The sequence below is a fragment of the Pristiophorus japonicus genome, chromosome 8 (genome assembly GCF_044704955.1).
Source record: "Pristiophorus japonicus isolate sPriJap1 chromosome 8, sPriJap1.hap1, whole genome shotgun sequence".
Classification (NCBI taxonomy): domain Eukaryota; kingdom Metazoa; phylum Chordata; class Chondrichthyes; family Pristiophoridae; genus Pristiophorus; species Pristiophorus japonicus.
This window is the reverse complement of record NC_091984.1, coordinates 199,827,928-199,972,106: the sequence shown is the minus strand read 5'-3', so window position 1 is coordinate 199,972,106 and position 144,179 is coordinate 199,827,928. Positions and strand designations below refer to the sequence as shown.

The 144,179-nt window shown below is 42.8% G+C and overlaps 5 protein-coding genes, 3 non-coding genes and 1 pseudogene across 22 annotated transcripts in view; 3 read left to right on the top strand and 6 right to left on the bottom strand.

The window, feature by feature from the left end:
- Positions 1-6,360, top strand: part of dhx37 (DEAH (Asp-Glu-Ala-His) box polypeptide 37) — a 42,325-nt gene extending 35,965 nt beyond the window's left edge. The window contains exons 24-28 of the mRNA XM_070887774.1: positions 1,305-1,442; positions 1,719-1,813; positions 3,583-3,656; positions 4,290-4,387; positions 5,664-6,360. Coding sequence (XP_070743875.1) covers positions 1,305-1,442; positions 1,719-1,813; positions 3,583-3,656; positions 4,290-4,387; positions 5,664-5,746 — 488 coding nt within the window. The 3' untranslated portion in view covers positions 5,747-6,360. The remainder of the gene's footprint in view (positions 1-1,304; positions 1,443-1,718; positions 1,814-3,582; positions 3,657-4,289; positions 4,388-5,663) is intronic.
- A 5,495-nt stretch (positions 6,361-11,855) lies between these two features.
- trnaa-ugc (transfer RNA alanine (anticodon UGC)) lies at positions 11,856-11,927 on the bottom strand. The gene has a single exon. It is a non-coding gene; the product is annotated as a tRNA-Ala (tRNA).
- A 405-nt stretch (positions 11,928-12,332) lies between these two features.
- Positions 12,333-12,404, bottom strand: trnad-guc (transfer RNA aspartic acid (anticodon GUC)). The gene has a single exon. It is a non-coding gene; the product is annotated as a tRNA-Asp (tRNA).
- An 11,267-nt stretch (positions 12,405-23,671) lies between these two features.
- On the top strand, positions 23,672-23,743 carry trnaa-ugc (transfer RNA alanine (anticodon UGC)). The gene has a single exon. It is a non-coding gene; the product is annotated as a tRNA-Ala (tRNA).
- Positions 23,744-31,413: 7,670 nt separating this feature from the next.
- Positions 31,414-39,200, bottom strand: iscua (iron-sulfur cluster assembly enzyme a). Its single transcript, XM_070887773.1, has 5 exons — positions 39,053-39,200; positions 35,789-35,902; positions 34,254-34,364; positions 33,431-33,509; positions 31,414-31,856 (listed from the first exon to the last, which is right to left on the bottom strand). Exons 1-5 carry the CDS (start codon positions 39,131-39,133, stop codon positions 31,789-31,791), a joined length of 453 nt encoding a protein of 150 aa, XP_070743874.1. The 5' UTR covers positions 39,134-39,200; the 3' UTR covers positions 31,414-31,788.
- Positions 39,201-41,429: 2,229 nt separating this feature from the next.
- sart3 (spliceosome associated factor 3, U4/U6 recycling protein) lies at positions 41,430-88,193 on the top strand. Its single transcript, XM_070887771.1, has 19 exons — positions 41,430-41,772; positions 50,545-50,671; positions 51,686-51,790; positions 52,961-53,145; positions 57,104-57,209; positions 58,359-58,483; positions 59,811-59,966; positions 68,628-68,766; positions 69,252-69,359; positions 71,217-71,294; positions 72,899-72,957; positions 77,748-77,857; positions 78,493-78,605; positions 80,275-80,351; positions 81,966-82,125; positions 83,352-83,794; positions 84,315-84,467; positions 85,739-85,926; positions 87,563-88,193. The coding sequence occupies exons 1-19, from the start codon at positions 41,560-41,562 to the stop codon at positions 87,750-87,752; spliced, it is 2,835 nt and encodes a 944-aa protein (XP_070743872.1). The 5' UTR covers positions 41,430-41,559; the 3' UTR covers positions 87,753-88,193.
- A 2,490-nt stretch (positions 88,194-90,683) lies between these two features.
- ficd (FIC domain protein adenylyltransferase) lies at positions 90,684-95,378 on the bottom strand. The gene is made up of 2 exons (XM_070887770.1): positions 95,076-95,378; positions 90,684-93,109 (listed from the first exon to the last, which is right to left on the bottom strand). Exons 1-2 carry the CDS (start codon positions 95,290-95,292, stop codon positions 92,028-92,030), a joined length of 1,299 nt encoding a protein of 432 aa, XP_070743871.1. The 5' UTR covers positions 95,293-95,378; the 3' UTR covers positions 90,684-92,027.
- Positions 95,379-96,570: 1,192 nt separating this feature from the next.
- LOC139269889 (U2 spliceosomal RNA) lies at positions 96,571-96,805 on the bottom strand (annotated as a pseudogene).
- A 3,582-nt stretch (positions 96,806-100,387) lies between these two features.
- Positions 100,388-144,179, bottom strand: part of mtmr3 (myotubularin related protein 3) — a 155,531-nt gene continuing 111,739 nt past the window's right edge. For 9 of the 15 annotated variants that reach the window (XM_070887752.1, XM_070887754.1, XM_070887751.1 and 6 more), the window contains 10 exons: positions 141,555-141,666; positions 141,016-141,214; positions 140,077-140,262; positions 139,807-139,977; positions 138,863-139,008; positions 124,106-125,570; positions 111,133-111,243; positions 108,761-108,849; positions 104,753-104,779; positions 100,388-102,553 (listed from right to left, as the gene is read on the bottom strand). In XM_070887752.1, coding sequence (XP_070743853.1) covers positions 102,382-102,553; positions 104,753-104,779; positions 108,761-108,849; positions 111,133-111,243; positions 124,106-125,570; positions 138,863-139,008; positions 139,807-139,977; positions 140,077-140,262; positions 141,016-141,214; positions 141,555-141,666 — 2,678 coding nt within the window. In that variant the 3' untranslated portion in view covers positions 100,388-102,381. Of the gene's footprint in view, positions 102,554-104,752; positions 104,780-108,760; positions 108,850-110,365; positions 110,841-111,132; positions 111,244-124,105; positions 125,571-138,862; positions 139,009-139,806; positions 139,978-140,076; positions 140,263-141,015; positions 141,215-141,554; positions 141,667-144,179 lie in introns of those variants that run through there. The other 6 variants (XM_070887755.1, XM_070887758.1, XM_070887756.1 and 3 more) reach the window with 5 other exon arrangements.

The window sequence follows — 144,179 nt, the reverse complement described above, 5'->3', positions numbered from 1 at the left end:
GCCCTGTTAACCCACTTGGGCCTTTAAGCAACTTTTTTAAAAAAAATAACTTTATTTTGCATCCATGAAGAAGGGAGTATTATCTGCACCTGAAATATTACCACATTAAACCAGGTTGATTCAGCTCCGCAGCTATAAAGATTCCCAATCAACTGGCATAAATAAGAATTTAAACAAGTATTCTGGATCTGTTGCGAAATCTTTCCTTTTGCCATACTGTTTTGTAAATGTGTGTGTTTTAAAATTCATTTAATGTCAATCTCACCGAAAATCACTTCTTTCCTAATTGCTGTGTTTTACTGCTATACTATATCTGCAATCAGGAGCTTGAAGTATTGCAAAATACTTTTAATGTGGAGCATCCCTAAATACACATCAATTATATGGGGAAATGTAGTTTTTGACATAATTTGGGGCCTTGTTTGATGACTGAACCTTCAGCAGTGTCTGGGAAGTCTCATTCGCACTTCTCCAAAAGAGTCAGACTGCAATTATATATGTAGGTGACTACAACAGACATTTTCCCCAGGAAATACGTTAATATTGAAAGTACTTTAGTTACAGCAGCACACTTGGTAAATTCTCTTAAAGAACATGGCAATGTATAAACTCCTTTCAGGTGGGATATAATACTGAACACAACGCTTAATGAAATTCTAGTATAGTTATCCTCAGCATATGTTTGTAAATATGAACATTATAACATGATGAGTGATTTTCATATATAGTAGTTGAATATTTTTTAATACCATGCTTCTGGAAGATTGCAATGAAGCAATAAGGATTTCTTTCTTTCTCTTTCTCTCGTCTATCACAGAGATGTTATCTGCAAGGAGTGTAACTTTTTATCTAGTTTTCTTCGATTGGTACTAGTGCCACAATAGGGTTGGAGCAGTGGCCTGAATCTATGTTCCACAACTAGTGAGTGGGCAGCATATGATGAAATCATTTTCCAGTCTATCAGAATTATGATGATTATGAAAGGCAGCATTGTCTGCTTTATTCTCTAACTGCAGGTCAATTTGGAGGTGAACGCCTTTCATTATTAGTACATCTCTCACTCATCGGTGGCTTGGTGAGAGAAGTGGAGGGGATCAAACGGAGTTAGAGCAATTTTTTGAATGAGGAGTTGCTTGGTAGGCTGGGTGAAATAGTGAAGTGTGTCGCAGTTTGCCTGAAATGTGGTAGAAATTCCAAATGATGTTTGTGCAACTTTGTTATAGATGTTCTATTTATTACAAGCCATATTTTTTACACTCTCTTTATACAAGTTTAAAAATTGTGAAATCAATTCCTATTACCAGGGCTGACCGAGATTGAATCCGAGTGGATTCCTCTCCTCCTCCCCGAATACAGTCACTACGGAAAACCTCTGGTTACACCTCCTCCACGTTTCTGTCCTGACACTGGCCGGATTAAATGTCACAGAGAAAGTACCTTCTGTAAGTTGATGTGTTAATAATTGGAGAATGAATTCCACATGATGGAATTCAGATTTATTTTTTAACCGTATTAACTAATTTTTCTTTATATTAACTGGACTTCGAGGAAGGGATTCTGCTTAGGGGTAATCGGTAACATAGAAGGACTACGGAATGTTGGGGGAAGGGGTTTAAATATATGAAATTTAGAGTTCAGCAACAATGTTCTCTGCATAGTTTTTTGGTGTAGATTGGTACATACTTTATATCATTCACTTTGTTTCTCCCTGATTATAGTCCGAGTTGGCTGGCAACTCCCTGCAGTGGAAGTGGACTACCCAGAAGGACTGGACCGATACAAATATTTTGCAAAATTTTTATTGGAAGGAACGGTGAGTACTTCTACACTAAAGGAGTGAAATTCTTGCTGTCAATTTTACACCCCCAATATTTCCATTTTGTTACAGCAACCTTTTCACTAAAATTATCGACGGGATGAATTCCACCCTTAAGAATTGGTAAAACATGTTAACAAGAAGTGCCAATGAAGCGATAACTTCTCTGAAGGCATTATTATATTTTTGCTCTACATTTTTCTGATGGTTTTTTTCTCCTGCCACTCCTCTCTTGGAGGTGTTGCCTACTTACTGTGGTACAGTTTCATAGGTGCCAAGTCGGTATCTGCTACTTTGCCCAAGTGGTGATTCTTCATGTGTGAGCCTCAATAGTGAGTGGTGGTGTGCTGTTCAATTGCATGGGGCATCACACTCCTCTATCCTCACCAGACATCCACACTTACTTTTTTCCCTCCCTAACTGAAGGGCACTGAGGCCAATTTTGGCACCCTGATGCCTGACTCAACACAGATGAGGAAACCTGGGAGGATCTTAGTCTGTGTGGCTGAAGTACTTAAAATCTGAGCACCGTATGGCTAAATTGCAACAATATATATTCTTAAATCATTGACCAATTTCATTGCAATGATTTGCTTCTCGACATTGCAGATTATTGGGCATAGATTCTTTCCAAAGTCATTCCATAAAACTGCTCAGGTAAAGGAAATTGTATAGTTTAATCCCGAATAGAATGAATTCATAACTTTCCAATCATCATGAATTGCTACTGTATATTCAAAAAGCAGTGTAAAGGACAAGGTTTTTGTATTGTAATCCCAGCAAATAGATCTTATTTTCATATTAGTTCAATATATGTGTTGTAATGTTGGTGCTGGTGAGAAAAAACACACACAGTGAAAAGGCATGGTGAAGTACTCACAGGTGGTCCCTCGAACGAGGATGACTTGCTTCCACAAGAATTCACAGGTGTTTCAATGAAGGACCCGATGTTCCAGTCCTGAACTCCAGTTGAGGGGGTGGAAGATGCCTGTGCGTGAATTTTTTTAACGTGTGGTGACCGTTGCACATCAGCCACCGCACGGGCTTGACGGAGCTAGGCCTTTATCCAGTGGCAAGGATTAACCAGGATGACTGGAGACCTGCTCTGCTGCCCGGACCTATCGCGCGCACACATCGCAGTGTGGGCTGGTCCGTGCTGCCCCTGGGCCCTCGGCTCTTCTGGGCCCCGTACCCTCATTCGCCGCATCTCCGCCACGATGTTCCAGGACCCGGCGCTCCAGCTCTATTTATAGCCCCGACCTGAGGTGGTGTTCTCTCACAGGTCAGGGCGGCCCACGATGAAGTCCTAATACGCAGCACTATAAATGGAATGAGGAACTACATACACATCCACCAAGCTCCTAATTTCATTCATGTTACTTTTGTTAAATGCTCTCCATAGACCGGGCATTTCTCCGCGGAAATGATTGAAACATTCATGGTCGAGTCATCCCTGGGTCACACTTGTATACCTCCCAATAGCTGAACTCGGAGTGGGATTGACAGAGACTTGAGAGAAGGTGTCCAACTGATCTTTGTGTGGTCAGGGAGATTTAATTGGGAATGGGGAAAGAAAATAAGGTAATGTGCCTCATGGGGCCCTTATAGATCCTATATATTTGAGTTGGAAGGTGAAAGGACAATTACTAATCCCCTGAGCTGTATATGTTAATAAATTAAGATGCAAGTCAAGTTAGTTATTAGTTAATAATGCATAATCTGTTTTGGAAATAATTTCTCATTTACTTTTCTATCCTGCACTGAAGGTCATTAAAAAATTTGCCTCCTACATCAACTGTCTACTTTCCAGTCCATCAACTATGTTGAAGACCTGGGCCAAGTAAGTTTGTACATTTTTATCAACAACCAGGCTTGAATTCGCACTGTTAAGAGTAGTATTTAGTAACCGTATATCGCGTCATGTAATAGAAGACATCTGTTGAAATGTCATTAGTTTCTAGTGTTTGAGACAAAAGCGACCTTGTAGTGGATTTGATAAAGGCGCGTGCATGTGTGCCAGATTTGGACATGCATCGTGCTAGTGTGCCAATGTACTATACCATGTAATGATAGACTGTGACTTTGTGCCCTTGATCCCCTACAAGGAGCATTCTCAATCTTAGCCAGACAAATGTAAGAGTTTCGTGGAAGCACTGCAAATCTGCACTTAGAAGGGAAAAGAATGGAGGGCAGATCTACCAAGGCTATTTCTTCACATTTCCTAGCTATTGCTTACAGCCCTGGCACGTCACTCCTCATTCAATAGGTGCTTATTTTTGGAGGTGTTTTTGGTCTTTAACTAACAATAGCCAAAGTAGTTTTAAAACATTTTCCTTGTGCCACATACATTTATTTAGCATCAGCATTTAGATGGGGGGGGGGGGGGGGGGGGGAGAAAGAGGAGAAAATTAAATTGATTTTATTATTTGCAGTGACTTTTTGATTTATATGCTCCAAACCTGCTGTTTCACAGGCTTCAACCCAGGACAGACGCATTGTTGGGAGCTCTGGTTTCTGAAAATGTGGATAATCGTGATGCATTACTTGCTGCCTGGAAGAAAAATAGCAAATGTGAGTATGCTATTATATTTGTATCTTGTATTTACCAGTGCCAAGAAACCTGCCTGCCCAACTCAAAAGTTCCTTCGTGAAAGTAGGATTGCTCCAGTAACATTATAAGATGCCCGTTGTGTTTTATTTTTTGTTTTCGGGTTTTTTTGGAATAACCTAAGAATGTTGAAACATTTCGAATGCATAAGTGTAAATATGCGGCAAATTCACTTTTTAGAACTCTCCAGTGTGGGTATAAATTCCTGAAATTGTTGCTTCCTGGAAATTCAAGATTTCATAATTTTTGTTTTTGGGAACTATCTTTAATGATGTGCATAAGGGGTGTATTGTATGCTGCACTGGGTTAGCATATTGTCCTTTCACCGGTGCTGGCTGTTACACACTCAAGCGAAAGTTTAGGCAGTTCACAGTTTTTACAGTGGGTCGCTAGAAAAAATAAAGGAATTAACTTGCATTTATATAGTTCTTTTCAGAGCGTCCCAAAGCACTTTACAGCCAATAAAGTAGTATAGCAACTGTTGTAATGTAGAAAATAACCCCAAACTCTGAAATTGCTAGCTTTACTCAAAGGAAAGGAAGGGATATGAGAACTGAAAGGTGTTGTATAAAGATTGGGGTTAAGGCATTGTTGAAAGGGTCTTTACTTATATTGGCTTAATTTACAGTAATCAAAAGGGAGTTTATCAGTTTCTGACATTACTGATTTAACAGTTAACAAATATCTAGTAAACGTCACCATAATTAGATGTATAAAATCAGTTAATTGAGAGCGGGCTTGTGCATTGTGTTGTCATATTTGTCATCTCTCCAGTGCATTTTGTGTCTTAATATGATCACCAATAGTATACATTATGTAAGGGGGAGACTTGATTGGGCCGTGGCTTAAAATGCTTTAAGAATCAGACTCTAGTTAGACTCCAGCTAAGAGAAATGGAATGAAAGTCTCTGTTTTAAGAGCGCTGTGATGAAATGAGTTTGGGAAATCTCTCCCAGTTCCGAGTGAGGTCTAGCCAGCTCTTGAACCACTGATCGCAATTTGATGCAAATTATCAATTTTTCTAAGGGGCTACAAAGGTTATTGTGGAAAATCAAGTGTCATGCATTACACTAAGGGAATATGTTTTGAGTTCAGGCACATTAAGCTAGCTTTACATTGCATAATTGTAAGATGCTGTATTTTAAAAGTAATGTTTCAATATTGCCGTTAGGAGTCTTGGCTAAATTATATCTTGTGTTAATCTTGTACTATTGCTTTGATTTTTTTTCTTTTAAACAGACCTGTTATTAGCATATTGTCAATGGCTTCCTGAGGCAGTGCATGCTGATGTTTCGCAACACTGGCCTCCAACGCAAGTATAATGAGCAGTTTGTTCGTTTCCAGTTGAAGAGAATTGTTTTCATCAGCAACTAAAATCTCTGCAATACTGGCCATCCATCAGTGGAATTAATGTTTGTGTTTTTCTGATCAAGAACTGACTTAGCAATGAAAAGTTTTGAAGAAAGAATGAAATACAGCTCAAAAAGGAATGGCGGTGAAATAATATTTAGCACAAGACCGGAAAAGTATAAACTGGTGTATTTACCCGAGAAGAAAACCAATTTGAATTTGTTGGTTTTTTAGCATTGGACAGATCTGCATTGCAGCTTGAATCCTTAGATCTGGGTAATTTGTAATAGCTGCTTCACAAGAGCTTCATTTGATTTCCTGATTCCCTTTACTCAACTATTTTGCTGTGCTGTAAACATTTGTGAAATTTGAAAAATCAATGCTGCTTGCAGCATTTTTCATTGAACTTGTACTGTAAATTTACTGTAGCAGTAAAAGTACTTTATGTACCATACAATTGCCTTGTAAAGTAAGACGTGTGGTCTTTATAAGACCTGGAGGGAAAATGCTCAGGTGTACGAAGAGGAGAAAAATCTATGAATCACGATTTAAAAATATATAAATAAAGCTGTTTGTGCAGACCAAATCATTCTTGTTGGGTAATTTCACTTATAAGAACTGATTAAACTTTTATAGTTTTCAAATACAAGTTATACCAGACATAACTGCCTTTCTTCAAGTATTTTTATTTATTTTGCCCGACACATTGAACATTCATTTCAAAAGCTGGTACAGGTAACTAAACTTCAGTCGTGCTCTGTCAGTATATAATCTAATAAAAATTGCTTGCCGAAAGCATAATGTGAAGCGTCTGATCTTAGTTTTGTTTCCATATAAAGGAGTAATTCTTGTCCACGGCAAAATTTAGTGTATACTTGTCAGGAAGGTTGAAATGTTTACCTGTTTTGGATCTTGCCATCTATCGCGTTTTGCTGTAATTTGCCCGACTTTGGCTCAAAAGAAAACATCCCAATTGAAGAGCTTTGTAGATTTACAAAATAAGTTTGAATAACTTATTGTGAACTGCCTGGTTGATGGGGATAAGGCATCATTGTGATTTGAGCTTTCTCCTAATGCTCTATTTAAGCTCATGGAAAAATGCAGCTTCCATATGTATAACTGCCCTTTAAGATTCAAAACTTACCACCTTATAGGTTTAGAATCATAGAAATTTACAGCCCGGAAAGGAGCCATTTCGGCCAACTTTGTCCACACCGGCCGACAAAGAGCTATCCAGCCTAATCTCACTTTCCAGCTTTTGGGCCATAGCCTTGCAGGTTACGGCACTTCAAGTGCACATCCAAGCACTTTTTAAATGTGGTGAGGGTTTTTGCCTCTGCCACCTTACAGGCAGTGAGTTCTAGACCCCCACCACCTTATGGGTGAAAAGATTTCCCCTTAAATCCCCTCTAAACCACCTACCAATTACTTTAAATCTATGCCCCCTGGTTGTTGACTCCTCTGCTAAGGGAAATGGGTCCTTTCATCCACTCTCAAGACCCCTCATAATTTTATACACCTCTAAGATCTTCCCTCTGCCTCCTCTGTTTCAAAGAAAACAAACCCAGCCTATGCAATCTTTCCTCTGCAAAAATTAGCAATTACCCTTTTGCCACTGGAGTTTCACACCGGTTTCTCACCATCCTTTCCAAAGGCTGAAAGCACCTCCCTGTCAAACCATGTAGTTCTAACTAAACCTAGTTATCAAATCTATTTACAAGATTTATAATTGCATAAGTAGAAGAAATACAGCAGAATAATCAGCAATACAAATGTTTGATTTACATATGTTAAACTGTTCCCAGAACCAAATCATAACATAAAGTAAGAAATAGGAGTAGGCCATTTGGCCCTTCAAGCCTGCTTAGCTATTCAATAAGATCACAGCTGATGATCTACCTCAACTCCATCTTCCCGCACTATCCCCATATCCCTTGATTCACTTAATATCCAAAAATTGATTGATCACTGTCTTGAATATACTCAGCATCCACACTCTTCTGGGGTAGAGAATTCCAAAGATTCACAAACTTTTGAGTGAAGACATTTCTCCTCATCTCAGTGCTAAATAGCCGACCACTTATCCTGAGACAGTGACCCCTAGTTCTAAACTCCTCAGCCAGAGGAAACATCTACTCTGTCAAACCCTGTTAATTTTTTTAATTGTTTTAATGAGATCAACTCTCATTCTTCTAAATTCTAGGGAATATAGGGATTGTCCTCAATCTCTCATGGGATAATCCCCACCCCCCTCCCGCATCCCAGGAATCACTCTGGTGAATTATCCAAACACTTAATTATAATTATTTTCAGAATTTTTAAAAATTGAGATCTAGAAAAGAAAGACTTGTATTTATATAGTGTCTTTCACGACTATGTCCCAAAGCGCTTTACAGCTAATGAAATACTTTTTTGAAGTGTAGTAACTGTATAATGTGGGAAATGCGGCAGTCAATTTACACTCAGATCATCTGTTTTTGTTATGTTGATTGAGGGATAAATATTTGTCAGGACAGCAGGGATACTCCCCTGCTATTCGAAATAGTGGCATGAGATCTAGATTTTCAAGTCTCTGGCGTGGGACTTGAACCCACAACCTCTGACTCAGAGGTGAGGGTGCTACCACCTGAGCTGCTGGCTGATGCATTAAAAAATCATAACCATAAAGTGCTTTTTCATTGCACAGAATCCCATCGCATTACAGTGCTACAATATGAAAAATAAAGTGGGAGTTACTTAAAAAAAGCTAACCACCTTTAAACTTCTCCATCCAGGTCGAAGAAATTCTGTCACACTAAGCATGTAAAGATGGTTTTAATCAATTTTAGTTTTCAGACTGATAGGTTTCCAGCATTTGGATGGATCTTGTTATTTGCTAACACTTGAGTTGCATGTCAAATAGCTTGGTCTTGGAAAATGTTTTAATGACTGCTGTACATTTGAAAACATTGCATGTAACAAGAATGTCAGCCAGGAGAGAATTCCTGATGTAATTAACATGTAACCTTAGCAAGAGGGGTAAGTAGGTGGCTCTAAGGCAACGTTTCTTTCAATGGAAGATTGGAACCGTCAACCCTCTGGCAAACTTCTTAATTCAGCACTTGTGCTAACCAGGTCCTCAGTGCTCCAGGGCACTGTTGATGATTGGGCAAATTAAGACCCTGCAGCTGGGTTTTAGATTTCTTTGTCATTGGAGATTCCTAAGCCTGGTGATGGGTTTCTGCTCAGGTCAGATACTCAGCAGGTCAAAACCAAAATGTAGATAAGAAACAAGGGTCTAAACACTCTTTCCTGTGGTACTCCACTCAGCACTCCCTCCCCCTCCCCCACACACCCATGTCTGTCCGTATGACTTTCATGAGTACGATAATCTAATTTTTATACCATTTCTTATTGGTCCAAAATGTTACCCCGAATTCCCCTGGATTTTGATTTCATTAGCAGTGAGAGTTGAGTTTTGTCAAGAGGAACTTTCTCCTTCTAAAAATATGCTGTTAGTCATTAAGCTATTACTATACAAATACTCTTCCAATCTGCACCTTGCTTTAATTTCCAATCTACACCTTGCTATAATTTCCATTATTTTACCTATTATGAAGTAAAATCAAAACTACAAACAGTAGAGGTCCAAAGAGACTTAGGGGTCCAGGTACATAGATCATTAAATGTCATGGACAGGTACAAAAAACAATCAAAAGCTAATGAAATACTGGCCCTTATATCTAGAAGACTAGAATACAATGGGCTAGAAGTTACCTGACAGATATACAAAGCCCTGGTTAGACCCCACTTGGAGTACTGTGTTCGGTTCTGTGCACCACACCTTAGGAAGGATTTTTTGTTCTTGGAGGGCATACAGCGTAGATTTATTAGAATGATACCTGGACTCCAAGGGTTAAATTATGAGGAGAGATTACACAAACTAGGGTTGTATTCCCTGGAATTTAGAAGATTAAGGGGTGATTTGATTAAAATTTAAGATATTAAGAGAAACATAGGATAGACAGGGAGAAGCTATTTCTGTTGGTTGGAGTATCTAAGACTTGGGAACAGCCTAAAGATTAAAGCCATGCCTTTCAGGAGTGAAGTTAGGAAGCACTTCGACACACAGGGTGGTAGAAATTTGGAACTCTCTGCTGCAAATGGCAGTTGACGCTGGATCAATTGTTAATTTTAAATCTGCGATTGATAGATTTTTTTGTTAACCAAAGGTATTAAGGGATATGGAGTTAGGTCACAGATCAGCCATGAGATCTCATTGAATGGCAGAACAGACTTGAGGGATTAAATGGCCGCCTCCTATTACTATATATGGGTCCACTTTTTAAATACAGATGTTACATTTATTTGCTTCCAATGTTGTTGGAGCTTTTCAATACCAAATGATTTTTTCATCACTGGAGAGATAGGTGTTTGAAAGGTCACCCCAGATATGGAAGAATAGTCTAGTATCGGGTAGACCTGGGCTTCAAAGAGAATTAAGTGTGGTTATGGAGAGAAAGGGGGGTATTTAATAAGTACCTGAAGGAAAATAAATTTGCGGGGCAAGGGGGAAGGTGTGGGGGAGTGGGACTAGCGGAAGTGCTCTTGCAGAGAGCCGGCACAGGCTCGGCAGGCCGATTGGCTCCCTTCTGTGCTGTAAGTGGAGAGGAACCAAACAACAGAACCAACTATTCAACCTTTGTCGTCTCCAGGCCAGGTCCAAGACCACCCCAGCCTCTGTTGTCGAACTACAGTATACGGACGACGCTTGCGTTTGTGCACATACAGAGGCTGAACTCCAGGACATAGTCAACGTATTTACTGAGGCGTACGAAAGCATAGGTCCTACGCTTAACATCCGTAAGACTGTCCACGCTGCTCAGCGCTGCTTCTCAGTCATCAAGATCCACGGCAAGGCCCTGGACAACGTGGACCATTTCCCATACCTTGCAAACGTCTTATCAACAAGAGCAGACATTGAAGACGAGATTCAACACCACCTCCAGTGCAGCCTTCGGCCGCCTGTGGAAAAGAGTGTTCGAAGACCAGGCCCTCAAATCTGCCACCAAGCTCATGGTCTACAGGGCTGTAGTAATACCCGCCCTCCTGTATAGCTCAGAGACATGGACCATGTACAGTAGACACCTCAAGTCGCTGGAGAAATACCACCAACGATGTCTCCGCAAGATCCTACAAATCCCCTGGGAGGACAGATGCACCAACATTAGTGTCCTCGACCAGGCCAGCATCCCCAGCATTGAAGCACTGACCACATTTGATCAGCTCCCCTGGGCAGGCCACATTGTCCGCATGCCAGACATGAGACTCCCAAAGCAAGCGCTCTACTCAAAACTCCTTCACGGCAAACGAGCCAAAGGTGGGCAGAGGAAACGTTACAGGGACACCTTCAAAGCCTCCCTGATACAGTGCAACATCCCCACCTGACACCTGGGAGTCCCTGATCAAAGACCGCCCTAAGTGGAAGAAGTGCATCCGGGAGGGCACTGAGCACCTCGAGTCTCATCGCCGAGAGCATGCAGAAACCAAGCGCAGGCAGCGGAAGGAGCGTGCGGCAAACCAGTCCCACCCAGCCCTGCCCTCAACGACTATCTGTCTGTGACAGGGACTGTGGTTCTCATATTGGATTGTTCAGCCACCTAAGGACTCACATTTTTAGAGTGGAAGCAAGTCTTCCTCGATTCTGAGGGACTGCCTATGATGATGAACCATTCTATGATTCTATTGTTCCAGCATTACCAGGGTGCCATGTCCTTCAGCACTGTATCACCAACTGCTCTTCCAAACTAAAATAACAGCAGAAATTGCTGGAACGACTACAACTTGTCAATCATCATCTGCCACAAGAAAAGATGGGTTAAGCTGGGATACTGTTGTATTCACCCTTTACAAGTGCTGGTGAACTTTGTACTTCTAACATTTTCTGGGGTTTTTTTTCAATTCTTTAGCGTTTACATTTTTTTTTCACTCCATCAAAATAATGTAGATTTCTCTGTACTACTGACATTAATGGCCATAAAAAGTCCAATCTAATTATTCAGAATCCCCCAACCTCTCAAGGGGGTGGGAAAAAATAAAGTGTGGAGATGCCGGGGATTGAACCCGGGGCCTCATACATGCAAAGCATGCGCTCTACCACTGAGCTACATCCCCTACACTGACGCTACTTTCGGAAACGATGCTCTTCAAAACAGATTCCCCCAAAACTATTTTCAGTTTCTTTTTGGCCAGAAAAAAAATTGTTTCGCTATTGTTAAAAACCACAGATATTGGGATTCCCTACAAACCTACATGATTGCTGTTTTTACCCAAACAATGCTTCAATGGATCTACTTTTCATTGAGACATTTTCTGTGACCACCAAAGGGAACTTTTCCCCTGTCAATGTACTCAGCACCATGTTTAATTAATTGCAATGAGACCTGCGTTTCAAGCAACGCCAAACAAGGAAGTGTATTGTCACTGTTTATCAGCAAAACAAAGAATTCCTCAACTACCGTGGTTCTAAAATGACAAAGTAAATGATCCTGGAGCAAAAGTTTTTTAAAAATTTAGCACCTCCCCGTCGGGGAATTGAACCCCGGTCTCCCGCGTGACAGGCGGGGATACTTACCACTATACTAACGAGGAATTGGTACAATGACAGCTGGCGCAGCTCGACTCCTATAGTCACTCAACCACCAATAGTGATAATGTGTGAAATGGGTATTGGTCACAATTTGCACTATGCTCATCATCGTCATCATCATAGGTAGTCCTTCGAATTCGAAGACTTGCTTCCACTCTAAAAGTGAGTTCTCAGGTGACTGAACAGTCCAATACAGGGATTTTACAGTCTCTGTCGCAGGTGGGACAGACAGTCGTTGAAGGAAAGGGTGGGTGCGGAGTCTGGTTTGCCGCACGCTCTTCCCGCTGCCTGCGCTTGTTTTCTGCATGCTCTTGGTCACGAGACTTGAGGTGTGCAGTGCCCTCCCGGATGCACTTCCTCCACTTAGGGCGGTCTTGGGCCAGGTATTCCCAGGTGTCGGTGGGGATGTTGCACTTTATCAAGGAGGCTTTGAGGGTGTCCTTGAAACGTTTCCTCTGCCCACCTGGGGCTCGCTTGCCGTGTAGGAGTTCCAAGGAGAGCGCTTGCTTTGGGAGTCTTGTGTCGGGCATGCGGACAATGTGGCCTGCCCAACGAAGCTGGTCGAGTGTGGTCAGTGCTTCGATGCTGGGGATGTTGGCCTGATTGAGAACACTGACGTTGGTACATCTGTCCTCTCAAGGGATTTGCAGGATCTTGCAGAGACATTGTTGGTGGTATTTATCCAGCGATTTGAGGTGTCTACTAGAGAGGTTACAGAGGAGATTTACGAAGATGTTGCTTGGCTTGAGAATTTTAGCTATGAGGAAAGATTGGATAGGCCGGGGTTGTTTTCTTTGGAACAGAGGAGGCTGAAGGGATACCTAATTAAGGTGTATAAAACTATGAAGGGCCTAGATAAAGTGGATAGGAAGGACGTTTTTCCCTTTGCAGAGGGGTCAATAACCAGGGGGCACAGATTTAAAGTAATTGGTAGGAGTTTTAGAGGGGATTTGAGGAGAATCTTTTTCACCCAGAGGGTGGTGGGTGTCTGGTACTCACAGCTTGAAAGGGTGGTAGAGGCAGAAACCCTCTCAGCATTAAAAAAATACTTGGATCTGCACTTAAAATGCTGTAACCTACAAGGCTGCAGACCAAGAGCTGGAAAGTGGGATTAGGCCAGCGCAGACACGATGAGCCGAATGGCCTCTTTCCATGCTGTAAATTTCTATGATTGATTCTACGATTGAACTCATGACCCCAGGAGCAAGTGTATCATAGAAACATAGAAACATAGAAAATAGGTGCAGGAGTAGGCCATTCGGCCCTTCTAGCCTGCACCGCCATTCAATGAGTTCATGGCTGAACATTCAACTTCAGTACCCCATTCCTGCTTTCTCGCCATACCCCTTGATCCCCCTAGTAGTAAGGACCTCATCTAACTCCTTTTTGAATATATTTAGTGAATTGGCCTCAACAACTTTCTGTGGTAGAGAATTCCACAGGTTCACCACTCTCTGGGTGAAGAAGTTCCTCCGCATCTCGGTCCTAAATGGCTTACCCCTTATCCTTAGACTGTGACCTCTGGTTCTGGACTTGGAGATACTACATTTAATCCCCTCATCTAAATCATTAATGTACAGTGTAAACAGCTGGGGCCCCAGCACAGAACCTTGCGGTACCCCACTAGTCACTGCCTGCCATTCTGAAAAGTACCCATTTACTCCTACTCTTTGCTTCCTGTCTGACAACCAGTTCTCAATCCACGTCAGCACACTACCCCCAATCCCATGTGCTTTAACTTTGCACATCAATCTCTTGTGTGGGACCTTGTCGAACGCCTTCTGAAAGTCCAAATATACCACATCAACTGGTTCTCCCTTATCCACTCTACTGGAAACATCCTCAAAAAATTCCAGAAGATTTGTCAAGCATGATTTCCCTTTCACAAATCCATGCTGACTTGGACCTATCATGTCACCTCTTTCCAAATGCACTGCTATGACATCCTTAATAATTGATTCCATCATTTTACCCACTACCGATGTCAGGCTGACCGGTCTATAATTCCCTGTTTTCTCTCTCCCTCCTTTTTTAAAAAGTGGGGTTACATTGGCTACCCTCCACTCCATAGGAACTGATCCAGAGTCAATGGAATGTTGGAAAATGACTGTCAACGCATTCGCTATTTCCAAGGCCACCTCCTTAAGTACTCTGGGATGCAGTCCATCAGGCCCTGGGGATTTATCGGCCTTCAATCCCATCAATTTCCCCAACACAATTTCCCGACTAATAAGGATTTCCCTCAGTTCCTCCTCCTTACTAGACCCCCCGACCCCTTTTATAACCGGAAGGTTGTTCGTGTCCTCCTTCGTGAATACCGAACCAAAGTACTTGTTCAATTGGTCCGCCATTTCTTTGTTCCCCGTTATGACTTCCCCTGATTCTGACTGCAGCGGACCTACGTTTGTCTTTACTAACCTTTTTCTCTTTACATATCTATAGAAACTTTTGCAATCCGTCTTAATGTTCCCTGCAAGCTTCTTCTCATACTCCATTTTCCCTGCCCTAATCAAACCCTTTGTCCTCCTCTGCTGAGTTCTAAATTTCTCCCAGTCCCCAGGTTCGCTGCTATTTCTGGCCAATTTATATGCCACTTCCTTGGCTTTAATACTATCCCTGATTTCCCTTGATAGCCACGGTTGAGCCACCTTCCCTTTTTTATTTTTATGCCAGACAGGAATGTACAATTGTTGTAGTTCATCCATGCGGTCTCTAAATGTCTGCCATTGCCCATCCACAGTCAACCCGTTAAGTATCATTCGCCAATCCATCCCAGCCAATTCACGCCTCATACCTTCAAAGTTAGCCTTCTTTAAGTTCTGGACCATCCCAATGCAGAATTCCACCATATTATGGTCACTCTTCCCCAAGGGGTCTCGCACAACGAGATTGCTAATTAATCCTCTCTCATTACATAACACCCAGTCTAAGATGGCCTCCCCCCTAGTTGGTTCCTCGACATATTGGTCTAAAAAACCATCCCTTATGCACTCCAGAAAATCCTCCTCCACCGTATTGCTTCCAGTTTGGTTAGTCCAATCTATGTGCATATTAAAGTCACCCATTATAACTGCTGCACCTTTATTGCACGCACCCCTAATTTCATGTTTGATGCCCTCCCCAACATCACTACTACTGTTTGGAGGTCTGTACACAACTCCCACTAACGTTTTTTGCCCTTTGGTGTTCTGCAGCTCTACCCATATAGATTCCACATCATCCAAGCTAATGTCCTTCCTAACTATTGCCTTAATCTCCTCTTTAACCAGCAATGCTACCCCACCTCCTTTTCCTTTTATTCTATCCTTCCTGAATGTTGAATACCCCTGGATGTTGAGTTCCCAGCCCTGATCATCCTGGAGCCACGTCTCCGTAATCCCAATCACATCATATTTGTTAACATCTATTTGCACAGTTAATTCATCCACCTTATTGCGGATACTCCTTGCATTAAGACACAAAGCCTTTAGGCTTGTTTTTTTAACACCCTTTGTCCTTTTAGAATTTTGCTCTACAGTGGCCCTTTTTGTTCTTTGCCTTGGGTTTCTCTGCCCTCCACTTTTCCTCATCTCCTTTCTGTCTTTTGTTTTTGCCTCCTTTTTGTTTCCCTCTATCTCCCTGCATTGGTTCCCATCCCCCTGCCATATTAGTTTAACTCCTCCCCAACAGCACTAGCAAACACTCCCCCGAGGACAGGTTAGTCACCATCAACAAACATGGCCTGTCATAGAGGCTGAACTTGGGTTCCAAGTTCTCATTGCCGCACATGTCATTTTGAAGCAAACTTGACCCATGAGAGAACTGTTTACATCTACCCCATCCACCTTTAACGGAGGTTGTCAATAGTGGGTCTTCAGTCAATCATAGAAATTTACAGCACGGAAGGAGGCCATTTCCGCCCATTGTGTCCGTGCCGGCCAACAAAGAGCCGGCCATCTTTCCTGTAATGTGGTGACCAGAACTGATAATAGTACTCTAGCTGTGGCCTAACTAGTGTTTTATACAGTTCAAGCATAACCTCCCTGCTCTTGTATTCTATACATCGGCTAATAAAGGAAAGTAATCCGTATGCCTTCTTAACCACCTTATCTACCTTGCCTGCCACCTTCAGGGATCTGTGGACCTGCACTCCAAAGTCCTTTTGTTCCTTGACACTTCTCAGTGTCCTACAATTTAATGTGTATTCCCTTGCCTTGTTAGCCCTTCCCAAATGCATGACCTCACACTTCTCTGGATTGAATTCCATTTGCCACTGTTCTGCCCACCTGACTAGTTCATTGATATCTTCCTGCAGTATGCAGCTTTTTTTTCATTATCAACCACACAGCCAATTTTTGAATCATCTGTAAACTTCTTAATCATATCCCCAACATTCAAGTCTAAATCATTGATATATACCACAAAAAGCAAGGGACAAAGAAATATAGGAACATAAAAAATAGGTGCAGGAGTAGGCCATTCGGTCCTTCGAGCCTGCACCACCATTCAATATGATCATGGCTGATCATTCATCTCAGTACCCCATTCCTGCTTTCTCTCCATACCTCTTGATCCCTTTAGCCATAAGAGCCACATCTAACACCCTTTTGAATATATCTAACAAACTGGCCTCAACAACTTTCTGTGTTAGAGAATTCCACAGGTTCACAATTCTCTGAGTGAAGAAGTTTCTCCTCATCGCGGTCATAAATGTCTTACCCCTTATCCTTTGACTGTGACTCCTGGTTCTGGACTTCCCCAACATCGGGAACATTCTTCCTGCATCTAAACTGTCCAATCCCGTCAGAATTTTATATGTTTCTATGAGATCCCCTCTCATTCTTCTAAATTCCAGTCAATATAAGCCAAGTCGATCCAGTCTTTCTTCATATGTCAGTCCTGCCATCCCAGGAATCAGTCTGGTGAACCTTCGCTGCACTCCCTCAATAGCAAGAATGTCCTTCCTCAGATTAGGAGACTAAAACTACACAATATTCAAGGTGTGGCCTCACCAAGACCCTGTACAACTGTAGTAAGACCTCCCTGCTCCTATACTCAAATCCTCTCGCTATGAAGGCCAACATGCCAACTTTCAATGACTGATGTACCATGACACCCAGGTCTCGTTGCACCTCCCCTTTTCCTAATCTGTCACCATTCAGATAATATTCTGCCTTCCTGCTTTTGCCACCAAAGTGGATACCCTCACATTTATCTACATTATATTGCATCTGCCATGCATTTTCCCACTCATCTAACCTGTCCAAGTCACCCTGCAGCCTCTTAGCATCCTCCTCACAGAGTACACTGCCACCCAGCTTAGCATCATCTGCAAACTTGGAGATATTACATTCAATTCCTTTGTCTAAATCATTAATCTATATTGTAAATAGCTGGGGTCCAGCACTGAACCCTGCGGTACTCCACTCGTCACTGCCTGCCATTCTGAAAAGGACCCGTTTATTCCTACTCTTTGCTTCCTGTCTGCCAACCAGTTCTCTATCCACGTCAATACATTACCCCCAATACCATGTGCTTTAATTTTGCACACTAATCTCTTGTGTGGGACCTTGTCAAAACCCTTTTGAAAGTACTGAGCCCTGCGGAACCCCACTGGAAACAGTCTTCCAGTCACAAAAACACCCATCAACCATTATCCTTTGCTTCCTGCCTCTGTGCCAATTTTGGATCCAACTTGCCACTTTGCCTTGGATCCCATGGGCATGATGATGATGATGATGATGATGACTTTCGTTTGCCATGTGGGAACTTATCCACAGCCTTGCTAAAATCCATATACACTACATCAAATGCACTACCCTCATCAATCTTCCTTGTTACCTCCTCAAAAAATGCAATCAATTTAGTCAGACATGACCTTCCCTTAACAAATCCATGCTGACTGTCCTTGATTCATTCTGTCCCTCAGAATTTTTTCCAATAATTTACCTACCATCAAGGCTGACTGGCCTGTAATTACTAGGTCTATCCCTTTTTCCCTTTTTAAACATTAGCAGTCCTCTAGTCCTCTGCCATTACACCTGTAGCCAGAGAGGACTGGAAAATGATGTTCAGAGCCTCTGCTATTTCCTCTTTTGCTCCATTGATAAATATCCACTCCAAAATACGAGAACCATTCAGGACTTTGATATAAATGTGATAGAAGTTCTATAAATAAATCCAGAAAGGGCTAAAAAGAAATAAATCAATAATAACTTGCATTTCATTAGCATCTTTAACAAGAACAACTTTCATTTATATAGCACCTTTAATGCAGTAAAATTTCCCAATGTGCTTCACAGGAGCATAATCAGACAAAAATTATCATTGAGCCAAAGAAGGAAATATAAGGACAAGTGAAGGAATATAATATTAAACAATATAAACTAAATGGTACAATTTTAAAGGGGGTACTGGAACAGAGGGACCTGGGGGTGTAAGTACAGAAATCTTTGAAAATGGCAGGGCAAGTTGAATAGGCTGTTAAAAAATCCTTGGCTTTATTAATAGAGGCATAGAGTACAAAAGCAAGAAAGTTATACTAAACCTTTATAAAACACTAGTTAGGCCTCAGCTGGAGTGGCCATTTCTGGGCCACCACATTTTAGGAAGGTGTCAAGGCCTTACTGAGGGTGCAGAACAGAATTACTTCAGTGGTACTAGAGATGAAGGACTTCAGTTATGTGAAGAGACTGGAGAAGTTCTCATTAGAGCAGAAAAGGTTGATGGAAGATTTGATAGAGGTGTTCAAAATTATGAATGCTTTTGATAGAGTAAATAAGGAGAATCTGTTTTCAGCCAATCAAGGGTCCACAACCAGAGGACACAGATTTAAGGTGATTGGCAAAAGAACCAGAGGCGACATGAGGGGAAAAAATTACGCAGTGAGTTGTTGTGAACTGGAACGCACTGCCTGAAAGGGTGGTGGAAGTAGATTCCATATAACTTTCAAAAGGAAATTGGCTACATACTTGAAGGGAAAAGATTTACAGAATTATGGTGAAAGAGCAGGAGAGAGCGCATTGGATAGCTCCACCAAAGAGCCGCACAGGCATGATGGGCTGAATGGCCTCCTTCTGTGTTGTATCATTCTATGATTCTATGAAAGCTTCATGGATTGAGGATTGGTTAATGGACAGAAAAAAGAGAGTAGAAATAAGCGGGTCATTTTCGGGTTGATAGGCTGTAATTAGTGGGGTACCGCAAGGATCGGTGCTTGGGTCCCATCTATTCACAATCTATGTCAATGATTTGGATGAGGGGACCAAATGTAATATATCCAAGTTTGCTGATGATACAAAGCTAGGTTGTAAGTTGTGAGGAGGATACAAAGAGACTTCGAGGGGATATAGACAGGCTCAGTGAGTGGGCAAGAACATGGCAAATGGAATATAATATGGAGAAATGTGAAGTTATCCACTTTCGTAGGAAAAATAGAAAAGCAGAGTATTTTTTAAATGGTGAGAGATTTGGAAATGTTGGTGTTCAGAGGGACCTGGGTGTCTGTGTACATGAATCACTGAAGCTTAACATGCCGGTACAGGAAGCTATTAAGAAAGCAACTGGTATGTTGGCCTTTATTACAAAAGGATTTGAGTATAAGTACAGATGTCTTACTGCAATTATATAGGGCCCTGGTGAGACCGTACCTGGAGTATTGTGTACAGTTTTGGTCCCCTTACCTAAATAAGGATATACTTGCCATAGGGGGAGTGCAACAAAATTTCACCAGACTGTTTCCTGGGATGGGGGGATTGTCCTATGAAACATAGAAACATAGAAACATAGAAAATAGGTGCAGGAGTAGGCCATTCGGCCCTTCGAGCCTGCACCACCATTCAATAAGATCATGGCTGATCATTCCCTTAGTACACCTTTCCTGCTTTCTCTCCATACCCCTTGATCCCTTTAGCCATAAGGGCTAAACTCCATCTTGAATATATTCAATGAACTGGCATCAACAACACTCTGCAGTAGGGAATTCCGCAGGTTCACAACGCTCTGAGTGAAGAAGTTCCTCCTCATCTCAGTCCTAAATGGCCTACCCCTTATCCTAAGACTGTGTCCCCTGGTTCTGGACTTCCCCATCATCGGGAACATTCTTCCTGCATCTAACCTGTCCAGTCCCATCAGAATCTTATAAGTTTCTATGAGGTCCCCTCTCATCACTCTGAACTCCAGTGTATAAATGCTCAGTTGATCCAGTCTCTCCTTATATGTCAGTCCCGCCACCCCGGGAACCAGTCTGGTGAACGTTCGCTGTACTCCCTCAATAGCAAGAACGTCCTTCCTCAGATTAGGAGACCAAAACTGAACACAATATTCCAGGTGAGGCCTCACCAAGGCCCTGTACAACTGCAGTAAGACCTCCCTGCTCCTATACTCAAATCCCCTAGCTATGAAGGCCAACATACCATTTGTCTTCATCACCGCCTGCTGTACCTGCATGCCAACTTTCAATGACTGATGAACCATGACACCCAGGTCTCATTGCACCTCCCCCTTTCCTAATCTGCCGCCATTCAGATAATATTCTGCCTTTGTGTTTTTTCCCCCAAAGTGGATAACTTCACATTTATCCACATTATACTGCATCTACCATGCATTTGCCCACTCACCTAACCTGTCCAAGTCACCCTGCAGCCTTTTAGTGTCCTCCTCACAGCTCACACCTCCACCCAGTTTAGTGCCATCTGCAAACTTGGAGATATTACACTCAATTCCTTCATCTAAAGCATTAATGTATATTGTAAAGAGCTGGGATCCCAGCACTGTGCCCTGCGGCACTCCACTAGTCACTGTCTGCCATTCTGAAAAGGTCCCGTTTATCCCGACTCTATGCTTCCTGTCTGCCAACCAGTTCTCTATCCATGTCAGTACATTACCCCCAATACCATGTGGTTTGATTTTGCACACCAATCTCTTGTGTGGGACCTTGTCAAAAGCCTTTTGAAAGTCCAAATACACCACATCCACTGGTTCTCCCTTGTCTACTCTACGAGTTACATCCTCAAAAAATTCCAGAAGATTTGTCAAGCATGATTTCCCTTTCATAAATCCATGCTGATTTGGACCGATCCTGTCACTGCTTTCCAAATGTGCTGCTATTTCATCTTTAATAATTGATTCCAACATTTTCCCCACCACTGATGTCAGGCTAACCGGTCTATATTTACCTGTTTTCTCTCTCCCTCTCTTTTTTAAACAGTGGTGTTACATTAGCTACCCTCCAGTCCATAGGAACTGATCCAGAGTTGATAGACTGTTGGAAAATGATCACCAATGCATCCACTATAGAAGCTTTTGCAGTCAGTTTTTATGTTCCCAGCAAGCTTCCTCTCATACTCTATTTTCCCCCTCCTAATTAAACCCTTTGTCCTCCTCTGCTGTATTACAAAATTCTCCCAGTCCTCAAGTTTACTGCTTTTTCTGGCCTATTTATATGTCTCTTCCTTGGATTTAACACTATCCTTAATTTCCCTTGTTAGCCACGGTTGAGCTATCTTCCCCATTTTATTTTTACTCCAGACAGAGATGTACAATTGTTGAAGCTCATCCATGTGATCTTTAAATGTTTGCCATTGCCTATCCACCGTCAACCTTTAACTATCACTCGCCAGTCTATTCTAGCCAATTTACGTAACTGGAGAAGGCCTTGCTTCTGACTTCAGGGGTTCTGGTCAGACCACTTGGTCCCAGTCATGGGTGCTCGAGTTGTCATCCCCCTTAGCCTGCAGCATAACAGGGAGATGGAGCAGAGGCAGCGAAGAAGAGGACAAGCTGCCCAGGAGCTGCAGCCGGATACACTCCCCGCATATGTAGTCATCAGAGACAATGGAAGCGTCCCTGACTTCCCACATAGTACAGGAGGAGCACAACACGTGTCCGAGCTCTCCTGCCATGACTTAACCCCTAGATAAACTTAATTTGGCAACAATAATGCTCAAGGTTACTTACTGATAAAGAAAAAGAAAAACGACTCGCCAATCACCAGCCAATCACTTACCCCCTTGGCTGTGTCGTCACCTTTCGTGGCTGAGGAGAGATTGAGTAGACTAGGCCTATATTCTCTAGAGTTTAGAAGAATGAGAGGTGATCTCATTGAAACATAGAAAATTCTTACAGGCTTGACAAGATAGGTGCAGGGAGGATGTTTCCTCTGGCTGGGGAGTCCAGAAACAGGTGTCACAGTCTCAGAATAAGGGGTTGGCCATTTAGGACTAAGATGAGATAAAATGTATTCGTTTAGAGGGTGGTGAATCTTTGGAATTCTCTACTGCAGAGGGCTGTGAAGGCTCAGTTGTTGAGTATATTCAAGACAGAGATCGATAGATTTTTGGATATTAGGGGAATCAAGGGATATGGGGATAGTGCAGGAAAGTGGAGTTGAGGTAGAAGATCAGCCATGATCTTATTGAATGGCAGAGCAGGCTCGAGGGGCCGAATGGCCTACTCATGCTTCTAGTTCTTATGTTGATCAAAGAGGCAGATTTTAAGGAGAGTGTTAAATGAGGATAGAGAGGTGGAAAGGTGAAGAGGTTTAGGAAGGGAATTCCAGAGTTTAGGGCCTAGACAGTTGAAGGCACGGCCGCCAATAGTGGGGCAAAGGAAGTGGGGGATGCACAAAAGGCCAAAGTTGGAGGAATGCAGAGCACTTGGATGGTTGTAGGACTGGATGAGGTTGAAGGGATAGGGATAGATTGTATTTAGGATAGATGGAAGTATTTAGGATAGATGGAAATAGGACAAGGAGACACAGATAATTTTAGGACTTATATCAGAAAGTTTGTCATGCAGAGAGCGATCAACACTTGCAAAGGATTTCTGGGCAGAGAGGTCAAAACGAACACCCTGGGATAATGCAACAATGCAGGGGCAGTGAAGGATCATTTTGGATTTATGAATTAAGAGCTGAATGACCTTCCTCATCTGTAATTATCTTATTATCTATAGGATCATGTGAGACAGAACAGAAACACAGACCCTGAAGTTACACCAGTGACCTAATACAGTTGAAATGGAAAGTGCATGTTATGAGTAGGGTGTGTAAATCGTGATGCAGAAGGTATACCGACTGGCTAGTGGATCAGCTGGTCTCTTCTTCTCTGACATTCTAGTGGATCAGCTGGTCTCTTCTTCTCTGACATTCTTCCTGCATTGCCAAATAATGAGTAACACAAAGGCAGTTCTTTCTATATGACTGCTTTACTTAAAAACTTTAACTAAGCAGCTACATAATGATAGGCATATAATTTTTTTTATAGATTTCATTGAGTTAGCTGTACAGGTAGGGGATGTAGCTCAGTGGTAGAGCGCATGCTTTGCATGTATGAGGCCCCGGGTTCAATCCCCGGCATCTCCACTTTATCTTTTTGAAAATTTAAGTGATGCATCGATTGTCTGAACACCAGATGTTTTACAGTTATTTGCTAACTGCCAAGTTTACTTTAGAATAGGATACATATTCCAAAAGCCACAAATGTTCCAGCACCTGATGCATTTAGCATAAATTAAGTTTAAAACAATGGATAACAGATTATGGAGCAAACATTTCCAAGCAGCCAATGTATCAGAATTTCGGCACAAGGTGTTCCCGGAAGTCAAACTGGGTATGCATAGCCACATTTGCTTTTTATCGCCCAAGATGGTGAATACGTTGCCATAATGTCACATTATTTGCTGTTATCTGGTTGGTTGTGAGCAAGAAAATGAAATGACACAGTAGCATTTAAGAAAAAACGGCGCAGCATTATAGCACTTTGGTGGTAAAAACAGAGAGACAGACTATTATCTGAATGGTGACAGATTAGGAAAAGGGAAGGTGCAACGAGACCTGGGTGTCATGGTACATCAGTCATTGAAGGTTGGCATGCAGGTACAGCAGGCGGTTAAGAAAGCAAATGGCATGTTGGCCTTCATAGCGAGGGGATTTGAATACAGGGGCAGGGAGGTGTTGCTACAGTTGTACAGGGCCTTGGTGAGGCCACACCTGGAGTATTGTGTACAGTTTTGGTCTCCTAACTTGAGGAAGGACATTCTTGCTATTGAGGGAGTGCAGCGAAGGTTCACCAGACTGATTCCCGGGATGGCGGGACTGACCTATCAAGAAAGATTGGATCAATTGGGCTTGTATTCACTGGAGTTCAGAAGAATGAGAGGGGACCTCATAGAAACGTTTAAAATTCTGACGGGTTTAGACAGGTTAGATGCAGAAAGAATGTTCCCAATGTTGGGGAAGTCCAGAACCAGGGGTCACAGTCTGAGGATAAGGGGTAAGCCATTTAGGACCGAGATGAGGAGAAACTTCTTCACCCAGAGAGTGGTGAACCTGTGGAATTCTCTACCACAGAAAGTAGTTGAGGCCAATTCACTAAATATATTCAAAAGGGAGTTAGATGAAGTCCTTACTACTCGGGGGATCAAGGGTTATGGCGAGAAAGCAGGAAGGGGGTACTGAAGTTTCATGTTCAGCCATGAACTCATTGAATGGCGGTGCAGGCTAGAAGGGCTGAATGGCCTGCTCCTGCACCTATTTTCTATGTTTCTATGTTTCTAAGGTAGCTGCACTGCGGGCCCCACTGTTCTTCATACAAAGAGGGTTATCAGGAGCTAGTGCCAAGCACTTCAAAACAACCTAAAATACATGCCTTTATACGTAAAAAAAAATACATAATACAAAGTTATATGACATTAAGTGGGGCAGATTTGTGATGTGTCTTTGTCACACGATGGCTGTCGCTTGTGGTAGAGATGCACAGTACTGCCTGGTTCCCTGGGTTATGCGGTGTGTGACTTTCCACTAGTGCTGGGTACACATCGGAGGAGATGCTCCAAGTTCTGCAGCATTTCTTTTGGAGACGGTCTGTATTGTTTGTGCTTTGATTTTCTTCCATCAGTGTTTGTGAGAAATCAGTTCTGAGTGGCCAGCACGTTCACCCCTTGTTTTATCATTTAGGTTAACTTTCGAAAACTGAAAAAAAATTCTTAATACTGTAGCTATTTCAGCTGCGCTGTGATTAACCACTAAATTGGTTCCATTTTAAAGGCTACTTATTAAGGTACAAGCACACGCCATTTCTGACACATGCTGTTTGCTCCAAGCGTTAAATTTGACAAGAAAACGAATGGATTTGTGCCATACGCCTTTCACCAGAGGTTCTCATGCACCTCCTAGTGGCTGCTATTCATCATCATCGTAGGCAGTCCCTCGAACCAGGATGACTTGCTTCCACGAGTTCACAGGTGTTTCGATGAAGGACCCGATGTTCCAGTCCTGAACTCCAATTGAGGGGGTGGAAGATGCCCGTGCGTGAATTTTTTTAGCGTGTGGTGACCGTTGCACACCAGCCACCACACGGGCTTGACAGAGCCAGGTCTTGGTCCAGTGGCAAGGATTAACCAAGACGACTGGAGACCTGCTCTGCTGCACGGACCTAGCGCACACACATATCGCAGTGTGGGCTGGCCAGTGCTGCCCCTGGGCCCTTGGCTCTTCTGGGCCCCATACCTTCATCTGTCGCACCTCCGCCACGATCTCTCACCGCTCTTCCGCCATAAACATTCATCGCATCTCGCCACAAACACTCGCCGCTCATCCGCCCCGATCTTCCCACCCCTCTGTACCTGGGTCCTGCCGACGTTCCTGCCCACGCTCCAAAATGACGACCAGGGTTTTGATGACGTCACCCAGTCGCCCATTTCAAAATCGTCACATACTTGGAGCAACTGGAGGTTGAAGTGGTACGCCGCTCCAGCTCTTTTATGGCCCGACCTGCGGAGCTGTTCTCTCGCAGGGCGGGGGGGCCACGACTATTAGAGCAGCGCTGGTGGTATCTTTAGAGCAGGGTGTCAGCCTGTCTTCACAGCCATGGATGATGCATGACATGGGAAACAAAGGGAATATACATCAGAAAGTCTTGTCCTTAAAAACACGTGCAGAGATGCTGGACATCTTTGATGGTGCCCCTGGTGGCACCTGCAGAAATCATGAATGCTGCATATTAACTTCAGCATTTGTGTAAGTGAAAATGGATCGATCTTCAATATCACAACTTTACATATAAATTTAAGTCAGGGGTTTAAGCATTTGACTTTGTTCCAATCTTTCTTTAAGATACAGTCATTGGTAATGCCTCAATAGTCAGCAGCATATTAAAACTGATTCCTCCTTAGCAGTGGATCGCAAATATATGCTGCCAGGGAACGAGAGTTATTTCCTTATTTGCCACGGCAAAACAGTATATTTACTACAGACAATGGCAAAAGTGTATAGAATTGAATAATACAGCACATAAGGAGGTTTTGCCAACTATCCCCATTCTACACAAGTATCAGCTTTTCAACAGTGACTACACTTCAAAAGAACTTTATTGGCTGTAAAGTGCTTTGAGACATCCAGTGGTTGTGAAAGATGCTATATAAATGTAAGGTTTTTTTCAGATCCAATGTCCATTTGCTGTGTTTGCTACTAGAAATCAGCAGAGCTCTCAACATCCTATTCAAACTGCTGGTGCTTTGCTGAGCTACCTCATCACTCACTGCAGCTAAGTTTCAATGTTGAGCATTGCCACATTGCATGACTTCTGTGTTCAGTGTAAAACTAACAGACAGATGGTGAGTGCATAGCACTTTCAGGATAAACAATTATTGGCTTCAAAGGCAGAATTATATCAGTCACTGAAATGCACTAAATCATGGATCAAAAAACACCAGAATCTTCTGGCTTAACATGTTCCCCAATCTTGCACCTTTAACTGTCGAAATCCACTCCTGTTGTAAATTGCAGTTCAGTGTACAGGTTGAATCTCCCTTATCCAGAACCACCCCTCGGCCAGAACAATTCCCGGCCACCGGCTGGCGCATGCGTAGAATTCCAACATGAACAAATTGAAGTCCTTCCTTGCTGCCGACTCCCACAATCGCTGGCCTGACCCCACGATTCACCACCACCACCACCGCCCCCCGCCCCCAATGATCCCTCTGCCACACTCCCAGCCCCAAGCCATCCAGCCCCGATGTCCCCTTGGTCAGTACCTGTACCATCCAATTTAACATGATCACCCCTCGTCGTGGAAAAATCCCTTATCCAGAACAGGCCAGGTCCCAAGGGTTCCGGATAAGGGAGGTTCAACCTGTACTTTAGTTTCCTTACTTGTACTTAAACAAATAGATTCCTTAATGAAATTAACAGCTTCACGAGACCGAGTACACTGTCACTTTGTAAATGCCTTTTTTCTACATCATAGCTACTGTGCCCATAAATGATTTTATGTAATAATGGCTTCTGAAATATTGTAAACAATTATTAATTTAACAGCTTTGAGTGTAGGGTACATGTCAAAATATTTCCTTTTTAAAGCTGTTTACTCCTACATATTTTTGCTTCCTTTTACTTTCAAAAATGGGGTCTAGATTTTGCTCGTGCTGGACAACAGCAAGTTATTACAGGCATTTGTGTTTGTTTTGCTGGTAACCCTCTTAATCAAATATTTGAATATATTTGCCTATCTAGCAGACATTAGTTGTAGCAGTAGCAGTCTTTTTTTGGCTGCTGTCAGCGTCATAAGGCAGAATTCCTTCCAAACAGTGTGATGCTCAACTTTCAACTGTTTAAGTGGCTTTCTCGCCCCTGCCCCCATCTGATAGGAGAGTGGCCTTGAAACAAAAGAGCACAGATGAGCTCAAGGTCTTACTGCACTTGTGACTGCTGTTGCGAAAATGGACAATTAGGTGATGGTTTAGTAGTTCCAGCACGTTCCCTCCCACCCAAAATCAAAGACAAAACACTACTGAGAATCAAGCTGTTGACATTCTCAGTATATGACCTATAAGGCTTGTCGAGGTTTCATTAAAAAAACTGTCGTTTTATGTTTGCGACCTGAGATTTAAACTTTAGTCAGATAAATTCTAACTATCCATCCTTGCTGTTTGTATACTTTAAATATCATTTTATATAAGAAATTACATTTAATAATCAGCCAAACATTACTTTAATTGTAAAAATTCAGTTATAAATCTTAACCGTTCAACTCTACCTTTAAAAATTTAGAGACGTGGTTGCAAGGTGACCAAGGCTGGAAACTGAATATTCGGGGTATTTGACATTTTGGAAGGATAGGCAGAAAGGAAAAGGAGGTGCGTTAGCTCGTTTAATAAAAGATGAGATCAGTGCAGCAATAAGAATTGATATTGGCTCAGAAGATCAAGATGTAAAATCAGAATAAGGGGTTGCCCATTTAAAACGGAGACGTGGAGGAATTTCTTCTCTACCCCAGAGAGCTGTGGAGGCTGGGTCATTGAATATATTTAAGGTGGAGATAGACAGATCTTTGAACGATAAGGGAGTCAAGGGTTATGGGGAGCAGGCAGGGAAGTGGAGTTGAGGCCATGATCTTATTGAATGGCGGAGCAGGCTCGAGGGGCTAAATGGCCTACTCCTGCTCCCATTTCTTATGTTCTTATGTACGCAGTAGAATTCCTCATATGTATATTATATAAAATCATCTGCAACACTAGAATGGGTTTACTCATATAGACACTGTCATGTATCCTACATGTTTACTGCTTGTACTATTACAAAGTGTGCCACCAGAGGGCACTGCAGTGGGAGACTTGTAGGTTACCTGTACAGGTGTGCCAGGCTTAGTATAAAAGGCAGGCCACCATGTGTGATCCTCACTCTGGAGTTACATTAAATGGACTAAGGTCACTACAGTACAAGTACAACACATTGTCTCGTGAAGTCATTATCAGAGCATCTGAAGACATAACAATTGGCGACGAGATTATGGATCTTCACGCAAAAATGGCTAACTTTGGTATGTTGCAGCATTTGCCGATGGTGATGATTAGGATGCCTTTGTGGAGAGGCTCGACCATTTCTTCACAGCAAACGACCTGGCAGGCAACAATCCGGCCACATTGGCTGATAAGTGCAGAGCTATCCTGCTAACCAGTTGTGGGCCCACCGTCTATGGCCTCGTCAGGGACTTGCTGGCACCAGCGAAGACAACGACCAAGACGTACGAGGAGCTTATAACACTGATCCAAGAACAACTCAAGCCCAAAGAGAGCATCCTCACAGCCAGACACCGTTTTATACCCACCGACGACCCGAAGGCCAGGAAATCGTGAAATATGCTGCAGACCTCAGGAGGCTGACAGCACCGTGTGATTTCGGCAACCACCTCACCGAAGCGCTACGGGGTATTTTTGTCATCGGAATCGGCCATGAGAGCCTTCTTCACAAGCTATTATCTGAAGGTACCACAGTCACACTGCAGAAGGCCATCGTCATACGCCAGGCATTCATGACCTCAACCTGCAGCTCCAGACAGATGACTCATCCTCAGGACTCAAACCTGGCAAGTACTGTACACAGAATGGCACCTTTTAGAGGCTGGACTGTAGAACGTGACTCTCCTCAGGGGAGAGAGAACAGACCCCCCGAGACCCTTAACAGAGTCCGCCAAGGGGGGCTAATCGAGTAGCACCATGTTGGCATTGCAGAGGGAATCACAGGGCTCACCAGTGCCGTTTTAAAGACTATGTATGTAAAGGCTGCAGCACAAAGGGCCACCTCCAGCGAATGTGTAAAAGAAATATGACTCACTGTGTTGATGAAGAGTCTGCTATGAATCCAGCGTGGATTATGAAGTGATAGTCAGAGAGGCAGCTCAGCCCCACGATGAGGTGTATGGCATGTTTACCTGCACCACCGAATGTTCCCCGTTAAGGATGGAAGTCGAGATAAATGGCGTTCCAGTCTTCATGGAAGTGGACACGGGGCCGAGCCAGCCAGTAATGAATCAAGAAGCCTTTGAGAGGCTATGGGACAATCAGGCTGAACGACCCAAGTTGGTCCTGCTTCAGGCAAAGCTGCGCACCTATACCAATTAACTTATCCCAGTCGTTGGTAGTGCGGATGTAAAGGTACTCCATGATGGCGTGGTGCACAAGTTACCTCTGTGGATTGTTGCAGGTGATGGACCAACACTACTCAGAAGGTGGATAGAGAAGATCCATTGGAACTGGGAAAACTTCATCCCTCCAGCGATCAACGTCCCCCGTGCTCAGAGGCAAAGCAAGCCCTCACCTGGGGTTGGATCTGGCATCAGAGAGCAGACCAGTACAGCACCCGAGGCACAGACCACTCAGCACAACTGCGTGGAGAGGATCCAGCTGAGTTGTCCCGAACGCACCTTCCGGGCTCCAGTGGCAGGACTCTGGAGGAAGAAAATCGGATCCAAAGGCGACTTCCCAGCCTCTGTGTCAGAACCCGGGGAGAAGAGGATCACAGCAGCCGACATCGTGGATGGAAAAAAAGATGGCGCCCAAACCACAAGGTGATGCGCTGAAGAAAAGTATAACCCAGGATGTAATAGTAGCTTTTTGTGTTATGGAACTGGGTATTTTGTCTTCCACATATGCCCTCTAACCTTTTAGTAAGCAGACTGGAGAGATGATGCCAGATATAAATTGTTAAGCTGCTTCATTTTACAGACAGCGAGAGTATAGAGTAATAGTTATAATCTAATTTTAGCCAAGTTTAAATACCTGATGGAACAAATAAATATACCATTTGTATTCACAGGCTCATCTGATTTCCCCAGCCTTCTGGTGCTGACAGCTCTGGCTGGACATGAGCAGATTTCCCTTATCAAGGCTAGGGACCATTCACATGTCCATTTGTGTTTTTTCTTAAAAGCAAGAGGGTTGTCTCTCTGACCTGTGAATTATTTAACTTAAAATGAACTGATTGATCGTATCATTTTATTCACACTATTCACCAACTTCCTGATGTTGGATAGTTAAATATAATGTAATGCTAACGGCATTCTAGAAGGTGCAGATGAAATATATTGGCTTTGCTTCTGTTTCAGTTCTCATTCCACAGGCAGAGTAAGATGTGGCACTTAACTAACAGAACTGGACAGTTGTGGGATTTGAGCCCAAGACCATTGGGTTGTGAACCGGTTTAACAGCTACACCAATGGCTGTTAACTCTTAAAACTTAGAGACCCAAATACAAAATTTACTGGGCTAATAAACGATTTATTTGAGAGTGTAAGTATTTTATAGATACAATTGTACACATACCGTCAAGGCCATTATATACTAACTTTCATGTGTTTAGATGTTCTCATCCATGATCTTAATACTTAACACCCTCCCAAAAATAATTTTCTATAATCCACAAATTAAAAGGCACACAGAGTATTACACATTAGAGTTAATTTAATAAACTTTGACTTGCTATAATCTTTCTTACAATGAAACATTTATTTAAGCAGTTTTCCCCATTAGCTGAACAGAATTCCACTACCCAACTGAGTCATTAATAGTTACACCCTTAGTTAGCAGTTGCTGGAGAAGCAGTGATGTTGGCAATCTCTAGTTAGGATCCATTTATTTCTCTTTTCGTTGTTTCACTTTGTAGTCAGCCAGAGCAGCTTTAATTGCATCTTCCGCTAGCACTGAAACAAAAAGGGAACCAATTAAAACCGTGCAGTTTAAATTCACAAACATCTACTTGACTGAGCCAGAGTAAGGAATTGAGCCAGACACATTCGCCTCCATTGAACCTCCTACCACAGACCTAGATTACAACCCAGCTATTGTGAAGGGAACCAGATTCGTAACTATTCAGGCCATAATGTAGTTTATATGCTCCGCAAAAAAGGTCAGACCTCAGACCAGTAGTAGAATGGTCATACGGCTTAATAAAATGGAGCAAGTCCTGGAGGTGCAGCATAGAGAGCTTCCCCCCCCCCCCCAGGTCTTTCGCTCCAAAAACAGAGACATCTGGGAAGGTGCAGAGTTTTTGGAGAATCAGCAAGACTCCCCTGCCTCCTCCATCTTTAAGCAGATGAGAAAGAAAAGTACACAGCACTGAAAGGTCAGCCAAGAATATGTGCTAAAGTCCTGGACAAGCTTCTGATTCAGAAGTGGAAGTGCTACCATTTAAATTAACACCCAGGAAAGTTAGCACAGTGAGGCTGCAAGAGGAGTCATAAAGCAGGTTATACAAACCATTACCATCACCAATTTTGCAGCTTTATAGTAAAATAATCAATACCAATAGCAGATAAATGCTTTAAACATTTGAGTAACATTCTGTTTTCTGCCAATTTTAAGTGGGTTAACTCCTCTGAAAAATAGTGGAGCGGGGAAGGACACATGAATAAGTTAAGCATTCATCTGCTAATTTCTAGACTTTTAACTGTTTAATGGATTCTCTTCTAGTGTCTTCATTATTGCCTCTGGTTTGCCTCAAGGTTTCATCCTTGTCTTCATTAATAAAACTGCCCAGGAGCAACATCATCCATAAGCTTTCAGGTGTATGCCAACAATACCCAGCTTCACCTCCCCACCACCATGGTTGCTGTGCTGCCTGCCTAGCTACATGGCATCAATTTGTTGATGAGCCAGAACTTTCTGCAGCACAATAGCAGCAAAACCAAAGCTGCTGACCAAATACTCCTCAATCCCTCATACCACCACTCCTTCCTGGCTTCTCAGAAGCTCACCCAGACTGCATTACCTCAAGAGTCCTTCTCAAGCCAGAGAAGAGCTGCAAACTCCACTATGTCACCCACCCCCAAGACTCACTGTCCACTGCCTATCTATATAGCAACCTTAGTGTAGAAAAATGTTTCAAGGGGCTTCAGCGGCATTAAAAAAAAAATGGATGTTGAGTCAAAGGAAGAGGAGATATTAGGAAGGGTGATGTGGAATCTCTAATCTACATCTTCTGCTTTCCAACTCTGGTTTCTGGAGTATCCTCTGCTCCAGTCCACTTCAGTAATCTCACCATACTCACCAGAATTGTCTCCCCAAATCCCTCAGTCAAAAGTTTTAAAACCTACCACTTGAACCTGGCCTTTAGCCACCTCCTCCAATTTCTCTTACTCCTGCTCAGGTTTGATTTCCCCCAACTCTGAATATTGTGGGAAGTTTTGAAAAGTTGCAGGCACTATACAAATTCACGTTGTTGGTGCTATCAAATCAATGAGCCATGTCTGCTTTCCATCAATGAATCCAGACTTACTTGAGCAGTGCAGTTTGACTGGAGGAAGACACAGCTCCTTAGCAATGGCTGTGTTCTTAATCGTCAAGGCCTCATCAACCTGCAATTGAGTGAATGCCAATGATACCATGAGGCATGAAAAAATAGTAAGAGCAGACAATAAACTTTAAAAGCTGTAGTAGAAACATGTCTAATATTTTGAAAATGATTTTACTATGTGGCCCCATAGTATGATGCAATGGTGCACACTCAGTCAGAATTTCAATCAGTCAGAATTGGACAATGCATTTCCCATAAGGAGAAAAAGAACAAGTCAACTCGTGTCCCTACCATCAGTGCCACACAAGCAAGTTACTTTTGGTTAGTGCTTGTTTTGGGGATTTTAAGCACTAGCTTATCTCCAATTGGTCCAATAGCAATTCCTTTAAAGAGATCTTTGTCTATGATACAGAAGCTGTACTTTTCCTATACTGTTCTCAGAGGTACATTTTCAGGCAGTCTCTACTACTGCTGTGGGAAAGAAGGAAATACCAGGAATTCACAATGTATTTTACAAAATCTCAGAGGCATACAACAGACTAGTCATGGGCTACCAGATAAATTGGAGTGGGGGAAAAGAACACATCTGCTAATGTAAATCTTCTGTTGGAGGAACTAGTAACTTCTTGGGTAGTTACAAACCTATCCTCAGTGACAGAGATCAGTTACTGGTGTCTTATTTTATTTTATTTTATTTTTTTTTTTAAAAAAAGGAACATTTTGGTTCCTTCTGTGATATTTCTATTGAAGTACTTCAGATGTAGAACGTGCCAAGAGATATAGTTTGAAGATTGAATGTCTTTACCGTTTTTCCTTTCACCCATTCTGTAGCCAGTGAGCTGGAAGCAATTGCAGATCCACAGCCAAATGTTTTAAATCTTGCATCAATGATTTTCCCATCATCGTCCACTTCGATCTACAGAAGAGAAAACAGCCAAATGCAAGAAAACTGTAACCTTTGCTCTCACTGAGTTTGCACTCTATCACAACACTCAGGACCCAATCTATTTGAGGCACTAGCCAGGCTGAATTGCAGCAAACATTTTAACATGTAACTTTAAGGGCATGGTTGGGGAGAAAGTGCAGCATGTTGCGATTCTTTTGCCTGTTGCAGTCTCCCCATCCCAAGCCAGGTTAAGAGGCTGGGGAGCTCCTCCAAGGAGGGGAGGAGACATTTGCCCTCAATGTAGTTCTGACCTTTCAGGGATAAATCGGCTAGAAAAAAAAAAAAATCACATGAGACAGGGGGAATAATTAGGAAATGACATCTATTAAAAAAACGAGAATTCCAGATCAGTCAAACTAGATGAAATAGGATAGAAGGTTACAGGAAGAAGGAATCCTACAGAAAACTCACCACTGTTTGGCACATCTGTGCTCAACAAAACCAATCACCCAGTGATGCAACACTGCAATCCTAATTACAGAAAAAACAAATCTGCTGCTCATGGGCTTATAACAGTCTAAAGTCACAACACCACTGAACTGGACAAAGATGTTCAACTTTATACCAGTGTCCATCTCCAAAGACATTAGATGGACATAGGTGCTCACTTCTGTAAACAATGTCAGCAGCACAAGTGCTCTGACAGCTGCACCTTAACATTGTGTTAATCTGCAACATCCACAAATACCAGCAGCAAATCCCACACACCATTTGGCAACTGTAGAGCTTTGCTCAGAGATACTGGAATACCACTGCATCCAAGCAGCAAGAATACAGGTAATCCAACAATTTGCTTCACTTTAATTGTTGGTGTTTAAGTTTAGTAAACATTAATACAAAGGATAAGAGACAGCACGTTTTCTGCAATTATCACGTTGTTTCCTGATGGTTGACACTTTTTTGGTTGTTCGGGGCAAGGAGTCATCACCCCTCCCTCACTTCCCTTCCCCCCCTTCCCCCCCCCACCCCCACCCAAAGTAGGTTAATATTTCCAGAAATACCCTACAGTTTGAAGACCACCAGTTAAAAGACTACATGGTTCCTGGTGGGACATCACTTTCAGCTTCCTGTCCAATTGCATTTCCTCTCGCTAAAGTATGGGTCCATGGAGATGCAACCCTCTGGCATTTTGCTTGTGAACCTAGGCAGTTCAAATGCAACCATGTCCTTACCCAATGCACACTTTCCACGCGGATCATTGGATAGCAAATCAACAGCAGAAATTCTGGGTAAATTTTAAACTTGCCCATCCCAGTGGCAGTGAGGCCATCTAGTACACGCTAGCCGAGAACTAGGTTGAAACCTTGACCCATCCATCCATCCCCATATGGGCAGCAAATTTACCAACTGAGCCATGAAGGGAGCCCCTTTACTACAAACAAAAACAATTTTACCTGTAGTTTCATGACATCACCACAAGCTGGTGCACCAACTAGGCCAGTCCCAACATTCTTTGAATTCTTATCCAAGGATCCGACATTTCTGGGATTTTCATAGTGGTCCACAACCTGCAGAGTAGAAAAAAAAACACAGAATTTGAAAAAAAACTTATTCAACTAGAGTATCAAATTCTCACCACCAGCTTCTGATCAGCAACGTGAAAGATTTGAAAGTCAATTCCTTTGCTCGGAGGTTCCCCTACATAATGCAACATTCTCCAATTGAAAGATTGCTGAACAACTTTGCCACAGATATCATGTAGAAAGAACAGGCAACTGACACTCAAATTGTGCCATCACTCTAATCCCTCTACCAGATGCAAAAAGGTAGTCTTCATGCTGAGCTAATTTCCTTCCTCTCCATGGAGAAAGGTTGCTACTGTTCAATTATTGATTGAAAAATCCATGTTTTCTCCATACCACCAAAAAAGAATGGATTACACGCCAGAGTCTACCCTCTAACATTAACAGCTAGGCCCTCTACTACAAAGTACAAAGAAGAACATAAGAATTAGAAGTAGGCCATTTGGCCCCTCAAGCCTGCTCCACCAATGAGATCATGGTTGATCAACTTCAACTCCACTTTTCTGCACTATCCCCATATCTCTTTTCCCTTAATATCCAAAAATCTATCCATCTGTCTTGAATATCAAAAATTGAGCCTCTACAGCCCTCTGGTGTAGAGAATGAGAGATTCATCACCCTCTGAAGAAGTCTCTCCTTATTTCAGTCATTAATGGCCGACTCCTTATTCAGAGACCCCCATTTCTCAACCCCTCAGCCAGAGGAAACATCTCCCTGCATCTAACTAATCAAACCCTGTAAGAATGGTGTATGTTTCAATGAGATCACCTCTCATTCTTCTAAACACGAGAGAATATAATCTACTCAATCCCCTTGCCCTCCCCCCAGGAAACAGTCTGGTGAACCATTGCACTCCCTCAAATGGTAAGTATATCCTTCCTTAGGCAAGGAGACCAAAACTGTACACAATACTCCAGGTCCTTATATAATTGCAGTGTCACCTTTACTCATACTCAAATCCTCTTGTATTAAAGGCCAACATACCATTTGCTTTCTTAATTGCTTGTTGTACCTGCATGTTAACTTTCAATGATTCGTGTAAAAGGACACCCTGGTCCCTCTGAACACCAACACTTCCCAATCTCTCACCATGTAAAAAATACTGCTTTTTTTATTTTTCCTACCAAGTGGGTAACTTCACATTTTTCCACATTATATTCCATTTGCCATGTTCTTGCCCACTTAGCCTGTCAATATCCCCTTCAAGTCTCTCTGCGGCCTCCTCACAACTCCCATTCCCACCTAGCTTTGTATCATCAGCAAACTTGGATATATGACATTTGGTCCTTTCATCGAAAAAAAAAATAAAAAATCGGCAGTCCCTCAGAATCGAGGAGGACTTGCTTCCACTCCCAAAGTGAGTTCTTTGATGGCTGAATAGTCCAATATGAGAGCCACAGACCCTGTTGCAGGTGGGATAGACATTCATCGAGGGAAGGAGTCGGTGGGGCTAGTTTGCTGCACGCTCCTTCCACTGTCTGTGCTTGACCTCTTCACGCTCTCTGCATTGAGACTCAGAGCTCAAGCCCTCCCGGATGCACTTTCTCCACCTCGGGCCTTCTTCGGCCAGGGTCTCCCTGGTATTAGTGGTGATGTCACACTTTACTAGAGAAGCTTTGAGGGTGTCCTTGTAACGCTTCCGCTGCCCACCTTTGGCTCATTTACCATGAAGGAGCTCCGCATAAAGCATTTGCTTAGGGAGTCTCATATCTGGCATGCGAATTGTGTGGCCTGCCCAGCGAAGCTGACAAGGAGTGTAGTCAGTGCTTCAATACTGGGGATGTTAGCCCGGACGAGGACACTGATGCGCCTGTCCTCCCAGGGGATTTGCAGGATCTTATGGAGACATCGTTGGTGATTATATCTCCAGCGACTTGCAGTGCCTTCGATACATCATCCGTGCCTCAGATCCATACAGGAGGGCGGGTATTACTACAGTTCTGTAGACAATGAGCTTGGTGGTAGATTTGAGGGCCAGGACTTCAAACACTTTTCCTCAGACGGCCAAAGGCTACACTGCCGGCGATGTTGAATCTCCGCATCAATGTCTGCCTTTGTTGATAAGAGGCTCCCAAGATATGGGAAATGGTCTACATTGTTGAGGGCCATGCCGTGAATCTTGATGATTGGAGGTCTTCCGGATGTTAAGCGTAAGGCCTATGCTTTCATATGCCTCAGTGAATACATCGACTATATCCTGGAGTTCAGCCTCAGAATGTGCACAGACGCAGGTATCGTCCGCGTACTGCAGCTCAACAACAGAGGTTGGGGTGATCTTGGACCTGGCCTGGAGGCGGTGTAGGTTAAACAGCTTCCCACTGGTTCTGTAATTTAGTTCTACTCCAGCAGGGAGCTTGCTGATCGTGAGGTGGAGGCGGAAAGGAAGATTGAGAAGAGGGTTGGAGCGATGAAGCGGCCCTGTCTGACCCCGGTCCGGACATGAATTGGGTCTGTAATGGAAATCATTGATATAGATTGTGCGTGTTTGTGAATGTTCGTGTCTCCTTCCCCATTAACTCAGAAGCTCCTCCAAATACAGATATCGCACCAATTTCCTGCATTTCCCCTCCAACTATTGATTTTTCACCTAATAATTACAGAAAATGCTGAAAACACTCAGGTGTGGCAGCATCTGTAGAATTAACATTTCAGGTCATGGCCCTAACGAAAGGTCTTCGACCTGAATCGTTACCTCTGTTTCTCTCTCCCCATATGCTGCCTGACCTGAACATTTCCAGCACTTTCTATTTTATGAAAGGTTAATCGTGTCTTGTCTCGGTTGAGTCGGCATAAGGCAGTCGAGCTGTACACCACCAACTTTGTAAGAGGGCAAAGTCACTGGGCGAGTGCAATTACTCATTCAAATTCATCAGTTCATGTTTAAATGTTCCAGTGAGCTTGCCGTTACTATTTCGTTATCCAACTGGTTCCAGTCGACAATTGTTGGGGGTGTGGGAGGGAAGCTGAACCGCTCTTTCTGGCTGACCACCCGAGACGTTAACCCTCCCTTTATAGACGCTGCGCTATTGCCAGCATTTTGCTGCTGGTGACCCAAACCCAACGCAAAAAAACATACACCCTGCGCATTCGCAATGGGTGTAAGCCCTGATTTCTTTAAACTCCGCCGCCAGTTACCTTCTTGTGATAAGCAGCCGTGAGCGATGCTCGGGTGTTCCCAGCCAGCCGCAACAACGGCCCAGGCAGCCTGCCCGCCATCTTCAACACCGCAGATTCAGGTAACTGCGTCACAAGCCGCCCGACTGTCTTATGTCAGACGTCCTAGGCCGACACGCCTTCTGCGCGATGACGCCACCACTCCAATTACCATAGCAACCCCAGCGGAGGTAGCACGCGCTCGCTGCATTCCACTGAGCATGCGCCGGGACTTGGGGGTTGTTCAGTAACAGAAAAAGAAAGACTTGCATTTATATAGCGCCTTTCACAACCACCGGACATCTCAAAGCGTTTTACATCCAATGAAGTACTTTTGGGAATTTAGTCACTGTTGTAATGTGGGAAACGCGGCAGCCAATTTGCACACAGCAAGCTCCCACCAATAGCAATGTGATGATGGCCAGATAATCTGTTTTGTTATGTTGATTGAGGGATAAATAATCGGAGTTACTATTTGTACTAAGTCGACGCATGCACAGAAGCTGGAGTTAGGACAAATATCACCGACACTGCACCCCCCCAGCGCAATTTCCACTGACCCCATTCTGTTCATGTGTCCTCCTCTCCCCCTCCTCTCTCCTGATGCCCGATCTAAAACCAGCTCCACACGTTGCCTTCACTGCCTCCGATCAGGCAGTGGGCGGCCAGGACCAGTTCGAGCGGTAGTTTGAGTGAAGATTGCGGGCGACGGGGAGACAGCGAAGCGGGCCAGCAGGGAGAGTGAGAGGAAGGGAGAGCGGGGCGGTAGAGAGAGAGCTGGGGGGCAGGGGGGGCAAAGAGAGAGAGCTTGGGGGGGGGGGGCAGAGAGAATTTGGGGAGGGCAGACAGAGCTGGGGAGGGCAGAGATCTTGGGGGGAGAGAGCTAGGAGGGGGAGAGCTGGGGGGGGAAATAGAGAGAGAGAGAGAGAGCATGGGGGGGGGGGGGAAGAGAGACACAGGTGGGGGGGGTGGAAAGAGAGAGACGCGGCAGGGGGGGAGGGGTTGATCGGAGGGGAGAGAGAGAAGATGGATCACGTTTTCCCAACCCTCTGGTGCGTGCAAGTTCGGTGTGCATGTTACAAGGGGCATCGTTGAGGTGGATGAAATGCAGAAGTCACAACACTGTCACTATTCACTTCATACCCAATAAACATGTAAATAATCCGCACACAATGCCCCATTTATGGGGGGACGGGGTAAGGTCTTGCACTTGGGTAAGGGACTTTGGTTGGGGGAGGGATGCACTTGCGCTGGGGGTAAGGGACTTCAGCCGAGGGAGGTGGCCGCATGTGCTAGGGTAAAGGACTTCAGCTTGTGGAGGCAGCACTTGCGCTAGTGTAAGGGACTTCGGCTGGAACTTGGTGGCTTTTGGGGAGATCTATCCTCTGACTTCTGAAGTCAAAATGGATCGAATTCTAAATGGGAAAATCAGTCAGAACTTGGGCTGGGCGGTTCCAGTTACACATTCCAGAGGAACTTAAGGGTGTGGCTTATCCTCCAAGGGGACCAATCAGCAACAGGTCATGTGAAAATGGAGAGGCAATCAGAGAAATGGCTGGCTTTCAGTTAGTACAAAATATTCAGGTGCAAGGTTGACCTGCGACAACCTCCGTAGGATTCCACTAATAAAACTAAGATGTAATAGATTATAATTAATATAAAAAAGTAATACGATGACGATATAAGGACTTGCATTTATATAGTGCCTTTCACGACCACCTGACGTCTCAAAGCATATTCAAAATGACAGGTGAAGGATGTGTGGGTTGGAGACCCTTGGTCAAATCTGCCTTTCAGGCAGCAAAAATCTAAGCTGGCACTCGAGTGCAGTACTAAGGGAATGCTGCACTGTTGGAGTTGCCATCTTTTGGATGAGACATTAAACGAAGCCTCATCTGTTCTCTCAGGTAGACATTAAAGATCTTATAGCACTATATTGAAGAAGAGCAGGGAAATTCTCCCCGGTGTCCTAGCCAATATTTATCCCTCAATCAACATCACTAAAACAGGTTATCTGGTCATTATTATATTGTTGTTTGTAGGAGCTTGCTGTGCGCAAATTCGCTGCTGCGTTTCCTACATTACAACAGTGACTACACTTCAAAAAGTACTTGATTGGCTGTAAAGCACTTTGGGACGTCTTCAGGTCTTTGAAAGGTGCTATATAATTGCAAGTCTTGCTCTCAAAATAAATAAACGCCGACTGCAGGACCTAACTTTTCACAACACATTGGATGAACATATTTGGTTCAATGCACAGTAGCATCCGCCCTTACAAACATGGCGACTATTGACCCCCACAACGTCTAGACTCGATTAATGAAAGCCTGCTAATCGGGAGTCGCGTTGTTATGACGTCTTTATTAGACCTCTTTATTCCCCAATTGTCTCCATAATAATATGTTCAACCCACTTTCTGCTGCAATGGCTGTAATTTTACCTCACTTTGAAGCTTTGGTTCAAATGAGGAAGAGTTCTGTGACAGGAAAATGGGTTTTAGGGATGGGAAAGTGTCCCATTTGACTCCGGCGCCATGGACTTTCCCCGCACTGACCTGTACGATGGCGACGAGCGGGACGCGGCGGTCGAGTGAGGCCGAAGAGTTGGAGCTTGGAAGTGGTGGCGACTCGGAGGAGGAGATGGAAGACTCCTCGGAGGATGAGCAAGAGAACGAGGCGGAGATCCAGCGGCTGGAAGAGCAGGTGTGGCGCGGCCCGGCCCGGCCCGCGGGATGAGATACAAACAACACGGCGGGAGGCCGCGGCTCGGAGCCCGCGGGGTTTAAAACTCCTGTGCCGACCTCCATCCCCTTTCACTGTCCCCTTCACCCCTCCTTCCAGGAGTAACCGCCGTGAGAAGGAAAATAAAACAAAACAAAGCATTTCAAGTAGATAGTCTGTGGCTAATTCCCATGAGGTGAGCAGCAGAACCTACTGAGACCTCCCAGAAGGATCACCTGAAGACCTGTTGATCAGGATTCATAGAAAAAAACATAGAAACATAGAAAATAGGTGCAGGAGCAGGCCATTCAGCCCTTCTAGCCTGCACCGCCATTCAACGAGTTCATGGCTGAACATGAAACTTCAGTACCCACTTCCTGCTTTCACGCCATACCCCTTGATCCCCCGAGTAGTAAGGACTTCATCTAACTCCCTTTTGAATATATTTAGTGAATTGGCCTCAACTACTTCCTGTGGTAGAGAATTCCACAGGTTCACCACTCTCTGGGTGAAGAAGTTTCTCCTTATCTCGGTCCTAAATGGCTTACCCCTTATCCTTAGACTGTGACCCCTGGTTCTGGACTTCCCCAACATTGGGAACATTCTTCCTGCATCCAACCTGTCCAAACCCGTCAGAATTTTAAACGTTTCTATGAGGTCCCCTCTCACTCTTCTGAACTCCAGTGAATACAAGCCCAGTTGATTCAGTCTTTCTTGATAGGTCAGTCCCACCATCCCGGGAATCAGTCTGGTGAATCTTCGCTGCACTCCCTCAACAGCAAGTATGTCCTTCCTCAAGTTAGGAGACCAAAACTGTACACAATACTCCAGGTGTGGCCTCACCAAGGCCCTGTACAACTGTAGCAACACCTCCCTGCCCCTGTACTCAAATCCCCTCGCTATGAAGGCCAACATGCCATTTGCTTTCTTAACCGCCTGCTGTACCTGCATGCCAACCTTCAATGACTGATGTACCATGACACCCAGGTCTCGTTGCACCTTCCCTTTTCCTAATCTGTCACCATTCAGATAATAGTCTGTCTCTCTGTTTTTACCACCAAAGTGGATAACCTCACATTTATCCACATTATACTTCATCTGCCACGCATTTGCCCACTCACCTAACCTATCCAAGTCACTCTGTAGCCTCATAGCATCTTCCTCGCAGCTCACACTGCCACCCAACTTAGTGTCATCCGCAAATTTGGAGATACTACATTTAATCCCCTCGTCTAAATCATTAATGTACAATGTAAACAGCTGGGGCCCCAGCACAGAACCCTGCGGTACCCCACTAGTCACTGCCTGCCATTCCGAAAAGTACCCATTTACTCCTACTCTTTGCTTCCTGTCTGACAACCAGTTCTCAATCCACGTCAGCACACTACCCCCAATCCCATGTGCTTTAACTTTGCACATTAATCTCCTGTGTGGGACCTTGTCGAAAGCCTTCTGAAAGTCCAAATATACCACATCAACTGGTACTCCTTTGTCCACTTTATTGGAAACATCCTCAAAAAATTCCAGAAGATTTGTCAAGCATGATCTCCCTTTTACAAATCCATGCTGACTTGGACCTATCATGTCACCATTTTCCAAATGCGCTGCTATGACATCCTTAATAATTGATTCCATCATTTTACCCACTACTGAGGTCAGGCTGACTGGTCTATAATTCCCTGCTTTCTCTCTCCCTCCTTTTTTAAAAAGTGGGGTTACATTGGCTACCCTCCACTCGATAGGAACTGATCCAGAGTCAATGGAATGTTGGAAAATGACTGTCAATGCATCCGCTATTTCCAAGGCCACCTCCTTAAGTACTCTGGGATGCAGTCCATCAGGCCCTGGGGATTTATCGGCCTTCAATCCCATCAATTTCCCCAACACAATTTCCCGACTAATAAAGATTTCCCTCAGTTCCTCCTCCTTAATAGACCCTCTGACCACTTTTATATCCGGTAGGTTGTTTGTGTCCTCCTTAGTGAATACTGAACCAAAGTACTTGTTCAATTGGTCTGCCATTTCTTTGTTCCCCGTTATGACTTCCCCTGATTCTGACTGCAGGGGACCTACGTTTGTCTTTACTAACCTCTTTCTCTTTACATACCTATAGAAACTTTTGCAATCCGCCTTAATGTTCCCTGCAAGCTTCTTCTCGTACTCCATTTTCCCTACCCTAATCAAACCCTTTGTCCTCCTCTGCTGAGTTCTAAATTTCTCCCAGTCCCCAGGTTCGCTGCTATTTCTGGCCAATTTGTATGCCACTTCCTTGGCTTTAATACTATCCCTGATTTCCCTAGATAGCCACGGTTGAGCCACCTTCCCTTTTTTATTTTTACGCCAGACAGGAATGTACAATTGTTGTAATTCATCCATGCGTTCTCTAAATGTCTGCCATTGCCCATCCACAGTCAACCCCTTAAGTATCATTAGCCAATCTATCTTAGCCAATTCATGCCTCATACCTTCAAAGTTACCCTTCTTTAAGTTCTGGACCATGGTCTCTGAATTAACTGTTTCATTCTCCATCCTAATGCAGAATTCCACCATATTATGGTCACTCTTCCCCAAGGGGCCTCGCACAATGAGATTGCTAATTAATCCTCTCTCATTACACAACACCCAGTCTAAGATGGCCTCCCCCCTAGTTGGTTCCTCGACATATTGGTCTAGAAAACCATCCCTTATGCATTCCAGGAAATCCTCCTCCACCGTATTGCTTCCAGTTTGGCTAGCCCAATCTATGTGCATATTAAAGTCACCCATTATAACTGCTGCACCTTTATTGCATGCACTCCTAATTTCCTGTTTGATGCCCTCCCCTACATCACTACTACTGTTTGGAGGTCTGTACACAACTCCCACTAACGATTTTTGCCCTTTAGTGTTCTGCAGCTCTACCCATATAGATTCCACATCATCCAAGCTAATGTCTTTCCTAACTATTGCATTAATCTCCTCTTTAACCAGCAATGCTACCCCACCTCCTTTTCCTTTTATTCTATCCTTCCTGAATGTTGAATACCCCTGGATGTTGAGTTCCCAGCCCTGATCATCCTGGAGCCACGTCTCCGTAATCCCAATCACATCATATTTGTTAACATCTATTTGCACAATTAATTCATCCACCTTATTGCGGATACTCCTTGCATTAAGACACAAAGCCTTCAGGCAGTTGGTGAGAGGGGAGCGACCTGTCAAAAGCCCAGCGGGAGATCGAGAGCCAGCGGCAGTTGGTGAGAGGGGAGCGACCTGTCAAAAGCCCAGCGGGAGATCGAGAGCCAGCGGCAGTTGGTGAGAGGGGAGCGACCTGTCAAAAGCCCAGCGGGAGATCGAGAGCCAGCGGCAGTTGGTGAGAGGGGAGCGACCTGTCAAAAGCCCAGCGGGAGATCGAGAGCCAGCGTCAGTTGGTGAGAGGGGAGCGACCTGTCAAAAGCCCAGCGGGAGATCGAGAGCCAGCGGCAGTTGGTGAGAGGGGAGCGACCTGTCAAAAGCCCAGCGGGAGATCGAGAGCCAGCGGCAGTTGGTGAGAGGGGAGCGACCTGTCAAAAGCCCAGCGGGAGATCGAGAGCCAGCAACCAAAGAACCACACATAGAGCAAATTGCCTTTGCTCATCTGGAGAGAGAGCACAATTTTCTGGCTGTTAGGGCTAATGTAGTTAAAATAGTGGGATGTAGTTTCTAGTTGTATACAAAAAAAGACTTGCATTTATATAGCGCCTTTCACGCCCATCGGACATCCCAAAGCACTACAGTCCCAATTTATTACCTTTTTTTAGAGTGTAGTAAATAGGAAACTCAGCAGACAATTTGCACTCCGCAAGCTCCCACAAACAACAATGTGATAATGACCAGATAATATGTTTTAGTGATGTTGGTTGAGGGATAAATATTGGCCAGGACACCAGAGAGAACTCGTCTGCTCTTCGTAGAAATAGTGCTATGGAATCTTTAATGTCCACCTGAGAGAGCTGATGGGGCATCGGTTTAACATCTCATCTGAATGACGGCACCTCCGACAGTATAGCATTCCTTCAGCACTGCATTGGAGTATTGGCCTAGATTGTTGTGCTCAAGTCTCTGGAGTGGGACTTGAACCCTTAACCTTCAAACTCCGAAACGAGGGTGCTACCAACTGAGCCACTGGCTGATCAAAGAGACCAAGGAGATGACCAAGAAGAGTCTGAAAGGACTTGAAGCGTCTCCACACAATAATGAGCTATGGTCATTTGTTAAGCCTGTGATGGTCATGATCGCCACTGAAATCAAAGCTCAGAAATTTAGGACGTTCAGTAGTTCCACAAAATATAGGAGTGTCAACTTCTGTACATCCTTTCTAATACGATGGTGAAAGGTTTGAATGCTAAAGGTGTAATGGGGCTGGTGTAGTACGAGTGCAATATAACAGTTTTTTAACCAATTACTGAGTTATGCAGTGCCACTTGGTACCTCACCACTCCTCTGCAGTTTCAGTATTCACAAGTCCATGACTCGCACAAGTGAGATGAGCTCACTGGTCATATACAGTGAAAGTATTAAAAAACCTGCCAGGATTTACTGTGAATAACTAAGCAATTGCCCAATGGAGACATTTATCCAGAGATCCTTAGAAAGGTATCAGAGGTATAGAAGAAGCATTGAAGCTGTGAAAGGGTTATAGTTTTCTCTCCTTGTCCTTGTGTAACCAACTTTGACAACAGTTTCCAGTCGGCTGAGTCATCAGTGAACAGTAACGTGATTCTTTATGCTGTGCGTAATTTAAGTTAGCATATCCCAGGTGTAACAATGAAGTCCGATTGTGGTAATTACCAAGTCTTTTTGCCCCCTTCCTTTAGACTAGACGACCTTATGCAAGCTGAACTACTGAATGAATGTATTTATAAATACAATTAGATAGAATAATAAAGACACAGGCAAGATGCAAATGTTTGCAGTTACTATCTATAGTATATACCCAGTGCAGGTTTCTTCTCACTCTTGTTCATATAAAAAGCAATAAAAACAATTGAAGGGGTCAATCATTTGCAGTGTACAGAACAACAGAAAATACCTTGTTTACATAGGAGTCAAGAATGGCGATACCCTCTGATCTTTAACAATCACACTTTTAAAAAAAAAAGAGAAAGCTAGTCACTTAATAATGGCTGCTTTTAACCTGCATTCTGAAAACCACAACTAACTTCCCATCTGCAAAGATCCCTGACTAAATCAGTTAACTTTGATTGACCTGATCTCGTGTTTACTTAATAACTTAGACTTTGTTCCCTTAAAGTAACACAGCTCCACCTTTGCAGAATAATGCATTTTGCATTACATGATGTAATAGTCCTGTGTGTGCAAAATAGTGTACAATCTGACATTGAATAATGTCATATGTGTCTTTAAATGTTTCTATTCATTTGTTTAAAACATTTTATTCCTGATATTTTTTACATCCTTACATGACTTTATGCTCTTCTTTCATATGGTAGTAGCAAAGCAAATCAAATGTCAATATCTAAGTTGGATATCCAGGCCAAAGCTTCCGGCGTAACAGTGTAGGCTGCCTGCAAATTTCCTATGAGGGCAGTGCACAATGATGTACTCCAGGGTCTGATTAGGAGCGCCATAATTGCATGATGGAGATGCTTTAATCTTCCATCAATGGAGAAGGTGGCAGCATCTACCATGATCAGTTCTGAGGCGGTTGATGGTTGTCCACTGTTTGTGAGGAAGGTTTGATCCTTCAGGTTGTACTGCGGGGTCCTCTATAAAGGATCCATTCCATATGCCACAGTTCTTCCAAGCATTTCGTCATCAAGGTTGAGGGGAGATCGTTGAAGAGCTTCGGCGACGGTCCAAAATGGTTGTTCAAGTCGGCCTGGATCGGCATGTCTTTGCTGGTGTAGTGGTTGCTTTCTCTGGAGACTGCATAGTTGCGGCATAGCTGTGGTGGTGCGATGTTTGCAGCCAAGGTATTGGTGTCGATAAAAGCATACCAGTGATAATTCTCATCGTAGAATCAGCTGGACAGCAATGGATTTGACATGCAGATTTGAGCAATACTCCGCTGTAGAGTATACCAGAGTGAGTGCTGCTGTATGGAGGGTTTGAGCGTTTGCTCCCCACATGAATCTGGCGAGTTTCTGGATCGAGTCGACCCTAATCTTTAGTTTCTTCCCAAGATTCTGGAGATGTTGTCTATATGACAGGGTGCGATCAAGCGTGACTCCTAAATTTTTTTTTGCCATGCTTTACCTCTGCTGCGAAAGGAGACTTTCAAAGCTCGGTTTGCTTGATGGGTGTTGAGGTGGAATGTCGAGGTGACAGTCTTTTGCGGGTTTGGCTGAAGTCGCCATCGGCAGAAGTAGGCATCCATCCTCTGTAAATCACTGGTCAGGGTCTCTTCAGCGATGGACAGATTCATGTTTTGCATGGCCATAGCAATGTCATCAGCGTATACGAACTTGTGGGCAGTTCACCGGTGTAAACGTTGAATAACATGGGTTATTCAACCAGGACAGAATCCTGTGGGAGTCTGTTGTTCAGTGTCCTATATCTGCTCTTCTGGGTGCCAGAGTACACACTGAAGTGTCAGTTGCTAAGCGTGGAGTTGAGAAGAGGGATCGTTGTTCTGCAGGGTAAAATGATGGAGAACTTGAAATGCCGTCCATGCTTCCATACTGTGTCATACACTGCTGACAGGTCCACGAGTGCTACGGCCATCTTGAACTGGTGCTGGAAGCCTGCTTCGATTTGCAATGTTAAAGCTACCACTTGGTCGCGGCAGTTACGTTCGCTCCAGAAGCCCGCTTGCTCCTTAGGTTGGCTCGATGATGGGTGCTAGTCTGTGGAGTAGTAGTCTCTCCAGCACTTTATATCAAGTGCTAAATAAGGAGATTGGGCGGTTGCTGGAGGCCTCATTAGCATTTTTCCCCTGCTTCAGGAGAACAATTATTTTAGTCTCAGAGAAGAAGGAGGTCCCAGTACTTTTCGGAATTCTGGGTAAACACCATCTGGATCAGCAAGTTTTCCAGAATTGGTTGTTGACAGGGCTGTGGTTAGTTTGTCCCAAGGTGAATGGATCAGGCTTAGTTGACGAACATAAGTGCCGCCATCAAGTTTGTGGAAAGCTGCCACTTCACCTGGCATCGAAATTCTTTGTTCACCGGACCCTTTGATGTTTGTATCAAATGGGATGCAATGGCGTCCGTTCTGATGGTCGTCCTGTGTGTATAAGCGGGGTTTGCCCCACCAAGTTGACTGAGCAGGGCCCATGCTTTCCTGCTGGAGTGAGTGAAGTTAGTCTTCACAAGACTTCTCTACCTTTCATGTCTTGCCGAGTCAAACTTTTATCGCATAATAATCCTGTGAAGCACCTTGGGACGTTTCACTACGTTAAAGGCGCTATATAAATACAAAGTGTTGTTCAAGGACTTCGGGATTGTGGTGGCTGTGGCTGAGTTCTAATTCAGCGAATAATCCTGGTAGAGAGCCTCGCTTTCTCCTGTCCAACAAGGAATATATGTCTTTCTAAACCCCGAGGTATACTCTGTTTTGCGGAAGCTTTAATAATTCTTATAAATCTGTTGAAGGCATTGGTGGTTGGTGAAATCCACCTGATGTTGGTGTCAATTCACCTTTGGAAGTTTTCCCAGTTTGCTTTTTTGAAGTTCCATCGTGGTTCCGGTTGCTGTAATGACAGGAATTTTGATGCCGACGTTGATGATTGAGGGCCTGTGTTGACTGTTGGGGAAGTTGTCAAGAACGGTTCTGGAGGAAATGATTGGGTTTCCTTTGCTGTTTTTAGACAGGAAACATAGATTTGGGTTATATTCTCTCTGCCATCTTGACTAATGAAATGTACCTCGATCTTTGGTGTCAAAAAGGAGGAACTTATTCTCTAGTGAAGCCTACTGTACAATTGCTTTTCCATTATAAGTTGGCGTCTACATAGCCCCACATTGTGTGGTGGCAATTAAAATCTCCAAGATGGATGTTGACTTGGAGGGAGCGGTGGGTCAGGCCACTGTACGAGTGGTGGTTTGTAGACACTGAAGATTGTTAGCTCTCCTACGCGTATTGCTGTGGTGAAAACTCCTGTAATACTGTATACTTGAGTTCGGTGCAGCCTTCGATACCTTGTTTAACATAGCTGCCAGGCCATAATTGGGATGGTTGTTGCAAGTGATTAGGTCAAAACCTGTGATACGTCCTCTTGTATCGTACTGGTGGATGTGTTCGATGTGTGTTTCTTGAAGTACCAGGACATTAACACTGTGTTTCTTCAATAACCTTTCGAGATATTCACATTTTGAACCAGAGATGCCTTTGATGTTAAGTTGGCATATTTGGATGGCTGGGCCTGCATGTAGTTTTCTTTGGTGCTGGAGAGGACGATTGATTTGCTTGTTTCGGTGTCCTTTGAGACGACATTAGTTGTGATCCAAGATCTAAATTCACGTAATGGGGTGAGCCACGAGAAGGCTGTCATCATCCACTCCTTTATGCTCCTTAAACCATTGGCCAGGAAGCTTTATGCTGTCACCTTGTGTGGCTAATTGAGACAAATGACATGATTTGCCATAGACAGAATAGAAATCTCTTTTTATCTGATGTGGGTGGCAATTTAAAGATAAAATACTACTAGATTAATAGGTAACTAATCAGCTGTTACATTGTTAAATGAAATAGCATGTGTGACTGTAATCTTTGGGACACATGCTGGTAGCGTTGGCATGGCGGCAGCACTGATCTGTGCTCTGTTCCTTTTAGCTTTCCATCAGCGCCTACGACTACAACTGTCACGTGGATCTAATTAAATTGCTACGTCAGGAGGGGGAGCTGGTGAGATTGCGGAGTGCTCGACAGAAGATGAGTGAACTTTTCCCGCTTACTGAAGGTAAGACAATTAAGGGGGGGGAAATCACCCCCTTTAAGGGCCATTACCACCTCAAATGGGGCTGTACAGCCTTTCTGCCCTGGGGCAGGCGGCGGATTTCCGCTGTGCCCTGTGTTTCCGCCCGCTCAGCGCGCCGACCCCTTACTGCCCAGCGGGGGAAATTGCTCTGCGGGCGCGTGGCTGCCGTCAGTCAGTGCCCTCCAGGCAGCTTCACGCAGCGCAGTCAGTGGCTGGGCGGTACGGCTACTCTTAAAGGGGAGTGTGCCCTGCTGATGCCGCCATTTTATTTTAATTGCCAGTCGGCTGTACAATGACGGCCGCTGGTTCGGCCGGGCCACCAACAGGCAGCCTGGGTGCAGGGTCGCTGGCCCGGCCAAACCACTCCCTGGTGGCCCAGTGGGCTGCACGTCGGCCTCGTAGCGTCCCTCCCCTTTAAATGAAGGGGAGGGACGTTGCGACGTGTCAGTGTGACGTGGCACGTCCGCGTTGCGGTGGTGGACACCGTCCGCTCCATTGCAAACCCACCCCTACACCTCCTCAAACATCGCTCCAAAGTGCCGGGAGACGGTGTCAGAGTTAAAAAATCCAATTTTCCGTCTCTGTCCTCTGACTCCCACCAGACGGTAAATTTCCGTTTAATTCAAAGTGCCCTCCCCAATTTCCTGCTGACGGCAATTTCGGCCCCAATGTCTCTAGCTAAAACCTGCGTTATTGTAACATTTTTAAAGTGGACCAAATTTTGTTACATATTTGAAACCAGCCTGCTGGCTAGGGTTTGAAGAATCAATCCATTTTCACACAGTCTCTATTGTAGTTCTAACAGTTCTTTAATTTCTATATTCTGTTGTTGCTCTGTTTTCTGAAGACTGAGTATGTGAATCTCCTCTGCAGGTGTAGCATTTCTGAGTTTTCAATGTTGACATCAGATAGACAAAGACGTTGTTTGTATTCGTGAATAATTTTGTTTGTGAAAATTCAGGTAAGAAAGTAAGCAAATGTGATCGTGTATTGCAGAGCTTTGGCTGGACTGGCTGAAGGATGAGATTCGTATGGCAGAAGAAGCACCCGACAGGGAGAAAGTGTATGAGCTGTTTGAGAAGGCGATCAAAGATTATATTTGTAAGATCCTCTTCTTTACAATTTAGCTTTGTCTATGAGTTCCAACAATGAGCAACCACCGATTCCTTGGATCAAGCTAAGCACCCTCCCTGTTGCCTTGCAGCAAGCTCGCACTTGTTGACTGAGCAGAGAGTTGGTCCTGTCTAGTTGTCCCAATGAAATGAGGTGGGGAGGCTGTTCTGAAAGTTCGCTCTTTATTGGATGAATTCAGCCTTAAATCTGGCACTAGTTAACTGGGAAATGAAAAACCCATGTGGTTAAAGCAGACGAGTGATCAAATATTTAATGTAACTGGGGGTGACGGCATAGGGTCACAGCATGATGAAGCTCTCCATATTGGAATTAATTGTAGCCACTGCAATTGCCATATTCACCATTACTCAATCAGGCGTTTAGGTTTGCCACACGGCAGAACCTGCAGATACTGATTAAATTGGTCTGCACATAATTGACACTTACCTTAGTTGTCAAAGCTGCAAAGGAATCTCCAGGAATAGATTCCCAATAATTGTTAGTCCCTTTGCCACCATTTCTTACTCTCTCAAGTCCTGACATTATACTATGTTAAAACTCATCCTACTGGACAGACTTTTGGATAGACTTCAAAATGTGGTGGGTATAGTTGACTCCACCACAGAACAACCAGAATGTAAGAGTGAATAAACACTTAGCCCTGAAATAATACCATAGGATACTAGCCTACAAATGCTTAATGTGTTTGTCTAAAGTTCCTCTCTCCAGTACTTTAGTGAAGGTGTTGCCTTGTTTAAAATAATTAGGTTAACGTCTCTGCAGAAGAATGTGAATGAGCATTTGTAAATCGTTAGCCTACAACATAATTTTAGGAACTAAGTGCACCTTTACATGTAGATTGTTCCACAGTGGCGTCAGCAGTGACCAGGTTTTGGGGTCTGTCCAAGAGGCCACATTCTGTCCAGTAGGAATGAGTTTTACTACAGTTGTGAAGTTTCAAAGTTGGAAACAGTGCTGTGAGACACTGCCCCTTTATGCCTGCCAGAAGCCAGGTTTGTTATGTATGCAAAGTTTTCATGGACAAAATTCTCTTGATGTGGGCACCTGCTAATAACTAAGGCTTGGTTGTAAGAATACATGCACTAGTTTTAATTCTGTTTGTTATACGCTACTATTAACAAATAATTTTGAATACAGGTCCTGAGATATGGCTGGAATATGCCCAATACTCCATTGGCGGGATTGGTCAGCAGGGTGGTATCGAGCGAGCTCGTGGAATATTTGATCGAGCCTTAACTGCTGTTGGATTACATATGACAAAAGGAGCAGCAATCTGGGAGGCCTTCAGAGAGTTTGAAAATGCTATTTTAGGAACCTTGCAGGTAAGGGACTGATGACACTAAATTACCAGGGAATGTAAACAAATGGTAAACCTATGTGTTTCATGGATATAGATACAAACCACTCAGAAATAATTGGCTAGTGGTGTAGAATATATGGGATTGTAAGCATTGCTTTTTTTACATTTCATTGATCCGTTAAAGTCTATTTAAACTGAAGTTTCTCTAACTATTGCATTCAGCTTGAACACAGACCCTTTTGGCAGGAGCGATGCCAATACCGGGGAGTGGAATAGCTTCCATTTTCAGCATCAAGTATCAACTCCTAGTTCGGCTGTATGGGTTATATAGGTGGGACAAAGCTTCTCCTACTCTGCCTGAAAAATGTGCAAAACAAAGTGCTGTTTCCGACTGTAGCAGCACTTCTGTTTACCGCACTTGTCTTGCAGTCTGAAAGTGAGATTTTAGTGCCAAATTATGGACGGTTTTGTGCTGCAATCCCAAAATGATTAGGAACTGGGTTGAGATGGCCCAAAGTCATTTTGACAAAAAGGAGACTTGTATCCCAATGCTTACATTAGACTTGAACCCAGGTCCCATTGATGAAGTAATGGCCCAGAATTTGCAGTCAGGATGACAGCAACCTGGCAGCACTCACCATTATTCCGCTTTTGCAACTGACCCTAACTTCGAGATTTGGTGCACGCGCAGGCGTTTGCGAAACCCAAAGTTGTGGTCAGCTTGCTCTGAAACGGGCTGCACTGTGCCCACCCCCACACCAACCACAGAGCCAGCAATCTGTAATCTGCCAAATCATTGAAACGAACCAAAACTTCAGCTCTTTCGCAATAAGTATGCTGTTAAATTCCCCACTAAAAGTTAGACCCAAAGGGATTAGGTGTAACAGTGGACTCTAGGGGAATCAAGGGATATGGGGATCGGGCAGGAAAGTGGAGTTGAGGTCAAGAATACAAGAAATAGGAGCAGGAGTAGGCCATTTGATGCCTCGAGCCTGCTCCGCCATTTTGAAAGTGATATTACTGCTAAACAGATGTTAAGGACCTGGAAAACTAATTTTAATTTTGTGCAGTGTGAAATTTGTCCATTTATTTTTAAGAAACTTCTCAAAAAAATGTTTTACATCTTTATTTCAGGTTTGCCTTTTCCCCAATGTGAGAGTCTCAATGTTTTTCTTTCTCTAACATTTAAAAAAAATGTAGAATTTTAATAACTTACTTCTTTGTTCACTGTGAGAATTCTGCATTTTGATTGGCTGCTTAGACAGCCTGTTGACATCACAGCAGTTCGTACAAGAGATCCCCATTAAGTTCCATTGAAAACCCAAAGTTCTCGACACAGGGATCGCAAGATCCGTGTGTGACGCGTACTTCAGGGCTGTCGGTGAACGCTTTTGCTTCACTGCTGACTGCAAATTCCAGGCCGTTGTTCTCTGATCCATGGCAGCACTCGATTTTACAGTGTAGGTGCAATATCTGCTTAATTTATCAGCCAGGCAGCAGTATTGAATTTTCTTTCAGTGGAGAAAATGGAATGAGCTTTTATTCAGGCATTTACACAGATTTGTTGCCCATCACCTCTATTGGAGCCTTGGCCAGTGACACAGTGAACGTTTTAAACAGAACTATGGAGGCCGTGAATAATTGTGGGATTTAGGAGCGGATGTTCAGTCGGATTCTGGTGCATCTCACATTTCATGTGAATTTACAAATTTAGAATTGAGTAGTAGTATTAGAGCTTCAGATCTATAATCGTGACTGAAGTCTGTGTATGTAGATAGTCATGTTTCATATCCTGTACCTCGTTGAAATAGAAAATATTAAACTGAAATATTGAGGTGTTAACACCCGATGTTTCATTGTTTAATTATATGAAGAAGGTGTGGGTGAGGAAGGAGCAGTGATTATTGGGCTATGAAGACACCAAGCGCAGTTGGACTCTAGGGAAATCAAGGGATATGGGGATCGGGTGGGAAAGTGGAGTTGAGGTCAAGAATACAAGAAGTAGGCCATTTGATGCCTCGAGCCTGCTCCGCTATTTAATAAGATCATGGCTGATCTGATCCTGGACTCAGTTCCACTTCCCTGCCCGCTCCCCAGAACCCTTTATTCCCTTATTGCTCAAAAATTGTCTATCTTCACCGTAAATATATTCAATGACCCAGCCTCCACGGCTCTCTGGGGCAGAGAATTCCACAGAATTACAACCCTCAGAGAAGAAATTCCTCCTCACCTCAGTTTTAAATGGGCGGTCCCTTATTTTGAGACTATGCCCCCTCGTTTTAGTTACCCCTATGAGTGGAAATATACTCGCTGCATCCAACTTGTCCAGCCCTCTCGTTATCTTATATGTTTCGATAAGATTATCTCCCATTCTTCTGAACTCCAATGTGTATAGACCCAACCTGTCTTCATAAGTCAACCCCCTCATCTCCGGAATCAACCTAGTTGAACCTTCTCTGAACAGCCTCCAATACAATTATATCCTTCCTTAAATACGGAGACCAAAATTGCACGCAGTACTCCAGGTGTGGCCTCACCAATACCCTGTACAGTTGTAGCAGGACTTCTCTGCTTTTATACTCTATCCCCCTTGCAATAAAGGCTAACATTCCATTTGCCTTCCTGATTACTTGCTGTACCTGCATACTAAGTTTTTGTGTTTCATGCACAAGGACCCCCAGATCCCTCTGTACTGCAGCACTTTGCAATTTTTCTCCATTTAAATTATAATCTGCTTTAATATTTTAATATAAGGTGGATAATCTCACATTTTCCTACATTAAATTTTACTCCATCTGCCAAATTTTTGCCCACTCATTTAGCCTGTCTATATCCCTTTGCAGATTTTTTGTATCCTCCTCACAATTTGCTTTCCACCCATCTTTGTATCATCAGCAAACTTGGTTACATTACACTGAATGGCGGTGCAGGCTAGAAGGGCCGAATGGCCTACTCCTGCACCTATTTTCTATGTTTCTATGTTTCTATCCCTTCATCAAAGTCATTAATATAGATTGTAAATAGTTGAGGCCCTAGCACCGATCCCTGCGGCACCCCATGAGTTACTGTTTGCCAACCGGAAAATGACCCATTTATCCCGACTCTTTGTTTTCTGTTAGGTAGCCAATCCTCAATCCATGCTAATATATTACCCCCAACCCTGTGAACTTTTATCTTGTGCAGTAACCTTTGATGTGGCAGCTTATCGAATGCCTTCTGGAAATCCAAATACACCACATCCACTGGTTCCCCCTTATCCACCCTGCTCATTACATCCTCGAAGAACTCCAGCAAATTTGTCAAACATGATTTCCCTTTCATAAAACCATGCTGACTCTGCTTGATTGAATTATGCTTTTCCAAATGTCCCGCTACTGCTTCCTTAATAATGGACTCCAGCATTTTCCCAATGACAGATGTTAGGCTAACCGGTCTATAGTTTCCTGCTTTCTGTCTGCCTCCTTTTTTAAATAGGGGCGCTACAGCAGAGGGGGTCCCAATCTGCTGGGACCCCCTCAGAATCCAGGGAATTTTGGTAGATTACAACCAGTGCATTCATTATCTCTGCAGCCACTTCTTTTAGGACCCTAGGATGCAAGCCTAGTTACAGCACCTGGCGGTCTTCATGGAATGGTATAACCTTGCGGAAATCTAGGGCCTAGATTGTTGTACTTTCCTCACTGAGAGAGGTTCCGTATATGGTCAAAGATCTCATTGAATGGTGGAGCAGGCTCGAAAGGCTGTATGGCCTTTTCCTGTTCCTAATTTATATGTTTATGTTCTTATGTAGACTGCTTCAAATGCAGTATTCTAGTATCTGTCAAATGTTGAAATCTTCTCCTGGTTGAAGGGACATTTTAAATTGTGTTGCAGTCAAAATGTTAAGAGGGTTGGAGTATTTTGGAATGTTCAAGTAAGTTCCTCCATTTCAAATCCAGATAATTGACAGTTAAATTAAACAAATATGTTCCCTCCGACAGCCCTTAGCCGGCAGCATTTTGACTCCGGAACAGCAGGAGATGATGAATACACAACTTGCCCGAATACACACACTCTTCAAGAGGCAGCTGGGTGTCCCTTTGCTTGGTAAGGTGCTTTGAGTCTACGTATGGCTAAACTTGCATCTATGGGAAATATGGGAGTCATGCTGGGTTTGTTTTGTGTAGGTGTTGGGCAATTGTAAATCTTTCCTGAGTGGAACATGAGCATAAATTACTAGGAGAGGAAAGGGAATTCTGTCCAAAAGCCCACTGCTTCCAACATACCATCTGAAAATTGTATGTGTGCACACTTCCTAACTTTTTATCTTCTTCAGATTGATTAATCATTGGTTAAACTTACAAGAATGTTAAGTAATCTTGTTCGATCGGCATTATCCACACAATTTCACCAAAGGCACTAATTGTGTTCCCTACCAATCATTTTTCCTCCAACAAAAGGGCATAACCAGTTGTGTCAGCCTATCCCTAAATGTAGTCTTTGAGTCTCTAGGTCCTCCACTTGTAATTGAACCTTTTCATCGTTGTGTTGAAGGTGCCCAACATTACTTGCAATATATCCCAAATATGATCTCCCCAATGAGTTACTCGTGCTTAAAAATAAACCCCTTGCAATCTAGAACTGGTTACCAAGCTTGTTGACAACCACCTCACGTTGACAGGAGACTTAAAAAAAAAGCTTTGCTGCTAGTTTTCCCCTCCCTCCCTTTCCCCTGGGCTACCCACTGGTACCTTGGTTTCTTCTCAGTCATCTGATGCCTTGGGTAACCAGATCAGAGGATCTCCTGGTGGATTTGCCATCCACATGTCTGAGATGTGTAGGATTGTTGGACAGGTTTCATCCGAGTGCTTGTTTATGTTTTGAACTTCACTTCATACCTGAATAACCTTGAGCACCATGGCCATTCCTGTGAGTTGCACTAGTTCTTGGCAGGGCTGCAAGATTAAGAACTCTCTATTTTGCGAGCAAGTAAAAACATGATTAGGGCGTCCTATTCTGGCTGAAGTTACAGCACCTGACGGTCTTCATGGAATGTGTTATAGCAGGCACCTTGCGTAAATCTAGGGCCTGGATTGTTGTACTTTCCTCACTGAGAGAGGTTCCGTAAATGGGCATTAAATGCACTTTTGTCATTCTAAATTAATGCATTCTGCTATGGAATTACTCTAGTCGTAGCCATGTTTATTTCACTGTTCTGATCAGATTGCTTACTGCCATCGGTTGTGCTCTGTGTAGATATGGAGGCCACATATGCTGAGTACGAGGAATGGGCTGATGAACTGCCTAAGGAATCTGTGACGCAATTATACAAGAAGGCTGTACAGCAGATGGAAAAGCGCAAGCCTTATGAAGAAGATCTGGTACGGTTTGATCCTCTGTTACTCTAGCATTCGGGTTCTGTAATGCAAAGGTGTGTTGGCAGCCAGCGCCTGTTCACAATGTATTATACAAGAAAATAAACTCTTTAAAACTCACTGATACCAATTGATGATTCAGTCTGTCTGGCTACCTTTGTGTCTTTCACGGTTATGTACATTGCGAATGAAATTTTGTACTTCAAGAATAGTGACAAATGGGGAAAACAATTGGTAGATTAAAGATAAAGGTAACATTCAGAAATGTTATTTGGAATTTAGTGTCACTCCAAGACCGTGTGGAGTCCCACACCTGGTCGGCAAAATGGTTGCATTCCATTTATAATTTTATTTAACTTGAAGAGCACTTGGCCACTAATTTTATTTCATTTTGATCTGCATTAGTCATATACTGCTTGGGCTGACATGATCCCAGTCCTCTGATTCAAAGGATTCAATTAGCTTATTTATTAAATATGTAAATACTGGATCCCCAATGGAGCAGCACAATAATGTGTGTGAAGGCTCGGCTGTTGCCTTACCGTTTCCCACACGATAAGTTCTTGAACGTGGTCTCTCGGGTGGCATGGAACCAGAAGTGCTCTCTGGATGTTGGGAATGAGGACGTCAATCCATAGTAGATTTATGCATCTCTTTGAGGCCAGTTTAGATTGGCCTGTGTTAATGCCAAGAATGAGTTATCTGCCCACTTTCCCTTTTTGGAGTCTGAACAAAATTATCAGGTACATCCATCCATTTTTGTATTTCTGTTAAGGATTTGAAAACACAACAGGGTTTGCCGACTGATCCCTTGTGCTTCTTACTATGGCGATTTGATTTGCAATGAGAGTCCTGTAACACTGATCCTGTGTTCTGATTGGATATTGGTTGGCTGGTGTACACTTTTAGTCGTATGATCCCAGCTGTGTATTCGATTTGCCGAGCAGTTCCTAATTTGAGGAATTGGGTACTCCTACAAAAGCAAAATACTGCCGATGCTGGAAATCTGAAATAACGACAGAAAATTCTGGAAATACTCAGCAGGTCAGGCAACATCTGTGGAGACAAACAGAGTTAAAGTTTCAGGTTGATGACCCTTCTGAAAGGTCATGAGCCTGAAATGTTAACTCTATTTCTCTCCACAGATGCAGCCTGAGCTGCTGAGTATTTCCAGCATTTTCTGTTTTTATTATTGCAGAATTTGGCGGCGTGAATGTTAATGGGATTACCGTTGGCATGTGATGAACATTGATCTTGGAAAAACAATTTGTCTTGCTTTTGGAGCTATTGGAATATTATATTTCCTAATTGATTTTTGCTTATTCTGTTACAGTTGGTAGCAGATCCTCCAAAACAAGCAGAGTATCAAGCTTACATTGACTTTGAGGTGAAGGAGGGAGACCCAGCACGGATTCAGATCATCTTTGAGCGGGCACTGTCCGAGAACTGTTTAGTGCCAGATCTATGGGCACGTTTCACTCTGTATCTGGTAAGGAATTTTTCTGAGAAAGTGACTCATGGCTGAATGCTTGAGTCCTCACCAGGTTAAGATCAGTTTTGTGAGTCTTGAGTTTTGTGGAGCAAGTTTATTGGTGTTTTATGAATGGTTGAGCGATCAGTGTTGGCCAGGAAACTGTGGGAACGCCCCTGCTCCTCTTGAAATAGTGCCGTGGGATATTTTATGTCCACCTGAGAGGCAGGCGGTGCCTTGGTTTAATTGTAGCCTGTGGAAGTTTTTAATAAAAAAAGAGTGTTCAATATAAGGAATGGACTCTTGGATAGACTGGAGGCTATACCCTGAAATCATTTACAATTGAATGCTGTAATGGGGATTTTCAGATCTTTCTGGATGGATGAATTAAGATGGGCTGAATAGCCTTCCACATCTGTAAATATCTTGTTTGCGACCTTGTGAATTGCACAAATGTACCATGCTCTCTCCACTAATTAATCTCATGACATTAAGTACAGCAATGTGCTGTGGATTTATACAGGTAAGTATCAATGCCTATGGAGATTTAAGCTATGATCGTACCTGCTGTCCCTGGTAAATCTCTGCATTTTCAGACCACCACATCAAAGTTTAGTTGGACTGCAGACAACGCTCTCTCCCCTATTCACTTCATTGGAAAGCCTGCAGACCCTCTGCTCCATTGATCCACCATTGGATAGAGCCTTCCCGATCCACCATTAGTTGGATGTACAGAACCCCCTTCCCAATTCCCTCCTCTCGCATGGTCTACCTTTAGTTGGATATTATGCAGAACCCTCTTCGCCGATCTGCTTTTAATTGGGTAAAATGCCAACCTTCCCCTCTTAGTCAATTTTGGTTGGTTGAGATACAGTGCTCCCTTCCCCCCCTTCCCTGATCCACCTTTAGTTTTACAGAATAAAGTTTTCCCAAGGTCCATTTTCTTTAGTGTTCTGATTCTGGAAGCTTTGTTTCTTTAGTTGTTGCAAACTGAATGAGGTAGATTAAGTCCATGATTGTGAAACAGTACATAGTCATCATAGGCAGTCCCTCGGAATCGAGGAAGACTTGCTTCCACCCCCAAAGTGAGTTCTTTGATGGCTGAACAGTCCGATATGAGAGCCACAGACCCTGTTACAGGTGGGACAGACATTCGTCGAGGGAAGGGGTCGGTGGGGCTGGTTTGCCGTGCGCTCCTTCCGCTGCTTGCGCTTGGTCTCTTCACGCTCTTTGCGTTGAGACTCGAAGAACTCAACGCCCTCTCAGATGCACTTTCTCCACCTCGGGCGGTCTTCGGCCAGGGTCTCCCAGGTGTCAGTGGTGATGTCGCACTTTACCAGGGAGGCTTTGAGAGTGTCCTTATAACGTTTCCGCTGTCCTGTTTTGGCTCGTTTACCACAAAGGAGCTCCGCATAAAGCATTTGCTTCGGGAGTCTCTTATCTGGCATGCGAACTATGTGGCCTGCCCAGCGAAGCTGATCGAGTGTGGTCAGTGCTTCAATACTGGGGATGTTAGCCTGGTCGAGGACACTGATGTTGGTGCGCCTGTTCTCCCAGGGGATTTGCAGGATCTTGCGGAGACAACGTTGGTGATATATCTCCAGCGACTTGAGGTGCCTTCTATACATCGTCCATGCCTCGGATCCATACAGGAGGGTGGGCATTACTACAGCCCTGTAGACCATGAGCTTGGTGATAGATTTGAGGGCCTGGTCTTCAAACACTCTTTTCCTCAGATGGCCGAAGGCTGCACTGGCACACTGGAGGCGATGTTGAATCTCCGCATCAATGTCTGCCTTTGTTGATGAGAGGTTCCCGAGATATGGGAAATGGTCCATGTTGTCGAGGGCCGCGCCGTGAATCTTGATGACTGGGGGGCAGTGCTGTGTGACAGGCTAGTGGAAGACCTTTGTCTTACAGATGTTAAGCGTAAGGCCCATGCTTTCATATGCCTCAGTGAATTCATTGACTATATCCTGGAGTTCAGCCTCTGAATGTGCGCAGACGCAGGCGTCGTCTGCATACTGCAGCTCAAAGACAGAGGTTGGGGTGATCTTGGACCTAGCCTGGAGGCAGCGTAGGTTAAACAGATTCCCACTGATTCTGTAGTTTAGTTCCACTCCAGCGGGGAACTTGTTGATTGTGAGGTGGTGAATAACAGCGAGGAAGATTGAGAAGAGGGTTAGAGTGATGACACAGCCCTGTTTGACCCCGGTCCGGACGTGAATCGGGTCTGTAATGGATCCGTTGGTAAGGATCACGGCCTGCATGTCATCGTGAAGCAGGCGAAGGATGTTGACAAACTTTTGAAACAGAGGAGGACGCTCCATAGACCCTCACGGCAAAGGCCTTTGTAAGATCGAAAAAGGTCATGTATAAGGGCTGGCGCTGCTCCCAGCATTTTTCCTGCAGCTGTCGCACTGCAAAGATCATGTCTGTTGTGCCCCGGTGGGGACGAAATCCGCATTGTGATTCCGAGAGGAGCTCCTCGGCCACAGGGAGAAGTCAATTGAGGAGAACTCTAGCGACAACTTTCCCAGTGGCTGATAGCAGGGAGATTCCCTTGTAGTTGCCGCAGTCGGACTTGTCCCCTTTTTAAAAAATGTTCACCATCACTGCATATCTGAGATCTCCCGACATGCTCTCCTCCCTCCAGATGAGAGAGCTGAGGTCATGTATCCGCGCCAACAGCACCTCTCCTCCATAATCTCGGGATTGCTACCAGTGCCACGTGCTAGTCAGAGTAGGAATTGCAGGATAGCGCAGATGAATACGTGGCTTGAGCAGTGGTGCAGCAGGGAGGGATTCAAATTCCTGGGGCATTGGAACCGGTTCTGGGGGAGGTGGGACCAGTACAAACCGGATGGTCTGCACCTGGGCAGGACCGGAACCAATGTCCGAGGGGGAGTGTTTGCTAGTGCTGTTGGGGAGGAGTTAAACTAATATGGCAGGGGGATGGGAACCAATGCAGGGAGACAGAGGGAGACAAAAGGGAGGCAGAGGCAGGAGACGGAGGGGAGATGGGGGGGTGGGGGCGGAGAGGCCCGGGGCGGGGAACAGGAAGGGCCACTGTGCGGCAGAATTCTAAAAGGACAAAGTGTTAAAAAAACAAGCCTGAAGGCTTTGTGTCTTAATGCAAGGAGTATCCGCAATAAGGTGGATGAATTAACTGTGCAAATAGATGTTAACAAATATGATGTGATTGGGATTACAGAGACGTGGCTCCAGGATGATCAGGGCTGGGAACTCAACATCCAGGGGTATTCAACATTCAGGAAGGATAGAATAAAAGGAAAAGGAGGTGGGGTAGCATTGCTGGTTAAAGAGGAGATTAATGCAATAATTAGGAAAGACATTAGCTTGGATGATGTGGAATCTATATGGGTAGAGCTGCAGAACACCAAAGGGCAAAAAACGTTAGTGGGAGTTGTGTACAGATCTCCAAACAGTAGTAGTGATGTTGGGGAGGGCATCAAACAGGAAACTAGGGGTGCATGCAATAAAGGTGCAGCAGTTATAATGGGTGACTTTAATATGCACATAGATTGGGCTAGCCAAACTGGAAGCAATACGGTGGAGGAGGATTTCCTGGAGTGCATAAGGGATGGTTTTCTAGACCAATATGTCGAGGAACCAACTAGGGGGGAGGCCATCTTAGACTGGGTGTTATGTAATGAGAGAGGACTAATTAGCAATCTCGTTGTGCGAGGCCCCTTGGGGAAGAGTGACCATAATATGGTGGAATTCTGCATTAGGATGGAGAATGATACAGTTAATTCAGAGACCATGGTCCAGAACTTAAAGAAGGGTAACTTTGAAGGTATGAGGCATGAATTGGCTAGGATAGATTGGCGAATGATACTTAAGGAGTTGACTGTGGATGGGCAATGGCAGACATTTAGAGTCCGCATGGATGAATTACAACAATTGTACATTCCTGTCTGGCGTAAAAATAAAAAAGGGAAGGTGGCTCAACCGTGGCTATCAAGGGAAATCAGGGATAGTATTAAAGCCAAGGAAGTGACATACAAATTGGCCAGAAATAGCAGCGAACCTGGGGACTGGGAGAAATTTAGAACTCAGCAGAGGAGGACAAAGGGTTTGATTAGGGCAGGAAAAATGGAGTACGAGAAGAAGCTTGCAGGGAACATTAAGGCGGATTGCAAAAGTTTCTATAGGTAGGTAAAGAGAAAAAGGTTAGTAAAGACAAACGTAGGTCCCCTGCAGTCAGAATCAGGGGAAGTCATAACGGGGAACAAAGAAATGGCAGACCAATTGAACAAGTACTTTGGTTCAGTATTCACTAAGGAGGACACAAACAACCTTCCGGATATAAAAGGGGTCAGAGGGTCTAGTAAGGAGGAGGAACTGAGGGAAATCTTTATTAGTCAGGAAATTGTGTTGGAGAAATTGATGGGATTGAAGGCCGATAAATCCCCAGGGCCTGATGGACTGCATCCCAGAGTACTTAAGGAGGTGGCCTTGGAAATAGCGGATGCATTGACAGTCATTTTCCAACATTCCATTGACTCTGGATCAGTTCCTATCGAGTGGAGGGTAGCCAATTTAACCCCACTTTTTAAAAAAGGAGGGAGAGAGAAAACAGGGAATTATAGACCGGTCAGCCTGACCTCAGTAGTGGGTAAAATGATGGAATCAATTATTAAGGATGTCATAGCAGCGCATTTGGAAAATGGTGATATGATAGGTCCAAGTCAGCATGGATTTGTGAAGGGGAAATCATGTTTGACACATCTTCTGGAATTTTTTGAGGATTTTTCCAGTAAAGTGGACAAAGGAGAACCAGTTGATGTGGTATATTTGGACTTTCAGAAGGCTTTCGACAAGGTCCCACACGAGATTAATGTGCAAAATTAAATAACATGGGATTGGGGGTAGTGTGCTGACGTGGATTGAGAACTGGTTGGCAGACAGGAAGAAAAGAGTAGGAGTAAATGGGTACTTTTCAAAATGGCAGGCAGTGACTAGTGGGGTACTGCAAGGTTCTGTGCTGGGGCCCCAGCTGTTTACATTGTACATTAATGATTTAGACGAGGGGATTAAATGTAGTATCTCCAAATTTGCGGATGACACTAAGTTGGGTGGCAGTGTGAGCTGTGAGGAGGATGCTGTGAGGCTGCAGAGTGACTTGGATAGATTAGGTGAGTGGGCAAATGCATGGCAGATGAAGTATAATGTGGATAAATGTGAGGTTATCCACTTTGGTGGTAAAAACAGAGAGACAGACTATTATCTGAATGGTGACAGATTAGGAAAAGGGAAGGTGCAACGAGACCTGGGTGTCATGGTACATCAGTCATTGAAGGTTGGCATGCAGGTACAGCAGACGGTTAAGAAAGCAAATGGCATGTTGGCCTTCATAGCGAGGGGATTTGAGTACAGGGGCAGGGAGGTGTTGCTACAGTTGTACAGGGCCTTGGTGAGGCCACACCTGGAGTATTGTGTACAATTTTGGTCTCCTAACTTGAGGAAGGACATTCTTGCTATTGAGGGAGTGCAGTGAAGATTCACCAGACTGATTCCCGGGATGGTGGGACTGACCTATCAAGAAAGACTGGATCAACTGGGCTTGTATTCACTGGAGTTCAGAAGAATGAGAGGGGACCTCATAGAAACGTTTAAAATCCTGACGGGTTTAGACAGGTTGGATGCAGGAAGAATGTTCCCAATGTTGGGGAAGTCCAGAACCAGGGGTCACAGTCTAAGGATAAGGGGTAAGCCATTTAGGACCGAGATGAGGAGAAACTTCTTCACCCAGAGAGTGGTGAACCTGTGGAATTCTCTGCCATAGAAAGTGGTTGGGGCCAATTCACTAAATATATTCAAAAGGAAGTTAGATGAAGTCCTTACTACTCGGGGGATCAAGGGGTATGGCGAGAAAGCAGGAAGAGGGTACTGCAGTTTCATGTTCAGCCATGAACTCATTGAATGGCGGTGCAGGCTAAAAGGGCTGAATGGCCTGCTCCTGCACCTATTTTCTATGTTTCTATACTTTAGCACCTCAGCAGGGATTCCATCCGCACCCGTAGCCTTGTTATTCTTCAGCTGTTTTATGGCTTTGCCTACCTCGTTGGAGTTTCACTGAGTTGGTGGCGGGTCGCATGCTGTGGGATGGAGTTGAGAACACTCGAGTCAAAGGCAGAGTCTCGATTGAGGAGATCTTCAAAGTGCTCCTTCCATCGGGCCCTGATAGCCTCGGTGTCCTTGATGAGTGTTTCCCCGTTCTTGGCCAGGAGTGGGGTGGGACCTTGGGAGTTTGGACCGTAGGTGGCCTTGACTGCGGTGAAGAATCCTCGCATAGCCTGGCTGTCGGCCAGTTGTTGTATCTCCTGTGCTTTCTCCATCCACCACCTGTTCTTTAGATCCCGGGTTTTTTATTGGACCTGAGCCTTGAGCCGTCTGTCATGTTGTTTTGCAGCTCCCGAATTGGGTTGTTGCTTGAGGCTCAGAAATGCTTTGCGCTTGCGATCTATTAGTTCTTCGATCTCCTGATCATTTTCATCAAACCAGTCCTGATGTTTTCTGGTTGAGTGACCAAGTGTCTCTTCACGGGCACTGTTATGGAGGCCTGGAGGGCAGACCAAGCGTTGTGGGCATTCAGCATCTCAGGGTCATTAAGGCACGCCAGATTGGCTGTGAGGCGCTGGCTGTATAGGGCTCTCTTAGCTGGGTCTCTTAAGTGCCTCGCATTAACTTTTTTGTGGAGCTGCTTCTGCTGTCCCCTCTGCTTAGAGGCAATGTTAATGTTGATGATGGATCGGATTAGGCGGTGGTTCGTCCAGCAGTCGTCAACTCCTGTCATGGCACGGGTGATGCGCACATCCTTGCGATCCCTGGCTCGGACGATGACATAGTCGAACAGGTGCCAGTGTTTGGAGCGAGGGTGTTGTCACGATGCCTTGTATTTGTCCCTCTGGCGGAACAGGGTGTTGGTGATGAGGAGTTCATGTTCTCGACATTTTGTCAGGAGTAGGGTACCGCTGGAGTTGGCTTTCCCTACCCCCTCTCTGCCAATCACGCCTCCCCAGAGGACTGTGTCTTTGCCGACCCTGGCATTAAAATCACCCAGGAGGATCAATTTGTCACCTGTGGGGACGAGTGACAAGGATGTCTCGAGGTTGGAATAAAAACCCTCTTTAGCCTCATCCGTTGCATCGAGCATAGGGGCATAGGCACTGATGACTGTAGCGCATTGGTTCCGGGATTGGGTATTAGGAAGAGTCATGAGGCGTTCGTTAACCCCACAGGGGGAGTCTTTGAGGCGGTCGACCAGCTCATTCTTGACAGTAGCACATGAAACACATTCCACATCGGAAATGCACTGCATGTCATGTTGGTCAAGGCTGCTCAGTAAGCATTCAGGCTAGTGCCTAAAACTGGCGTTCGACCTATTGCATATTGCATAACTTCTGTTTCAGGGCCGAAGGGACCTCATGCCAGCCGCTTCTGTCCCTGGCCGAAGGGACCCTGTGCTGGCCGCTTTTGTCCCTGGCCGAAAGGACTCTGTACTGGCCCCGGGCCAAAAGGACTCTGCACCGGCGGAATCCATCCCTGCCCGAAAGGACTCCACGCCTGCCCCTGTCGAACCGGCCGGAGGGACTCCGGGATGTGGAACCGACCAAAAGGACTCCAGGGATGTTGAACTGGCCGGAAGGACTCCGAGGCCGGCGTTCAACCGGCGAAGGGACTCCTGGTTGGCGTTGAACCGGCAGAAAGGACCGAGCCAGCGGCGTTCAACCCAACATCTTACACTCCGAAACAACTTTTAATTAATTTTTAAATTTTAATCAACCTTTAAACTTATTTAAACAATTTGGGAGAACTTTTAAAGCTCACATTTTAGACTCTTAATCAAAATACTTTTAAATATCTATTATTAATCTACATTTTTGACCTTTTAACAACTTTTAGAAACTTTTTAAATTGGGGAAACTTTTATAATCTATTATGGATTTACATCTTAGACTTTTTAACAACTCTTAGAAACTTTTTAAACAAATTGGGAATCTTTACCAACTTTTAACTTTTAAAATAACTTTGGAAGTCACCTTCCTAATGCCTGACCCCCCCAACCAAGCTTCGGGCCATCCACCATTAATGGCACAACTCGGCGCCGAGCTTGCGGCCAACACTTCGCCGTAGGCAATTAGGCTTATGGAGCTGTGCCTGGTCTCCAGTTGTCTTGGACCTCACTTGCCACTGGACCAAGACCTTGTTTAGCTAAGCCCTTGTGGTCGCCGGTGTGCAGCGGCCGCTCCACGTTAAAAGAACTCGCGCACAGGCATCTTTAAGTTCGCTAATATGAAGTTCGGGACCTGGAACATCAGGACCCTCATGGACAATCCCAACAACAACAGGCCAGAACACCGCACCGCGATAGTTGCCTGGGAACTCAGACGTTTTGACATTGACATCGCCGCCCTAAGTGAGACCTGGTGGGCAGGGGAAGGCCAGTTGAAGGAACATGGTGGAGGTTATACCTTCTGGAAAGGGAAACCAGAGGCAGAATGCTGCCTTCATGGAGTCGGCTTTGCCATCAAGAATGAGCTAGTCAACCACCTCAAAGACATGGTATGTTGTAAGGGAAGAGTTCTGGGATGTATCTCGACTCAGACATGACTCTTGATTTGATCCCAATCTTTTTGTTTGCCATTCTAGGACAAACAGCTGAAGATCAAAGATCTGGTTCTATCTGCACATGAGCGAGCTGTTCGAAATTGCCCTTGGATAGCTGGGTTGTGGAAAAGTTATCTTCTGGCCCTGGAGCGACACCGAGCCGATCACAAGGTTATAACAGGTAACCTTGTACCAAGAACAGCCCATTGCATTAGAAAAGCCTTAGTTTAGTTTGTAATGTAATCCAACATTAAAAAAATGTTGAAACCATAATGTTCCATGGTTAGGCAGCAAGAGCAAAATTCCTTCTAACTTTTTTTATCTGCTTCCCTTCCCTTTTCCATTCAACCAGTGAGTGAGTGGGACAAATGAAATTGGGATTAAAACTCTCGGCTTCTGGTTAGGTTTGGCAGCGACTTGAACTGCCGAGCCATCTGTAGGAAGTTCTTTCTTCCCTTCCTTCCCCTGGTGTAGAGTTTAATGCTTATTGACATATTTTTAGTCAGACATAATTAATCCATGCAAACTCTGAAGAGGGTGAGATAGGTGATTTTAAAGTTTTCGATCATTGAGTTACAAAGTTCTATAATCTACAGTTATTCTTCGATGCTATCCTATGGGACATCGCTTCAGTGAAATTTACTGTGTTTTTATTGTAATTGGTAGATACCTTTGAAAAAGCATTGATTGCTGGGTTCATCCAGGCTACTGACTACGTGGAGCTTTGGCAGGCATATCTCGACTACCTGAGACGGAGAGTCAATTTCAGCCAAGGTACAGCATTAAGGTGGCTGTCTACTGCTTCAGCCTTATCTCAGTGACCGTATCAAACAATGGCAAAGTGTAAATAGCGGGACAGCAATAAAATGTTGCTGAGAATTAGAACTTCTTTCCTTGGAAGTAGTCCCTGATTTGAGGCAAGCTCACTTTCTCAGTGAGACAGGAGAGTAGAGAAGTCCTATGGAAATATTGAATCTCGATGCAAATCGAAATTAACCAAGGATGAAAAGTTATTTACTAAAGGCAGTGAGGACCAGATTATGGCAGGGAAGGTACTGGGACTTGGGAGGGTGGTATCTGCTGAGGACCCTCAGGAGAAGTGGGAGATGGTAGAGCCCGGGATACTCTAGTGCAGAGTTCGGAGGTAAGTTGAGATGGGATCTGGTGTTGTGATGGAAAATATGGGGAGGGGAGCTTCAGTGAGGGGGAAAGTGTCGCTGTCAGTGAATCTATAGGCTGAGGTAGGGGCAGAGGTATTCTTGGTAATGGATAGGATGTGAGGTTTGAAATTCAGCTTGTGGGTTGAACAGGATGTTGAGGTTGTGCACAGCCTCGGTCAACATGAGGAAGCACCCATGGAGTTGGTGCTGAGGGAACAGAGTTTTAAGCAGGGTCAAAAAAAAGGGCTTTGGTCTACCCATTGTTCATTTTGGAGGCAGTTTTGGCTCAGTCTCAACCTAATGTCAGACAAGCAGCTGGGCAGCACAAAGACAGTCGTGGATTGAGAGAAGTGGTGTAGCGGTAGAGCAAGGTATCATTAGCATATTTGTGGAAACTCAAACCAGGACTGTGAATGATGTCACTTGAGGAGCAAGTGATGACGAAGAGGGAAGCAAAATGGAACTTTAGGATTGGTGCAGAGGTGGGGGTGGGGGGGGGGGTGGCGGGAGGAAGCATTTTTGGAATTGCATTGGGGCAGGTAGCAGTGGAAACAAGTAAGTACAATCCCATGGAGCTAGAACACAGAAGAAAAGTGGTGGAGGAGGATGGTGCTGGCCAATTAGGTTGAATATCTTGGAGAGATTGAGCATGACAGGGAAGGACACACTGGTCATCGTCGCAGAGGATATTATTGAAGTGCAAACTCAGTACTGTGAGCTGGGCAGAAACTGAATTGAAAGGATTTGAACAGGGAGTTGTTGGAAAGGTGGGTGTGTAATTGGGTAGCAACGAAACATTCAAGAACTTTAGACAGGAAAGCTAGGGAGAACAAATGGTCACGGGTGGACTTTTTGAGGAGGTGGTGTTGACTGCAGATTTGAAAGTAAAACACACAATGTCTGAGCAAAGAGCCATTTATGACAATGGGAAAAGAACCAATAAGGAGGTCCAAATGACAGTTTATAAGCGGTTTATATGGAGCTGGACCTGCTTATATGTGACTGAATTCTGTTCTCATGGAGCCTCTTGGATTGAAACTGACCCCCCACCACCAAAGCATCACAGCTATAAGCACCATTCCATAATCACAAGAGAGGAGAGTCTTATTTGGAGCAAATGAAAGGCACAATGCTTGTCTTTCCATCTACCTGCTGTTGAATAACAGTACACTAAGCAAAAAGTGAACCAGTCCTCACAGCAGCAGTAGGAGTATTTGAGTGACTGAGAACTTGCATTTGAACAATTAAACTCTCCTTAATCAGTTGAGGCAGAATTGGATGGCTGGACACATTCATTACCTTCAGCACTGAGACCAAGCCCATAACTTTGTGGATAAAAAGTTGACCATGATGTTGCCTAACTCTCTCCACTCTCCATCTTTCTCTCTCTCTCTACCCCCCCCCCCTCCCTAATCCCTTTCCATGTAGAGGTTTGCTTTCCTGTTAATTCTTTGTCATTTTGTTTGAATAGATTCCAGTAAAGAGCTGGAGGAGCTCAGATCAGCTTTCAGTCGTGGTGTGGACTACTTGAAACAGGATATAGAACAGCGTATGTTTGTGCTTTTATGTTTTAAAAATAGTATGCTGTAGTCAGTTAGTCATGAGCAGATTTGATTTCTGCTATTTTCTGATTTACCTGGCATGCTTTTGAGAACATAGGGGGAGCCAGAGGTGAGAAATGGTCATTCCGCCATTGAACTTTATCTCTCTCTAATACATTAACCAACCTGTTATAGAATCCAACTGCATTTTGAAAAATCCTAATATTTATTCTACTGCCCTGTCTGGCAAATTCAAGATTTATCACATTTGTTAGCCAGGATTTTCCCTTTCTAAATCCTTGCTGGCTCTTTCTTACTCAGTTATTGCTATACACGTATTCTTCCAGCTGTGTTTTAGAGTAGATTAAATTATTTTACTTGTTGCAGATGTTGAGTTAATGGGTGTGTAGTTTCCTGTGTCAGAATTGTTAACTTTCTAAATATAGGGCACCATGTTTGCTTGCCTTCAGTTTTGCAGAACCTCAACAGTGCCCAGTGAATAAATTATTGAGCACTAGTGAAGATCTGCAGGACTGGAATTAGATAAACACTTGGAATAAATGTATAGGTAAATAGAATAGTTATGCACAGTTGGCTGAATTACCTCCTCTTCTACTGAAACCTCTGTGATTTGTGATGATAGCCAGTGTTCCACTAATTCCTCCCTGGTGTCCTTCAGAACCTTACAATATGTACCTCTGACCCAGAGGATTTTTGTTGGTCTCGAGTTCCTTGATCAGGTGCCTCTGCCACGCTGACTTTAAACTTCTCTCGGGTACTGAACGTACTATAGAAATTGGATAGCAAGTTAATATTTTGATCTTTAGTGAATATTTCTAGAAAATATTCTTTTAATGTTTCAATTATTTTGACTTCACCAATACTTTTGCTTTTCACAAACCTCCTTTTTATCTATTTTATTGTTTTGCAGGAAGAACATTTTAATATTCCACTGATTGCTAGCTAAGGATCACTAGCCCCTAGAAATTCCATTAGTTCTATGTTATGGATGTTATCGTTGAATAGAAATGACTAGAGTATATGACACCGGCTCAAAAATCAGCCCCGTACCACATTCAATGGCTTTAATTCTGTTGCCTCACTTTGGAGAAAATGAAGGCAGCTATTCTAGGAGGGAGAGTTGGCATTGTACTTGTGGCAGTTCAGTTCATGAGCGCAGGGAAGAAATAACATTTTAAATGTTAATGGCCCTCTTTAGAGTATTTGTTACAGCTGCATTCTATTATTAAGCACTGCGGCACAAGTTCCTTGCTCAGTGTGTGGTGTTGTGCGTCACTCGCGGTAAACATATTTATTACGCACGTCACGTTTCAGCAGTTTACAATTGTTAATCCCCTCGGCCTTCAGTTAAATGTGTTGATTTTTGTCCCTTGTATAATTCAGGAAAGATGAAGATATTTGGCTGCTACCTATATCTAGTCTTTACAGTCCCGCTCAGGACATTGCTGGCTGGGTTCCTAATTCCATCTAGTATTTTTCCTTGGTTTGAGAGTTAATTCGATTTATTCACTAGATCAGTTGTATTCAGTCTTTTATGCAGTGTTTTTTCTGTGGCTAATAAAAACTGAAGTTACTTCTGGCCTTCCTGCAGGATACAGTGAGAGTGGTGACCCCTCATGTACAATTTTACAGAATTGGGCGAGGATTGAGGTAAGACTACACGTGGAACCTGGGGGCTTTTGAGAAAATATTTCAAACCGTAGTAAGCAATAAGGAAGCCAGTGATACAATCCTAGAACATGTAATCCCAAATACAAAGGGAGTGTATTGAGGTACATGTAGTGCCTTTGGGAATGGTAGCTCTATCTTCATAAAGGTAATTCAATGATTTCTGGATTAATTTGGATGAGGCTTTTGGCTTGTCTGTTTTGTCTTCTGGAAACATTTGAGGGAGGGGGAAATCAGGTCTCAGTAAACTCTGTTATAGGCAGCAATGTATGTTTCAGATCAGTTCCCAGCAGTCTCTTATCATTCGCCCATTCATTCTATTTGCTTTAATGACCATCCCAGGTAACTTATTCTAGATGATAATTACCCGTTGTGTGAAATACTTTGGTCTGGATTCCCTATTTACTCCTAATATCCTTATTTTTAAATTGTAAATATTTAAAACCTTTGGGCTAGACTTGCGGTTTTCGGCGAAAATGGTAGTTTTACGCCAAAATTAACGTTTTTAGAAAGAACCTTCAGCCTTTACGTATGCAATCGGTAAAGTCAGTGTTGCACGAGGATTCGCAGCGCAAACCGTGAATTTCGGCAACTTTAGTCCGGCGCCGGTAACAGTGGGAAAAAACAAAAAACAAAAAAATTGCAAAAAACATTCACAAAACATTCAAAAAACCCTTATCTACTAAATCGCTCAAAAATAATTAAAAAATAAAAACTTTAACTTACCTTTTTGCTGCTGGCAGGGCTGCAACAGCAGGTTTGACCCTGTTGGTATTCCGGGCATGGTGTAAGGGTTGGGAGAGTGCCGAAAGTACGACGGTAACGCAATCTGCGGCATTTCACGTTTGCGCACCTCTCCCCAGTGCCACCCCAAAGAGGTGCCCGAAGATCCTGCCGACCAGGTTTTCGCCGCGGAGGGTCAAATCGCGGCGAAAACCTGGTTGCAAAGTCGGCGAAAATCCAGCCGATGTGTGAATACTTTGTCTGGGTCAACTTTGTCAATCATTTTATAAATCTGAAAAATTCTACTAAGTCTCTTTCCCATTGAGTAGATGATTTCTATGTGACAACATATTATTGAGGTCAGGACAGAGACAACATTCCCTGATAACCAGCCCACATTATTAAATTGTTTGCACATACTTATTTCCATGTATATGTCTACAGTGTACCCCACTGCAGACATACAGCAACCAACTCTTGCTCGTGATGAGTCTGGGACTCGGGTGGGGGTGGTTTATGCAGCCCTTTTATCTGGATTGCCCCTGTGGAGAATACCTCTACATAAGAAATTATCTTCCACTGTTTGCAGGAGGGATCTGCTCCCATGTTGAGGTTTTGCATATTTTCTGTTTTTACCCCTCTCTCAGCTGGGCTGCTTGTGCTGGGAGGAAACTTGCTTCCACAAGATCATAATGGCTTGCTTCCAGTTTACTCAAATCACACCATGTAGATGCATACCTCACATCTCTGGGATTTCAATAGCTTGCCCTTATTCTGTCCCGTGACAATGGTGAATCATCTGTGGGAATATATGTGCAATATATTGCTGTTGGAGATCAGCCTTGCTTAAATTGGGTTTGAATATACATGAACATAAGGGAGCGAGACTTTGTACATAACTGGTTGTTTTCTCACAAGTTCACATGGTCATCTTTGTTCAAATATTTTGCAGATATTTACGTATGTGTTTATGTATTTGTGTTCTATGTTATTTAATTCCATATTATACAATAGCTGAGACCTGTACCTGGAGCACACAGGTAAAGCAGCTCCCTCCCCAGAAAAACAGCACAAACGTTTTGGGTCTTTTCTGTCCTTATCTTAGATACTCTGGCTTCTGTATTTTAGATTAATCTCGTAGGCGCGTTCTTAGCCACTCACAATTTCACGAGTACCTTCACTAGTCCTGTTAGCTAGGTATACTTTGGTAATATGTCCAGGTTAACAAACAAGATCTTTCTTTAAAAATGTCTTTGGCTACTAGATCTGTCCTGTGCATCCATAGGATCATTCTCGCATCTTCAAACATTGTGGGCTCAATTTTCCCCAAAGGTTTTTTTTTGGCGTACTTGAAGAGTTACGCCCATTTTTTGGGAGCCCAAATACGCCAAAAAAAAATGTTCTAATTTTCTCCATTGGATTTCTTCATTTTGGTGTGGCCTAACCTGTCCTTTAGTTTTGGGGGTGGAGCCTGGATCTGCGTCAAAAACATTGGGTCTGCCGTAGTAACGAGGGACACAATGCAAGCAAAGTGAAATAAACAGCCAGCTCCCAATACATTAATAAAACACATTGCCCCCCCGCTCTCTCTCTCCGTCTCTGTCTCTGTGTGTGTCTGGGCACCTGCTGCACTTACCTGCGCCGATTTCCTAAATTGATTGGGGAAACTGTGGTTTTTTTAACTTAGGCCAAAAAAAGCAGCCTGCTCAAAAAAAACGGCACAAATCACTGGGGAAAATTGAGCCCAAACAGAGCATCACACCAGAGTTGTTTCAGAGCTTAGCTATCAAGTGAATTTATAATATATTTACAGGAGATATACATCAGCTCCCCAAAAGGAAAATAATAAATATAATCTGTGCTAAACATCATTATAGTGAATCTTTATCTTTATTTTCAGCATTCTTTTCATCTTCTAGCCATAGCAACTGCTGAAGCTATATGACCTCACTTATCTCTGAAAATTCCAAGCTGACTCAATAATTTGAACATTCCAGCTTAATTAACTGTTACTCAAATAATTGCCAGGTCTCCTTGGATTTGAATTAGATTCATCAAGGACACAAATTATCCAGTTTTGAGTTTCTTCCTCATCTGCAAATTCAAAAGCTTCATTATTACCAGCGTACATTACTGACTTCAGCCACTTTTCCTATATATAAGTTGTGCAAAGGGTATCTAGGTGATTTGTCAGATTAAAAGTGTTTGTGGGGGGTGGAGGAGGAGGAGGAGGAACTGGCAATGTGTGTATCTAGAGATGAGGAAGAATGGTCTGTGCTGTGTTTCTGGGGAGGTAGCTACTTTACCTGTGTGTTCCTGGGGAGAGAAGGTTTGCCCTACATATATTTTGGAATTAGTTCAGTTGGTTTATGCTGTTCTTGAAACACTCTCATCCTCAGGCCCACACCTCACAAGCTACTCACCCTCATCCTCCAAGGCACAAACTAATTACCCTCGTCAGCAGCGACACAGTGTAAACCACCCTTACTCAATGTGTCGCTGCTGATGAGGGTAATTAGTTTGTGCCTTGGAGGATGAGGGTGACTAGTTTGTGAGGTGTGGGCCTGAGGATGAGGGTGACTAGTTTGTGCTGTGTGGGCCTTGGAGGATGAGGGTGTCTGGTTTGTGAGGTGTGGGCCTGAGGATGAGGGTGACTAGTTTGTGTCCTATGGCCCTGAGGATGAGGGTGACTAGTTTGTGCCCTATGGCCCTGAGGATGAGGGTGACTAGTTTGTGTCCTATGGCCCTGAGGATGAGGTTGACTAGTTTGTGTCCTATGGCCCTGAGGATGAGGGTGACTAGTTTGTGTCCTATGGCCCTGAGGATGAGGGTGACTAGTTTGTGTCCTATGGCCCTGAGGATGAGGGTGACTAGTTTGTGTCCTATGGCCCTGAGGATGAGGGTGACTAGTTTGTGTCCTATGGCCCTGAGGATGAGGGTGACTAGTTTGTGTCCTATGGCCCTGAGGATGAGGGTGACTAGTTTGTGTCCTATGGCTCTGAGGATGAGGGTGACTAGTTTGTGCCCTATGGCCCTGAGGATGAGGGTGACTAGTTTGTGTCCTATGGCCCTGAGGATGAGGGTGACTAGTTTGTGTCCTATGGCCCTGAGGATGAGGTTGACTAGTTTGTGTCCTATGGCCCTGAGGATGAGGGTGACTAGTTTGTGTCCTATGGCCCTGAGGATGAGGGTGACTAGTTTGTGTCCTATGGCCCTGAGGATGAGGGTGACTAGTTTGTGCCCTATGGCCCTGAGGATGAGGGTGACTAGTTTGTGTCCTATGGCCCTGAGGATGAGGGTGACTAGTTTGTGTCCTATGGCCCTGAGGATGAGGGTGACTAGTTTGTGTCCTATGGCCCTGAGGATGAGGGTGACTAGTATGTGCCCTATGGCCCTGAGGATGAGGGTGACTAGTTTGTGCCCTATGGCCCTGAGGATGAGGGTGACTAGTATGTGCCCTATGGCCCTGAGGATGAGGGTGACTAGTTTGTGTCCTATGGCCCTGAGGATGAGGGTGACTAGTTTGTGCCCTATGGCCCTGAGGATGAGGGTGACTAGTTTGTGCCCTATGGCCCTGAGGATGAGGGTGACTAGTTTGTGCCCTATGGCCCTGAGGATGAGGGTGACTAGTATGTGCCCTATGGCCCTGAGGATGAGGGTGACTAGTTTGTTTCCTATGGCCCTGAGGATGAGGGTGACTAGTTTGTGTCCTATGGCCCTGAGGATGAGGGTGACTAGTTTGTGTCCTATGGCCCTGAGGATGAGGGTGACTAGTTTGTGTCCTATGGCCCTGAGGATGAGGTTGACTAGTTTGTGCCCTATGGCCCTGAGGATGAGGGTGACTAGTTTGTGTCCTATGGCCCTGAGGATGAGGTTGACTAGTTTGTGCCCTGTGGGCCTGAAGATGAGGATGACTAGTTTGTGCTGTGTGACCCCAGGGATGAAGAGAGGTGGTTTGTGCTGTGTGTTTGATTATAGGAGGGTTGAACAGTATTATGATTATTGCTTGCCCCTTGTTTGTGTGCTTACAATTTAAAATTCCTTTCTAGGCAAGACTCTGTAAAAATATGCAGAAAGCTCGGGAACTCTGGGATCGAATAATGACCAAAGGGAATGCAATGTACGCCAACATGTGGCTGGAGTATTGCAATTTGGAGCGGTAAGAGCATCAGTCTCGTCAAACAACAGTTCACTTAATTTTCACAAATTGTCTTCCATCCTGTCCTTAAGGCACTGGTTGATGAGAGTATGGTGTACGGGCAGTGGGTGCTCTTCAGTACCCTGCCCAAATGGCCATTCTTCACATAATGTATCCCTGGGGTGGGCTGTACCTGAACGGTGTGGGAACCAAGGTCTGTAGAAAGAACTTTAAACTAGTAAACCGGGGAGGGGAGGGGGGCGGGGTGGGGAGTGTTTAGATGGATATAGTAGTAACCTAAAAAAAAAATTTAAAAGAAGGAATGAGAACTAAGGTCATAGGAACATATAGAGATAAAAATAATATAAATACTCAAGGAACAGATTAGGTTATAGGAATTATTAATAAAATGCCTGATTAAAAATCAAGCAAATGTAATGAAAAGTAAGAGCATATTATTAAAACAATGATTCTGGCCACTGGGATAGCAAGGAAACACAATTGTGACCTTAGAAAAATGCATGTTACAGCAAAGATAGAGTGAGTGGATCTGTGGATTCTGTCACAGTGCCGAAACTGCCACTGCTTGTATGTGCATTTGCATACATTCACAAAACATTCACTATATTGTCTCTTTGCACGTTGTTATGTTGTAGAGCTCATGGTGATCCCCAGCACTGCAGAAAGGCCTTGCATCGGGCAGTACAATGTACCACCGACTATCCTGAGCATGTCTGTGATGTGCTGCTCGCCTTCGAGAGGGTAGAGGGTAAGTGAGTGTATAATGTTAAGTGTCCGATTAAAGAATTCCGGAGGCCTTAGAGTATATTATACGGCTGAAAATGAAGTGAAGGTGTGTAATGTGAAAGTGAAGCTGTTAAAACAGTCGTACTGGCTGAGTAAAGAACTACTTAGGTGGATAAAGTAATATGAGATTAACTTATATGACTTTGGATTGAAATATGTGAAATTATATTTTTGAGACTGAGACTTGTTTCAAAGGCTGTGGATGAGGGAGCCTCAAGGAAATAATTGGCATTCTGCCAGGAGCATCTTGCTCTCGGGGACCCCTTGCAGATACTGTCACATTCCCATGGACTCCTTGCAAATGTTGATGGACTCCTTGGAACTACTTGCAGATATTAACACTTTACTAGGATCTCCCCCCCCCCCATTACAAATATTGACCTATGTAACAGTGGTGGCTGCTGAGAAGCTGTATCTGACTGTTTCAAATGAGTGTGACTTTGTCTTGTCAGAAGACAGATTGTTAGGGAAGGCTACATTCCTTGAGAGCCAAGATTCAGGAACTGATCTCCGGACAGTCAGAGGGTGTTACTATTGAACGACGTCTGGTCCTACAGGTGTGGAAGGTTCTTTCCTAAGCCACAGAACAAGTGTCCTTGACCAGGGAAGCTTTGAGTTCTTCTTCTGTTAGTTTATAGTTCCAAAGAAATGGAGAGGTTTCTGACGCATTCTAGCCCCAAGAATCCTGAACTTGAAAGGTACCAATCCCTGCTCTATTAATTGGCCGATTCCAGCCTCTTGTGGAAGCGCTGCAATGCCCATGGTCTAAGGCAGGAAAAAAAACATCAAATATTCCTGCTCCTGATCACTGTCCAGTCACTCTGGGTAGAACATATTTGTGTGTGGATGTCAGGTAAGGACATCCTGTACACTCACAGGATGTTACAGTGCAAAGTTACCAAACTTACAAGAATAAATTCTGCTCTCCTGATGGTACTATTTGGAAAAGAGTTGAGTTATCCCAATATCCCGGAAACATTCCTCCTTCATTCAGCACCACTAAAAACGATTATCTGATCATTCATTCATTCATTTGCTGTGTTCAAATTTAGCTGCCATATTTACCATATAACAGGTGCTTTACTTCAAATGCACTGGTTATAATTTGTTGTAAACATCCGGAAGATGTGATATGGTGTTATATAAATGGAAGTTCTCTCTCTCTTTTCTCCTATCCTGAAGGGTTTCCAAAGGCACTAATCACGCTTTGGTACCTAGGCCAAGTGGCCCTGATTCATGTGTGACCTTTGGCAGTAAGCAGGAACTAGACTGAAGAGGCATCACAGCTGAATCTGATCTTATCCTTACCCAGTGTCCAACATACACCATCAGCAGGTGTCACTGGCTAGCAATCAGGAACCAAGGTTGACTATCTCCTTGCAGCCCAGGCACTGAGGTTAATTGTAGGAGTCTAACCAACACTCTGACGCAGTCCCAGTCCCGGGATCAAACCTGGCCTGTATGGTTCAGCTACTCCCTGGAAACATTTGCTGAGCTGCATGGAGTCAATCCTATTGGCCAAGTTTAACACTGAAGCATCTCCGTCAGTAATTTAAGAGCGCCTTCCAACAGGATTCCTGAAACTCGTTCTGAGTTGTACAAACACCTTTTATCCCTCTCTCCTTTTTCAGGCTCTCTGGAAGATTGGGACCTAGCTGTAGAGAAGACGGAGACCAGACTTAACCGAGTTAATGTGCGGAGAGCTAAAGTTAGTATATTGTGAATTGTGCTTTCTGCCAGTGTGACGTCACTTTTGGAAATACCAATGCCGGGGTGCAATAATTAGTCACCTCTGTCGGGGATGCACTGAAATCATTGATGTGCATAGTACATTAAGGGAGGCTGACCATAGGAAGCTGTGTAGGGGCGGCTTGGAATGTCTCACCCTCTGAATTCCCCTTCAGTGTGTTCATTAAGATTGGAGACTCCATTACTAGAGAATTGAGGTCTTTTCCACTTGGCACTGATGGCCATCATTGTGTACTCCCAGTTATGGTACAGTACAAGTTTGACGCTGAGTAAAGCTCCTTCTACACTATACCATGAAGTGATCCCGGGTCAGGTGCTGTGTGCTGGATGACTCCCCAGTCAACATAGTAGACAATACAAGTTCTGTGACAAATGGGGAGTTTTGTCACATTTTGGATCAGAAGGAAGTTTGTGTTTTTGTAGCTAACTCTGAGGAATGGCTTGGCTAGTTCAAATTTTGATTATGGCAAAAGCCAATTTAATTGAATACACAATCCTAGGAGACTTTAAGACAAACAATGTGTTATAGGATTCAGCACGGCGAATGTCTTCATTGCAGATTAAAAAGAAAAAAAAATACAAATATTGGAAATCTAAAATAAAAACAGAAAATGCTGGAAATAAATAGCAGATCAGTTAGCATCCATAAAGGGAAACAACAAGTTTTAATGTTTGGGTCTATACCTTGCATCAGGACGGAGAAGTAGAGGCTGATCAAAATAAAGATAAAAGGGGGAGAGGAGAGAATTAACCGATAGGTCACTAAAATACTACAAATGCTAGAAACCTGAAATAAAAGCAGAAAATGTTGGAAGTACTCAGCAGATCAGGCAACATCTGTGGAGAGAAACAGTTAACATTTCAGCTCGATGACCCTTCGTCAGAACTAATGAGCCAGTTGTGGATGGGGAGTAAATGGATTAAATGACTTGCTAACTGCTTAATGGAAAGTGGTCAGTTGATGTAAAAAATCATCAGTGATGGAAAGACATACAAACAGGCAAATGGTTGCGAACGGGAAAAGATGTGGGAGTGATCCGCACAAACGAAAAAAGGAATGTGTCTGAAAATAAAACCCCACAGGGCCATTAGTCTATGAAACAATTGGGTCAGTCCATTGGTGTGGACACTCTGCCAGCACTTTCTTGTGATGAAAGGTTGTCCATCCCATACGCCAACCCCGGCCAGGCCAACAGCAGACTCGCCCCACGTGACCACCAGTAAAGGAAATAGGGAAAGCAGGCAGCAACCAGGCTCTCAGCACAAGCTTCAGGAGCAGTATCTCATCTTCTGGATAGTCGTGAGCCTCTAGTCTGAACACTGACTTTAGTAGCTAAAAAAACTTTAAATTCTTTAACAGTTTATTAGGTGAATAGCAGCTGGTTTTTGTGGGGGATAGATATGATTGGGCAATATACATTAATTAGCTATCTAACGAGTTCGTACTCTTCCCTCTCACTCAACTAGGCTACACCGAAATTAGCCGTAAATATTATTAAAAGAAAAAGAAAATCCACCTTGATGTGAATTCTGTTTTTTAACTCCAAATTTTAACTCTTAATATTTTACCCAGGCTGCAGAGAAGGAAGCCCTGCTGACAAAACAGGAAGAGGAGAAAAATGCGCAGCGGAAGAAAGGCAGATCTGAAAAGAAAGCTGCAAAAAAGGCCCAGAAACAGGCATTACCTGGAGACAAACGCAAAGCAGATGAGGAGGAATGGGGTGCACAATTAGGTATGACACCCGATGAGAAGACTGCAGCTCATGGAGTTAATGAATGAGCTCTATTCTGTATGTGCCAACATTTTAAAGAGAGAAAATCTGGTAGAATGGGACAGTAATGAGAGGGCAAGAATTTGTTTTAAAACTAACATGGGGAAATTTTAAACTTTTGTTCTCACAGCCTTATGGAGAAATGCTGTTATATCAAATATACCACACAACTCCTCAGTTTTCAGCGACAGGCTCTTATGGTGAACAGATATAATTTAGCGATAGCTGTTGATTAGTTATCTAAATGCATTTATATATACTGAACAAGTGAGAGGAGACGGTACAAAGTGCACTTACATAATTTCCAGTCTCAAATATCAATTGACTGGGGAATTTAGTACTGAGTAACTAACCACTCAACAGGACCTGGTTGGAACAGGATTTTCCTGTTTCAGAACTCCCTCATTTACTTCTACACTCACAAAAGTATGCCAGACCATACTGGAATATGTGCTGTTCAGTTAGTAACAGATTTCCCCTGTGGATTTGAATCAGAGAATTTATAGCCCATTCGGCTCGTCGTGCCTGTGCTGGCTTTGTGAAAGCGCAGTCGTGCTTAGTCCCACCTCCCCGCTTTTTGTCCGTAACCTTGTAACTTCCTCGTGCTCAAAGAACCTACCCAAGTCGCATTTAAAATTATTTATGGAATCCGCTTCCACCACATTTTCAAGTAGAGTATTCCCGATCCCGACAACGCTGATTGAAAAACATTCTCCTCATTTCCCGTCTAGATCTTTAGCTAATGATTTAAAACTACGACCTCTGGTTATTGACCCACTCACCAGACAGAGTAGTTTTCCTCTATCTACTCTATCAAAACCTCTCACCAGCTTGTTAGCTTCTATTAGGCCACCTTGTCTGTTTCAAGGAGAACAGTCCTAACTTTTCCAACCTCTCTTCATAAATGAAGTCCTTCATCCCTGGTAACATCCTGATAAACCTCCTCTGTACCCTTTCCAAGGCCTTTACATCTTTCCTGAAGTGAGGTGCCCAGAATTGTCCTCAATACTTCAGCTGAGGCGTAATCAAATCACAGATTTAACTCTGGTTTCTACTATATTTTGTCACTAGTGGGCTTGTATTCTGGCTTGGGCAGGCACCCCTGTTGCTTTAGTTTTTTTCCTATTCTCCTGCCCCATTTATAGCCGCAAGAGGAGATTTCTAATGATTCATCTTTTGAATTTCAGATCAACCAAATAAAAAGCCTCGAGCTGGGGAACTGGAAGAGGATGAGGAAGATATGTCGGCAGAATGTGGTCTGTTTGGTCGTAAAAGCAATGCGAAGCCCCTGGAGTCTCCAGCATTGCAAAAACAAAAAGCTGTAGCTGCCACAAAGAACAAAGTTCTTCACGATAACAGCAAAGATCACCTGACTGTGTTTGTCAGTAACCTCTCATACTCCATGCCCAATCCTGAGGAAAGGCTGAAGGAAATGTTTGAAAGCTTTGGCCAGATTGCAGAAATCCGCCCTGTTTACAGTAATCGGGGACATTTTCGAGGATATTGTTATGTGGAGTTTAAAGAGGAGAATGCGGCAACAAACGCCTTACGGCTTGACCGCCAGGAGTTGGAGGGCCGGCCAATGTTTGTTTCACCTTGCATCGACAAAACAAAGAATCCAGAATTTAAGGTACTGCTTTTGATATCTGTCTTATGATTTTGTTGTTTTTCTACGATTTCCCTTGCCTTGTGCAACTTTTCTTTCAAGAAGTTCCAATTAGCCGAAGTGAAAGGACCTATTTAACCACAGGTCCTGTCAGCAACACTTCTCAAGCTCACTGCCTGCAGGGTATCTCTATCCCATTGGCTTGTTTGTGATATGGTTCGAAACAATATTGTACAAGCTACATGATGAAGTGCAACTCTGATGGAATTTTGCTCTCATCTCAAGATTTTCTGAGATGTTTCCTTCAATCCTCATGCAGACCTTTGTTTCCTCATGCATTTTGTAACAATGTATTCTCATTTACTCACGTGCTTTGTCACGGATTCTGATATTTTCTGGTAGCCACTATTTTGCAAATCTTGCAAGGCAGCAATGAAGGGCTGAATTTTTCAGGATCTACTGCATTGAACAGAAGCAGCAGAACTTTAACGAAATGTGTTTTTAACAGTGTAAGTCTTCATGTTTTGTGTGCTTTCTTCTCCAGGTGTTTCGGTACAGCACCAGCCTAGAGAAACACAAGGTTTTTATATCGGGTTTACCGTTCTCCTGCACTAGAGAGGACCTGGAGGAGATCTGCAAAGAGCATGGAATCCTAAAGGAGATCCGTCTTGTCACTAATCGCTCTGGAAAACCAAAGGTACATCCTCTTGCACAGTAGCCTATTGAGAAGGCGGTGTATGGAGCTCATCTATGAAGCAAGAACCTTTCAGATCTTGAGCAAATGCTGAGTAACTTCCTCTCTCTGGATAATTGATAAATTTCAAAGGAACTGTGTGTCCATAGGCACATAAACTGTAGATATTAAATCGCCTCGCCTTATCAGTAACGAATCTTGACTGGCCAAGCTGGCTTGTGTTGGGTTTCCTGTGAACGCTCATGTCGGCTGAAAACTACTTGTCCTGCTTTGGGAGATTAGAGTCTCTGGTGCACACTCTGCTGCAGTGCTGGAGAACCATGAAGTTAGAACAGTAATTGCAATATGCTGCAGACATCTAACACAAAATTAGCCCAAAACACCTATCCTGTAGACTGGAATGCCAGATTTGAGGCTCACAATTTTTAAAATTAATTCCTGGGATGTGGGCATCATTGTCAAGGACAACATTTATTGCCCATGCCTAATTGCCCTTGAGATGGTGGTGATGAGCCGCCGCCTTGAACCACTGCAGTCCCCATGATGAAGGTTTTCCCACTGTACTATTGGGGAGTGAGTTCCAGGATTTTGACCCAGTGACAATGAAGGAACAGCGATATATTTCCAAGCCAGGATGATGTATGACTTGGAGGGGAACTTGGAGGTGATGGTGTTCCCATGTGCCTGCTGGCCCTTATCCTTCTATTGGTAGAGGTCATAAGAACATAAGAAATAGGAGCAGGAAAAGGCCATACGGCCCCTCGAGCCTGCTCCGCCCATGGGTTTGGAAGGTGCTGTCAAAGAAGCCTTGGCGAGTTGCTGCAGTCTATCTTGTAGATGGTACACACTGCAGCCAGTGCGCCAGTGGTGGACGGGGTGCCAATCAAGCGGGATTCTTGAGTGGTGTTGTATTTGTACATTCACCTCCCCAGCCCCCCAGAAATGAAAACTACCGTAAGCTATAAAGCTTGCCTGCTGTCACTTGAGTCCATGTAGAGGATCTGTGAAGACCATTTTCTTTCTTTTTTACAAAGGCAAAATACTGCAGAAGCTGGAATTTGAAATAAAAACAGCTGTAAATCTCCAGCATTTTTTGTTTTTATTTCTGTCTATCTTTGTATTCTCTGGCTCTGAATGTTTTAACGAAGTTTGTATTGGTTGATGAGTGACTGGTCCCATTCATTAGCAACTCAAATATGAATTAGTTACACCCTAGCTTTTTTTAATTTGAGATTTCTTGAGTTTGAATAACATTTAAATGACTTTTGTTTCAGGGTCTGGCATATGTTGAATACGAAAATGAAGCCCAGGCCTCTCAGGCTGTTCTTAAGTTGGATGGAATGATGGTTAAAGATCACACGATCAGCGTGGCCATCAGTAATCCTCCACAGAGAAAGCAGACTACGAAGGTTGAAACTGGCAGACCTTCTGGTTCGTTGCTTCCTCGGCAGGTGTATGGAGCGTAAGTGCTGATCAAACTGTTAGAAAAATTGAAGCAGCTAATGTGGGTGATAGTTAGAATTAGTGACCAGGTTAGTTGCCCATCTAAAGCTGGTTAAATTATCCAGAAATTCATCTGCAAGTACCATCTGAATGAGGTACAGTCTGTAAATGATGCCTGTTTGCATTTGTTTTGAATGCAGGCTCCTGTTTCATACGTGTCTCCATTTTATTTAGTCTATCCTTTGTGCGCTATAAACTAGGATAGATTCAACCATTTGTACCTGGGTGCATGTGTCAAAAACTAGCGATGCAAATGATTAGACAGTAATGTGTTCTCTTTTGTCAAAGTTCATTTTGAAGTTAGTAATGTCTATTTAGAGAGGAACAGTGATATTTACTTTGTAAAATTGACTTTTTGCAGTTTAGAAGTTCAACCATTCCTTACTGGAAACAATTCTGATTGTGTCCTCTCCTACATATGAACATAGGAACAGGATGCAGATTAGGAAAGTATTGGATATAGGAATAGTATTTAAGTGGTGAGGAAAGGATTGTGGGGGTAAATGATGCATCGTGGAAAAAAATGTGTGTCTGGGGAGAAATGGGGAAGAAGCTGCAGATTGTTGTGGCACGGGGACGGGTTTGGTGCAGGCAAGGAAATGTTTATAGCCAAAATAAGAACTGATGAGGTCAGTAATTGCAACCTTGGAGGGACTAGTTTAGCCAGGGCTGGGGTGGCCGAGTTCAGTGTAGGGGGAGGTTGAGTGAGGGATATAATGACCATGAAGAAGATGACTGTGCAGTATGAGTTTCAGTGCAGGTTGCAATCACATATATATAGGGATGGTATTTCAGCAATGGAAAGTGCCAGAGCTTAAGAGATGAGAAGCTTAAACAGTGCTGGAAATGTAAGGGAACAGGCTAAGATAGGAATGAAGATGAGAGCCACTAGTATGAGGGTTAGGGCAAGGAATGTAATGAAATGTACAACTGGGGTAGGACCTCAAAACAGCATTTGAGCTTTCAGAACCTTGATGTCAGTGCACTTATCTAGAAAGAGATTGGGGAGAACAGATATTTTCTATGAGAGGGCGCTGAGCACCTCGAGTCTCAACGCCGAGAGCATGCAGGAATCAAGTGCAGACAGCGGAAAGAGCGTGCGGTGAACCAGTTCCACCCCCCCCTTCCCTCAACGATTATCTGTCCCACTTGTGACAGAGTCTGTGGCTCTTATATTGGACTGTTCAGCCACCAAAGAACTCACTACAGGAGTGGAAGCAAGTCTTCCTCGATTCCGAGGGACTGCCTATGATGATGATTAGTATTGGAGTGGAAATTGGGATGAAGAAAATTGAGTGCCAAATATAGTGACAGGAAAAGGAGAATGGAGATGGAGTGGGCAGGGAGCCGATCAATACAAACATAGACAAGCTCCAATCCAGAGTGGCAGCCAATATGCCCACATGGGTGGACTGAATGGGAACCTTGGCTTAGATGTACAAAACTGAGAGATAAGCTGTGGATAGTGACAAAAATCTTTTAAATAGGGCTTGAGAATGAAAATTGACTGTCCAGGGCCTGCTAAGTGGTCAAAGTTTGGGAACTTCTTGTTGATTCATGTGAATTATCTCATATCAATTGTGATGCTTTTCTAGGAGGGGCAAAGGTCGAACACAGCTTGCACTTGTACCTCGTGCATTACAACGCTTGCCTGTATCAGGAGCAAATACTGAAAATGGCACATTGAGGAATCAGGTTGGCAACGCGAAGGATGATTCCTCTCTTGTGGGAGAGACCAAAAAGATGACCAATGCAGACTTTGCAAAGATGCTGTTGAAAAAGTAACCCGTGATTACAGCATTCACAGTTAAACTGCTGTGTAAAAAAAAAATCTGAACTGCCTCTACGGAAACCATTTTGCATCCTTAGGCATACGGACAGGGATTCGACTGAGCAGCGCTGAACTGTAAATAATCTCAATGATTTTTTTTTAAAAAAGAGTTTGACAAGTGTTAAATATCCTTGATGGAAGCTCCACATTGCTTTTCTCTGTCAGAATTTTTTAAGCAGTTGCTCTATTGTATTTACAGAGAATGGCTTGTATGTGTTTTATTTACAATATTGTCTGTTTTGTAGTTTTAAATAATTACCCTGAAAGCTACTGTTACTTTTCATTCTTTTTGCCCAAGCGTAGCAGGATCACGGGACCGTTACTTTCGACCTCGTCGTTTGATATTGTTGGCTGTGCTATTTTTTGTTCTTGATTAAATGTTTTAGATAATTGCATTATAATGCAATGTTGGTTAAAGATTAAGACTGGGTAAAAACAAGTTCCATTGGTTCAAGGTGAACATAGTGTGTTGATGTTTAAAACAAGGTACCAATCTGATCAAGCAATATTGACATCACTCATTGGATGTCCATAATGGAGTGCACACCCTTTTGCAAATTCTTCTTCCAGGTTGGGGGAAAAAAAAAGAGAATGCAAAAAGACAACAATGGTATCTTTGGCTTGAAGGTGACATAGTTGAGTAAGATTGGAACCAAGTCAGCTTGATGTGGAAGATTCAGTAATCGTGATACCTGAACCACACAGACCTATCGTAGGCATTATTGACAGAGGGCTGGAATTCTTCCCACTAGTTAACCTTCAGTGAGTAAGGGTTGTCCACAACTCTTTTGGGGGGACAAAAATAACCATTAAATCAAGTGCCCCCCAGTCTGGGGGACACTTTCCAGTTGCCCTTTTTTAATGTTTTTGTGTGTGTTTTTTTGGGGCTTTAAAAGCATAAATTATTACAAGTGCCCCCTATAAAAGGGGAGGGGGACACACAAAACCCAGCAATTAAAACACATTAAACTTTAAAACATATAAAATCAAATTAAAATTTAGTTGCCGGGGGTAATAATGCACTCCAGTCTCTCACGGAAGGCCGCGAACGTACCGGTGAGGGTTGTCCACAACTCTTTTAGGAGACAAAAATAACCATTAAATCAAGTGCCGCCCGATCTGGGGGACACTCCAGACACTTAACTGCCCTTTTTTTTTGTTTTTTTTTTGGGGGGGGGGGGGTTTGTGTTTTATTTTGGGCACTAAAATCATACATTTTACAAGTGCCCCCTACAAAAGGGGAGGGGAACACTAAAACCAGCAATTAAAACAAATTAAACTTTAAAACAAATTAAACTTTAAAACATAAAATCAAATTAAAATTTGGTTGCCGGGGGTGATGATGCACTCCAGTCCCTCTGGCACGTACCGGTGAGGGTTGTCCACAACTCTTTTGGGGGGTACAAAATAAACATTAGATCGAGTGACCCCCTGATCTGGGGGACACTCTAGACACTTATAACTGCCCTCTTTTTTAAAAAAAAAGTGCTTTTTCTTTCCTTTTGTGATTTTTTTTTTGGGCATTAAAATCATAATTTTCAAGTGCCCCCTATAAAAGGGGAGGGGGACACTAAAACCCAGCAATTACAACAAATTAAACTTTAAAAGAAATAAAATCAAATTAAAAGTTGGTTGCCGGGGGTGATGATACACTCCAGTCCCTCCGGCGCCCACCTCTCGCGGAAGGCCGCGAGCGTACCTGTGAGGGTTGTCCACAACTCTTTTTGGGGAGTACAAAATAACTTTAGATCGAGTGCCCCCCGATCTGGGGGACACTCCAAACATTTCGCAAGGCCCTTTTTTTTGTCTGTTTTTTAAAAAATATTTTTGTAGATTTTTTTGGGGGGCTCTAAAAACATAATTTACAAGTGCCCCCTATAAAAGGGGAGGGGGACACTAAAAAGGGTTGTCCACAACCAGCAGGTCCCTGTACAGGTGTTCTGTACATTTGTAGTTGATTAGGCCCAGTGGGTGGATATTGTTGCCGTAGTAAAAGATTTAAAAGTACTTTTCAAAAAACACACACAACTAAAATGTCAGTTTAAGCTTACAGGAGAGGTACAAGTTGAAATTGGGTTGTTTTCTGGCAGGTCACATTGTTTTCAGTCCCCACTACAAACTCCGTTCCCTAACCACTGACTCCATCTCCTCTCCCCAATTCTTGTCCGAGGCTGAACCAGACTGTTCGCAACCTTGGTGTCATATTTGACCCTGAAATGAGCATTCGACCACATATCTGCAGTATAACAAGACCGCCTATTTCCACCTCCGTGTCCCCGCCCTTGCCTCAGCTCATCTGCTGCTGCAGCCCTTGTTATTGCTAGGCTCGACTATTACAACTCATTCCTGGCTAGCCTCCCCCATTCTACCCTACATAAACTGGAAGTGATCCAAAACTCATCTGCCTGTGTCTGAACTCTCACTAAGTCTCACTCGCCCATCACTCCTGTGCTCGCTGACCAACATTGTCTTCCGGTTAAGCGTTGCCTTGATTTCAAATCCCTTCATGGCCTTGATCTTGTGCGTGCGCCCCCCCCCCTGCCCACTTGAGATGTCTGCCCTCCTGAGCATCTCTGATTGTAAACACTCAACCATTGGTGGCCATGCCTTCTGTTGGCTTGGCCCCAAACTCCAAAACAGCCCGCCTCAGACCCTCCATCCTCCTTTAAAACCTTCCTTTTTGATCAACCTTTTGGCCACCTGTGTTAATTTCTACTTGTACAGCTTGGTGTCAAACTTTTATCACAATATCCCTGTGATGTGCCTTGGGACGTTTCGCTATGTTAAAGGCACAGTCCAGAGAATTAAACCCAAGTCTAAAAAGGGTCTGTGCACCCCCCATCCTTTGTGCTGCATCAACCTGCCAAAAGAAAAATTGAAGGACATTGTGAATGGCAAAATATTTTATTCATCTTAAATACTATGTGTATATACTATGTTTTAACAACCTGTTTAAATAGGGTTTATTTATACAAAGTGCAATTTCAAATTGACAGGAACATCAATCAAGCTACAATCATTTGGGTTACTGTCCAACAAAGTTTGTGCCACACTAGTTCTTCGGCTCTAATCCTTGTAATTTTAAAAAGATGACCAGAAATGGTGAAACAAAAATACCTAATTTCTGCTGTATCCACAGCAACTGATGAACTGAAAGGACCACATTCAAATCTTCTCTTGGAATTCCAGCAGCTGGATAAAATTTAACAGGGGTATGAATAACCTGTTGCCATTTTAGAATTGTTTTCATCAACCTATAACCTTGTTTAGTATAAAACAAGAATGGCGATATTAAAATCACAGCATTCATCCCAGCTTCGCTACATGCTGCAAGTAAGAGGCTGGTTGGAAAAACTCAGTTTGATTTTTTTCAATCTATGGGATGTGTTGAAAGAAGACTGCCAGCAAAAAAACATCTGCTCCTGGACACCAAACATGAATTCACTCAAAAAACTGCTTGTTGCTCATTTGTGAGTGACCAGCTGTATCTCTCTTCCAGCTTGGGGTGGGGGGCGGAATCTAACCAGTAGAGCTCCTGCTACTCAAGTATTGAGACAGGGGCCAGTCAATAAACATAGGTGTTGGAATTCACAACCCCTATTTTCCAGCAAGTTAGGAGAATCCTGCCTCTTTCAGTTGTTTCCTCTCCCCACCCCCCAACTGTGCAGATGACATTTTATTTAGCTGTTGAAAGTACACATGATCCAATCCTTCATTTATGTTCACATTTTTAATATTCAAACAACTTTGTTCAAATAAATTTTCAGCAGACCATGAAAAATTGGCACTGTAAAGAAATTTATAATCCAGGGGGAGGAGAGATGCAGTGTGTGTGGGTCACAGAGCAGCCTACAAAATACAGTCCCAATTAACTTGTAACAGCCAGGTTCAGCAATGTGACCAATTTAAATCACATCCTGTACAACCCACCTTGAAATAATCCAGAATACTTCACAAAGTGAAGCTCATCAGATGTGTTTTTGGAGCTCTAATCTGCAGTACCTTACAGACTGGAAAGTAACCAGCATTCCAAGAGCAGAAATGCAAACATGCACAAACTGGTGCAAGGTCACTCGATAAAGCCAAGTGAAAGCCTAACACACAAAACACGCCAGTAAAGAACTTGGCAAGTTTCTGAAGGAGAGAAATGTTAACTAAAGTTTACACTGATGATGATCACACCAACTCAACCAGAGTCCATAAATAAGGTCGTGGAGCAATGAGACATGTTAGTTTTTAACTAGAATGGTTTGTGTATAATCTGAATGGTTTGGATTAGCTTCAGGTAAACCTTTATCAACAGAGTGATCGGCTGTTGCAATCAGCAGTAAGTCAAGTGTCATTTCTGTGCATTTTCCAATAAAGCGGATAAATGGCCTTACATCTCCCTCGTTGGCCAAGTCTAAAGCACTGTAATACTCAGCCCGCTGCTCCTTGCGGATGGTGACCGGTGGGTAACCTGCCTGCATTAGAATAAGATTCATCAGTAATCGAGCAGTCCTTCCATTCCCATCGACAAAGGGATGGATGTAGACGAGCTTATAGTGTGCAAGGGCAGCAAATTCAACAGGATGTAGACCCATTGCCTCTTCAGAATTTAACCACTGGACAAGCTCCTGCATTTGTTTCTTTACATCTCTAGGATGGGGAGGGATGTGGTGACCCACAAAGACTTGATTGGTCCGAAATCTTCCAGCTTCTACAGGGTCAACATATCCTAAAACTCTTGTGTGAATCTGCAAAATATCATCAATATTAACAGATCCAATTCTGGACACTAGAGACTTGTTGAGATATTTCATGGCTGCATCAACCCCAATAACTTCATTCTGTTCCACCAGGCTCTTCCCAGGCACAGCGTATCTGGTTTCGATGATGTGCCTGATTTCAGATAGGGTCAGTGTATTCCCCTCGATAGCCACAGTGTGATAAATATGATGGTAATAACTTTCTTCCATCACACGGTGCAGTGCTGCATTCCCTTTGGGTATAGCCATCAATTTTTTAACTTTCCGGTCAATAATACTAAAGTGCCTTTGGTCAATTTCTTCCACCAGCGGTAATGTCCTGTCACGGTTGACCAGTGCCTTCTCGTCGCATGGCGAAATGGTCAGTGCTTTTGTATACAAATGGTCAGCTTGAATAACGTCCTTATCCTCTTCTAAGAAGACACCCAATTCATTCAAAGCATCTACAAAATTGGGATCCATATTGAGGGCGTGCATCAATAGTTTGTGAGCCTTCTCTCGCTTCCCCAGTCGCTTCATCTCCAGAGCCTGGTGCAGAGCAGCTTTAGCTTCTAACTGGACTTCTGAAATTAAAATTCAGTTTGTAAATTAGATGTGGCCTAATGTACCTTGTGGTGTGGCATGGAGCCAGAATTGTGGACATTATTATTTGAATATTACAAGGGAACATGTTAACCCATTATAATCATACCCTCAGCCAACTGTAACCCATTACACCAGGCCCCACAGATTGTAACATGAATTTTTGTTTACCAGTATCTGGTTGCAGAAACCAGGAACAAGTCATCTGCCCAGCAGATATTCAACAGCTGGGAAAACAACAAAAAGCAAAACTTGGGGACTTGCCCTGATGGCTCAATGGATATGCACCATGTAATGCTGCACAGAGCCAGACAACAAAGATTATTAAAACTGATAAATCACTGCAGCTTGGAAAGGGTTCGAGGTTGAATCTATTAATGTATTATTTCAATTTTTCAAAAAAATTGCCAGAATCTCTGTCAAGGCAAGCACATGGAACAAAGAATCCAACAGCATTCAGTATGACACAATTTACCAGGCAGCATATAGTACAGAGATGGATGAGACAGGCTCACCGTCACAGTGGCCATTTTACCCAATCAAATCACAGCACCAGCTGGGCTGAATGTGATACTGTCTTTTAAAGGATGTTAGATTCTCACAGACCAAAGGGAAGATATGCTTTCAAATGGCACTCATTTATTGACATTTTCTGTCACCTTTCATACTTAGTAACCAATAACTAAATCATTAGAAAAAGTGACTGGTTACCAGGTACACGACTGCAGGGGAGGCTGAGGCAATTTCCTCCGGGAGCTGAACAGCATTTGGCAGGCTCAGTGGGGGTGGACACTAACTAGCAAATTCAAAAAGAAACCACCTTCCAACCATCCTTAGAACATTTTAAAATTCAATCTGCTAGTGTCACATTGCTTTAAGCACTTATTAGATAAACAACAGTGCAAATTATCAACTTATTGAATCAATATATCTGAAATGGATAATGGTAGTCAAACTTTTGGACATACCTATAAAATATTTTGGACCTATATATATATATATAAAATATAGGTTATATGCAAGTTACAGCCCTCTGGAACAGCTTGATAATTCCACCTCTAACATCAGCTGCCTCAGACAATCTGCTGCTGAAAACCTTATCCATACTTTTGTTACCTTCAGACATGACTATTCCAATGCTCTCCTGGAGGCCTCCCATCTACCACCCTCCATAAACTTGAGCTCATCCAAAACTGCGTATCTGAACTTGCACCAAGTCGCATTCAGCTATCACACCTGAAAGTTAAAATTGTCATTGTGTTTAAATCCCTCCATGGCTATGCCCCTCCCCATCTTGGTCACCTCCTCCCATCCTACAACCCTCGGACTCTACGCTCTCCAATTCTAGCCTCCTGTACATCCCTAACTTCCATTGGCAGCCGTGCCTTTAGCTCTCCAGGTCCCAAGCTCTGGAATTCCATCCCAAAACCTCGTCACCTTAAAACCTCGACCAAGCTTTTGGCCACCTGTCCTAATGTCGTGTTTGACTCGATGGCAATTTTTGCCTGATTTCGCAAATTCGCTGCCGCGTTTTCTACAACAGTGACTACACTTCAAAAGTACGTCATTGGCTGTAAAGCACTTTGGGACATCCTGAGGCCGTGAAAGGCGCTATATAAATGCAAGTTTTCCTTGTTGCGTCCTAAAAGGTCTGTAGTATGTCCACATTTATCACATTCAGCGTGCTACCAACTGAGCCACCGCCAACACTGCTGAGGAAGTCCACACTGGGCACCCACTAATAGTGTCGCTGAAAGTTGATATCGCCCAGTGATGTGGAGCAACACTGGGCTGACACTCCCTTCCCCGGGGTGAGCGAGAACCCGGCTCCCCGCCACACGATCCAATGGCCGGCGTGTCTCAGGGAGCCCCGAGAGTCGGCCCCATCATCCGCACACTCCCAACTCGGTTACTCGCGGTGGACCCCCGCCCCGCCGGAGCTCTTACCCGGCCCCGCTTTCGGTCGAAAGGCCCAGGCCTCGCCCAGTTGGCTCAGCTCCACACCGCTGTAGGTCAGACTGAGCCCGGTGTTCGTGTCCCCGCCGTGCCCCACGTCCAAGAGGCGGCACCGCAGCAACCAAAAGCCGCCCCGCAACTGCGGGAAAAGCACAGCGGCCAGCAGTACGGCCGCTGCCACGGAAACGCGCCTGACCGTCAGGCCCATCGCGTCGGCGCCGGGGCCACCGCGGGCCGCCAAGCCACAACTTGCTCACCGCCCCGCCTCCACGGCGTTCATTGGTAGGCTGGCGGCAGAGCCGGAGCTTCCCAGCCGCTAATTGGTCATCATACACGACAATCAGGTCTGTGAGCCAATGAGGGACAGCAACGTCGCCAGCGCTCAGCCAGTCGCCACAGTGCAACGTGTTAGTGACTACGCATGCTCTAAACCGGGCCACCGGAGTGCAATATTGCAGCATCAATGGACGGGGATACCGAGGGGAAGTCATTGCATAGCGGAGTAACGCCTTGCCATGGCACTCCACCGAAATAACTGGAACTTTGTTTAAAAAAAACTTTTCACCTCCGCTGGAAATCCCCAGGCGTGCAGAAACCCTGCAACAATTTGAGAAATTTATATAAAAGTACTCCAACCAAGCAAAGCTGAGACTTGTGTTTGGAGTACTACTACAGGCTATGCAAGAGGACGATGTACAGTTAAAGTACACTAAAACAAGCTCAGCGATTTTACCTTACAATTGAGCTTACAGAGCAGGAAAATTGGCAGCTAGCAGTAGACATTTGTCCAAATCAAGCTACTGGAAGCTATCCATTCTCCAGTAGCAAAAGCAGTGAGCCACATTACAGCGACTCGGTAACCAGCCCCCAACCAGAGGGTAGGGAAGAATTAAGGACCCCGACCAGCAGAACAAAATTGAACAGAACAAAAAAAAATTGCTGCAATTATTACCATACCAAAGATACTGGAAACAGCCTCACAATTATTGCACAGATGCAACATCCACCTACAAAGCTCGAAGAAGGTACGTCAAATCAATGCTACGGGCACAAGGTTGGAAAAACGTGCTTCCACCTAGTCCACACTGGCATCCTGTTCATTCACCATGATGGTGTCTTTTTTTAAATTTCAAAATATACTTTATTCATATAAAAATTTGCACGATATATTGGAAAGCAGTTCAGTACATTTGGGTGATGATGGTGTCATATGCTACCAGTGCAGTTCCTAGATTTTCCCTCTAAGCAGTTTGCAGTATTCTACAGGCAGAAACTAATACATCAATATGGTTTTTCCAGGAAAGTTGAAAGACAAAGCATTATATAGCGAGAATGGCAAAAACAGGTCTTCACAGGCTTTTTTTTTTTTTTTTTTATAAATTCGTAGCCAATCGTTTCCAATTCTTTGTCAAATCACAAACGCCAGGGGTCACCTTGCACCTGTCAAGGATCACTCTGCGCCAATGCTCTTAGCCAAAAGGCCTAGAGCCACTGCACCGTTCCTGGAAGTACTGCAATACCAGGTTCGTGCCATGGAGGTGGATGGGTCAGGTCCCCCACACACCTCCGTGGAGGTGGATGGGTCAACCCTCCCCACCCACCTCCTGTTTCCAAAAATGCAAGCATATACCTTCCTGACCAGGGAGAAACCACCATGAGGTCATGGTGGCTGGTCAGAAACGGTACTACACTTGATCTTAGCCAAAAGGCCGAGAAGCTGAATTTTACAATGCAAGCCGTTTCCTTTAATTGCCATATATTCACTGCATTCAAAAAGGGCACAAGGAGGCAGACCAATAAGTGATTGGGTAAAAGGTGCAAAATTAGGAGGAGCAGCAGTTCTTAATAGACTAATCGCATGTTAAAGGAGAGTGCACTGGTTTGCTAATTAACCTGAAGCAGCATTAATGGTATATGGAGATGTGTATATCGGGGCACATTTCTGCAGAGAAGTGCACCACCACGGTAGATAGGATATCTCAGAATTTTGAAGGTCCACTCATTTCCACGATTCAAGCATACTTCTGGCAAAAATGTTGCTTTCCCACGTTGTCCACATCCCAACAAATAAAAAAAACGATACTAATATTTCAAGTTTGGTTTGATTGTCTGAATGGCTCAAGAGGAACCAAGGTACTTTTAAATGGGGACTGATTTGTTCAGTCATACATATTAGTCATTTATTTTCAAATATGGTTGACGGATATTGAAATCCTGTAATTGTTTTCAGGGATACTTAAGGAGCTACTGTAACTGCTTAAATATTGGAATCTATGAAATTCTCAAGATAACAGTCTAAGCAACTATCAGCTCTCAGTGGTAAGATATACAAGCACTGCATATATATATTTAATCTACAAAAGAATAGTTTAGGATTAGATTATGATTTGTTTTCTTTTCAAGGAGCTAGTTATTCATATTTTGTTAAATAAATTTGCTTAATTTAAACATAAACAATACCTGAAATTGTTATGCACTATTGCTCAACAGCTTTGGAAGCATAGGATAATTGTAGTAGTTAAAAATAATCAACAGGAAAGTTATTCTGTTCTTATCAGTTACCAAAAGCCTACAAGATATCAAGGTTAATGTGAACACTTGAGAGCATAGGGAGTTGGGACTCCTCAATGAGGGATTTAAAATTCTGAAGTTGAAAAAATCTAGAGCAAGCGTAGAAGCATGCCCAGCAGTGATTGGGCCACATTCCAAGAGTGTAGAGGTGTATATTATCTAGCCCAGAAGTGCAGCTGTCATGCTTTAAGGGGTCATCTGCACTCCCTGTTGTAGTGGAGTCCAGTTTGGTTATGGATGTTTAATGTCCCAGGAGACTGCAAGGGAGGACTTTTCAGATTTGGCCTTCAAAGCAATGTCAGGAACATTAGGAGAGTAATAGGCATATAATCTTTGGGTTGGAGGAACATTCTTCTCAGAAGGCAGCTGTCTAGGCTGCTTGGGACAAGATGGCAGAGCAGGTAACACAGTGTCTGCAGTCAGAAGGCTATTACTCTAAATGTACAAGTTTCACACCTTGAACAGGTTTCCTAAGGCAAGTGCTGAAGTTATCTTTTTCCACTGTTCTGGTATGGCATAGCATAGCAGTTTTACATATTTTCACCTCTACCAGCTGCATACTCTCATGGGATGCTTGCTGATTTTGGGAACTATTTGGCTTATGTAATTCAATGCTCTCAGGCCACAACATACCATTCATCCTCGACATATACCTATGTTCAGAAATATTAGGCGAAGTACCAAAATTGAAGCAAACCTACTTTATGCTTAGACATATAATAGTTCCAACATTTTCTGTAAAAACTGGTAAAGATTATACTGGTTTTAAAGTACCGACCTAGAAAGAGAGAGAATTCATCCATGAAGTTTTCTGTAAAATATATAATTATATATTGGTAAGTTACTGCATCCTATTGGTCCTATTTGCTGAGCGCAACAAGGAGTACATGTTCACATTCCTTTAAACAATTTTGTTAGTGATGTCTTATACATTAATCAGCTTTTCATCTCCAGTTCACAATAAACATGCTGGAATATTTACAATTAAAATATATATTGGTCATATTTCAAGGTAATCCGCTCCCAATTTCTCTGAGCTTGTCATGATTATGTCCCAAAAGTTTTATTTTGGTCATCTGTCAGGAGCTTTGCCATGTATTAGATAGTCTCCAAATCAAACCACTGAGAAATCCAGACTAGAGTTTCTGTTTGCCCAATATGAAGTGCATATTCCCTATAGAGACACACCACACCCATAAGTTGACCAGGTGTACTTGTGGAATTTAACCAGTTAAACTGTGCAACTTACCCGCACAGCACTGGTAAGCTTCCACTTATCTGCAGCAATATATGAAGAATTCCAGCAACAAGTCTGTTATTCTGTTCCATTTTGTGGGGCCAGGTTGTTGGTTAATCATTGACAGTGTTCTGGAGTACTATGGACCTGCCTAGATTAGGTAGCACATTACCAAGTCTGCCACAGAAGGTTGCCTTGATTCAAAATGTTCATTGTTAGGCATGTCATCTTGAAACCAACTCGACCCCATAAGAGACATTCCTGCTCTCTCCAAGTCGTTATTCAAATTGGCAAGCATGGTTCCGAGTCCTTGATATGCACAGTGGTATTGAGGAGCATCTCACAATGAGCATAGTATAACCTGCATAAGATGTGTAAAATCTCTCAGCATGGGTGTCATTCATTACATGTCAACACAAAGTGTACTGAAATTTATTGTATTCAAAAGTAAAAAGGTTACCGTGAAGTTTACATTATATGTTCCTTCATAAAATAAATGCAGTATAATAATTATAAAGCAGAAATTCTGCTGTATGACTGCTGATAAATCAATCAAGACTTATTGCTTGATGTGCAAGTATTACAGATAGGCATTTCAAGATTGTGGGTTGCAACACGAGGCCAAAATAACTGTGCCAGTGGTCATGCATTCAAGCTGTTAAGTGCAGGTACTTTCTATATCATTCTGATGGCCAAGTGAAAATAAGAATCCTTAACATAAGGTTAGCCTGTGGACCAAATACCTTGATTACTGCAGCCAAGAATTTTCTGAGACTAGATATGACAAGCTGCTTTGAAAGCCAAGTGGCAGCAGATTGCCCATTCTCTCAGCCACACTATGTATGTGGCTGGGAGGGTGAAGTGGAAATCAGAAGAGAAGAAAAACTGGGTCAGCATTGAAGGGCACAAAATCTTCAAAAAAGCAGAATTAAGATCATTGCAATACTTTTCATTCAAACAACTTATAGTACAACCAGTAATAGGGTTAAATCTTCCAACTTGAAGAAAACACGTGGCTTCTTAAACATTCATTTAGTTAATGTATCACCATAAGCTGCTCAGGCACTTTATTCTGCTACAATGACTTATCCACACTATACCATTCAACAGAAAAGGCATCCGTTTTTAATCAAGGTTTCTAGTATGTTAATATATTAAATTATTTCTGTGCCTCCCTCTCCCCAAAAGCAAAAGTTATACTAATGAAATAGGTGAGTGCAGATTATCTAATTAGGTAAATTGCTAACCCGGTTTTGAAATGTGGACAGTATAAATAATCTTCATCCCTCTAAGTGCATGATTATGACATATATGAAACAGCCAATGTTCTCTATTTGTACCAAATGCATTATCACAAACAGTCAATTCAAAACAGGCAGCAAATCATTACAGAATCACTTTTGTTGATCTGAAAAGCTAAGTGTTTCAGCTTAGTCTAAAATAAAGCAGCAATTAAAAAAAAAATCAGGCTTCAAATTTGAGATAAAACACCGTATATGAAAATGACAAATTTATTCAGATTTAAATAAATCATTCTGAGGCTACAGAAGAGTATATGCCATGAAAGCTTACAAACAGGTAAGCACTACATTTTCCACACCAGCTTTGTGGCATCATTTCTTAAAGCAATTAAAGTCTGGCTTTAAGTGCTACTTTACAAATTCCACTTGAGTGTACAATCAGAAGTATCTACCATTACCACTGAAGGATAACAGTCACTTAAACAAAGGATATGAGGGGAAAAACAGATCAGACTGTTCAAAATAAGTTTAGCAGCATTTTAACTTCAGTTCCAAACCCCAGAGGATGTTACTTTGTGTATTCAACACATTCAACTTGTGTGAAATCAAGCACCAGGATGAGGTGGATTCTTAATTTCAAGTCCCACATGAAAAAACTACAGATTGTAAGTAAAGATGGCATTATATTAATAAAGCAACTAATGTACTGATAAAGTGCAGTCTCTCATATCAGCTTATCACTGAAACAGCTTTTAACGTGAATTCCGTGTGGTTAGTCATATTACTCGGAAAGTCCTACTGTGGTGTGGCAGGCTTATAATATGGATTTTTTTAGTATTTAAAAAAAAATGCAGAAATGATTCCAGAATAAATCAAAAGCACAGCTCTGGTAAAATGCCTAGCTGCAATTTGCATTAATACAGTTGAAACTGTTATTTCCTGTTTGTTACAAACATCAGTTGCTGTTATGTCCCTAAAATGGACCTTTCATGCCTCTTGGTGGTGGTGAAAATGTGGCTGATATGAAGATATTTTGCAATCCAAATTGTGCTGCAATGATTGTTGTTCTACAACTGAAGAATTAAAAAAAAAAGAGGGGTGCGGGGAAAGAGCTTGCGTAAAATGCACTAAATGATTACCTTACAGCTCATCATTCTTAATGACCCAATTATGAGGTTAAATTTCAAAGTTAAGTGGGGGAAAAAAGCACTTGGTGTTTTTACCTGTATATCCAACTGGCCCACATTTTTTTTAATTAAACACTGCTCATCTATTAATAACAAAGTAACAAAATTGGTAAGAGTTAGCATAAGCTTCATACAAATGCTAAACTTTTAATTTTCTTTACATCCTTGAAAAACGCCTACAGCACTTGCTGCTTTTTAAAACAAAATTGGAAAAAACATCTCTATTCACGGTGGGGGCAAGGAGCACTTATGTCTTTTAGGAAAGAGTGCTATATAGCTAGCAACAGCATTTTGTCCTCTTTATATATGAAGAAAAAAATAAAAAAAGTGCTTGCATGAAAATAAAATTAAATGACAAGTAAATGTCAAAATATGCATTTAAAACACAAACCCAGAAACCCGTATCATAACCAATGGCACCGATCCAGAACTTCTCATTTCTTGGCCTCCTAACCTTCATTCGTATTTCAGAATCACTGCAGAAAAAGGTTAATTCACCAAGCTCAAAAGAAATCCTGCTCCAAATAGTAGACAAACATGTTTGAGCTTACAATACATCGTGTAAACAAAGCTTAAAATATCTCATTCCTTCAGTGCCCATCAGTTCACTGTAAATTCATTTTGCTGTAACTTTAGGGCATTTATAATACTTTCTGTACATGCCGAAAACTCAATTTGTTTTGTAAATAAAAAGGAACATAATTAACACTGATCAATTTTAAGATTTAACATATTCAATTGAGCATGTAGAGGGAGTAGTGTGTTGATGCAACTATCCAACAAAATTTGCTTACCACTTCTGCAAGTCTAAGGCCTTTGGTTAATACAGTAATATACTGCACTGCCCACTCTATTCCAATCACCACAAACCACCATAAATAAACTTCCAACAGCTTTAAGTTACTCCATCCAAATATGTCTCCATCCACCACATCCTGTTAGAACTTCCAAGCAATACTGTGCATTCAGTCCCATTTCAAGTGCACAGTAACCCAAAGTGCTTGGCTTCTTGTACACCGTCCCATAAATGTGCGTGTTTGTGGGAGGAAAGGCATTGCCTTTTAGTTTGAAGTAGCTGCAATGGGTTTGTCCAGTTCTATGTCCAGCGAGGACCCATTGGGCTGAAGGCTGCTGTAGCAGGATTTACAGACACGGCTAGGCTCAAAAAGCTGCTGACTCGGCACTGGGATCTTCTGGTTGCAACAACTTGAGCAAAACACATTCCCACAATTCCTTTGAAGGAACAAATAGGCAGATTGTTAATTAAAATTTTGTTTCATCTATTTATGGTCAACTTGTCAAAACTATAGGGTTATTTCACAGATAAACATTAACCAAGTTCAGTTCCTAAAAATAAAGGGTTTAGCGATTGAACAATAATTAGTGACTTTGCATGCTCAAGCTTTGTAGTTGCTAAACACTTGCATTAAAAGAAAAATGAATACAAACGTAAACAATTTCTTGAGTAAAACTATGATCCTCATTTTCAAACTAGTTATTCAGTAAAGTACGTAAAGCCCAGTGTTTAAGTATTCCTCTTCTGGGAATTCTGAAAATATCTTTGTGGTAAAGCTGTTCTTCAGCAGATAGAGATAGGAAGAAAGACTTGTATTTATATAGCGGACATCCCAAAGTGCAGTCACTGTTGTAATGTAGAGATTGCGGCAGCCAATTTGTACGTGAATGTATAACATTAATTTTACTTCCTGGAGGAGGTTGTGATTATTTATAGCATAACTAGTAGTAGAGTAACCATACTTAGCCATAACAAAATGCAATTAGCTGGTGCAAAGTGCAGCAGAAGTAAGCAGAGGTGGTGCCTAATGAAGAGAAGAAACAGAAGGGAAACATTCATAGGAATTAGATGCGAGTAAAAAAGGACTAATGTAATAAAGGGGAGCGATTTCACCACAGGGATTTAGTTTCTTTAAATTTAAGCAAAATATAAAATTTTATTTCATCATTATAATTTTCGATGTGTAATAAACTTCCAATATTAGATGTATCCTGGATTCATAAAGCAACCCAGGAATAATATTCAACAATGCAAAACTTGTGAATGAAATTAACAGTTCAGATCAGTACTTAGAGTACAGGTCCAGTAACTGGTCAATGAGTTTACTACCAAAAGGCGAAGTCTAAATGTACTCCAGTTCACGAGAATTGGAAATTGAATTTATTGTGGATTACAAACATAGGCTTTTCATGAATAGCCAGTGATCAGTCACTGGATAAAGCGGTCTGACATGAGGCAGCATTTTGCAACTTCAAGTGGCAACTTTGTTTCAAATGAAAGAGTTTTAAATTTCAGAGATCCTTCCCACCCTGCAACTGACGTGAAACCTAACATTTTCCAAAGCTTCTTTTAATTTATAGGGGGCAAAAAATTGAACTTCAAAAGTACAATTGTGTAAACTTTAGTAAAATGTTTTACCCATTCATTTTTTGAAGTTTTCAATTTAAATCACTTTATACACCTTGCACATCCTTTATATTAGATGTGTCACTTACACATTTTTATGTAGAAAATGTACAAATAGCTGACATGGTTTGCAATACATTTAAGAAATTAGGTCCAAAGTTTTCATTACATAAGATATTGGGTGGTTAAATACTCAAATCCACAATTATTTTAAATCAGACTACAATTGTTTTAATGGCAACAATGATTGTATGTCAGTTATTCATTTTGTATACAATAAAAAGGGGAAAGTCACACTACTACAACTAACAAGTAAAACTAAAATATCTATTTAGAAGATTAACATGCAGTCCACCAACATCCATTAGCCTTTTAAAAAAATATATAGAAAGTTGAAAGGAAAAACTTTTCAAAGCCAGTCATGAGTAAAGGCAGATAAAGATATTTTCCTGCTGGTAACCAGGATACTATAGCTTCTTAATTAGATCACAACACTGAGAAAAAGTGCAAGAAAATTACATAGAAAAGAATAAACCACCATATTCATCATTGTATGGATAAACCAAGGTTTAATAACTGCAATGCCATACAGAAGAAAGTCCATGCATGGCACAACCTTGGTTGTCAAACGGATTCAAAGCATAATGCGATGAAATGTCAAAATATTATGTGTGTTGTAAACTTAAAACAGAGAAAAATTGAAAAGGCTTCATTTAATGTGATTAAATGTATGCAATGGGCAGGGGTGATAAATCCAGGTATGTCAATCTGTTTTCTGTTCAGCAAATTGCATAATTTTAAGCTGAGGTGGTGGCTCATAAGTGCCCTGATAATCCATCGAATTGGGCACAGTTCTTTTTTGAACTTCTAATTAATTTGAATTTAATCAAAGTATGATCTCAAATTGCTTGGGATGTTCAGCTTATAAGGCACAAGTAAATGTTTTTAAGTCAACATCACCAGGATATGAAGACAAACAAGAGACAGAGAAGACTGTTGAAAATGCTCACCATGTGTCATCAACAGGCTCCCTGTCCCTGCAAGACGGAAAAAACAGCTCAGAGGGAAACTAACTAAGGAAAAGGTGCAAATCAGCAGGGTAACAGCGAGGGGATACAAACAAATGAAAAATATGCTGCAACTTTACAATGAAAGAAGCATATTGGAAATAATTCAGTTACTTTACCAATCATATCAATCTTATAAGAGGAAGCTTAACTCTATTTAGACAAAAAACTTCAACAGAAGCAACACTCAGAAAAATCCCTTTCAAAAAGAATATTTATATAATGTTCACTCTAAAAAGTTGTCAGTGTGTCATGAAAGGAGCATAAGCAACCATCTTGCATTTATATAGTGCCGTCTAATATAGAAAACATACCATGGTGCTTTAAAGGAATATATCGGCACTGAGCCAAAGTGGGGGAGTCCGAAAGTATGACTGAAATCCAAGCTTTGAAAAAGGTGTTTAAAGACAGGAAGAGTGGAAGTGAAGTGAGGGGGTTTAAGGAGAGTTTTAGAGAGCAGAGCTGAGATAGCTTTAAGTTAAGTTGTGCTAACACGGAGGGTAGGGAAATCACAGGAGGCCACAGTTAGAGGAGCAAAGGACTTGTGACAGACTAAAAGGGTGGAGTCAGAGGTAGGGCATGATGAGATTTGTATACGAGTTGCCCGGGGGGTTGGGGGGGTAACTTAATAGATAAATTAGGGAATAGGAGTCTGTGTAAGTTGTTAAGGATTGGAGTGAAGGCCAACTGGGACTCAATGTTGAGACAAGATGTGGCAGAGGAATTTTAGATAGCCTGTATGGAAAGTGACGCTTTGGAGGCGAGCAAACAAGGTATCACAGGACTCATATCTGATGGTGACAAAAGCAAGAACTAGGGTTTTGGCTGGGGTGAGAGTGAGTTGGAGGGCAATACCAACAATGTTGCAGAAATGGAAGTAAACAATCTAAGTTTTGGTGAGGATATGGGGTTTGAAATTCAGCTCTGCATCAAGCAGGACACTGAGCTCATGGACCTTCTGGTGTAGCCCGAGTAAGTGGTCAGGGAGGGAAAGTGAGTCAGTAGCAAGAGTACAGAGTTTTTGGTAAGGGTTTAATATGAATGTTTTGGTCTTCCGATATTTAATTGGAGGAAATTTGGCTAATCCACGACTTGATGCAAAGAGAGACAACATTGATGGTACTGTGAGTAAGAGAGTTCATTTTCAAAAATTTGATTTTTTTTTTTTGTTTGTACCCTATATTCAGTTCTTGGATTGTGCTGGAACAATTGTTAAATAATTCACAGGAAATACAATCTCAAAACAAACCCTATTGTCTGTTGAAGGGAGGATTAAAACCTTAAAGTTCAAAGTGACAAATTATTTTTCACAGACAGGATGAATGGAAAGCATCGTAAAATACCTTCTCTTCGAATGTAGAAGAGTATTGACCATTACTTCATCACAGATGAGTTATCTCAGAAACATAGAAAATAGGTGCAGGAGTCAGCCATTCGGCCCTTCGAGGCTGCACCACCATTCAATAAGATCATGGCTGATCATTCACCTCAGTATCCCTTTCCTGCTTTCTCTCCATACCCCTTGATCCCTTTAGCTGTAAGGGCCATATCTAACTCCCTCTTGAATATATCCAATGAACTGGCATCAACAACTCTCTGCGGTAGGGAATTCCACAGGTGAACTACTCTCAGTGAAAAAGTTTCTCCTCATCTCAGCCCTAAATGGCTTACCCCTTATCCTTAGATTATGTCCCCTGGTTCTGGACTTCCCCAACATCGGGAACATTCTTCCTGCATCTAACCTGTCCAATCCCAACAGAATTTTATATGTTTCTATGAGAGACCCTCTCATCCTTCTAAACTCCAGTGAATACAGGCCATTTCCAAAATAAAACAAAGCCATGGATCAAAGTCAGAGCATATCAAGTAACACTCATGGTGACTTATTAATCTCCCACCCCAAATATCTTAGCAGGCTGCCATACAAGTTCAAAATAGCCCAACACAAAAGATGAAATATTGACAAGTAGGAGATGTATGATCTGATCACTTCCGGAATGTATTTTATCAAAAGAAACCACAATGAAATTTTAATTAAAATGTGACACTTAGACCAGTTATTGTTGATGCAGGAACAATGATCACAAAAACCCTCTATGTAACTAGCTACAGTATGGAGAAGGAAGGGAAGGCACTTCAAATAATTTTCAGAATTGTGTAAAAATGAAGAGTACATCGTGACCTGAACAGTCAACACTGTTGGTCTTTTCCTGGCAGAGTCTAATGAGAGCATAATTTACTCTGGAAAAAAAGATTTCTGATCACGATGCATCTAAAACTATCAATACACTATTGAATTTCTGATCACTCAGAAATATGCAATGAATCATAATGGCAGTTTTAAATAGAAATAATGCCCGCCTTATTATGTCACCTTATTTGAAACATTTCCAAGCATTTTGCACAATGAATAATTTTTTGAAATACTGTTACAAACTCAACAGTAACTGTGCCCTTTTGGTTTCCAGTTGGCTGTTTCCTGTTGGTATTTATATAAAAAGGTACATTTCTAAAATATCTCGTGTACAATTGCCGAGTAAATGTCCTTCCATCTAGCTCATTAACATTGACAATAATTTAATTATACTACCTGTAAATTAAGGAAACCCAAGGGACTTGCATCAGGTGTCCTTTATTTTCAAAATGATCATTGTAAACTGGATGAGAGAAATATCCCTGGTTTGGTTGCATCTCCTAGTGTTCCTTTCTTTCGTCCTCACCTGAGGGATCGAACCTAATTATGTCATCACACAGTCAGCACTGTGGACCTGTAGGTACAGGTCTCTGACATATCAAAGATTGACCTGCTCAAGTTTGTGACATGGTCATATCCACCTTTACAAATCTGGCACTCAACTGGCTGAACGATATTTTACAGCCGGTTTTTGGGAGGAGGCCAATTTATCCAAAGTTGTTCTTGCCTTCAAAATAGACAATGGGATCTTTGAGGCACAGAAATAAGTGATTTAAAATGATATTTCAGAGAATAAAAGTATATTAAAAAGTTGGTGGGAGTTATAGAGCTAAAAATAAGTTAAAATGAGGGAAGGAAGAGAGTAAGCATTTAAAAAATCACTGACTTTTTCCAGTGTTAATAAAGACAATTAAAAAGTTATTCATGACATTTATTTCTGTATTACTGGATTTGCATGAAGAATTTGAGCCAAAAATGTTATTTAAAAAAAAAATACACTTCTGGAAGCCTGGAATTTCCACGTGGCTGCATTTCCCTTAAATCAATCACTGGTTTAAAGAGAAAAGTTATGATAGCGCTGGGCTTTTAGGTGTTAGCTTCTGTGAGTGGGCAATTTTATAACTGCCGGGGACATGCATTCTGATCATGTCTTGTAAATCCCTTTGATATACCAAGGAAATCATGCTCAGTTTGAGAAATATTGTTATAGGGAAACTTTTGTTACATGTGCTATTTTTAACCAGTTAAAGAAAATCCTGTGGAAATCTGCAGGTAGTGATGAGAATGAACTGGATGAAGGACCAACAGCATCATCTCCCAAATGTGCGTTTACCTGTACAAGTTTAATTTCTCTACAGTGCAAGAAGGTTCAAACCACTTGGCAGAGCATTATATCTATGGCAAGCTACTGAAATAAACATTTTAATGTAGGATTTCAGTTCCCCTTGAAATTATAGCTAGCCACAAAAAATAATTACATGTTGTCAAGATCATGAAATTGATCCACCCATGATCTGCATGGTCATAAATGTTGCAATTGCATAATCTTTGGTAACCAGCATTTTTAATTAATTAGTGTCAAATACAGTGGATCTTTTCCAATATATATAAAATAAGTGAATGTATTTGTAGCCATTTTCTCAATATTAGTCACATCCATGTTTATATATTACAAAATAACCAGCACATCATGTGAAGACAAGACTAGACAAAGAAAACCATTTAGCTAAATGTGGTCAATTTTTTGCGCATAGTACCTGCAGTGGTGCTTTCTGCTAGCCAGCCAAAATCGACTTTCACAGCCATAGCACTGCGGAGCCAAATGATCGGGATACCATCGAGTTACCTAGGAAGAGACATTGTGAAACCAAGAAAGGAGCAGTTTTTGAAAAAGATACCACCCTAAATTTTCAAGTTTTGTAAATGCATTTTAATCTTCTAGTAATATAATTCTCTGCCTTTTTGTTATGAATTACAAACTGCTGTGTTGTGGAAAAACTGATTTTCTAATATTGCTTCTCCTCCTTCACATATTTAGGTAATGGTCAAAAATGATATGAGCAGATGAGGTGGCTGTTGGCTGGTACTGATATACAAGTTTCCAACCAGGAAACCAAAATGTCAATACAGAACTTTCCCTGCAAAAGTAACAACCCAATTAAAGACGGAGATGATTAGAAAAGCATAAAATGGGGAGAAAAGAGCCAAACATCTTTAGTAACACAAAAGGAAAAGGGCAAGGGAAGAGCATTTGGGATGTTCAAAATGGGAGAAAAAAGCTAAAAACAGAACTTAATTTACAACAGATAATGTAAATTTCCAGGCAACATAGAGCAATGACATCACTAGGGACTATTATAGACTGTGCTAGAAACTTCTGCTCCGCCTAAGCCACACAGACTAATACGGCCGGAATTCACAACACAGCGGTATGTAATTTAGAACATATGGCAAAGGATTGTGTTTTGAGTAAACTTCTGAGAGATACTGGGACAAACTTCCTTGATCCTCCACATTGGTACATCAGATCATCTCTGAATGAAACGAAAATCAGGTGGGGAGGACTTACATTTATGTACTGCCTTTACCGTAGGAAAATGTCCCATGGCGCTTTACAGAAATATAATCAGACAAAAATGGTCACCGTGGCAAAAGAGGAGCTATTAGGATGGGTGATTAAAAGCTTGGTCAAAGGGGTGGGTTTTAAAGTAAAGTCTTAAAAGGAGTGAGATGCGGAAAGGTTTAAGGAGGGAATTCCATAGCTTAGGGCTTAGATGGCTGAAGTCATGGCCACCAATGGTGGAGCGAAGGGAGTGGGAGATGCATAGAGGCCAGACAGAAAGTTAGGCACGCTCTCTTACAGTGTATGATCTCTCTGCCCAATTCTCCTCTATTCAGTAGGTGATCCAATGCACCCAGATCAGAAATGGAGGCTATCAACTCCACAAAGTTTAAAATAAGTTTGAGTTTTCCATTGAAATAACTTCCACATTATTTTCCAACAGCCCTGTTCACATCACATTTAAAATGTAAACATCCCAAGAGATATTTGCTAGTGTACTCTATTCTCATTCTGAAATAGTCCTTGGGACCTCAGTGCCTATAGAGTTGCATCAATACATATACTATATTGAATATCCCATTATTAAGTTCAAATACAAACTGAGTTTACAAAGAAGCTTTTGCAATAATTACAAGAGGCCGTTGATCAAGGCTGCTACCCAAACGTCTAGCTTTGATAAGAGAGTGCATTATAATACTGTCATGAGGGTGTGCATTACATCAATAGAGCAATAAGTTAATAAGAATGGCAAGTTACTCGTCATATCTCGGTAAAAGCGACCAAACTAAAGACCTACCATTGTGATGTTCCCAGTGCAATTCAATTAGATGAAGCTTAAATGCACTGACATCATTTCTTTTTCCAAGAACGCCTGACACCACAAACGTCAGTCTGAACGTAAATGTTACCCCAGTTAAAATTCATCCAGTTGCGAAGGGGGCTAACCGCTTTACTTCAGGTACACATCCAAGTTCTCACCCACTTCTATGTTGCGACTTCAGTGCAGATTTTTTGAATAGACCAAGAATTAATTTGGTACAGTTGATGATTTTAGTAAACTTTGAAACTGAATTAACTTCAATCGTCCTAAAATTCTGGCTTCTGTATCCTGTGTTGTCTTCATTGAGCTGGAAGTTAGTATTCTTCTGTTGCAAAAAGCTGTCCCTGGCCTTTTTCACCTTTTCCTTAATTCACTGTCATCGATTTCTTGACCACTCTCATTCTCTTGTGCAGTCTATTCTTTCTTCTTTATCCTCTGTAACAGTTCTCAAACGCTTAATGAATATTTTAAAAAGGCTAGATTACTAATACTACCTACAGCACCTCATTCTGTAAAAGTTCACATCTGAAAGTTCCCTAATTTATTTTGTCCTCCACCTATATCTAACCATCCACTTGACCAAGATTTGGATTTGTTCTGCATCTAATGAAAAGACTCACTGTCCACACCCATATTCTTTCTTCCTCAAATAATTTCTTATACAGCTACAACAGAATGTTTTGATATGGATTTGTATTTTAAAATTTTGGACAGTTTCAATTTCTTGTTGAAGCTGCATGTCTCACCTCTGTGTCCTGTTTTTCCACTTGCTCCCAACTGGTCTCAGAGAATATTTCTGTGCTACATCGGGATAAACAATTCTGATCCATGTTGCTCTCAGAGTCTGGGATAGAGGTCTAATTACAGAACAAAAAACAATAATGGTATTGTATAATCTATATCTACAAAAAGTAACTAATATTTACACCCAAGCACCATAAACATGCTTTCATTAACACTAAAATAAGTGAGATAGACAATTTTCTAAAACACTAATAGATTTACACAATTCTGAAACTGTGCATGTATTTTATTCCTATGTGTTCTTGATAAAGTGCTTTATTTTGCAGTAAGAAAATGAATAGAACTCAGACGACTGAATATAAATCAGTAGTATTCTTCACAATCTAGGATTAATTAAGTTAGGTGACTCTTTTATAATAGCATGAATTCGTAGATTCAAAGGGGAAGAAATTGGTCTCATTTGCGCCTCCCGTTAGCGTATCCGGGAGGGCGATAATGGAATGCAACCGGCTTTCTGACCGGGCACGGCGAGAGTACTGACGCTCGCGAACTTCCCTTACAGGTGGTGGTAAACCTTAATGCCATGATCTCCTGCGCCCAGAGATCGTGACGTCATCCGGTGCGAAGCGCACCAAATTCTAAATTCGCTTCCGCCCCCTGCAGCATCGCCAGGCGTCATTGAGGTCGGCTGGTCGCTTGGGGAGCAGTAGTTAAAGGGATTAGTGGTGAGGTAGGCGAAAAAAATGTTCTCAACTGTTAAGAGTGCTTGTGGCTGACCGTCGCGGATCGCAGGTGCGTTCCTTGCAGCACCCTCAGCAATGGCCCTTCCCTTTTTAAAGGAGGGAAGGAGCTTGTGATCCCGGCAGCACTGCATTGAACATTGTGCACACTGCCATCCCTCTTACCTGGTTTAGCACTCCAAGGGAAGCTTGATTTAGTTCACATTGTTAAAATCTAAAATAGCTCAGAGAAATTTGAGTCACCTAATCAGTTTTTCATGTACATGGTATGATTATGAAAAAGGTCAGAAAATTTGACTAAACAAATGGTGTGTAAACTTCAAACTATGATAGGATCTTACTCCACCAAAGGACCGCACTATAAAATACTACAAAGTAAAAGTTTATGGCCAGAATTTTCTGTACCTGGGCGGGTCGATCGTAACCCATTCTTCATTTCATCTCGTTCTCAAGATCAACTTTCCCTTAATGGCGCCTATTAATGCAGCTCTGCACGTTACCCGACCCTATTAAATGGTGCGGGTCGGATGTCATCATCGTTGACGTGTTTTCAGCCGGGATATTTAAAGAAGCCACATTGCATTTGAAGGTTCATCTAGGATTGTGTAGGCACTGCACTGGACCATTGGAGTGCTGGAAACATGACTGCACCAGGTTCTCAGATGAATCCCTCCATATGCTTGTGGAGGGAGTGAGAGCATGCAGGGAGGTCCTCTTTCCTTCCGATGGGCGGAAGGGACCTCCCCAGCAGATCAAAAGCTCCTGGTTCCAAATAGCAGAGGAGGTCAACAGGAGGAATGTTGTTAGGAGGACCAGGGTGCAGTGCCAGAAACATTTCAATGATCTCATTAGATCAGGAAAGGTGAGTGCACAGTCACACTCAACTTCATCCTGCTGTGCCTCTGATCACATCCCCATCACTCTGCCTTCCCAATCCTACTCCTGCACATCATTACTCACACCAACATACCTTGCAACTCCACTCATCCCTCTCTATCCACATTATCACATCCCCTTCTGACTAACCACCCCTCACACTCCTCCTAATGCAATCATACCAACCAATACTAGGAGGCCACTTGTCATTGTCACCCCACTCCATCAGTCACCTTCGAAAGATGTAACATCCATTTCTTACACTCATTCCATCACTCTCGCTCAATCTTCACTTTCCCTTGCTAGAGAAGAAAGCCCACAATAGGAGGGAGAGAGCTGGAGGTGCTCCTCCATCATTGGCCACCCTAGCAGAGGACGTCGTCCTGGAAGTGGGAGATGGAGAGGGGGAGAATTAAATCTCATACAGCCGTCACTCATATGGGGAATGATGTCAGCAGCCAGTGAATGTTCATGATGTGCATAATGGTATCTGTACTCATTCTTGATATGACATATCTAACTCATCTCTTTACTCTCCCACAGGTCCATCAAGCGCCCCCCACCCATTACTGTCAAAGAGGAAGACAACTCCTTAGAGGAGCCTTCAGCCTCTTGAGGACGCACAGTCATCAGACATAAGTGCACACACCACCAGCACAGATATGCACACTTCGTTGGGTGTCACGCAAGATAGTGTAGTGTTGTCACCCAGTGTCTCAAGTCATATGAGCAGATGGTGGAAACGGACAGCAGTGGAGACTCCTCACTGGAGGGCACAGGACGCTCTCAGCTCTGCTCAGCTACATGAAAATGCTGAGCCTCGGGGCCAACCAGAAAGGTGATCCTGGAGGTGCAGCAAGTGCAGGAGGTTTTGACAGGTTTTGCGACTGTGATGTCTGCAAATGTGCAGAGCATGGAGGAATCCATCTCCAACATGAGCACTACCATGTTGCACGCGATGGCGACTGTAGGCTCTTCCATGGATAGAATGGTCACCTGCATGGAGCAGCTAATGTGCCACTCACAGGAGCACATGGTCTTTGTGGAGAATGTATGGCAGGCACTCAGACCTCCTGTTTGAGGGATGTCAATGTGGGCGTGGGTCCTCATTGCTCCTTGCTCTCCAGATCCTTGCTAGCTGAGAAGTCCGGGTGGCCCATGAAAGGGATGATGGTGAGAGGACATGGAAGTGAGGGTTCCTCTCAAAGCACTCTCACCTCTCCCACATTGCCCCCCGTTCAGTCAGAGCCACAGATGGTTCCTCGGATCGCGATGGGCGAGTCTGCCTCTGCACAGCAGCAGGAGGAACAAACTTTGGCAGGGACATTTCAGGCTCCAAAATCCAGAGAACATTCGCCAAAGGTTTCTATGCAGTCGCAGCAAGGAAGTGAGCAGGCTAACCCTACCTTTGCTGAAGCCACAGGAGTAGCACCTCGTAGAAGCACATGTAAGAGAAAGATGAAATACAAGTAGATGCAGACGGGTAGCCACTTGGGTATTTTGATAAATGTTTGTGTTAAGTTTCTGTTACTGTGATGTCATATAAAAATATTTATTTTCAGCACTTTGGACAAATTTGTGTGCAACTTTGGAAGTGGCTTAGTGAGTTGGAGTGAATGAATGAGACACAACGTCACCTTCAGGAATGGTGGTCAGTGTGAAAGGAATGGCTTGGTCATTTGTAGGGATGCTTTATGGTGTTGCTGTGGGATGGTGTGAACTTGGCACAGCATGTGGCAGCCATATGGGTGTAATGCCTGAAGTTGAGTAAATCTGACTATGATGAGACCATCCCTGGCAGCAATGTGCTTGGGTGCTGTTGGGATCTGAACCACAGGTTCCTCCTGCTCCTCCTCTGAAGAGGTTGTGCGCTCAGAGCCTTGCTCCCCATGCAATGCTAATCCTCGCCACTGCGCTATGTTGTGCAGAGCGCAGCAGAACACGACGATTCTGGAGCCCTTGGCTGGTGCATACTATAGGGCTCCTCCAGATCTGTCAAGGCATCTGAAGTACATTTTGAGCATGCCTATTGTCTGCTCAATGACTCATCTGGTGGAAATGTGGCTTTAATTATAACTTTCGTCGGCCTCAGTACGTGGCCTCGTCACGGGTGTCATGGGCTACGTCTTCTTCAGTGGATAGCTCTGGTCTCCAAGCAGCCAGACGGAAAGTCTGTTTTTGAAGGAGTGAAGAGTTGAGGGTGGAATGGCGCAGGATGAAAGAGTCATGGCAACACATATGCATGATGATTTTACTTTGGTTGCAGACGAGCTGCACATTGAGGGAGTGGAACCCCTTGCGCTTGACAAAAACTTCTGGGCCATGATGGCCATGTGCACAATTGATGATGCTGTGCATCCGTGGGAAGCCAGCTAGAGGAAAAGGTCAGCGCTCGCTCAGTAACACTGGCTTCAATAGTGGCTAAGTTAATATAATTGGCTGAATTATCAGAGGGCACGGCCCCCATGACCTGTGTGGGCGGCTGATTGCAAGATGCCGCAAATGTCTGATGCAAATCTCTGGAAGGAGCCTGAGGCAAAGAAGTTAAGGGCACTGGTAAGGCATATCCACCTGATCCTCTGGGCTGCAGCTCTTGTTCTAGCAAGCTGCAAATGTCTGCGATGACCCGGAGTAATAGCCTGAGCCTCCTTTGACAGTGCTGCTTCGTCAGGTTGCGGAAGCTCATCCTCAGCCTGTATACGCTGTGTTGGGGGTATCGCCTCCAGCACAGTGCAACCCTGCACTGATGCCGTCTTCCTGTGCAGTATCAGGTGGTTGAGGAGAAGGTTATTGTTGGTTGTTTATGCTGCTGGTGTGACTGGTGTTGCTGCTCATCATGGTCCAATTCTGAGAACCAAGGTGAGATAGTATAAATAGCACAGATGGCAGGTGAAGTAGTGTTGACAGAAACAATGTGATATGTTCTACCAATGAGGTGACAGTGGTTCCCGACTTTGCTGAAAAGACTTGCAAGTGCTAGAAAGCTAAATCTGTGCTGACAATGACCTTAGCAACAGCACCTGTCTTAGGGAAGTGACCAGGTGTCAGGTGGGAGCATTGCCTTGTATTCAACTTCCGTCTCAGGTACACAGACATGGTTCAAGACCTGTATGATTCCAGGGAAATTTGAAAGGTAGGGTTAAAGAAGTTTAAGGGTCTGACAAGTACCTAATAATCGTCTAAAGTGCCTCAGCCGCCTCTGGCATTTGGGTCACTGTCAAGCTGACAAACGCATCAGAGGGAAAGGCGCATGCAGGCGGGGTTACAGCAGGTTCCCGATCCGCCTCCAATCACAATCACGTGCACGTCAGAAAATTCTGGCCAAGGTTGTAATTTGTGTCATTTGTTATTTTGATGCTCAACCTTTTGGCATTTAAAACCACTAACTTAAGTGGTATTCTGTTCCAGCAGTTTGCTCAGTATTGTCAAATGTCTTAATAAATAGAACTATGAGTAAACTAATTTCATACAGAACTCAATGTCATTTCTTTTCCTTCACGTTTTTGTTATTACTCCTTTCTGAAGATGGTGACTTGTGCTGTGTTACAGTTCCATCTGTCTTGTCCATGGTTATTCTACATGTATAAATTGGATAGGGAGTGCTGGCAGACTATTTGGCAGTAGAGGTCATCACAGCCAAGCTTGATCCTACCCTCATCAATGTCCACACATGTGTACTTTCCAACAGAGATCAGTGCATAGCAATGAGTAGGAAACTGACAGACTTTGTTTCTGTCTTCAGAAAATAACACAGACAACAGTAGCATCTCTATCTGCTTGATTGACATCACGTGACTTGGCATTGATCTGGGTTTGAACCTTCAAGTCTGCATAGCTGAATGCCACATGACAACACATTTACTCACTGAGCCTCCAGGCTTTATTTGGAGCAGTGATTGCAAATTGGGTATTAAAATATCACCAACGAGTCAACAGATGAAATTGTATTTATATTCCATCGCATTTAACAACAAATATAAAGATCAATCAGTGGTGCACGAATAACCTCCAAGTAGGCCTGGTGCGGTACATTGAGAGTGGATGTAAATAACACTCAAGGGTACTAGATTATGAGGGCAACATATCAAAGCTACCTTCTCAATATTTACTTTTCAAGTCATGAATTTGAAATAATGCTTCAGTGATTGTTACCCAAGTTACCTCTGGGAATGTTTTTGCACTCAATCACAAGAAATATTACCTGTGGACATTAAGTAATGATCAGTGTTTTATGTTAACTGCTTCCAAAATAATTCCTAGATGTATACAGTATTTTGCAAATACAAAAGTTTAATAAAAATGTTATGCCAATGGATTTAAAAAAAACTATGTTTCACTCAAACAGCCAGTGAACATGGCGTTCGTTGTATCTGCTTCCTATGAATGTCTAAACAAATTCCAAAATTGTAGAATGTTTGATAGCATCAAAGTCAATTAATTGGTTTTATGTGGAATCTCCAGGAATGCTATGACATCAGAATAAGATTACACATTACAAAGACCATTGTTATGAACATTAAATGTGGTAGAATGCCACAAAGAAAAGATTCCCTCCACTTCTCTCCTGAAGGTGCTGTCTCTTGCTGGGGCCAAGCTGATTAGAAGACAGTAGGATCTATAGTATGCATCTCAATACCAATGATCACTTCGGGTCATTGGCAGATATCTGTATGTATTTTTTTTTCAAAAAAGAGAGCTTGTTCTTTATATAAGCATGTTTGTATACTTTAGTTTGAATTTGTAACTCGTCTTATTTCTCAAAAAAAACTATTCAACCCTTCCTTTTTTTTCCCTCGTGAAGGCTTTGACTCCTTGCTGGAGTACTGTTGCCCTTCAGTACCTCACCCAAGTGAGCCTATACAGAGCACTGGGAAGGCATTCAACCAGTGACTGTATTTGGCTACGCTACAATCATGTTCATGCCCAATGTCCAGACACATAGTTAACATGGAATAGACATGGGCTGAAAAGATTTCTCATTGTCAGGTATGCTAAAGGAACACTGTACTTACTGACAGCTATTTCAGGAATTAGAAGGTTCAAACAGAAAAGCAAGACTGAGACAAAAGCCAATTAAATAGAAAGTAGTGGGAGATCAGGAGCGAGTAATAAGCAATCCCAATTTGGAATTTGGATCATAAGGATAAAAGCTGTGCAGTTATAAGGTCATCTGATCCCAAAGATTTTACTGCCAAGAAATCATCTCTACACGTCACTTTTTAAAAAAGATAATAGACACGCAGTAAAAAACAACTTGTCTTTATATAGCGCCTCTAATATAGAACCTCCCAAGGCACTTCACATAAGTGTTATAAAACGAAATCTAACACCGAGCCACATAATGAGAAATTAAGGCAGATGCCCAAAAGCTTGGTCAAAGAAGTAGATTTTAAGGAGAGTTGAAAAAAAAAGGAGCGAGGCGGAGAGGTTTAAGGAGCAAATTCCAGAGCTCAAGAGCCAAGGCAGCTGAAGGCATGGCCATCAATAGTTGAGCGATTAAAATCAGGGATGGTCAAGTGGCTAGAATTAGAGGAGCGTAGACATCTCGGGCGAGGGGGGAGTTGCGGGGCTGGAAGAGATGACAGACAGGGAGGGACGAGGCCATGGAGGGAACAAGGATGAGAATTTTAAAATTGAGGCGTTGCTTAAAGATATATACTGTAGACTCAATGGAGACAGTTCTATTTTGTCCAGTACACTATGTAGTCATTGCTCAGTGGGTGATGATATTCACAATCATGATGTTTGCATTCCAAATTTATCAAGTGACAATATGCATTTATCAGAAAGTAACTATTGATCAAAAACAGTATTTATTTACCAACTTTAAGACAGATCTCAACAGAGATATAGGAAAAGAATTTGGTCAAAGAGGTAGGTAGGTTTTAAGTAGTGTCTTAAATGAGGAAAGTAGTAGTAAAGAGGTTTAGGGAGGGAATTCCAGATCTTAGCATCTAGGCAGCTGAAAACACGGCCTCCAATGGTGGGGCAATGGAAATCGGGGATACACAAGAGGAGGTTACAGAGATAGGGAGGCATTTGAACACTAGGATGAGAATTTAAAATTAGAGACATTGCAGGACTGGGAGTCAGTGTAGGCCAGCGAGCACAGGGGTAATGGATGAATGGAACTTGGTGTGATGTGGGCAGCAGAGTTTTGACTGATCTAAACTTTATGCAGAGTGGAAGGTGAGAGGCTGGTCAGGAGAGCAATGGAATAGTCGAGTCTGGAGGTAACAAAAGCATGGATTTGGGTTTTCAGTGTTTTAGTACTGTACTATTGGAGTTTCTTTGAATAATGCTTAAACAAACTTTGAAATTAGAGTGCTAAAGTAAGTAAATATTCAAATAAATGTTTTAAACTACCCCATGCCCATCTTCATTCCCCAACCCATTCTCTCTTTGTTGTCCCTATGTTTATCTGCATTCTGAATGCCCCCAAAATAATTTTTCCATATTACCACTCTCCTCCAAAATACTGAAACTGCCTTCTTTTCTGAGTCTTTAGGTCTCCCATCATCCATTCTGAAGTTGGGACTAATTACAACATGTATTTATATCGCGCCTTTAACATCATGAAACGTCCCAAGGCGCTTCACAGGAGTATTATGATAGAAAATTATAAGTAGAAATTAGTGCAGGTGACCAAAAGCTTGGTCAAAGAGGTATGTTTTAAGGAGTGTCTTGATGGAGAGATTTAGGCAGGGAGATCCAGAGCTTGGGCCCTCGGCAATAAGGCACGCTACCAATGGCTGAGTGATTATAATCAAGGATGCTCAAGAGGGCAGAATTAGAGGAGCGCAGACATCTTGGGGGGGGGGGGGGGGGATTGTGGGGCAAGGAGATTAGAGATAGGAAGGGGCGAGGCCATGGAGGGATTTGAAAATGAGGATGAGAATTTTGAAATAGAGGCAATTCTTAACCGGAAGCCAATGTGAGTCAGCGAGCACAGGGTGATGGGTAAGCGGGACGTGGTGTGAGTTTTGGATCACCTCTAGTTTATATAGGGTAGAATGTGGGAGGCCAGCCAGAAGTGCATTGGATTAGTCAAGTCTAGAGGTAACAAAGCCATGGATGAGGGCTTCAGCAACAGATGAGCTGAAGCAAGGGCTGAGATGGGCGATGTTACGGAGGGTCTTAGTTATGCAGCGGATATGTGGTCGAAAGCTCATTTCAGGGTCAAATATGACACCAAGGTTGCAAACAATCTGGTTCAGCCTCAGACAGAATTTGGGGAGAGGGATGGAGTCAGTGGTTAGGGAACAGGGTTTGTGGCGGGGGCCCAAAATGTCCTTGCATTGGCTGAAAATCTGATTCAAAGCCAATTTGTTTCCAAATCATCCACAGGAATTTCAAAAGTTTGCTAGACATATCATTAAACTGATGAACTCAATCTTTTGAAGTCTTGAGTGAGAAATCAGGCATTCCAATCAATTAATGAAATAACCCATCACTCCAGTTCTCTCATCACTCACCAGCAATGATCTGCAACAGAAGCTCTTGCTGAACTGGTTATTGATCTGATAGTTACATAGGGCCCAAGTTTCGAGCCGTGCCTAGAACGGCGCAGTCCCAACCTGGACGCCCGTTTTTCACGCCACAAAGTGCGCCTAAAAAAAACCCTCCGTATTCTCCACCTCCCTGCAGGTCCTCTGGCCCTCGGCGCGGCGCAGCACGAGCTGTGGGGGGCAGAGCCAGGTCCCTGCGCTGAAAACAGTGCCGGGACCTCTGCACATGCGCTACAGTGGGCACGCAAGTGCAGTAGCTCCAGGCGCCCAAAACTGTGTGGGAGGGGCCCGAAGCACGCAGCCCCTAACCCTGGCCGAATGGCCTCACTGGGACTGCGTGAATAAGGCTCCTCCCACGGCCAGCTCATGCTTCCTCCCGACTCCCCCCCCCCCCCCCCCCAGGACCGGACCCGACTGTCGCTCCTGCTCCTTCCCCCCCCACCCGACCGGACCCGACTGCCGCTCCTACTCCACCCCCCCACCCGGACCCGCACTCGACCCGACTACCGCTGCCGCTCCTGCTCCCCCCCCCCCCGCCCCGGACCCGACTGCTGCTCCCGCCCGACTCAACCCGACTCTACTCCCGCCCCCGCCCCCGCATTGGATCCGACCTGACCTCTCCCTCCCTCCATCTCTTCTCTCTCTCTCTCCCCCCCCCCCCACCCCCCGCACCGCCGACCCGAACCGAACCTTTCCGACCCAACCCAACGCCACCTACCTGTAAATCTGGTGCTGGGGACGGGCCCTGCCCGAAGTCTCGGGCCCGGCCCATTCAGCCTTCGGTCCCGACGGCAAACTGCTGCCTTTCACACAGGTAGGAACATGGTTTATTTAATCTTTTCTTTGCTTATACATTTTTATTCAGGTTGGATTTATTTGTATAAGTATAACTAAGGATTTATTGTAGAATTTAATGACTTCCCTTCTCCCCCCCCTCCCCCCACCTCGTTCTGGACGCCTAATTTGTAACCTGCGCCTGATTTTTTAATGTGTAGACAAGGTTTTTTCAGTTCTACAAAAATCTTCACTTGCTCCATTCTAAGTTAGTTTGGAGTACATTTTCACTGTGGAAACTTTGAAATCAGGCGTCAGTGGCCGGACACGCCCCCTTTTGAAGAAAAAATTCTGTTCCAAAGTGGAACTGTTCTACCTGACTAGAACTGCAGAAAAAAAAATGTGGAGAATTGCGATTTCTGAGATAGTCCGTTCTCCACCAGTTGCTCCTAAAAATCAGGCGCAAATCATGTGGAAACTTGGGCCCATTATACTTACATTTATGCAAACTGTAAACACTAATTTCTAGTACAATTATTTATATTCTGTGGACTGTTTAAAAATGTGTGTACCTCAGTTGTACAATATGAAGATGCTACATCACTATATGGCCAAACAATAACCATCCATTCTGAAAACTTAACTTTAATACTAAGTTTATACCAAATGTAACAAGTTATTCACTTTATTCTGCACAATTTCCTAATGACTGTATATAAACTATGACATAGCCATGGTAGATTGCTCCAAAGTATTGTACTAAATAATATGAAGAGATTCCTACTACACCTCTACTAAAAAATTTCAGGTGGACATATCAGTTAAAATTTGCTTGTTTTTTTAATTACCCATAATCAACAAAATAATAATACTTAATGCACCCATTTTTAAATAATCCAATCAAAATGTCACTATAAAATACAATACCACAATAGAAACATTTAAGTCACAGCATATACTGTAACATTTGCTTTTTTGTAAATTTGCATTTTTCATTTATTCCAATGGGATGAGTTATTGCTGATCTTACACAACTGAAAGTAGGCAGGAGCAAGTAAATATTAAAAAAAGACACACTGGGCCTTCAGCGTACTGAATGGTGAAATTCCAATGATCTGAAATAATTCCATTTGGGGAGGCATTCAAAGTAGGATTCCAATACTCTGCACTTGGTGTTGACCCCTCCACCAGCCTTCATATAACGGTGAAAATGGTGACCAATTTTAATTCAGTTCGTCGCCAGTTGAAAAGTTATGCTTAGAACAACCACATTTGTTGAACTAAATTACTGGATCAAGTTCCTGATCATGCACATTATTAAAAAAGTAGGATCTGTAGCCATTTATATTAACATCTAATGAATTACCAGTGTCAAATTTTGAGCATTAAAAAATCTAACTAATAAAAGAGCAAAAGTATTTCTAGTTTGAATCATGTTGGAATAATTACCGCTTAGTATTTTCCAGCAGTTTTGTGCTGTTCTAGATTGGTAAAACCCAGTTGCTTTAAGTCTTGGTTTCAAAATGGTGATGTTCACAATATTGGGGAGTGATTTTATTTAAAAAAAAAACAATTGCAACTTAAAAAAAATGTTCAGACTGCAAAATTTTAATTATAGTACATACATTGCTTGATCCTTTTTTGTTGCTCTATTTGGATCACCACTGGTTGTTACATCATTCTCAGGTCAAAAATGTAACACAACAATTTGCATTTATGTAGCACCATGAATGTAGGAAAATGCCCCAAGACACTTCAGAGGAGTGATCAGAAAGTGGACGCTGAGCCAAAGGAGGAGATATTAGGAGGGATAACTGAAAGCTGGGTCAAACTGATAGGCTTTAAGGAGGAGACAGAGGTAGAGAGGTGAAAGGGATTAATGGGAAGTAATTCTAGAGTAAAGGATTTAGGTAGAAGAAGGCATTGCCCATTGATGGGTGAAAGGAGTGCACAAGAGGCCAGATAGAGGAACAGAAAGTTTGGAGTTTGTAAGGTTGGAGGAGGTTACAGAGATAGGGAGAAGAGAGGCTATGAAGGGATTTAAAACCATTGAAGATCATTTGAAATCTGAGTGGAACCAGGAGCCAATGTGGATTAGGAAGGGCAGAGTTAAAGGGTGAGCAGGACTTGGTGCAGGATAGGATATGGGTAGCAGTATATTGGATGAGTTGAAGATTAGAGGGTGGAGGATGGAAGGCTGATCAGGAGAACATTGGAATTGTCTAGTCTGGAGATGACAAAGCCATAGATGAGGGTTTCAGCAGCAGATATGCTGAGGTAGGGGCGGAGATGGGCAATGTTACTCTGGTTGAAGTAGGCAGTTACTGAGGTTTCAAATGGTCTGATTCCAGACAGTAGCCGGGAAGAGGGATGGATTCGGTGCCAAGAGTAGAGAGTTTGTGGTGGGAGCTGAAAATGATGGCTCTGCTCTTAATTTTTAGCTGAAGAAAATTGCAGCTCATCAAAGACTGGATGTTGGGAAGTAATCTGATAAAAATAGAGGCAGTGAAGGGCTCGAAAGCAATGGTGGAAAGGTAGAGCTGGGTATCCAGTACATACATATAGAAGTCCACCCCATGTCTGTGGACGATGTTGTCAAGGGGAAGTAAGGAGATGGAAAAGGTCGGGGCCAAAGACAAATCCTTGGGGGATTCCAGAGGTAATGATGCAGGGGTGGGTGGGAAGAAAAGTCATTACTTGAGATGCTCTGGCTACAATCAAATATGCAAGAGTGAAACCAAAAGATCTAATATCATGATATCCTTTGTTGTACCAATCGATCACAGAGAGAGCAACTGACAGTGTGAAGACTCTCAATAGACTCTGTTATAATCCAGGCATCGCCCAGTACTACAGCCACAAAGTGTTAAAGCAACAGTGCTCAGTGTTATAATTAACAATATACAGCTGAGGTAAAATCGTTTCTAAGAAACTTTCAACATTGAATCCCATCTATCAGATTACATTGAAGATCAAAGATCTGACAATTTGGTTACAAATGAACTGCAAGTTATATGCTAAAAAAATTCTACAGTCAACATTCACAATGCAAGAAAACTGAAATTTCCTATACTTACCACTTCATCACTAAAATCTCCATTAAAACGCAGAGATGAATTGCTAAAATGCTGGCACTCCAGCCTGCTCCACAGTTCTTGTACCTGTTTTTTCAAAGTTTCTACCTCCTGTTGATGCCCTGCCTCTATCTGCCGAAGTCGCTGTTGGATAATGTCATTGTACGTGGCCAGCCCATCGTCATCCAAGTGGCTTCGAGTAGGTTGATCTGGGCTTGTTGCTGGCTGCTGTCTTCCAGAGTAGTAATGTGGCCACTTGGATTGGGGGTTTCTAAAATGGCCAGATGGAAACTGCAAAGAGCTGCAACTAGCTGCAGAAACTTGTCTACTTAATACCATTTTCCCCCTCATCTCATCTCCGTTTATACAGAGTCCATTAGCAGTGATATTTCTTTGAGTACCACTCCCAAAGTCTGCTGCTTTTTCTATTATTGTATTTTCACTATTGACTTCTCCATTTGGAACAAATCCATCTTTACATTCACTTAATGACAAGGCACAAGGAGGCTGTGTACTCTGAACGCTTTTATCTGAAGTCCTATGTAGATCAGTTGCAGATCTTGGTTTCACTACCGCATTCTGGCATTCAGGCAAAAACTGAGAGAAACTATTTTCAGAGTCTGTAGCAGGTACCATGGTACCATTGGCCCTGGTATTCAAATAAAGTTTATTATTTGAGTAGGTTTGTGGCACTTCCTGCTTTGCTCCATCTTCTGTTAAAGTTTCAGTAGAACTTTCCAAAGTAGATATATTCTCCTCCAGCGTATCTGGAGCAGGTAAATGTGGTAAGCAAGGTTGTGGTGTAGTATAGTGACTTTCTGCTTCAATAAAATCTTCTGCTGTAGTACATGGGTTTGTATAACGTGATGGACTATCAGTAGCAACATTTCTGAAACCAACATTTATAGCAGGTAACATGTGAATGTGGTTAACAGACTCTAAGAACCCATCCTGGGTCTCCTCTTTTGAACTTGTAATATCCCCAGAAATAGGCTCAGTACTTTTCATTTCATTAATTGTTAATGTTTCTGAAGAGTCTGTGACAAAAGTTACCAACTGATTATTCAGGCTACTGTCAAGCTCACTTTCATTGCTTAAAACATTTACTTCTCGTTTTAGTTCTGTTACTGTTGAATCCTTCGATTGTTCCTCCAACCCACTATCCTCTTTAGAGGCTTCTTGTAAAATATTCTCCATTTGACCTTCCCCAACACCAGCAGCAACAGAAAGTTCAGCTCCCAATGGGTTCTTTCCCAGCTTTCCCAATTCCAGTAATTCACTGTTGAAGGATTCATCTAGTCCATTCCCATCCATCATTCCCCCTATTCCAACACTGTTAAGTTCCAATGACTTGCGATGTTCCTGCCATTTCTCATTTAGATTTGGATCACTGGAGCGCCTATTTGCTGTAGGCCCAGGATTATCGCAAACAGTTGTCAAGTTGTCAAATGATCTAGTCTTTGGTAACCTGTTGCCAGACAGAAAGATGTTAGAAACAGACACTAGTTTGTAAGGTGGCAAATGAAGTTCAACACCGCTAAATGTGAAGTTTTACAATTTGGTAGGAAGAACAGGGAGGTCACTTATTAATTGGAGGCTGAGAGTCTAGGTTCTAGGTCGGGTAGAGGAAGAAAGGGATCTCAGAGTACAAATACACAAATCGCTAAAAGTTGCAACACAGGTTAGCAATGCCATTTTTAAAAAAGCAAACCAAGTACTAGGGTTTATTCCTAGAGGTATAGAATTGAAAAGTAGTGATGTTATGTTAAGGATGTATCAAACCTTGGTTAGACCACACTTAAAAGAGTATTACGTACAGTTCTAGTCGCCATATTATAAAAAGCATATAGAGGCACTGGAGACGGTGCAAAAAAGATTTACAAGGATGATACCAGAAATGCGAGATTATACATATCAGGAAAGGATGAAAAGGCTGAGGGGTGACCTAATAGAGGTCTTTAAAATTATGAAAAATTTTGATAAGAGTGGATACAGAGAGAATATTTCCACTTGTGGGGAGGAGCATAACTAGAGCCATCAATATAAGATAGTCACCAAGAAATCCAATAGGGAATTCAGAAGAAACTTCTTTACCCAAAGAGTGGTGAGAATATGGAACTCGCTACCATAGGGCATGGTTGAAGAAAATAGTATAGATGCATTTAAGGGAAAGCTAGACAAACATATGAGGGAGAAGGGAATAGAGGGTTATGCTGATAGAGTTAGATGAGGAAAGACAGGAAGAGGCTTTAGTGGAGCACAAATGCCGGCATGGGCAGGTTGGGCCGAATATCCTATTTAATCTCTGCTATTCTGCTTTTAAAGCAAGATGACATTAATTATTTTGCTGCAGTTTAAAATTTCCTTAAAAGCATATCCAGTTAGTCAGCACATTTCCAGAAGAAGAATAACAATGGATAATGCCATATTTAGCACTTAAAATAACACCCACCATACATGTACATTTGTATCCTATTTGTTACCTCTCTGCTCTCTTGCCCAAAATAAAACCTCATAACATAACATTTATGAACCCAAGAGTTTAAAAGATGAAATATTAAATGAAGTGCACAGAAGTCAAAAGATGTGATCACTGGTGTTTCCCAGGGATTTGTTCTGGAGCCTCAACTTTTCAGCAGACTTATTAATGACATGGATGAAGAAATAGAGAGTTGTATTAGAGAGGAGAATTGATAATGGAGAACAGGAAATGGCAGAGACGTTTAACAAATATTTTGTGTCGGTCTTCACGGTCGAAGACACTAAAAACATCCCAATAGTGGATAATCAAGGGAGGAAGGAACAATCACTCTCACTAAAGAAGTAGTATTCGGTAAAATAATAGGACTAAAGGCGGACAAGTCCCCTGGACCTGATGGCTTTCATCCTAGGATCTTAAAAGGAGTGGCTGCAGAGATAGTGGATGCATTGGTTGTAACCTACTAATATTCCCTGGATTCTGGGGCGGTCCCAGCGGATTGGAAAACCACAAATGTAACGCTACTATTTAAAAAAAGGAGGCAGACAAAAAGCAGGAAACTATAGACCAGTTAGCCTAACATCTGTGGTTGGGAAAATGCTGGATTCCATTATTAAGGAAGCTGTAGCAGGGCATTTGGAAAATCATAATTCAATCAAGCATAGTCAGCATGGTTTTATGAAAGGGAAATCATGTTTGACAAATTTGCTGGAGTTCTTTAAGGATGTAACGAGCAGGGTGGATAAGGGGAAACCAGTGGATGTGGTGTATTTGGATTTCCAGAAGGCATTCGCCACATAAGAGATTACTGCACAAGATAAAAGTTCACGGGGTTGGTGGTAATAGTTAGCCAATCCTCTATCCATGCTAATATAACAGAAAACAGAGAGTTGGGATAAATGGGTAATTTTCCGGTTGGCAAACAGTGACTAGTGGGGTGCCGCAGGAATCGGTGCTGGGTACTCAACTACTTACAATTTATATTAATGACTTGGATGAAGGGACCGAGTGTAATGTAGCCAAGTTTGCTGATGATACAAAGATGGGTGGGAAAGCAAATTGTGAGGACACAACAAATTTGCAAAGGGATATAGACAGGCTAATTGAATGGGTAAAAAATTTGGCAGGAGTATAATGTGGGAAAATGTGAGGTTATCCATTTTGGCAGAAATAATAGAAAAGCAAATTATAATTTAAATGGAGAAAAATTGCAAAGTGCTGCAATATAGAGGGACCTGGGTCCTTGTGCATGAATCACAAAAAGTTAGTATGCAGGTACAGCAAGTAATCAGGAAGGCAAATGGAATGTTGCCCTTTATTGCAAGGGGGATAGAGTATAAAAGCAGATAAGTCCTGCTACAACTGTATAGGGTATTGGTTAAGGCCACACTTGGAGGACTGCGTACAGTTTTAGTCTCCATATTTAAGAAAGGATATACTTGCATTGGAGGCTGTGCAGAGAAGGTTCAACTAGGTTGATTCTGGAGATGAGTGGGTTGACTTATGAGGATAGGTTGAGTAGGTTGGGCTTGTACTCATTGGAGTTCAGAAGAACGAGAGGTGATCTTATCGAAACATATAAGATAATGAGGGGGCTCGACAAGGTGGATGCAGAGAGGATATTTCCACTCATAGGGGAAACTAAAACTATGGCACATAGTCTCAGAATAAGGGGCCGCCCATTTAAAACTGAGACGAGGAGGAATTTCTTCTCTGAGGGTTGTAAATCTGTAGAATTCTCTGCCCCAGAGAGCTGTGTAGGCTGGGTCATTGAATATATTTAAGGCGCAGATAGACAGATTTTTGAGCGATAAGGGAGTAAAGGGTTATGGGGAGCAGACAAAGAAGTGGAGCTGAGTCCATGATCAGATCAGCCATGATCTTATTGAATGGCGGAGCAGGCTCAAGGGGCCAAATGGCCTACTCCTACTTCAAATTACAAATTACACCAAGTTAGGAAGGGACAGTAAGTAGTGGAGATGGGAGAAGGCAAAACTATGGCACATGGAGTTCAACGTGGCAAGTGTGATGTCTAGACTTGACTATTCCAACGCACTCCTGGCTGGCCTCTTACGTTCTACACTACATAAACTTGAGATTATCTAAAACTCGGCTGCCCGTGTCCCAATTTGCACCAAGTCCGTTCACCTATCACTCCTGTGCTCGCTGACTTGCATTGGCTCCCAGTGAAGCAACGTCTCTATTTCAAAATTTTCATCCTTGTTTTCAAATCCCTCCATGGCCTCGCCCCTCTCTATCTGTAATCTCTTCCTGCCCCACACCCGACCACCCTACCCACGATGTCTGTGCTCCTCTAATTCTGGCCTCTTGAGCATTCCTGACTTTAATCGCTCAACCATTGGTGGCCATGCCTTCAGCCGCCTCTGCCTTCAGCTCTGGAACTCCCTCCCTAAACCTCTCTGCCTCTCTTTCCTCCTTTAAGACGCTCCTTAAAATCTAGCTCTTTGACCAAGCTTTTGGTCAACTGCCCTTATGTGACTCGGTGACAAATTTTGTTTCGTAACATTCCTGTAAAAGGCCTTGGGACAAGATAAATCGTATTTTTTTTTTAAATGGTGAGAAACTAGGAACTGTAGAGGAGCCAAGAGATTTGTGAGTCCAAGAACACAAATCATTTAAAGGTAATAGAAAGGTACAAAAAGCAATCAGAAGGCTAATGGAATGTTGACATTTATCTCCAGGGGGCTGGAACACAAAGGGAAGGAAGTTATGCTTCATTGGTGTGGGGTATTGGTTAGACACCAGCTGGAGTACTGCGCTCAGTTTTGGGCACCGCACCTCAGGAAGGATATATTGGTCTTGGAAGGGGTGCAGCGTTGATTCACCAGAATGATAATGGGGCTAAATTGTGAAGTCACGTTGCATAAACCTGGCTTGTATTAACACAGGTGTAGAAGATTGAGGGTTGATCTGTTCAAGGTGTTTAAAATGTTAAAGGGATTTGATAGGGTAGTTGTGGAGAAATGATTTCCTCTTGTGAGAGGAATCAAGAACAAGTGGACAGGATCTTAAAATTAGAGCTAGGCCATTCAAGAGCAAAATCAGGAAACACATTTTCCACAAAAAGGGTGGTAGAAATCTGCAATTTGTAAACTTGGATATAAAACTCTTTCTTCATCCATGTAATTAATAAATATGGTAAAGTTTGCCTGCTCCCATCTCCACTACCCCAAAAGGCTGTGGATGCGAGGACAATTGGAGCTTTCAAGACTAAGACAGATCAAATTCTGTTAGGTGAGAGTATCCAGGGATATGGAGCAAAGGCAGGAAAATTAAGTTAGGAGCAGATCAGCAATGATCTAATTGCATGATGGAGTAGGCTCAAGTGTCTGAATTGTCTACTTGTGTTCCTATACGACCAAAATTTCTGCTAGCTTGGCCAAGAACATTATTATAATTGATTTAGAGCTATGTGAAGTATCATTTTGAATAGTACTATAATTTAGCAAAATCATAAGCATACCCAAGACACACTTATATTCCAATTAATCTTGTTGATGGGCCCTTTCTAATTTGTGTAGAAGATAGATAAATGAGGGAATATGGTAACTGACAATAAGATACAACATTCGGCGGGGGCGGGGGGGGGGGGGGGGGGGTTAAAATGAAATTAAGGGAACTGGGTGGCATAGCAGATTAGATGCTAGTTTTGAATCTCTGAGACCTGGGTTCAAATCCAATTCAGATTAAGGAGGTGCAATCCAATGTAAAATTAATTTGCACAGTATCAATTCAGCACAAACCAATTGGTAACCTCACATTTTGTCTGTTTTGGGAAACGGAAAAAATATCACATTGGTGCAATTGGGTGTGCTCTTCCAAGGTTGGGGCAGAGTCGAGGGAGCTTTACACTGCACCTGGCTGTGCTATACCTGAACTGGGAGTAGTTCATGCTGATATTGGGTGCTTAAAATGGAAAGAGCTCCATTCTCTAGTACTAACGTACGTCATCACCTTGATAAGCAGAAAAAATGCACAAAATATTAAATACATTGTATATAATTGCTATTGCTACACCAGAAAAATACCTCCCGTTTAACAAAGATACATGTTTATCAAATAACTGCTTTAATATTAGTATTCATCCTGGCTTCTCAATCTACACAACCGTGATCCCAAAATAATATGGCTATTAATAGTGAAAAAGGAGAGGCTAATAAAAAAATTAATTTTAAAACCCAAAATAAATACCTTCAGTTCTGTTTAAATAATTGAAAAGTAAAATATTCAAAATTTACAATATAAAAATTCGTTCTTGCCTTTCTCCTTCCCTATAAATGTGCTACCCTGTATCACTATTTTTCAGTAGCAATTTAGGAAGCTTCAATTTCCTTTTGCACATGGATGTGCAGAATAAGCCATATTTTCATACTTGTAAAAAGAAATTGGCACAAATGTTCCTACAATGCACCGAATAGTTTTATGTTCTTTGAAACACAAAGAATGAAAGATGGTTACAGCACAGACTTTCGGCCCGTCGCGCCTGTGTCGGCTCTCTACAGAGAACTTCAGCTAGTCCCACACCCCCGCCCTTTCCCCATAGCGGAAACATTGACTTTATTTAAAATAAGCAACATTAAACTGGAGTTGGGACAGTTTCATGTTGAGATCCACTGGACAAACTCTGTAGTTTCCAAAGTCATTAAAAATCATCTACAATGTTAAGCAGGAAAAAAACGATCCTTCATTTATCTACACTAAAATTTAAGCAAGGGTCTTCTTCAAAGAAAATGCAGACTTGCTGGTTTCTTTCAGCTACCACAAAGCAGGTTTCTTAACCCATCTTCCTGCCCAAACACATTCTGCTTTGTTTTATTTAAGTGTTTAAAAGGTAAATGCTCAAATTAATTATTTAAAAAAAAAGTATGGGATAGTGCAGTAAGGTCCAGTTTATCATCCAGATGCAAGCAGACACTTTTACAAATATTAAAAGAGCGTAGCAGTTTCAATGTATTTGAAAAGGATACGTAAATGAATCATAAACTATATGGTGAATTACAATTATTTATTTCAACTTATTGTTATTTAAAATAAATTTTAAAGTCTATATGTAGATTAAAGTCCCCCATGATTACTGTATTACCCTTGTTACACATGTCTCTAATTTCCTGATTTATTCTCTATCCTACATTACAATTACTGTTTGGGGGCCGATAAACAACTCACTCCCAATTTTTTTCAGCCCCTTGCTGTTTCTTAGCTCCACCCAAACTGATTCTACTTCTTTCTGAGCCAAGATCCTTTATCAGGGCTATCTTTCCTCCTTTTTAATTTTGCCCATCTCCTGGAATATTTAGTTCCCAACCGTGGCCACTTTGCAACCATCATGGCCATTAGATCAAAACTATTCAGTTCTATCTGTGCTATTAATTCACCTATTTTGTTGTGAATGCTTCGCACATTCAGATATAGTGTCTTTAGCTTTGACTTCTATTTTTCTCTGATGTCACTGTCGTCTCTGATGCCCTATTACCTTCGTTACTCTCTCTGTCCCTTCCTGACCCACTCAGCTTATTTTTACCCAAAACTCTGCTCTGCTCTAGAGCCTTGACATTTCTAAGAATGTAAGAATTAGGAGCAGGAGTAGGCCACCTGGCCCTTTGAGCCTGCTCCGCTATTTAATAAGATCATGGTTGATCTGATCATGGACTCAGCTCCACTTCCCTGCCCGCTCCCCATTATCCTTTATTCCCTTATCGCTCAAAAATCTGTCTATCTCCGTCCAAAATATATTCAATGACCGAGCCCCCACAGCTCTCTGGGACAGAGAATTGCACAGATTTACAACCCTCAGAAGAAATTCCTCCTCATCTTAGTTTTAAATGGGTGGCCCCTTATTCTGAGACTATGTCTCCTAGTTTTAGTTTCCCTTATGAGTGGAAATATCCTCCCTGCATCCACCTTGTCGAGCCCCCTCTATCTTATATGTTTCGATAAGATCACCTCTTATTCTTTTGAACTCCAATGTGTATAGGCCCAACTTATCTTCATAAGTCAACCCCCTCATCTCCGGAATTAACCTAGTGAACCTTTTTTTGAACAGCCTCCAATGCAAGTATATCCTTAAATACGGAGACCAAAACTGTACGCAGTACTCTAGGTGTGGCCTCACCAATACCCTGTACAGTTCTCTGCTTTTATACTCTATCCTTCTTGCAATAAAGCCCAACATTCCATTTGCCTTCCTGATTTCTTGCTGTATCTGCATACTAACCTTTTGTGTTTCATGCACAAGGACCCCCAAGTCCTTCTGTACTGCAGCACTTTGCAATTTTTCTGCTATTTAAATTATACATTTGCTTTTCTATTTTTTCTGCCAAAGTGGATAACCTCACATTTTCCCACATTATACTCCATCTGCCAAATTTCTGCCCACTCACTTAGCCTGTCTATGTCCTTTTGCAGATTTTGTGTCGTCCTCACAATTTGCTTTCCCACCCATCTTTGTATTATCAGCAAACTTGGCTACATTACACTGGGTCCCTTCATCCAAGTCAATAATATAGATTGTAAATAGTTGAGGCCCCAGCACCGATCCATGCGGCACCCCACTAGTCACTGTTTGCCAACTGGAAAATGACCCATTTATCCGACTCTCTGTTTTCTGTTAGTTAGCCAATCCTCTCTCCATGCTAATATATTACCCCCTACCCCGTGAACATTTATCTTGTGCAGTAACCTTTTATATGGCACCTTTATCGAATACCTTCTGGAAATCCAAATACATCACATCCACTGGTTTCCCCGATTCACCCTGCTGTTTACATCCTCAAAGAACTCCAGCAAATTTGTCAAACATGATTTCCCTTTAATAAAACCATGCCGACTCTCTGCTTAATTGAATTATGCTTTTCCAAATGTCCCGCTACTGCTTCCTCAATAAAGGACTCCAGCATTTTCCCAACGCCAGATGTTAGGCTAACTGGTCTACATTTTCCTGCTTTTTGTCTGCCTCCTTTTTTTAAATAGGGGCGTTACATTTGCAATTTTTAATCCACTGGGACCACCCTAGAATCCAGGGAATATTGGTAGATTACAACCAATGCAGTCACTACTTTTAAGACCCTAACATGTAAGCCATCAGGTCCAGGGGACTTGTCCGCCTTTAGTCCCATTATTTGACCGAGTAGAACATAAGAACATAAGAATTAGGAACAGGAGTAGGCCATCTGGCCCCTCGAGCCTGCTCCGCCATTCAACAAGATCATGGCTGATCTGGTCGTGGACTCAGCTCCACTTACCCGCCAGCTCCCCGTAATCCTTAATTCCCTTATTGGTTAAAAATCTATCTATCTGTGACTTGAATACATTCAATGAGCTAGCCTCAACTGCTTCCTTGGGCAGAGAATTCCACAGATTCACAACCCTCTGGGAGAAGTAATTCCTTCTCAACTCGGTTTTAAATTGGCTCCCCCGTATTTTGAGGCTGTGCCCCCTAGTTCGAGTCTCCCCGACCAGTGGAAACAACCTCTCTGCCTCTATCTTGTCTATTCCCTTTCATGATTTTAAATGTTTCTATAAGATCACCCCTCATCCTTCTGAACTCCAACAAGTAAAGACCCAGTCTACTCAATCTATCATCATAAGGTAACCCTCTCATCTCCGGAATCAGCCTAGTGAATCGTCTCTGTAACCCCTCTAAAGCTAGTATATCCTTCCTTAAGTAAGGTGACCAAAACTGCACGCAGTACTCCAGGTGCGGCCTCACCAATACCCTATACAGTTGCAGCAGGACCTCCCTGCTTTTATACTCCATCCCTCTCGCAATGAAGGCCAACATTCCATTCGCCTTCCTGATTACCTGCTGCACCTGCAAACTAACTTTTTGGGATTCATGCACAAGGACCCCCAGGTCCCTCTGCACCTCAGCATGTTGTAATTTCTCCCCATTCAAATAATATTCCCTTTTACTGTTTTTTTTTCCCCAAGGTGGATGACCTCACACTTTCCGATATTGTATTCCATCTGCCAAACCTTAGCCCATTCGCTTGACCTATCTAAATCTCCTTGCAGCCTCTCTGTGTCCTCTACACAACCCGCTTTCCCACTAATCTTTGTGTCATCTGCAAATTTTGTTGCACTACACTCTGTCCCCTCTTCCAGGTCATCTATGTATATTGTAAACAGTTGTGGTCCCAGCACCGATCCCTGTGGCACACCACTAACCACCGATTTCCAACCCGAAAAGGACCCATTTATCCCGACTCTCTGCTTTCTGTTAGCCAACCAATTCTCTATCCATGCTAATACATTTCCTCTGACTCCGCGTACCTTTATCTTCTGCAGTAACCTTTTGTGTGGCACCTTATCGAATGCCTTTTGGAAATCTAAATACACCACATCCATTGGTACACCTCTATCCACCATGCTTGTTATATCCTCAAAGAATTCCAGTAAATTAGTTAAACATGATTTCCCTTTCATGAATCCATGTTGCGTCTGCTTGATTGCACTATTCCTATCTAGATGTCCCGCTATTTCTTCCTTAATGATAGTTTCAAGCATTTTCCCCACTGCAGATGTTAAACTACCGACCTATAGTTACCTGCCTTTTGTCTGCCCCCTTTTTTAAACAGAGGCATTACATTAGCTGCTTTCCAATCCGCTGGTACCTCCCCAGAGTCCAGAGAATTTTGGTAGATTATAACGAATGCATCTGCTATAACTTCCGCCATCTCTTAATACTATCACTAAAGTTCCTGCCTCGCTATAGCTCCTTGATTATCTTCTGTTGGGATATTTTTAATGTCTTCTACCGTGAAGAATGATACAAAATATTTGTTCAATGTCTCTGCCATTTCCTGTTCTCCATTATTAATTCCCCAGTCTCATCCTCTAAGGGACCAATATTTATTTTAGCCAATCTTTTCCTTTTTATGTACCTGTAGAAACTCTTGCGTCTCTTGCTGATTTTCAGTTTTCTCTTTCCTGAATCCTGTCACCACCCCTTCATTAGTTTAAAGCCCTGACTACTGCCCTGGTTATTTGATTCGCCTGGATACTGGTTCCAGCCAGAGGAGCCCGTCCCAACGGAACAGCTCCCTTTTTCCCCAGTACTGGTGCCAATGCCCCATGAAGCGAAACCCCTGCCTCCCACACCACTCTTTGAGCCATGCATTCAACCTTCTTATCTGCTTATCCCTATGCCAATTGGCGTGTGACTCGGGTAACAATCCAGAGATTATTACCTTTTTGAGGTTCTGCTTTTTAATTTGGACCCCAACTCCTCAAATTCTCTCAGCAGAACCTCATTCCTAGTTCTACCCATGTCGTTGGTTCCTAACGTGGACCATGACAATTGGATCTTCCCCTTCCCACTCAGGCAACACAACCATCGAAACTCCCTGTCGCGGCTGGATGAACACTATCCCTCTGACTATACTGTCCCCAACTACAACTACATTCCCTTTCACTCCCCCGACTTGAATGGCCTCCTGCACCATGGTGTTATTAGTCGGGAAATTGTGTTGGGAAAATTGATGGGATTGAAGGCCGATAAATCCCCAGGGCCTGATGGACTGCATCCCAGAGTACTTAAGGAGGTGGCCTTGGAAATAGTGGATGCATTGACAGTCATTTTCCAACATTCCATAGACTCTGGATCAGTTCCAGAGTGGAGGGTTGCCAATGTAACCCCACTTTTTAAAAAAGGAGGGAGAGAGAAAACAGGGAATTATAGACCGGTCAGCCTGACATCGGTAGTGGGTAAAATGATGGAATCAATTATTAAGGATGTCATAGCAGCGCATTTGGAAAGAGGTGACATGATAGGTCCAAGTCAGCATGGATTTGTGAAAGGGAAATCATGCTTGACAAATCTTCTGGAATTTTTTGAGGATGTTTCCAGTAGAGTGGACAAGGGAGAACCAGTTGATGTGGTGTATTTGGACTTTCAGAAGGCTTTCGACAAGGTCCCACACAAGAGATTAATGTGCAAAGTTAAAGCACATGGGATTGGGGGTAGTGTGCTGACGTGGATTGAGAACTGGTTGGCAGACAGGAAGCAAAGAGTAGGAGTAAATGGGTACTTTTCAGAATGGCAGGCAGTGACTAGTGGGGTACAGCAAGGTTCTGTGCTGGAGCCCCAGCTGTTTACATTGTACATTAATGATTTAGACGAGGGGATTAAATGTAGTATCTCCAAATTTGCGGATGACACTAAGTTGGGTGGCAGTGTGAGCTGCGAGGAGGATGCTGTGAGGCTGCAGAGTGACTTGGATAGGTTAGGTGAGTGGGCAAATGCATGGCAGATGAAGTATAATGTGGATAAATGTGAGGTTATCCACTTTGGTGGTAAAAATAGAGAGACAGACTATGATCTGAATGGTGACAGATAAGGAAAAGGGGAGGTGCAACGAGACCTGGGTGTCATGGTACATCAGTCATTGAAGGTTGGCATGCAGGTACAGCAGGCGGTTACGAAAGCAAATGGCATGTTGGCCTTCATAGCAAGGGGATTTGAGTACAGGGGCAGGGAGGTGTTACTACAGTTGTACAGGGCCTTGGTGAGGCCACACCTGGAGTATTGTGTACAGTTTTGGTCGTCTAACTTGAGGAAGGACATTCTTGCTATTGAGGGAGTGCAGCAAAGGTTCACCAGACTGATTCCTGGGATGGCGGGACTGACATATCAAGAAAGACTGGATCAACTGGGCTTGTATTCATTGGAGTTCAGAAGAATGAGAGGGGATCTCATAGAAACGTTTAAAATTCTGACGGGTTTAGAAAGGTTAGATGCAGGAAGAATGTTCCCAATGTTGGGGAAGTCCAGAACCAGGGGTCACAGTCTAAGGATAAGGGGTAAGCCATTTAGGACCGAGATGAGGAGAAACTTCTTCACCCAGAGAGTGGTGAACCTGTGGAATTCTCTACCACAGAAAGTTGTTGAGGCCAAATCACTAAATATATTCAAAAAGGAGTTAGATGTAGTCCTTACTACTAGAGGGATCAAGGGGTATGGCGAGAAAGCAAGAATGGGGTACTGAAGTTGCATGTTCAGCCATGAACTCATTGAATGGCGATGCAGGCTCGAAGGGCCGAATGGCCTACTCCTGCACCTATTTTCTATGTTTCTATGTCATGGTCAGCTTGCTCATCCATCCTGCAGGCTTTCCCCTCATCCACACAGGCAGCAAGAACCTCATACATGTTGGATAAGCACAAATGCCAAGGTTCCTCCAGTACTGCCCGAGTTGCAGTCAGTGACCACTAGCCAGACCTGTATCACTACTGCCTCCTGGATCAAATAATCCAGGTAACTCTCCCCCTCCCTGATGCCCTGCAATGTCTGCACCTCAGACTCCAGCTCATTAGCTGAGCTGAAGTTCCTCAAGATGCAGACACTTATTGCAAATGTGGTTGTCCGGGATCACAATCCTCTCCACAGACTCCCACCTCTAAATTATGAGGTTGCATAGACCAGGCTTGTATTCCATTGAATATAGAAGATTAAGGGGTGATCTAATTGATGTGTTTAAGATGAACACAGGAATTGATAGGGTAGAGAGAGAGAAACTATTTCCTCTGGTGGGGGGACTTCAGAACAAGGGGGCATAAACTTAAAATTAAAACTAGGTCGGTCAGGGTTGATATCAGTCAGCACTTCACACAAAGGGTAGTGGAAATCTGGAAAGCTCTTCCCCAAAAAGCTGTTGAGGCTAGGTCAATTGAAAATGTCAAAACTGAGATTTATACATTTTTTTTGTTAGGCAAAGGTATTCAGGGTTACGGAACAAAGACAGATCGATGGAGTTGAGATACAGATTAGCTATGATCTAATTGGCGGAACAGGCTCAAGGGGCTTAAAGGCCTACTCCTGTTCCTATGTTTTAAAATCAATTAAAAAATTGATGTATACATCACCATTATGCTAGTATATTAAATATCAATATATACTTTAGCATGTGCCTTTATTTCCAAAATCAAAATATCAAGTTAGCTTTTGAAGAAAAATTGATTTGCTGTAGAATTTTAAGAGCTTCTTTCAACAAGGTACCAGTGTGAAACATTTTCCAATAAGTCGGTCAGCAAATGATTAAAATTTACTTCAGTTTTTCCTTTGCCAATTTAAATGGGGTACTAAACATTATAAGCAAGATAAGGCCATCTATATAGCTCATTTACGAAGTCCAGTAGATTACTAATTAAATCCTTGCCCAAAGGATTGCTCTGCCCCACTCTATTAAAACTGCCTCCTTTCCTCATAACTCAATTTATAATTATCTTACTTCACACGAGCACACTCTCAGCTTGAAGCTCACCTTCCCGATGGCTGTTCTTCAGGGATGGACCTTGGGACTGGATAAGGTGCACAATGGTCATCAGCAGGCGTGGAGGGAGATGAATTAGGGATGTACACTGCACTCCAAAGCATCAAATTCCTTACATGGCACACTGGATGCAGTATCTAGTTTAGATGTTGAAGTGTTTTCATTAGGATATGCAACCCATAGATGTTAATGTTTGAACATATTTTTTTTTAACATTTAAAATGCATATACCTGTAGTCCTACATCTAGAAATCCCACCTCACAGACTTCCATGTACTTTACAAATGAGATACCTAACTTGAAGGTAAACATTTCATAGATAGCATAATCAGGATTTACCCTAGTCTTAGCTTTTCATTAACGGTTGAATAGTACTGAAATTTGACATACTTTAATTTCTTCTCACTAGAAATTCTTCAACTTTCTCCTGCTTGTGTCCTTACAACTGCATCTCTATCTACTTAATTTCTAGTCCCATTATTTGTAAATGGTCACTCAATATAAATTTGATGACAAAAATGTAATTTAATTAGAAGGCTCCACTCTACTGATGCATATTTTGTTTTTAGCACCATAGGGTGTTTTAGAAAATAATGACCGTCTAAAATTTCAGGTCTCAGAACCCTGAAAACATTCTAAGACATACAGTATCAATTTCAGCTTTTGTGATTGACGAGTTGCTGATGTAGATGTTAATGTTAATGTAATGACAACAGTAATAACCAAACAAAGGCATGCAATTCTATGATCTCATCGAATTGGCCTGCACAGCTATTTGCTACTGTTTTTTTTAAATTCGTAAACTGCTGAATAATCTTTAATGTGGTAAGAGATCATTTTTATATTGAATTAAAATTTCTCAAAATAACTAAACAAAGCACAGGGAGCCAAATGATTGTTCTACATAAGCAATAATCATCTCACAGTAAACGTACAGTTTCAGATTGTGAGGTGTACAGGAGATTTTTAAAGGCTTTGTTAGCTGGCCTCAGTAGGGACCAAACAGAGCAGGTTCTTTCCTGAGTATGTTTCTCTTCACGCTCCTTTGCACTGTTGCACAGGAATGTTCCAAAAAGGCAAGAATATGTATGCTGCACCAATTTAACCTACAATAAACAGATAAGGAATAAATTAATAAAGCCATTTGTTTAATTTTGGCAAACCAGTCTTCTCCAGAGGGGAAGCAGTAAAACCGCTCTACTTACAAGGAATGCTTCATTAAACTCAAATGAACAAGGGAACTGTCTCTGTAATTGATGGACACAATCCAGCCATTGAAGAAACACAGGACAGCGTTCATTAAGATCATCTGAGTTTTCACCATGGCCACAGCGATCAGCAAATTTATGACCAAAATCCAGCCATTCCATTTCCACCAGTACCTGAAAACCCTGTAAAATATGGTGCTATGTGTATTAAACTCTCTCAGCATATGCATTTCAGAAATATCAGTATTAACTATGGGTTTGTATTAAGACTCAAAAATTGTTCTGATTTTGGAACACAAACAAAAAGTCAATTAATAGTACAACATGTTTTTGGGTGCGTATTTAATAATATGGCCTTCTCAAAACAAATTACTCATCTGGCTGATGTGCTATGAGTTTATTATTTGAATAAAACAACTTCATATTATGCGAAGAATTTTCAACATCTTTGTGCATGTCTGAACGACTAACAAGCTCTTACAAAAGGGTCCATTCCACTCAATGTATAATTCGAATTTGAATCTCAATGGCAATTTTCTATCATTGGGCTTCAACACATTCAAAACAAATGTAAAGGAAGCATGTGCTACCATGATTTTCATTTGCAACCTTTAAGTGCAGTATTTTCATTGCAAAGATTAGTATTTTTTGAGGCTTAGTGCGGGATAAAATGTTGATAAAATGCATACTGCATATTTTAATTCACTAAATCATCTCCCAATTTGTTTTTGAAGACTTTATTATTATATAAACGAAGCAGGTTTATAAAATGTTTTAAGGTTCAGTTAAACACGGCTTTTTAGAAAAGTAAATGTTTTACAATATCATCTGAAATATCTACAAATGACCTTTCCTGAATAGCACAGTGGTTAATAAAACTGCTAACGCAACCCTTTAGCATATTAAGTTCCTATAAAACTTAACAGACACACACACCTCTGTGGTTCTGTAGTAAGGATCCAGCAGTAATTTTGATAGAGCCACTATTTGTGGTGTTCGGTCCCAGCCGTCAGAACAGTGTACTAAAACAGGCCGCTGGTCTCGATCGACTGCATTAATTACAAGTACTGCTGCTTTTAAAAGCGTGGATAGATGCTGAAGCCATTTGGTACCTTCTAATGCTGATAACCAACTGCTGATTAAAAATCAAATCAAATCAGGAAAATATTTTAGATTAATTTATATGCGTCTCTTTGCAACAAACAAATAGGACATGTAATGTCGCAGCCAGATATGAGATTTTAATTTTACACAAGCCTCTGCGCATTTTTTTTGCATATAAAGTACTGATGTTTTAACTACAATTTGCAAAAAATAAATTTCAAGATGATTAAAGGCCAAAACCATTAGTTATTTTGTCTGTCTAAAAAGTAACTTTGTGTTCACTTCTCATGTAATACAAACACATAACCATAAAATATAAATTGTTAAATTTTTCCTAACTTTTCAGCAAAGCACAAAATCAAAAAACTTACTTGGCAGGGTCTGGCATCTGCGTACAGAGAAATCTCAATGACTGAAAACTCTTCCGAATGGAGTGAATGTTTGCCATACCCATAAATACTACTTCACAGTTGGGGTAATATTCTGCAAGAGAAATAACATTTGGAAAGGAATAAGTTGCATATTTTTTTTAAATAACTCACTCTTTTCCATAATGTCAACACTTAAAACAAAGACTGATCTTATCCTTTCCCACTTAATTTCAACAATTTCTTAACATAGGCTGGGGTTTCCTGTTTCTGCACTTGCCAATCTGTAATTTTCCCCCAATAAAGTGCACAAGTAAAAAATTGTGGATTGGAATGCACAAGTGACTTAAAAACAGGGAAGAGCAGCGGCTTAAAAATCACCAAATGTATTTGTGCAGTCTTATAGTCCCCAAACACTTTCCTTAACCCTTAGTGTACTGATCTCCTTTCACATCACTTCAAACATAGTGTTCTTCATAGTTGCTTGATTGTATTCATCTAAGGGGCAAAAATAGTTGTGAATAGAAAATGTTTCCAAATTTTTTCTGCCCAGTACTGGCAAAAGTATTCCCACATTTGGCATAGTGTAGCTTAGATGTAAAGCTGAGACCTCTACTTTACCACACCCTCCGAAGAGCTCCCAAGTGCGCTATGCTGAATTTTTCGATTTCCAGACAAGATGTTTCTGTGATGACAAGATCACAATATAATTAATACAGGTGCATCTTGGTTCACCCATCTAATTGACTCAATTCCAGGGATTTTTCCTCCATTAATTCTTTCTGGAAGCTCATTCCATGTCTTGATCACTCTGAAGAACTTCCCGATATCAGTCCTAAATTTAATTCTAATGTGCATGAACCCATGGCCCTTTGTCATTCTCTCATAATATAAAGTAAGTGTCCAGGTTTACCTTGTCCATACAGTTTAAAATCTTATATACTTCTATAGATCACCTCTCCAAAAAAAAACTTCTTTTGAGGTGAAAAGCCCAAGTTTTTCTAGTGTTTCCTCATAGCTCAGACTTCTCAAGATCAGAATTCATCTTGTGCTTCTTTGCACCTTTTCCAATTCTTAAATGTCTCTCTTGTGTCTAGATGACCAAGACTGGATTTTTGGATTGAGATTGGAAATGTAGGGCCCAAGTTTTGAGTAACGGCGCAGTCCCGACCTGGACGCCCGTTTTTCGTGCCACAAACTGCGCCTAAAAAAAACCTCCAGATTCTCCACCTCCCTGCAGGTCCTCTGGTCCTCGACGCAGCGCAGCAGCAGCTGTAGGAGGCGGAGCCAGGTCCCTGCACTGAAAACAGTGCCGGGACCTCTGCACATGCGCGCTACAGTGGGCGCGCATGTGCAGTAGCTCCAGGCGCCCAAAACTGTGTGGGAGGGGCCGAAGCACGCAGCCCCTAGCCCTGGCCGAATGGCATCACTGCTTCCTCCCAACCCGACTCGACTCCCGCTTCCCGCCTCCGGACCAGACCCGACACCGACCTGACTCCCGCTCCCCCGCCCTGGACCAGACCCGACTCCCGCTCCTCCCCCCGCCCCCTCCGGACCGGACCCGACACCGACCCGACTCCCGCTCCCCCCCCCGCCTCCGGACCAGACACCTACCCAACTACCGCGCGCCCCCCACCCCCCCCGCCCCCGGACTGGATCAAACCTGACCTCCCTCTCCCTCCCACCCCCCGACCCGAACCGACCTCCCTCCCACCACCCCCCGACCCGCGCTCCCCCCGACCCAACCCACGCCACCTACCTGTAAATCTGGTGCTGGTGCTGGGGACGGGCCCTGCCCGAAATCTCGGGCCCGACCCGTTCAGCCTCCCTCCCCCTCCCCCTCCCCCTCCCCCCAATCTCCTTTCTCCCCCCCCCCCATCTCCTTTCTCCCCCCCCATCTCCTTTATCCCCTTCTCCCCCATCCCTCCCCTTCCCTCCCTCTGCTCCCCCCCTTCCTCCCTCTGCTCCCCCCCTTCCCTCCCTCTGCTCCCCCCCTCTCTCCCTCCTCCCCCTCCCCTCGCTGTCAGAAACACAGACACTGACAGACAGAGAATGAGAGACACACACAGACAGACAGAGAGATAGAGACACTGACAGAGACACACTGGGGGGGGCATCCCAGCACACTGTTGGAGGGCTCCCGGTACTGCAGTCGGTAAGTAGAAAATGTTTTATTTCTTGATTTAAAAAAAATAATAATTTCATTAATTTTTTTTGATTGATTTATTGATGTATTTTTCATTTATTATTGATGATGGCTCTTTGGGCCCAAGTTTCCACATGATTTGTGCTTGATTTTTAGGAGCAACTGGTGGAGAACGGACTAGCTTAGAAATCGCAATTCTCCACATTTTTTTTTCTGCAGTTCTAGTCAGGTAGAACAGTTCTACTTTGGAACAGAATTTTTTCTTCAAAAAGGGGCGTGTCCGGCCACTGACGCCTGATTTGAAAGTTTCCACAGTGAAAACGTACTCCAAACTAACTTAGAATGGAGCAAGTCGAAGATTTTTGTAGAACTGAAAAAACCTGTTCTACACATTAAAAAATCAGGCGCAGGTTACAAATTAGGCGTCCAGAACGAGGTTGGGGGGGGGGAGGGAAGTCATTAAATTCTACAATAAATCCTTA

Coding starts and splice junctions, on each gene's coding strand:
- iscua (XM_070887773.1), bottom strand. CDS start 39,133: ATGGCGGGCAGGCTGCCTGGGCCGTTGTTGCGGCTGGCTGGGAACACC. Junction 34,365..35,788: donor GTGATGTCATGAAACTACAG/GTAAAATTGTTT, acceptor TCTCTTCTGTAG/ATCGAAGTGGACGATGATGG. Junction 31,857..33,430: donor AGTCAAACTGCACTGCTCAA/GTAAGTCTGGAT, acceptor TTTTTGTTTCAG/TGCTAGCGGAAGATGCAATT.
- sart3 (XM_070887771.1), top strand. CDS start 41,560: ATGGGTTTTAGGGATGGGAAAGTGTCCCATTTGACTCCGGCGCCATGG. Junction 68,767..69,251: donor CGATCACAAGGTTATAACAG/GTAACCTTGTAC, acceptor TGTAATTGGTAG/ATACCTTTGAAAAAGCATTG. Junction 85,927..87,562: donor CCTCGGCAGGTGTATGGAGC/GTAAGTGCTGAT, acceptor ATGCTTTTCTAG/GAGGGGCAAAGGTCGAACAC.
- ficd (XM_070887770.1), bottom strand. CDS start 95,292: ATGGGCCTGACGGTCAGGCGCGTTTCCGTGGCAGCGGCCGTACTGCTG. Junction 93,110..95,075: donor TCGACCGAAAGCGGGGCCGG/GTAAGAGCTCCG, acceptor TTTTAATTTCAG/AAGTCCAGTTAGAAGCTAAA.